Genomic DNA, 138,233 nt, shown 5'->3' on the forward strand with positions numbered 1-138,233 from the left:
CATGAGCGTTTATAGCCTCTATGTGAATGCAGTCCGTTATTGGCTACAGACAGACAGCTTTACTTGACTGTGATGTTGGTTTAATGGACATAATTGTTTTTCTGTTGTTTTTCTGTTCTAAGAGGTTGACATGCGTCATAGAGGTCTCATTCCGCTCTGAGATAATTGAGTTTCTTGGCCGTCCTTTCACGAGTCACCTTAGTCAGCAATCTGGGTGTTGGCTGTGTGTGTGTGTGTGTATGTGTGTGTGTGTGTGTGAGCTCCTTCCCACAGGCATCACTGACACGACTGCAGGGGCTCCGCAGGGGTCTTGGCAACGGTATCCACGGTAACAGCAGCTGTGGCCCAATTAAAGGTTTGACGGCAGGTGGTAGAGCAGAACTGTATCTCACTGAGTTTCTCTCTTTTTTTTTTCTTTTTTAACTGTTTTTTCACTGTTAGACTTTAAAATACATTTTATTTGTTGTTTTGCTAACCATTTTGAAGCAGGAATACAAAAACACTACCTTCAGGAGGACTTTTTTTTTTTTTTTTTAATTATGGTGTTTATATTTTGTCACTCCTGTCTGTTCCTGCAGTATATTTTTGGGTTAAACTTGAGAACAAAACAGGATTCTATTTATTGTTAACCTCCCACTCTAAAAAGTTAATATAACTCATTTAAAGCAGCTCTATCTTGTAACTAATTAATAATAAGAATCTTTAAAGGAAACATAGCACTGCAGACTGAGTTGTTCATTTAAAACGTTTGAACTTTGATGTATTTTTATTTATTTGTTGGTGCATTTGTTTGTCTCAATGACTTTCTGTATTTAAAAAAAAAAAATCATGACAGCCGTTTGGAGGTCTGCTCTTCACTTCTAATCAGAAAATCACCATTCACCATCTCAAGCCTGGGAGCCATGGTGACCTGGATGTGATAAACAGGCCCTGTTTACTCTCGGTAGGTGTGGGTGGTTGGTCCCGTCCTGCAGGAGGATTCTGGGTACAGATCTTGTGCTGAGATCACATTTGAGATGTCCTCAGACTAATGCCCCATCAGCACTGCCTCCACTGACAGCAAGGTTAACACAGCCAGGGCATAAATCTTTCAGCACTGCCTCTGCTCCAGACTCACATGCCAGAAATAGCCTGGGTCTGTCTGACTGACTGTGTGTGTGTGTGTGTGTGTGTGTGTGTGGGTGTGCTTTTGAACTTACAGTTTTTAAACAGTCGCTAACATCCTTTCCAGTCCAGTCGCATTTTCAAACCTCTAAACACAATTAGCACAACATCCGTCTGCTGCGGACCGCACCATTAACACAGTTCACGTTGTTTTCACGGAATATGCGGTCAGTCAACACGTTTTTAAAATGCTTTTAAAATTTTCTTCACGTACAAGCTTACCCCATATCAAAATAACGGAGCTTTCTTGCCTTATTTGCAAACGCTTGCACACAGCACGCCAGAAATGAAAACCTAATGTTCGAAACTTTAAATATAGTATAAAGCCTCTACGTCCGTGACAGCAGCAGCTGGAGGTGGAAGGTGTATGTTCGTCGGCCGTATGACCAAATGTCCCTGCTGGATGTAAAGGATGCCAGCCGCAGAGACGGCCCAGCTGAAGACTGCCGGGGCTGGATAAGGCATGCCAAGCGTTCGTATCCAAGGTGCATAGCGAGAGGTGTCATAAGAGGTGATGTGGACGGGAACACGTGGCCAAACGCTGAGGATCGTGTAGATTAGAACAGGACTGGGCATTTTTGTGATGTTCCCCTTTATACTGTATTTGCGTGTTTTATTCGTACACATTTGGAACCAAAGGCCATGTGTGTTGGATATTTTGTTGATCACTGGCAGCGATTTCATGTCGCTAATAAAGCTTTTACTGCGGCAGTTCTGTGCCTTATGTTTTTTTTCTACTGTACATTCTATAAAGTAAAGATGACTCATTCACTTTGAGATAGTATGTTGCCAAAAATGCACGCATTTGACACTCAACCAAAAAATGTAGAGTGGTTTACAGTAAAAGGAAACTGAATTATGAAAAACTATGGATTTCACACTGACTATTGTATGCGGGTACCTGTAGAACTGAAGCATGAAAAATAATGCAGTTTTTGCAATGCCATCAAACTGTTAGTATTTTGAAAGTTGTTGTGCTGTGGCTGACTTTATGTTCCTCTTGGACAGAAAACATGTGCTTGTGTTCTGAAAGAGTGATTTGATATGCTGTGTTTTGATAGTGTCAGTGTGCTTAGAGAATGTTTTTTTGCATTTTGAAATGCAGAGTTGGTATTTAATGAACAAAATGTTCCGAGCGAAAAATGAAGTATTTGGCTAATTGTGTGATGTAGGTTTGCTGCTGTGTTAAGAGTTAGGTAAACCCTTGCTTGCAATTGTAAAAAACTATAATTGTATGCATGGCCCATATGGAAACAGGAGAGAGGGAGAACATATCTTAATGCATATGTGCATGTGCCGCAGTAACGTGTGTGTGTGTGTGTGTGAGAGAGAGAGAGACCGAGAGAGAGAGAGAGAGAGAGCTGCATTAATTTGTGGGAATGCAGCATGGCATTAGTAATTAATGGCTGTGCCTTCTCCTGGGGGACTGATGAATGGATTCCACTGAGACAGGGCAAAGGTCAACGCTTTGGGTGGGGTCAGGGCATGTCACCTGTCTTGGTGAAGATAAGAGATCCACACAGAACACTCCCCTTCATTTTATATTATAATGACTCTTCAGCTGCGTTTGATATAAATCATGACATTTAACAAAACAAAAGGGATTCCATAATGTTTTAATGAGTGCCAGATTTAATACTGCAAAAGATTTGAAACAAAAATGGCCCTTCATAAAACCGGTAAATTGTTGTTCCCTAACGGGTCTAACAATACAACATAGAAAAAAAATTGATGGCTTTTATTTCCGCTACCGCAACAGAGGCAAAATTGGCTATAAAACCTCCTCCGCTCTCATCCCTCAAATCCCTACAGTTTTTCACCAGTAGCAAATTTCTGTCATTATGTGAATGTCTGGCTATGTCAAACACACACCGTTATCTCCTGATGTCTGTCTGTCTGCTAGCCTAGTTATCTGCCGTTCTCCGGCACAGACAGAGCTCGAGGGCTTATGCGGAGTTTGGCTTCACTGAGGTATGTCTAATTCAACCATCCACCAGTCTTGTAGGGGGTTTTTTTCTGCTTCGTCACTGTCATGCAGTACACAGAAACACAACGCAGAGCGAAAATGGATCGGCTGACTTCAGCAGGACATTAGCCGTCAGCGCGCTTCAATGAGACGGGTTTTTTTGTTTGTTTGTTTGTTTCGCCTTTGTTGGGTGACTTGAATTAAATTGTTCATTTTGTTTAGCAGAGATAGATAGATGCATTGGTTTGGAACACGAGGACACGTGACTTTGAGCCCGCGTCAGTCTGACGCTCCGGTCGATAAGGAAACTGTCAAGGACGTTTTAGGTCACACTTTGAAAAGAAAGTTCATCAAACAGCCAAGGAAAGTTCATCGAACGGCCAAGGAAAGTTCTGAAACACGTACCACCCTGGTCCTTGCGGTTTACTTAACAGTTACACTTTGTTCATCTACAGATGTTCTATAATTAAGTATATATTAAATCATTCACTTTAGTCTGTGAAATTATAACAAATTGCGATGAACCATTGTCAGAACCTAATGGCAAATGAGCCCCAGTACAAACTGGAGACACTTTGTCTTATAACTGTGTTTATTGGACTGATGTTCTTATCTGGATGATCTCGCTATTATTACTTTTTCTAAGTCAGAGGTTAGACACCTAACCTCTGAGGTTGGGGTCGAGTGTGTTTCTCAGGGGAGCGTCAGCAGTGAACTGTCATTTCAGCAGGCCGCTGCGATCTCTCAGTCGACTATTTTAAGGTCGGTCGACATTCATATGCGGCAGGTCGGGGTTAAAATCCAACGGGCTCAGCACAGGTTTGATACAGATCCAAGCTCGTGTGAGGTGAGAGATGTGAGGAGAGAGATTCCAGTGCTAGCGAGAGGTGGGTCTAAGCTGATATACAGCGGCAGAGATTAACGGGAGGGGAGAGAGGTTATCTGCTGAGCTGGTCAGAGGCAGGTGCGGGTTTTTTTTTTTTTTTCGCGGAGCAGGAGGTAAAAGGAGGGACTTCAAAGGGCTGGACCGGAGTGAGGCAGGTCAATGTTAGACAGAGGAAGGCCTCACACGGCAGACCACGCTCTGCCGACGCCACTGCAGGGGAATAAATCTTTGAAGAACTGCAGTGCGCGTCACTAACACGCTGTGGGGGAGTGGGGCGTTGGGGGGGGGGGGGGGGGGGGGGGGTGTATGTGCGCGAACATGTGTGTGTGTGTGTGTGTGTGTCCGTGCATTTGTGTAGGCGAGCGTGCATGTGGTGAGAAAAAGAGACCGGGGCATAGAGAGAGGAAAAAGGGGGAAAGGGGAAGACAAAGCATGAGTGTGTGTGAGGTTTAGAGCTGCGTATCAGGGCATGGAACCATGTGTGTGTGTGTGTGTGTGTGTGTGTGTGTGTGTGAGAACATGCTTTTATGTGTTAGCGCATATGTGCTGTTTGTGTGTTTGGGTCTTTGCACTAGGGGCAACAAGGAGTCAGTAAATCTCAACTCTTGTAATTTCACTTGTCAAGAAGAGACAGAAAGAACTACAACCAACATAGGGTACGGTGGCAGGTCTTATCTTGCCCAGACATGAACACACACACACACACACACACACACACACACACAGAGGAGAACATGAGGGACAACAGGAGCATAAGTTTGTAATCTCCCCACCCAGAAAAACCACACTGGGCAAAGCTGTCACGATTAGATAGAGATGCTATCCTCAAGCACATAATTACACATTTAAGTCTCCTCTTGTTAATATTTCAGACTATGGTCCAATTAAAATCCACATAAAAATCAAGGCTATTAGACCCACAAAAGTAATTTACACTGAATGAACATTTCTTACTGCTTCAGATCGCTTTTTATATCATTTGCGTTGACAGAGCAAATGTATTTTACATTAATCCCTATTAAGAATGTGCAAAAACCAATATCCTAGCGTCATATCATGACATGATCTTTATTTGGGACTGGTGAATTGTGGGAGTGTTCTCGGATTGAGGGATTCACATTATTCACATTCACGGTTCCCCTGGGTCTGTGTCTGGGCTGCCTCTGAACCGTACTCGCCTGGTTTATTGGCACCTGACCAGGGATCTGTATGCTCACTCACTTTACAAGCGTCGAGTAAGCAGAGTCATTAAAGCACAGCATCCACCTCATTACATGACATGAACGGTTTTTCAGAAAAAGCTTCTCTTCAGCAAATTATGATCTCATTACGGGCGCTGAGATGTAAAAAGAGCGTTAATAAAGCTTGAATATCTCCAGCTATTCTTGTTAAGGTGAAATATGATGCCCCAGAACAAATGATGGAAGTTTAATCGGCCAAAAATCACTACCGCACAGGTTGATCAAAGACTAATATCTTTTAGGCATTTGTTCTCGAATGTAGACGTGGGTTTATGTACCCCCTGCAGGGGTTGCTTTGTGTGGTGTACTGATTTGACATTACAGAACAGTGGAGGGCTATCCTCTGAGCTCTGTGAGAGAAGGAAATTTCATGAATTCAAGTGGATAACTGATGAGTCATGAATTCTAACAACTCTTGTGTAACATCTATATTACACTACACGTCACGTATTAGGATTTAAGGCAATTAAATGTAGCTCAGAATTTGTTTGTGTACTTCATCACTCACAAAAATGTTATATGTAAATTGCGAAAAGTTTCATGCTGAAATGACCTCACGTTCATTGAGCATTTACATTTTAAGGTGAAAAATGTTCGATATCACCGTTGTTATACTAAAATGAGAGTTTCCATCCACCCCGTGACATAGTGAAATGTCATCTTAATGAGCATATTCTTAAAACGATTAAGGGACACAAACACCGTCGAATGGGATTCATAATCAAGTCTTTATTGGTATGTGCCAAACAGCGGTAAAGTACAGAGTAAGAGGCTAGTATATCAACTACATTCAGCTCCTAAGCTTTCTTTTTAAATCCATTACATTTTTAGCTTCTAACACTAGAGAGAATGACGGGACAGAAGGCATCGTTAGCAGAATCGTTATGCTACACACACGTTGCCAGATGCAGAAAAGCTTGCTGGTGACTTAAGGCATTTAGATGACTTACAGCATTCACGCTTTGTTGTTATTGTTGTTGTTTGGTGGTCGCGTCGTCTTGTACTGAAAGAGACTAAAAGAGACAGGGTTTGTTTTTTTTTTTTTTTGGTGGAGAGTAAGTCGCACATGCGTTAGAAAAGTTTGGCAGTGCTCTTTTTTTCCTTTCTTTCTTTCTTTCTTTCTTTTTTTCTTTTTCTTTTTTTTTTTTAACTGAGTTGTGTTGCTATGCTGTCGACAATCACCTTTAGCCCTCCGTTTTTCTTTTCGCTCAATGATTTCTGAAACTCTGCCAGGTTTCCAGTTCAAGAACTGTTTTTTTTTGGAGGGCAAACTTTTGTGAATACGAACACTTGAAGTTGCCTGATAATTCCACATTCGGTCCAAAACATTTCTCTTTGGGAATGTGAAATCCCCCCCCCCCATCCCTCCCCCTCCTCAAAATGAATGCCCATACCTAACAAGCAACACTGACCGAAACATCCAAACCAATCCAAACGGAATCCCAACAGATTGGTCTCTGTGCTTATTATCAATCCATTCACAAGGTGAGTGCATTATGTCAGGCTCAGCTGCGCCCTGACTAATACAAGAGGCAAGAGAGTAGTAGTGCTAAACCTGGCAGTGTACTATAAGAACAAGTCATTGGATGAGAGTCACTGACTCCATCAGTGAGACTATTATCATCATTATTATTATTGGTATTATTATTATTATGATACTAGATATATCAAGTGACAGGGCACCATAATGTAGGAGGTCAGGTGTTTGCAAAGCATTGTGGTCCTGTGAGTTGAGGTACGGACTTTTGGCTTGTGTGTGTGTGTGTGTGTGTGTGTGGTTTTTTTTTTTTTTTTGTGACGCAATGTTTCTAAGGCTCAGAGACGTGATATGCTGTTCAGTATTACTGTTGAATGTGCTTCAGGTATCCTCAAAGTTACATGGAGAATGATTTCTTTTTCTTGTGCATATGATTCTTCAATGCCCTATCATGAAGGTTTTCTTTTATTTATCTTTTTTCTTAATACAAATACATAACATTTTGGATTATCGCCGGCCCATGCATTTGTGCTAAACGACGTCCAAGTCTCATCTCGACAGATCAAATTCAAGCATTAACATGACGAAGTGATATCAAAGCCAGCTCGTTGGAGGCCTCTCTTCCTGTCTCTCTCTCTATCCTTTCTTCCTCTCACTTGTCCAAGGTTCACTCTCTGCTTCTAGTTCCCAGCAGTCTCACAACAGATCTTTATATAAGCATGTTTTCACTCAGCTTCAAGCATCCCTGATAGTCACTTAAAATGAGATGGTGTCTGGAATAAGATATATGTGCCCTGAATAGAATCACCATCACTATCATCCTCATCATCATCCTCATCCTCATCTTCATCATCATCGTCCTCATCATTATCATCCTCATCATCATCATCCTCATTAAACAAGAACTGAACAACATCTAATCATAAGCTTTGCGTTCAGAGTCCAAACACCTACTACCTTACATACAGTCTCAAGTCAAGCTCACTGGCTGACTACCAGTATATGTAATGAATGGAGGAACATAGCGAGACGTTGGCGCGGACTACTGGCGGAGACCTAGTGTTCTCCTTGAGTTTCCTACAGCATGGTGATGAAAAGTGCTTGATGGCTCACAAACAGTCACCATGCAAACATGAGTTTATACATCATGCAAGAAACAGCTGATTATTATGTTTGAATACTTATTTTTTTCGCATTTTAAGGGAAAAGACTCAATAACTTGGCATTTAAGAGCAGTCTTGGAGAGGAATTCTGCTTTTGAGAGCATTCTGCTTCTGAGACAGGTTCTAGAACCTGGAATGTTCTAGAACTTCAGATAGGTTCCTTTTTTTTCCATTTGAAATGCGCTGACAACCATGCGGAACTGTGTTATCCAGGACTGAGAAACAGATGCAGTTGTTGGCGAAGAGACTAGTGGAACCAAGCCATTAAGATATATTCAAAGATATGACAATCTTCAAAGGACTTTGATATCTTAAAGTCAGCTACGTGACAGCATTGCCACAGCGTATACAGCAATAAGGCTTATTCAAACAGTATTGCAGGTCATTATCTGTGCTGGCTTTGGAAAAGTAATGCTTGTGTTCAGCTAGCTCTCACCTTTGACACACAGTGTATGAAAAAGTGCTATCATTCTTCCTTATGTTTCTGTGCCTGTCAAAAAAGGTTTGAAACAGTTACGATGGAATTGTGGATTCATTAGGTGTTTCGGAACGAACGTAGTGCACAAGGATCACACGCACACGCACACATATCCCCTTGGAATGTGTAGAGAGTAATTCCTAGCCTGTAGTAGTGCACTTAAGAGGTTTCTTTTTCTTTTGACATCTACACGCATACTGGAGCAGATAGTGCAAATAGCAGAGAGAAAGACAGAGCGAAAGAGAGAAAGTGAAAGTACTGAATAGTTTATCTCAGAGTGCCTCCTGAAGTGAGTTCAGAAGTGTGTAATAGACTACAAAGGACTGATGCCCTGTGACACAGACGGTGTTGTAGTTGATAGAGTGGAGAGAACAAATTCGGAGTTACACACTAAATTCCTCTCTGAGACTCCCCTTGTGGAGGGGAGAGGTGAGCTGGGAGGAAGGGGGGAGGGAAAGGGAGGGAAGGGAGAACAGAGACGGGTGGTTGGAAGCGGGAGAAGAACTTAGTTTTTCTGGCCGGTCGGGTTCATGTCCCCAGAGTCTTGCTTCTCGCCCTTCTTGGAGGTGTTCTCCTCGTACATCTCACGCTGGGAGGAGGGGCCCTTGCCAGACTTGCTCTGCTGCTGCTGGTCTTCATCCTTCCCCTCCTTCTTGCTCCCCTTGCTGGAGCTGGTGTAGACCCGGGTCTGGTAGCTGTAGTTCTGGCCCATAGACCCAGGGGTGGGATAAGTGATGCCGGTGCTGATACGGGTCTCCTCACCCTCCAACAGTTTCCTGAGGAGACAACAAATAGAGAGGAGTGTGGGGGGAGGGCGAGGCAGTTGGTTGGGGGGGGGGGGTGGATGGATGGAAAAGAGGTTAGAGAGAGAGAGAAAAAGGAGGAGGAAACAAAGGAGATGGAGGAGAGAGGGAGGGATATAGAAGAGAGAGAGAGAGAGAGAGAGAGAGAGAGAGAGAGAGAGGGAGGGAGAGAGAGAGAGAGAGAGATTTTCAATGCTTGTTCAGTAATATATATCTTTAAAAGCAGTGTAATGTTCTTCTGTTTGTTGAAATAGATTCAACAAACTCAACAAACTAATTTTGGTTCAGCATATCAATAACTGTGAGAATGTTTGCTTGTCTTTATCATCACAATCACCTAAATACTACACCACCACTTTCTTTATTTATAAATAGTGTCTGACTTTTAAATTGTACATAATTTGTTTACCTATATGCAGCAATTTCGATATCCAGAGCCATTTTGACATTCAGGAGGTCTTGGTATTCCCTCAGATGACGTGCCATCTCACTCTTGGTAGTCCTCAGTTCGTTCTCCAGCTGTCCAATTGTATCCTGTTCAAAGATGGGCGTGGTTGCCATACAGTTTACACCATTGTTCCTTTTTAACATAATTTCAGACAATTTTTCCGACCTGGTTGCTACCCCTCAACGAAATAACGTCCTCGAAAAGACGTTTTGTGTACATGGAGCACAGCTCGAAAAAAAAAAAACATTAAACATTTATACTTTAGCCATTGATAGAACTTTCTCCGAAGCATAATACAATCATACCAAGGGGTCAGACACGTTAGGTTTGGAGACAACTGGTACAAGACAAGCATATTTTAGTAAAAGGAAAAAGGTTGACATCAACTGCATGTCCTCGTCGCGAAACACCTTAGCGACAAACTATGTTGAAGCCAGTTGTACAAATCGCACAACCGCAACACATCCCTTATTAATCCTAATTCATTTATATTTCCTAAATTTTGTCTTTCGTTTGCCCCTCAGCGAACGTCACGCACTTTCAAGCAATTTCAGTACCATGGACAGTGAGACCGCCACGCCAAAGCCAGTGCTATAGTTGGACATTGCATATGACAACCACTTGGTACGTGTCTTTTTCTATTACACGAGTGCAGTAATTACAGTGTTTTGAAGGACTGAAACTACAATCGTTTGTAAAATGAAGATATAGGAAACATGATACGAAAACCCCATAAATCACCTCCCTCTAAATTACATTTACGCTACACAAAATATTACAGGAAAAAGTAACATTCTAATATTTTACAATGCTGGAAATGATAGCTGAAAACTCTCATATGATAAAAATGAATACAATTTTTCATGCCATTTAGTTTTAGAGAATAGGCAATGTCTCTTAAAACTAAATACCTGGTAGCCGACCACTTCAACATTGTGCCTGTCCTCCATCTCACGAATCTGCCTTTCGAGAGACTCGTTGGTTCCGCGGAGACTCTCGATCTCAATGGTCTTAGACTGCAGTTGCCTCCTGAACTCGTTGATCTCTTCCCGGCTGGCCCGGATAGCCTCGTTGCTCCTATTCGCCTGGTCACTGAGGTCAGCGAACTTTGACTTGTACCATTCTTCAGCAGACTGGAGATTCTTGGAGGCCATAACCTCGTACTGGCCACGAATCTCCTTCAAAGCGGAGGTGAGGTCGGGCTTGGCCACCTCCATCTCCACAGACACCTGAGCAGCCTGGATCATGTTCATGAGTTCGGCCACCTCCTCCTCGTGCACCTTCCTCAAGAAGGAGATCTCGTCCAGCAGGGACTCCACCTTCTTCTCCAGGTCCAGGCGAACCATGGTTGCATCGTCCACGTCCTTCTTGAAAGCCTTTAGGGTTTGCTCTGCCTCCTCACGCATCCTGATCTCCTCCTCGTATTTCTCCCTGAGTTTCTGCAGGTCCTCCTCGATGTTGTCTCGTTCGATCATGATCTGGGACTTCTCCCCATTGAGTTCCTCGATCTGTGAGCGAAGCTCTCGGATCTCTTGCTGGTAGAGTTCAGCTAACCGGGAAGGCTCAGACTGTCGCTGGCGCAGCGTCACTAGTTCCGTCTCCAAGACTTTGTTCTGCTGCTCCAAGTTGCGAACTTTTTCAATGAACATCGCAAAACGGTCATTGAGACCCTGCATTTGTTCCTTTTCGTTCGTGCGGATGATCTTGAATTCATTGTTGAGAACTGAACTTTGGGTCAGATCGAAGCTTTCCAGAGGCATTGGTGTGAAGGTGGACCGACTGGTTCGCTTGTAGGACCCCAGAGACGAAGTGTTAGTGCGGGAGAGAGAGTGAGACCTGTATCCGCTCCGAGAGGAGATACTACTCATCCGAGATGGAGAGGATGAGTAGCGGGGAGAGTCTCCAAAAATCTTCCGATAGGAAGAGGCAGAGTAGATGTCAGATCCGTAGCTCATGTTGGCGTTTAAGAACAGGGAGCAGAACAGAGGCTGCGTCGGCTTTTATAGGGGGACCGTCCCAATCAATAATTCACATGAGCTGATGTTAACATCCAGTCTGCCACACTGCAGATAGATGTATCCCGAGGTCCAGCCCCTCACACAAGTACGTCGAATATACAGTGGCATCGGTTGTATGAAGTTTTCAGTGGTGCAAAAGCACGTTTCTGTCTTTTGAATCCCTCCATGAGCGCACCGTACTAACTCCAGCATGGAACTGTCCGTTTTGGCGCAGTGCTGATGTCAGCAATAAAGATTTTATCGCTTGTTTCAGTCACTCACCCCACAGAAAAAACACAGACTACATCAAAATTTCCAACGAGAAAAATGAGATAGGCTTTACACAGATCTGTGGTATTGGTAATGCACAGAATGTGATAGTTTAAGGCTACCTGTTTCTGTTATGCAGTGCCATGTGCGCAGGCAAAGGATGAAGGATCATTGTGTCCGCTGGCATTCCTACTTGACATTTGTGTCTTTAATGCCATCGTTAAACCCATCATTAAACCATATTAATAAGTTATATTTTTATTAATTGCTACTTTAAAAAAAAGTCCATACGATATTATGTGTATGGGTTAATCCATGTCATGAGCAACGTCATATTTTCGTATATTTTCAGTTTTGATTGCATGGTTATTCACACCGTGTTCATCCTGCCAAATTCAGGCCTATGGTTATGCACCGTGTTTGGTCAGCACCGCGATCAATGGTCAGCACAATCAGCATCATAGCGCGCCTTTGTGGTATCGTCGTTCTGGCAGTTCGCTGCTGCTCTCTACCGGCGAAATTTAACAGCAAGCGGAATCAAAAGAAAGTCCTTAATGTTCAAGAGAACAGTTTTATTTGGAACAAAAATTTGCCTTTACAGTGCTTCTTCTTCTTCTTCTTCTTCTTCTTCTTCTTCTTCCTCCTCTCCTTCTTCTTCTTCTTCTTCTTCTTCTTCTCCTCAAATAGATTTTGCAAAATGTTTTGTCACTTAAGTTTCCAATGGAATGGTCATGACCTATCGCAGCACTTGTTTTGCATATAAAAAGTGTGTTCATTTCGGTTCAATTCAAAACTGCAGATATTTTTCACCAACTGCACTCTTGCGTTTCCAAAGTCTCAGCGTAACCACTTAGAACTTGTTCTTGCTTGTCTGCCGCTGCGGCCCGTTATTAGACTGAGATAACAATCTGAAGATTGCAAAACAGAAATCTGTTCGGAGTCTGTCCAAAGGAGAGTTTACAGTTTACAGGCGTAGCACTAACCGTTTGAAGAATGTGTTAGGTAGATTTACTAAAAAAAGAATTTATGCTCGTTTAAGGTTTTTTTTTTGTTGTTGTTTAGATTTCTATTTCTATTTCTATTTCTATTTCTCTCTCTTTCGCTCTCTCTCTCTCTCTCTCTCGCTCTCTCTCTGCAGCAGCAGCAGCGGCAACAACAACAACAACAAGAAAAACAACGTTGATAATAATAGTAATAATAATGGTAATAACAATAATAATAGTAGTAGGTCAAATAGCTATTGTAATTATATTTTGTGTGGCTGTGCTCATAGTAGCACGGTGACAGACAGTCCCACCACTGATAACGTTAGTAGGGAAGGTCCGCCCACTGCCCCATAGCTGCTATCGTTTGTACAAGGATTGCGAAAGACAGATTTTCATTTACTGAGAACCAGAGGGACGTGTACAGCACCGCAGTGCATTCACTTGTGTGTTTTAAAAAATATTTTTTTTCCTGTATGTAATGCGCATGCTCAAATATTCAGTCAGTGCAGCTGTTTCTTTTGCTTCAAAGGAAGGTGAGTGTATGAAATCGGCTCTCCCGTGCAGTTGTTTTGTTTTCGAGAGCTTTTATTGACGTTAGGGCTAAGGAGTTCGCCAGCGGTAGATGTTTTGTGGAGTTGAATGTGCTAGCCAGTACCTCGTAAACAAATTACTATAAATTATTTGGAGTCGTTTTGTTATTTGTGAAAGAGACGTATTGACATCGCTAACACTATTGCAACTGCTCTCGAAATCCAGCTGTCTTTGTACAAGTTGCACAACGCTAGCCGTCAACTTAGCTAGCTGTACAAGATAAAAGCTACTGTCGGTCATGTAAGCTAGATAACACGCCAACTACTGTAAAATTACTCTGACATGTTGGATAACTTTAATGACTCTCATGACTGTCATTCTCTGTATTAGTACCGGAAGAATCTGGCTGCTCGAAAAATACTTATGAAATTGCGTGGGTTATGACTTTGACATAAGGGCAGCTAGCATTACAATTAACTAGCAGTTAAATCCATTCTCTTTTTCTCTGTAGGACTAGAAATTAGAGGCGCTACTAATTTTTAGAGTTAGCAGTGTTCGCCCGCATTTCGAGGCTTCTCACAACAACGAACTAGCTAACTAGCCACACTGATTAAACGAGACCTGTCTTTTACTTTGTAATTTGTCAGTTGGTCCCTAGTCAGGGATCCTTTGTTGTCAAAAGAGCTTGCTTGCTGTAAGAGGTAGGTTGCTTGCTGTAATAGGTAAATTGCTTGTTTGGTCTTTTGCTCGACCAAGACATTAAACTGACAATTAGTGCCTTTTACTTTAACCCGCTACACTGATACTTCGTCAGTTTGAATGACTATTTATAACTGATTACTTTTTATTCGTCCGCAAGTGCCCACAGTATGGACAGCTCCCAGATAGATCGTTTTAGCTGATTTTAAACGTAACACACGAAGAAAACTTATCTTTATTTCCCCATTAACATCTAGAATGTAGACATCGAAGACAAAAGTGCTCGTTAACCCGAAAGACTCTAATCATGCAAACGTCGGATTGTAGGATGACACGATGCCTTGTATCTCAGTTCCCAGTTTAACATCAAGTTGTATCTAACTGTATTTTCTTTATGATAGTGTGTCAAAACTACAGTTCCACTAATGCATCTGTTGTCTATATTTCATTTTACGGTTCTTGCATGATGTGTGTCTAAAGCTGTATATCCTAAAGTGCGTGGATTGTACAAATACAAACTATTATTGTATTAAATATGTAAATACATAGTTATTTGCGTGACTTTCCTGTTCTTATGTTTCCCATTAATCCTGAATTATTCATACCTTCATTTTCTGTTAATCTAAATGGATAGTTCTGCAAATGTATTGTAAGCATGCTTTTTGATACGGATCTTTGATTGGTAGTGTTCAATCTTTTGCACCTTCCTAAGTCTGAAATGAACCAAACACATAATTTCTTTGGCAAATTCCTCCCACCAGCTTTAACCTACTTTTTGAGAGGGGCCTTCTTTTTTTTCCCCTCTTTCCCTCTAACCCTGCGGGAAGTTTTCTAAATATTTGACTCAGAGAGAGAGAGAGAGAGAGAGAAAGAGAAAGAGAGTGTCCACCCATCCCAGAGACACAGTGGTTCACTTTGTGTTCATTTGTCCTCTCACAGTTAACAGTTAAAATGATGTCACAGTTGTCCAGGATCCATTACAGGCTTGTTGATTGGCTGTCTCAGTTTCCTCAGTGTGTTAGCAAGGAAACTGATGGTTGCTGGGATAAGACTCAGCTTCACCCTTAGGCCCCAGCTTATTTGTGCATGTCAGCTTTTGTTACTTATTGGACCCAAAAGGCTGACTCCAACCATTTCACAACCAGCCAATCGGTTTGCTTTGGCAGTCTGGACAATGAAGTAGACCTCCTGCGCAGTGCAATTAACACATGCTTTGTTTTTGTTGTTGTTGTTTTTGTTGTTTTTTTGTTTTGCTTTTTGTTTTAAATTAAGCAATCACTAATTTCCCATTAACAGCAGTGTTTCTGATAAGTAAATATCCTCATAATATGTTGAGTTGGGATGGTCTACCTTGCTCACAACGCCGTGAAGTTAGTACTGCGCTGTCTTTGTGTAATTCACACCAAAAGGACTGCATTAGCTAGATTACCGTATGAGCATGTTGTCTATTTTAGATTGTAGCGTGTGATTTGACTCTGTCTTAGATTCAGTTATTGTTGGCTATTTTTGGCTTTTGTTGTAATCAAAGACAGCCAAACTCAGTTTTAAGTTTAACAGCCCCATGCTCCCCGTTAAACTTGCTCGGCTAATGACATCAAACAGTCCTAATTCATTCATTTTAATCTAATCCTCTTTAAAGACAGTATGAACATCAGCTCCAAGTGGGAGAGTGGTTCTTTGATGTGTTCAAAAATGGTCTCTGTCGTCAAAGGGGGAAGTATGTTTGCAGTGGGCTACCATTCATACTAAAGTAATCAGCAGATAGCCCGCCTCCTCCTTAAATGTCAGTATACACAGTCTGTGTCACTCACCACACACTACGGCGTCATCTGTACTAACTAAAACAAGATCTGCAAAAGATCTGAACGGCTTTTGAGTTTTTCCTCCTCAATCGCTCGGTCTCCCACAGTCGTGTTTTTATTTTTCTTTCTCTAAACAGATTTGATTTGAAAGATTGAAGGATATAAAGATGACTACATCATGGAGCGATCGACTTCAGGATTACGCGGATCTCCCGGCAAACATGGACGGATTGGCTATGAAGAAATACAGAAGAGAGGCCTATCACAGGTATGACTGAAGGAGAAGGAGTGAGGTCTCTCAGGCATATGTCACACGCCTGAGATTCTCAGTTGAGTTGGGGACTATGTTTAACAGTGACATACCAGGCTTGCTGAGCCTGTCTTAGCTCTTAGCCCTGTCAGTCTGTCCTGTTAGTTTAAATGACTCTATCCATAGCTAGATCCCACCTACAAAACGGCCAGTTCTTTTAAGTGAAACTTGTGGGAACAGAAGTCTATTCAAAGGGTAATGAACAAAGGTACACTCAGAATTCTGCTTTGTTGGAGTTAACAGCAATCTCATACAAACAAAAGCCAAAAGAAAAAAAGGTTCTGACTGGTTTTCAGGCTGTCAAAAATGTATTTAACAGTGCACTACTGTTGTGGAAAGCAGTGTGTAATGTTTTCTGTTGTTTTTAACAGAATTCCTTTTTTTTTTTTAGTTCCCTTAGTGGTTTAGGCAATTTCTGAGTTATATGAGGACCACTTAACACCCCAAAACTCTAAGACGTTCATATAACCTAGCTGTTGAAGAATTTTCAAGATGTTTAAAGGATATTAAAAGAATATTATGTGAAAAAAATTTTAATCTCTTGTCTCACAATGACGTTTTTAATATTTGTGTTAGCTTCACATTCTTGTCATAATTTTTGCCACTTGGTTCATGACTTTCAGATGTTTCTTGCTGATATGGGAGAGGATATTTCTAACATAGTTTGGCCCGGTTCTGTCCAGAACTTTCTTTTGCAATAAAAACTTGCTTGTTGTGTCTTGATAGTTGTGTGATTGTATCCTCTACACGTTGTGTCCTTTTAAGGACCTTCAAATGGGCTGTGAGGTCCTCAGATGGTTGAAAAATGTCTTCTGGCGATTTTGATTGATCTTTTCCCATCATCACTTTCTCCTGTTGCTTTGCTCGACGGGCAAAGTCATAAACGAAAATTGTTGCTCGGTCATGAGGGTGTTTTTTTTTTTTTTTTGTAACGTTCGAATGGTAACTTTTAAATGGAGCTGGCAGCAGCTGAAATAGAGAGAAGCAGTTATCTAATGGGGTGAAAAGACTCTCTGTCCAACGCTGGTTAAATTGTAGACTGAAACAGCACACTGCACGTGTGTCTGATAAACTTAGAGGGCTTGAGCAATGCCCCCCCCCCCCCCCCCCCCCCCCAAAAAAAGAAGGAACTAAACGGGGGAACTGCCACACTTCCAGGCGGATTACGTAATGTTCATTCAGTAGATAAGCAGGACCCTGTTTGCTCGCACACACACTCATCTGCCGCATTCTGCACATGCTAGGGAGAGGTGACATTCAGAGGTTCCGCGTGACACTCATTCACATAATGCCCGTGAATCCGTTTCAACGACAGCGCCGCCCGGCAGGCGCACGGACGTCCTATTCAGGACGTGCTTCGCATGACTTCAAATGAAAATGAGAGGAAACCGGGCAGATGCCTGTTAAAAGCTCTCTTCACCCATATCAACGAGATAATGTTGATAAGTAGAGGAGAGTCATACCTTTTGTCAGAGATGCCTGTTTAAAGCGGTGGGGTGGGACATGGAGTTTATTTGAGGTCCAAAGGTGACACGCTAGTTATCTTTGTGTGAGCTATGTGCAGAGGTCGGTACAGTTCTTTAATAGTATGAGTGGAATGCAGGATTCTCATTCACTCCTCACAGCTCCAGAACATTCCAGAAGAAAGTGAATGTCACAGGCTCCACACAACTTTTTAATGCACTGCGTGCACACAGAGGATTATTCACCACTTTTACACTGCCTCATCGAAAAAGTCCAGTAAACAGATTTGATGATAGACCATAGAGGTTGAGACAGCAGTTTACATTCTTTAGGGGCAGACACACTAGATTCATTTGGAGGGGGGGGGGGGGTACAGTTTGTTTTCGGAGTGCTGGAGGAACATTACATTTCATTTTTTGAGTCAAAATGAGACACAGAGCACCAAGACCTTTATTTGAGCTGGACTCTTGTTCCAAGCTCAGTTTGATTAGAAAGTGCCTGCAGTAAGTTTGTAAAGATCAAGAGCAGATAGACATCGGGCCCGTCAAGCACAGATATGAACCACAGTAGTGGTATTAAGAAATGCGTCCGATATAGCTCAAGCCCGCTGTAGTGAACGACAAAAAAGGCAATGGATTAAAGCAAAAAAAAAAAAAACCCCTCACACTGAAGCCAGGGCCGAAGCCATTTCAAGCAAAGTCCATTTCAGCAGTTATAAACGGGCCTGGTGTGACTGTGTACTCTTTATCAGTTAACAGTAATGCCCCACCTGTTGTCTGAGTCAATTTTCATCTAGTCCTTCCACCTGATGTGATAGTTCTAGATGTCTTTGAGAGCAAGCAAACAAGCTCCCAACTCACCACCACCACCACCACCACCAACAACAACAACATGAGTTAACAACAGAGAATGGCAGAGATCCAGAACAGTCATTGTTGCAACAAGTCAGAATTTGAATAGCAAGGAACCAAAGAGAGTGGGCCTCTGTTGTTGACCCTAGAGGTGAACAGGGTACACAGGTAGAGAGAGAGAGAGAGAGAGAGAGAGAGAGATTGGCACGGTGGCAACAGCAGTAACATACACAGTAAAAGTGCGTGAAATGGATCCGATCTACCCGGGTGCTACGAGCGATATAGCTAAATATCACGCAGCAGTGAGGTAAGAATTTACCAGAAAAAGTGTTCTGTGTTTGTGTTGCTATGGAGGCATGCAAAGTACATTTAAAGAAAACAACGCGGTGATGTCAGAATGATGATTATTCGTAAGAAATTTGTAATAACAGTCCCAAAGCGTGTACGCTGCCAACTTGCTTTTCCTTGTTAAAAGAAAACCCCCCAAAAAAAAAACCCAGTTGCTTTTACTGTTGTTTTTGAAAGACGGCGCAGAAAAGATCTTTGGACTCGGTTCTCTCTTTTTCATTGACATGAAAGCTTAAGAGAGCTTCCAGAGGAGAGCTGAGACTCAAGTGTGTCTGTTTGACACAAGAATACAGATCAGTCTTAGTATGCGGGTCCAGCAACTGAAGGATTTATTTATTGCTTCAGATTCCAAAGCCCGTTCCCCCCCCCCCCCCACCACCACACTGCGCCACTGAATGACTGGTTAATCTGATGGTTAAGACCTGCTTCTTTTGAAGAGAGATAAAGGAAGATAGCCCGTTGCTTATTAGTACCCATCGCTGTGGGCTGTGAATCATCAAAGAGGAAACAAATTTAATCTCAAGTTATATTTAGTCTGTAAAATCTGATATTTTCTCTTTTTTTTTTAAATCTCTGCTTTGAAATAGGCTTGTATGTTAGTTTGGCTTATACATTTGGTGGCGTCTTTTTTTCTTTTTTTTTTTTCTGTAATACTAAACAGAGCAGTTAAGTAGATCAGATTAGATTCGTTTTTAGTGTCCATTTGCACGAAAACTGTGTGAATCTCTGCGTCCAACAGTTGAATACAAAGAACAGAGCACGGGAGATATCAAAACAAACTGAAAAGATAATAAAAACACATACAGTAATAAAAAGAGCCCATTAAAAGTCTCCACCCTTCCCTCAGTATAGAACTGTCTACAACATAGCAATTCAGCATAACAACTCTGTATTGCAAAACTGCAATACAAAAAAAAATGGACATCGTCAATACAGAAACACAGTAGACAACGTAACCATCTAAAGGAGAATAAAAATACAAACTATACAAAGTCGTATAAAAAAAATCTCCACCCAACATTTTTGGATAGTTCTTGTCATTAAGTGCTTGCCATTTTAAGAGAGTAAAAATCATTTTGCAACCCTTTGGTGCTGCTTTATGTACATTTATGTACATGTAGAAATACTAATACTGAACTAGCTCCTCTTCTCTGTCCTCAGGGTGTTTGTAAACAGAAGTTTGGCCATGGAGAAGATCAAATGTTTTGGCTTTGACATGGATTACACTTTAGCAGGTAAGAGTATCCTCTGTTGACGGCAAGACACTGAAACAAAACCCTTTGCTCAGGGAATCCTCTGCTGGCCGAATGTTGTTTATGCTGTGGGTCCTGGTTCACCATATTTCTTTTGTGGCAGTGTGCTGGAGGTTGAAAAGAGAACAACCATCAAGTCATTTGTGGCTTGTTCAAGCCGTGGCCCAGCTGCTTGGATTCACTGAGGTCCCGAGAGCAGGAACTATGTCGCTCAGATGAGGCAACTTTTCACGCCTCAAAAATAGGGGAGCAACAAGCATACTTAGAATCTCCCGGTAAACATAGAATTTCCAGGTATTTTTAGCGAGTTGTCATCTGGTGCCAGAATTTGAAAACAGAACAAAATGGCGTCCCTCACCGCTCATAAGCTTTCTCCTGCGCTCTGCGAGTTCCAGAGACGTTTCTTCTGTAGAGAATGAAGCCACAGTCTTAGTTAGATAAAGGCCTCCTTTGAACTCTGTTGCCCTGGGCAGGGAGCCTAAAGGCGTATTAACTTGCTTTATTGCTGTCTGATTCATGTCATTGGGGTCAGTTTGACACATGAGATCTGAAAAGGGGATTTGGTTGCTTTGGTGTGACATTTTAGCATAGTCACGAAGAATTGGGTTACCGTGATGGGTCCGAGCCATTCAGCCTTTAGCGGTAGAAGCTCGTCTCTAAATCGGGCTCCGCGGCTCTGGGAAAGCAGGTCACCTCTGTGACACTCCGACAACGATGGGTCCCACAGGGACGGCGAGCATTTACACCCCCCCCACCCCCCACCCTCCCTGGTGGCCAGCGCGCCCATTGCAGCCAGCTGATATCCTGAGAGCGCTCAGCTGTTGACAAATGGCGTTTACAGCCGTACATAACCAAGTGCTAATGTTTACAAGAGAGAGGGATATCGCGTTGTCTCTCAAAGCGCTCGGGTTGCGACCACAGACCTCGCAGGGATCCCTGCCATTGAACCACATCCAGGGTTCTCCCCGGAGGCCTCTGTCGCACTGTATAAGCGCATGGTATGGACGTCATGACGACGCTCGTGTGACACAACATTTAAGGCATGGTGGTCCACACTCCATGGCCTAGTTTTGTTTTAGCCTGTCGTATCAGCTCCTTATTTATTTATTTGCTTGTTTGTCTGTTTATTAAAATATGGACCGGTTGATAAAACATGATAAATCAGTTCTCTTAAGCTTCAGCACCCCCAAATGATAAAAAAAAAACTTGATAACTGAGCTGTTATTCGTTAATAGTTTTGTTATGTATTCTTTTTTTTTTTTTTACTTTTGAAAGGAAGTCATTTCACTCAAACATTATTTGTCGATCTCGGTATGGTCTCAAAACCAAGTTGAATCTCCTTACACAAGATGACCTGTTCCTCAAAGTCTGTTGGCTACCTTTTGGGAGGTCAGACCAATTGCACATAATGCTCTGCACGTGTGCATGTTGCTTTCGTTAGCCTGGGTTCTTTGAGTGAAATGTCAGGGGTCAGGAATCTTCACTGCGACCTGGTGTCGACAGCTTTGCGTCATGCGGCACGGCCTGCAAGTTCATTAAATCACCATGGAAACCAGAAACATCTGCATTAGTCCCGGGAACGAGAAGGTTCTCTCTGTTCTAATTTTATTTTTTTGTCAGTTTGAGCATTTCCGGTTTCATCCGGGCTGAAAACGCTGTGACGTAGTTTTACGATCGATTTGATACTGTCGGACCGGTTAAAGTTTACCTGAGGCACTTTTTAAACAAACCAATATTCTTAACGTAACCAAAACGAATTTAGACGAGCAATTTAATACTCTCTTTACTTCTCACGCATGAGTAACGCGCTCTATTTAAACCTTGAGACCGTTATGGTCTGTACCTCTGAGTTGCACGTACAGAGTGTCGTAGCTTGTTTGTCTTGTACTCGCCGCGTGTATTTCATTTTCAAGCCAAAGTGACCTCTGGCCGTAAATTTTCACCGGGTAACATCCACACCGCCCCAAAAGTATGCCAGTGAGGTATAATTATCTGTCAACGGGTGTCTCGGGTCGAGGAGGCGGCGACGAATCCAGACCCTCAGTGGGCCTCCAAAAGGAGTGCTCAACTGTCAGAATCTGAAAGAGAAATACGAGAGTTTGTCTGCGAGGAAATGCTGATCATAAACTATCAGGGAAACCAGTGTTTGGCAACGCATTTGCCAATGCTGCTTAACCGCGGAAACTCGACGCAACAGCACAGTCTCAGCTATGCTAAAATGCAACGTCGCCAGGGCCCTTTTAATGGGTTGTGTATTAAGTTATAACGGGACACCTTGGATGGCTAACTGTAATCGCATCGTCCACATGCGTTTAACTGAGCGCACCATCTTTGAGAGGGGGGGTGGGGGAATGAAACTTGTAGGACTGCAGTGAATTTATAAGGCATTGATGCGTACATGTATGTGTGTGTGTGTGTGTGTGTGTGTGTGTTTTTTTTAAAGCGATCATTTCTGGGGTAGTTTGACTAATGCCGCTGAGAGTAAAGGGCAGCTAATCTAGCAAGCATTTAAAAGTACACATCCGTCATGTTTGCAGGTAACAGATACCTTTAAAGTTCATACTTCAGTGTATTTGAGATTGTCTGAATATTATTGGGTACGCTTGAATACATTTGCCAAGTGTACTTGAGTGTATTTGAGTATACCTGAAAGTATTTTAGTCTGCTTGCTAGAGGTACTTGCATGTTTGACTGTTCAGAGTGTCAGCGCTATGACAATACGGGCGGCACATGCCGTGTTGTCGCACATTATGTGCTGTGCGTTTGATTTGTGTCTACGGGCAGATACACGGACGGCGATGACAACAACCAGGAGAGCACGTGCTCCTTCTTTTAATCCGACGCACGAAAGGAGAAAAGCCTTGCGATGAGGCCGTTCACTCCCTTTTAGTCACACGGTTATGTCATCGGTGCCTCAAGTCCATTAACGGCGTCGCCCGCCCGTTAACTCGCCTTGTTATCGCCCTCTCTTTCCCGGTGACAGGTTTTTAAGTGGCAGCTGTGTCGTATGGTTCATATTTGTCATGCTTTTTAGTCATATACTGTTCTTTATGCTATCTTTATGCCATCGCAACCGCCTTTTTACTGCTGTTTAGACACTGATGAAATATGACCCTAACTGTTTCTTGCTCTCTCCCCCTCCCTCCCCCCCCCCCTCTCTCTCCCTCCCCCTCTCTCTCTTCTCTCTCTCCCTCTCTCTCCCCCTCTCTCTCTCTCTCTCTCTCCCCCCCTCTCTCTCTCTCTCTCTCTCTCTCTCTTCCCTCTCCCCCTCTCTCTCCCCCTCTCTCTCTCTCTCTCTCCCCCTCTCTCTCCCCCTCTCTCTCTCTCTCTCTCTCTGTCTCTTTCTCTCTCTGTCTCTCTCTCCCTCTCTCTCTCCCTCTCTCTCTCTCTCTCTCTCTCTCTGTCTCTCAAAGCTGAGCCTCAGCGCCGTCTCGTATCTAATGACTGCTTTGACAGGTTTGACGTGACCAGCAGTAAGCTGGAGGACACAGCATAGCAAGCATGATTACCAAGCTTATAATGTCCACAGATGATCCGGGGGGGGGGGGGACCAGGGTGGTTAGCCAAACAGTGCGCTCATGGGGAGGATGACTTAGAGGGGAAAAAAGCTCTCAAAATAGCTATCTCTGCGGCAAGGCAGGGCAGAAGACAGGAGACTGAGAGGGAGAGAGAGGGAGAGAAGGCTACAGTTTAGATGGGGAGGAGATATCAGCTGTGTTAGGCCACACTGGCAGCGAAACGCCATTCTGCTGGCAACAGCCCTGTGGGATATTTGAATTGACAGCTCACTGACAACAGCAAAAAAAAAGAAAAAAAAAAAAAAGAAAAAGGAAAAGAACATAAACAAGCTCTCTTGCTGACAGATGAAACTCTGATACTTGAAGACAGAATGTTGGCACACAGTCATACAGATGGTACAACCTTACTGCCAGATAAAACTCCTAAGGCAAACAATTAGAGCACCAGTACGGGCAAACAAACGACTGACTCGCTGACGGAGCTCCAACACCGACCCGCAGAACACTGTCATTCACTGACAGACCATGAACACACAGTGATAAGAACAGAGATGCAGACAAACACAGACCCTGGTGCGGATGGAGCACTGCCGCTAACCAGCAGAGCACTTCCCTTCCGCTAGCAGAACATTAACACGAAATGATAAAACGTAGACACAGACTCACAGGACAGAACAGAACAGACATGAAGAGCTGGTTCGTGTTTTGCTCAGACATTGTATGCTTCAGTTACACGTGGGAGTCTGACTCCAAAAGCCTTATTTGAACCCCTCTCCATTCCCTAAACAGTTAGTACTTCTGCCTCGGGGCAGCTCTGTCGCCTCTTCAGACCACACACGTACACACGGCAGAGCATGGTCCTCCACACCTTCCACAAAAACATGTTGTGTGGCCTTAAACGTGCTCTTTTTCCATGTCTGCTGTCCCCCACAGTACAGCAAGAGCTATTGTTGTTCCTCTTATTTATATCCTTAATATGCCAGCTTGAGTGTTGAGATAGAATATTGGAAAGAAGGCTGGAGGTGGCCCGTTTGGTCTTTCTCTGGATAAATGTCGTTGGCGTCCACAGGCTTGGCTCCAGTTGTGGAGTGGAAGCTTAGAAAGCATCTACGTGACAGGATCCTGTTTCTGGGTCGATTAGATCAGGGTACATTCGGAGCTCCGTTAAGCCAGCGTCTATGTGGAGTGTAAACAACCTACTTTAGCTCGCCGAGAAAGGCCACGCTGGTATTATACAAGTCATTCTGGGTGCCACGCTCAGAACGCGTTCCCAAAATCGTATTAAAATACTGTCTCTGTGTCATCTCAGTGGGTTTACTCTCCACTTTGTTTTGCTGTAAACAGACCTGCATTCATGGCAAATGAGGGATCATGTAAACCTAACAGAACATTGCTCAAAGGGTGTTTACTGTAACCATAAATAGTTCATGCCCTCGACACCCTGTAATTGCGTTGTTGTTTGTTTGAACATTTTGCCAATACTTTGGATATATTTTTTGACAACGTCCATTCGTTCAGGATTTGTTTTAGCTTGTGGTGCCCAGCAGTCTGAATCTGGTCCATAACACAGTCTGAATCTGGTCCATATCACAGATTTAGAGCGCTTTGCGTCAAGTTTTTGGAGAATTTCAAACGAAACACGACGATGGAATCGCCATTAAAGGCGCCTTCTCTTTTCCTCTGCAGTGTACAAATCGCCAGAGTACGAGTCTCTCGGTTTCGACTTGACGGTAGAGCGACTTGTCTCCATTGGCTACCCGCAGGAACTCCTCAGCTTCGTGTATGACCCTTCCTTCCCCACAAGGTGAGCACCGTTACCTGATAGGAAGGGAAAAAAAACTGTCAAACATTTTAATATAACCATTTCCCTGTATAGTGTAAGAAGCCTCTTTTTTTTGGAGGTTTTGCTCCTTGTCTCTGTGACTCAAGATTTATTTTCTAGCTACGTCCTGACATGTCTGATTCAACCTGCCAAGAGATTGATGATTAAAGTTGAATCGGGTGAGTTAATGCTTGCCGAGAACAAAAGCGCTTTAGGTTTCTCCCGTAGCTGGGATTGCGAGGCGCAGGGGCTAATTTGATCCTAAGACGCGATTAGCTCAGAAACGCAACTGGCGATACATATTCAATTGTAATTATACATACTTGTCTGGTGTAATTCAACGTTTTTCTACCACATATCCTTTTTTTTTTTGTTCCTTCTAGGGGCCTTGTGTTTGACACCACGTATGGGAACCTGTTGAAGGTGGATGCCTACGGCAATATCCTGGTCTGTGTGCACGGCTTTAACTTTCTGCGCGGGTAAGTGGAACGCCGAGCGTTCGCGTCAGGATCCGCTGCGGTCCCGTGTCCCGATCGAACTTCGTTACCCCGCATGTTCATAAAAACCCCACGTGTTCCCCCCTGCAGGCCTGACATTCGAGAGCTCTACCCAAACAAGTTCATCCAACGCGACGACACAGAGCGTTTCTACATCCTCAACACCCTGTTCAACCTGCCAGGTGAGAACGTTTATGACCCGTTCCAACGGCGCTTTCCCCGTGACAGATGCGCACTCGTGTAGTTAGTATAGCTAAAGCAGTGCTGTTTACCGCACTGCCAAATGGGCGCTCGTCTGAATGAGGCTTAGCTGACCCCCCCTGTACAGGTTTGTATGGCGCTGAGTTTGAATGCTCGTGTCAGTCCTGTTCCGTGGGTGAATGGCTTGTTGGCCGATTGCTCTCAGTGCTGTTTGTAAGTGTGTGAGATTCACTCTAAAGGGGTCCTTTCAATGGCGCACAGTATTTTTAAAGTGAAAGACTTGACTTTTTTCCCCTCTCACAACTGTTCATTATTTTGACTTCTTTTTCTCTCTCTCTCTCTCTCTCTCTCTCTGTGTCTTTCCTTTCCCCACCGTGTCTCCACAGAAACCTACCTCTTTGCCTGCCTGGTTGATTTTTTCTCTAACTGTGATCGATACACAAGGTAAGGGCTCCAGTGGCAGTGTCCGTGTGTCATGGTGTTGTCCTGAGAGCTACGTACAGACAGTCTGCTGATTCATGGGCGAGGTTTGTCTCTGAGGTACTAAAGATCAGTGCAGAGGCAAAAAACCTGTCCCTCCCTCGATAAGCAAATCATTTGGAAAGGAGTCAATCACTTTTATTGTTATGCCTTGAATAGAAAATTATTATACTAGTCTGTTGACCTTTGTTCTAATTGGTCTACATTTCTGCATGATGTAACAATATGTCCATAGTTAACGCCTCCTAATCTCAAACAACTAATCACAGAGCATGTGACTAGACTGAAACAGTAATTCTGAAAAGTAATTACGCATAGACGACAGGAAACTTCATTAATACTGCCAAAAGGTTTAAGGCAAACCTCCATCTCATATGCACACCTAAAACGACTTAAGAAAAAAAAAGAAAAAAAAAATCTCTTAGGGATAATTGTGTGTGATTTTTTCCTTTTTTTTTTGGTTTGGATGCATGTCCTCTGAAATGATTGTTGGTCCTTTTAGGGGGAGAAAGCTTTCCTGTTTGGCTGGACGCCCTCAAACAAGGGAAGACTATCCCATTTAAAGCATGTCTGACAGTTGATAAGCGTGATAAGCCATAACACGGCCTCTTAGCCCTTTTCTCCCTTCTTGTTCTGTTCAACCCCCCCCACTTCCCTCAGCTGTGAAACAGGCTTCAAAGATGGTGACCTCTTCATGTCCTTCAAGAGCATGTTTCAGGACGTCCGCGATGCCGTCGACTGGGTTCACTTTAAGGTAACGCTTGTTAACGTGCCTCCAGCTCGAGCTTAATGACCTTTGACCTGTGTCCCGTATTAAAAAAAAACAAAAAAAACAGTCGACCTCGTGGTGTTTATCTTGAGCACCCTCGTCAAATTTGTAGGTGATCTGTTTGTCTGGGTTATCATGTGTGTTGCAGTTATCATATCAACAACGTTTATCCAAACACAAAGAGATGTATTCAGATGCATTAAGTGAAACTTATTTAACTCAATTCGTTCCATATTTGTTGTTTGTAAGTTACAAACATAGTGTTTTTTTTCCCATAACATATCCAAATTTTAGGGGACTTTGAAGGAAAAGACTGTGGAAAATCTGGAGAAGTACGTTGTGAAAGATGTAAGTTTGTCTTTGCGTACCTTAAAGATTTCAAATGGTTTTGACTCTAAACTGTTTTTTTTTTTAAAATTCTGAAACATGCTTTGATTTTTATAATACTGGTTGCTTTGTTGTCTCCAACTTGCAGGCAAAGTTGCCTCTCCTGCTTAGTCGAATGAATGAAGTTGCCAAGGTTTTCCTTGCCACAAACAGTGACTACAAATATACAGATGTGAGTTTACTGATACAAGCCATCTGTCTCAACACACACACACACACACCCCCACACACACACACATTCACACACACACACACACACACACAAAGACGCTGCCCATAGACTGTTTCTCTTAACTGTACTCAGCATGTAGTCGCGTAGCCTAACAAATAATTTCTGCTTGTTTAGTTTTTTTCTTGTGAATCTTCTAGCTTTTTACTGTTTTGATATCCAGTGTGTCTCGCTTTTAACTCTTTTGACATCCAGAGTTATGTATTCTGTGGCATATAATATCTTTCTCTTTCTGTTTTGCTTTTTTTTTTTAACCACAGAAAATCATGACATACCTGTTTGATTTCCCTCACGGCCCAAAGGTTAGTCAGAAAAAAAAAAAAAAAAAAAAAGATATCATTTCCATTGTTAACGCTTGTACAGATATTGGTGCTGCAGTACTCTTGTTCCCGCCCTGTTTTTAAATACACCTGACTCAGTGTTGAGAGAATCAGCAGGCCTGAATCAGCTGAATCAGGGCTTGACAGTACAGGGTGGGAACAATGAATGTCCTGCATACACTGCAGCCCTTCAGGGGGAAAAGAAGAGACAAAAAAAAAGGTCACCGGGGCTGTGAAGTGTTTGAACAGAATCTGTTTTTCAAAATAAAAGTCACCGGGGCTGTGAAGTGTTTGAACAGAATCTGTTTTTCAAAAAAAAAGGTCACCGGGGCTGTGAAGTGTTTGAACAGAATCTGTTTCTCGTCTCTCTGTCCTAGCTGGGCACCCCACACCGGCCCTGGCAGTCCTACTTTGACCTCATTCTGGTGGACGCACGGAAGCCTCTGTTCTTTGGCGAGGGGACAGTTCTCCGTCAAGTAGATACGGTGAGCGCTCTCCGCCGAAATGTCTCGACTCGACTGACGAGGTAGTCGGTGAATAATGAGAGCTTAGGAACGGAACGGAACGGAACGGAGCGATCCGCTTGACTCCACTCTGCAAAGAGACTGGAAGTGCGTCGTACTGTGTCATGAATAGCTGTCACTTTTTCTCTGCTCAGGAATTGGGGAGCTTGGGACATTCATCACGAATACTGATTATGCGAGGAAAGAATTATGTGTAAAAATCAAGAAAAAAAAAAAAAAAAGAGACAGAGCTCAGTTACAGTGAGAGAAGGTAGATCCCATTGCAGTACTAATGGTTGCAGTACTGGGTCACTAGCCTCTTCATACATCAGTGGAAAGATCAACGCTGACTTGGCATGATGGTTTTTGTGTGATCCAATGGGATTATTAGGTTACCAGTGATTACGCAGATTTTACGCCAATATCTTCTTACCAGATTTCTTTCCGGTGTTGCATAAATATTGCATGAAAATTATGCGGTGATTATATGAGTGATAGGATACACAGGCATACACAGCTCAGCCTGTCAAAATTATGACACAGACATTATCAAAGTTTATTTATATATTTACTTATTTATTTATGTATTTATCGTATATATATGTCGTATATATCGTATATATGTCGTATATTTGTCTCACACAGACCACAGGGAGGCTGAAGATTGGGACCTACACCGGACCTCTGCAGCATGGCATAGTGTATTCTGGAGGTAATTACGGAGTACACATTCGCTGTGATCTGTTCTGTTTTAAGATCCAATACTCAGACAGATCCAACACGACTTCGGAATGTCCTATATTCTCTTGAAGACAGTAAAAGCAACTTTAAGAAACGTGCTTGAGGTTTTGATTTTCGGTTTTGAACTTTTGACTTCTTTTTGCCCCCCCCCCCCCCCCCCCCCCCCCCCCCCCCATACCCCCCCTCCTCTCTCTCTCTCTCTCTCTCTCTCTCTCTCTCCCTCTCTCTCTCTCTTCCTCTTTCCTCTCTTGCACGCAGGCTCCTCAGACATTGTGTGCGATCTGCTGGGAGCTAAAGGCAAAGACATCATTTATATTGGCGACCACATCTTTGGAGACATTCTCAAGTCTAAGAAACGGCAGGGCTGGAGGACATTCCTGGTTATTCCTGAACTGGCCCAGGAGCTGCATGTGTGGACAGACAAGAGCTGTGAGTACCACACACACACGCACACACACACACACACACACACACACACACACGAGAGAGAGAGAGAGAGAGAGAGAGAGAGAGAGAAAAGGGTAGAAAGTAGGATGAAACAGAACAAAAACGAGAGCCGAAGAACAGACGGCGGATGCGAAAAAGAGAGCGGAACGCAAGAGTGCGAAGGGAAATGAGGGAGGAAAGAGAATAAATCAACGAAAAGTTAAAGATGGGACAGATATTCACATTGACGCGCTACTCATTTCTGTCTGTTCTCTCTGTTCCAGCATTATTTGAGGAACTCCAGGGCCTGGACATTTTCCTGGCAGAGCTGTATAAGTGAGTATATATATATATATATATATATATATATCGGTCATTCCTGTTGTCTGAGCACCTGGCCTCTGTGTGTGTGTGTGTTTGTGTGTGTGTGTGTGTGTGTGTGTGTGTGTGTGCAGTGCCTCTCTGTACATATGCAGCCTGTACAAAGAGTAAGGGTTCATCAGTCATGCCGATAAGACGCAACCCACACGTACGGCTATTTTTAAACGTAATGAACCCTGTCCACCCTCTCCCCTCCCCTGCTCTCTCCTTCTCTCTCCGTTTGACTGCTTGTTTTACATTTTCCTTTTCTCTGTTTCACTCCTCTGATCTCTCTTTCGGTCCTTTCTTTCGTACTGCGTTACAACTTTACACTTTTCTTTCTTTTCGTCTTCTCTCTCTCTCTCCCTCTCTCTCTCTCTCTTTCCCTCTCTGTTCTTCAGACACTTGGACAGCAGCAGTAATGAAAGACCAGATATCAGTGCCATCCAGAGAAGGGTGAAGGTAAATCAGACCCAGGCAAACATAAGCACATGCACAAAAGATTTTAATTAAACATGTAAACGCACTTATTAAAAAAAGCTTTTGATTAAACATGCAAACACACCTCTTAAAAAAAAGCTTTTAATGAAGTACGCAAACACACCTCTTACTGTGTGTTGAATGATTGCAACCTCATGGAGTGAAACCACTACAAGAGCCGCTTTAAGTGGCCCAGACAGTAAGCTCTACAAAATCTATTCGGTTGTCGCTTCTACAGACAGAGCTGCATGAGCCCGGTCGGTGAAAGGTTACTAGTTCCATCTTATCAGTTAACACTTAGGCGTACTTTTCCATAGTTTGGGACAGTTCTTAGAATGAAGTGAGTGTTTAAAACAAAGTGTTAGCCACTAAAATCCAGGTTTCTAAAAATCCATACTGATACAGTATAATAATCGTGACGGTGTGGTCACGCGACTAACGCTAAATGCTCATTTTTCTCCCCGTGTCTGCCTCAGAAAGTGACCCATGATATGGACATGTGTTACGGCATGATGGGTAGTCTGTTCCGCAGTGGCTCCAGGCAGACGCTGTTTGCATCACAGGTGATGCGTTATGCCGATCTGTACGCCGCCTCCTTCATCAACCTCCTTTATTACCCCTTCAGTTACCTGTTCAGAGCCGCGCACGTCCTGGTGAGTGACGCGTCCCTGCAAAACGGGGCCAGAGATCTCATGGATTTGGCCCAGAGCACATTCATCACAGGCTGATTCCCCCAACAAACTAACTAACTAACTGAAATTCCTTTCATGAACAGAAATAATAATAAAATGAAATAAAATAAAATAAAATAAATTAATGTAAAACATAACGTCTTGGAATGAAGGATTGTGCTCTACACGTATCCAGTTCATACTGATGTTGGTCCTAGCTCTTGTCTTCACATAGCTCAGCTGAGGTTTAGAATAGTATATCTTAGTTAATGGTAAATAATATTGGTGAAAACCCTTGGAATTTCGATTGTTTGAATCTGTGGAATTAAAGATTTTGTTTTGTTTTTCTAAACGGATTAATGCTTCTTCTTCTTGCCTCTCATCTCTCCCAGATGCCGCACGAATCCACAGTAGAGCACACCCACGTGGACACGGAAATCGAGTCGCCATTGGCAACACGCAACCGTCACTGTGTGGACTGCAAGGACACAGACTGCAAGAGAAACCAGCTGACGCGATCAATCAGTGAAATCAAACCGCCCAACCTGTTTCCCCAAACCCCACAGGAAATCACGCACTGTCACGACGAAGATGACGATGAGGAAGAAGAAGAGGAAGAGGAGGAAGAAGAGGAGGAGGAGGAAGAGTAAGTGACTCTCTGACCTCTCCCCTCCAGCCCAGCCCTGAATTCCTCTCTTATGAGGAGCCAATCCAGAAGAAAAGTGGGATCCTAAGGAAGGAGAAAAGAGGAAAGTACATGTGTAGAATAGTTTTAAATGCAGAGGTTTAGTTTTTTGTTGTTTTTTTTTTAACTATGCGGAAATTTCTGACTAAAATACGAAGCCGAGCTCAGCCGGTTTACGCCTCAGAAAAAAAAAAAAAATTCCAGTGAAAGTGTTTGGTTTTGTTTTTTTTTCCAAACCTGCCCATCCTTACTTTAAAAATGAAGAGTTGATATGAGCTAATGTTTTAGAGAAACAGTTTCATATAGATTTTTTGTAATTTTATGGAGAGAATTCTATGTGGAATCTTTCTAAGTAAGTTGAGTTGCTGTAGACAGAAGCCTAATCAGTTAATACTGTCAGTTTAACACATAGACAAGAGACACACTATAAATCCTTTACTGTGTGCTAGCAGTAGAGGGTGGAGTTATACGGTTATAACCTATGCGTTTACATTAAACTGTAACTAATGCATCATATGATTCAGTGTGACAGCCTGTAGGGAGATATCAGGCATATCAGTGGCCACAATACACACACACACACACACACACACACTAGTATTTTATGTAAAAGAGTGAGTGAAGCAACAGAGTTTCTAATCTGAATAAAAAGGCATTTTTTTTAAATCATTGTTTAATTATGAGAATTGTTTGCTTTTTTAAAAGTAGGTTTAATTATTTTGACTCTGATGTGTAAAAAGCTGTTTGGGCAATTATCAGCCCCGAGCCAAAATTTTTCCCGTAAGATTGTAACTATGGGCTCTGTAGTCCGAAAAAAGCACAGAGAAAGTGCATTTGTGGAGTGTCAAGCACAAGTATGGTTGTGGGTTTTTTTTTTGTTTGTTTGTTTGTTTTTTGTTAGTTTTTCCATATGAAAGCTCTCATTGAAACAGGAATTTGAATGAAGCTTGGAGAATTGGGCAAAGCACATTGAGATGGCAGATGTAAAAGTATAGTTGAGTGTTGCAAACACAAGCATCTTGTAACCTGGCAACAGTAACACCGGGGCAACTGCACACGGATAAGGCTTTTTTTGTTATTTTGTCCTTTCTTTAAATTACGTGGTGTTGAATGCCACAGCTAACTATCAGTGGATTTTCTTTTGGCCACTTCTCTGTCACACACACACACACACATGCACGTTTCTTAATTTTAAATGCAAACCTCTGTAAAATATTAAGCAAAACTGACGTGTTATATTTTTGTACTTGGTCTAAGCTGGTGGACCTTCAGCATCTGCAGTCTTGACCGAATCTGTTTGTGCCATCAGGTGCATCCTGTAGCACTATGTTTCCGTCTTACAAAAGACACTATGAGCCATACCATTATACACAGTAGAAATAAGTGACCTTGATATGCAAAATATGTAGATTATTTTTTACAGTTTAAGGAATAGTAGAGGTTCTAACTAGAACTAACTATATTAAACTAGTAGCTGTGAGATCAACCAATGAAACCAATATCTTCTAGAAAAGTAGGGACATGGTGTCTGAAATACAGTATATTTGTTAACAATGTTAATTTGTCAGTAATGTTAACATTAGGCGTGTTTTTATTGTCCCACACTGGACTGGTGTCCAGTGTCTAGACCAGTGTGGGACAGTACTATTGTCTTTGTCTCTTTGTGATGTCTAAAGGGACAAATTGCAATTATTGAGTTGTTGCCACGGCAATCCAGTTGCTATGGTAATCATTTTTGTCCAGACTAATGTTAGATCACCATGGAGAATTGCTCCGGAAAGGACCAGTTAAGCTGTCAAACACTGTAAATAGTGTTTCTAAGTTCTCCTTAAGGTCCTTTCCACTCTGTTTATGCTGTATTATAGTACTTTGCATATCTGCGGTTAGGTGAAGTTAGTTGAGAAAAATGTTTGAGAGAATTTTGTTTTGAGCATTTTGGTTGAGAGTGTGTTAGCATCAACTCTCGGAACCAAACAGTGGTTTGGATTTAAAGTTTAGAGAGATTCAAATGTCTGTGATTGACAGATCAGCTTTATAAGGGATAAGGTGGTAATTGACAAGTGAAATAATGTATACTATATGCCATGAAGACCAATTTGATCTGAAACTCTAAATCTGAGTTGCACAGTCTAGGCTGTATATGACTCAAATAACAACGTTACATATTGACTGGTGGTATATATACAGTAGGCTGCACACAGACATCTGTGTGTAGATTATGATAGAATGTAATTGCATTATATTTAGTTCATCATGTATTATTAGAGGTGTATTTTAACTGTATATCTTTTTATATTAGAAGAATAGTTTTGTTATCTTGAGGAACCTATGAAGGGAAAGCAATGCTGGCTATGTGGGTTTGTTTTGGTCATGAGTGCCATGTGTGAGGTGCTAGCAAAAGTGTACTGGGTTTCGACTGAGGTGTTTTTTTGTTGTTTGTTTGTCTTTATTATTGGAATAGGCAGTTTTTTAAGCTCTCGTAGGAAAAGTTCAGACAAAGATTTTTCAACTTCTTTTCTTTTCTTTTTATAAGAACTGGAGAAGCTAAAATCTGGCAGCTCTGTTCACATTGATACAGCCTTTGGTCCTAGTCTTACTCAGAGAGGCTTCAGACACCAGACACCAGATCTGAAGTAGATGATGTTATTGTCCCAGGTTGTACTGGTTTGAAATGGATCACAGTCATGCTATTTCCGTTAAATCACGTCTTTCTTGAAGACTTCGTTTTGTACAAATACGATTGAAAAGACCACTCGCAATGATATGAACAGTATTTTCCAGAAGTTTCTTTTTTGTTGTTGTTTGTTTTTAGTTTTTGTTTCGGTTTATTCTTGAAGTAAACATAATTACAGTTGCAACACTCATTTTCGCACAAGACCGACCATCGCGTCAAATCAGTTGGATTCGCTGAAACGGAAATGTGACGAGCGCGCAAGTTTCAATGAAAATGACATCCACCTAACTTCCTTTCACCTAGTGTTTGCATATTGTTTTGCATAGTTTACATTTCTGTACACGAAGTGTGTTATCTGTTCTGCGTTTTTTCTTTATTTCAGGAACTTTCTATATTTAAACTGTTCAGAGCATGTTGGAATTAACTGTCCCCTAGAGCGGAGGAAATTGCAGCATCGACTTACAAAATCATTTTAACAATCAGTTGCAAAATTGTGAGAAAAATTGTTGTTTTGTTTTTCTTGTCTTTTTTGTGCATGTTCTGAATGTCACTGAGGCTCAGTTTTGTTCCCTGAGTAATTATATACTATATAAAAATGTACATTTGGAAAATTGCGTTAACATGTAAAATAAAGTTAATTTTCCATTACAAGCATTCCATTGTTGTGTATGAAAATACTTAGGATGTAAAACTGTAGCCTGTATTCTTGTCATTTGCTGTAGCGTTTTACTCTTGCACAGACCTTGTCCTTTCGTTGATTTTTTGAGGCGCGCATTTGTGTTTGCACGTGAACTATCTGTCAACGGCTCACCGTTCTACGCCAGTTGCTAGTTAAAACCGATTTTTTTATTTCAACCTGCTGTTTTCGTACAACTGCATAACATACTATAGCTTGCTTGCAGCGTATTCTGAAATCAGGGACAATTTTAACTGCCGTTCTGTCCATTTGTTTCAAACCGTTACTCAGACCACAGACAGCAGGACGGTGGACTCGTTAGCAAACGCTATGGGTCTTGAGATATCAATGCGAAGGAATCATTTCTTTGCCACAGTGCTTTTGGAGTTTGAAGATTTAGGTCTTTTATAACATTTTAAAATGTTATTACGAATTTTACATGGAAGGTACCACTAACTCCTCTAACCGCGCCCTGTCTAAAGTACTTCAAGCTGATCTGAAAAGTTAGCTATCGGTTTAAGACACTTCTCAACATACTTTACCTGTGTGCCATCGATTAGGAGGCGTTCTCGCTCTGAAACATCTAATCTGCTCCAAATTGGTGACCGGTAAGTAAATACCCCATATCACTAACCAGCTTTGTTACTTTGCTCTTGATGTGTTCCCACCATACACTAATCTGTCATATTTTGTCACTATAATACGAAGTGCAGAACTTAATGGACAATAATAATTATCGATGGTGAGCCACGTTAATAGGTAACGCATACATGAATTTCGCAAGCGGTACCATCACCCATCATATTGCGTGTGTTACATGTCTGAATTTGATCAATGTTTCAAGTAGGCTACGGACGATATAGCAGTATTACGATTTATAAGCCTACGAAGCAATAGTCAGTCGTTACCACGTACTATATGCTTATGAGGGACACCTCATAAAGTGGAAGCGTTTGATGTGCAGTTTGAATACCAGTGTTTGTTGTCTCCGTTTATATGAAGCCACATTTCACGTTTTAACAATGTTTCTACCATTTAAATGTTTGAAAGCCCTTACATGGTTTTGTCGTGTTCATGACATTTACGTTCATTGACTAATTGGTAATGTCTTATTTTTTCCCTTAAAATTCATGTGCTGATGGATTGCAGAGTACAATAAGTTCAAATAATAGCTCTGTTCATTTGAATTAAACTGAAAAAAAAATACATTGAGCCATTTTTTAAACATTGACAAGAACTTTACTAAAGTTTTTAAGTGTTAACTTAACTGGTTCTTCTGCGAATCAAAGAATTTTTATTTGGTGAGGAATTGTGACATAAGCTGGGTTATAGCGCCTGTTTGTGGCTAGGAGGTGAAACTGTTTTCAATAATGCTGCAACACTGATAGCAACAAATACTATCGGTAACAAAATAAAACTACATTAGTAAAAAAGACATCTTTATTAAGATTCAAGTTCTAAGTTAATTGGTCAATTTTTTAAAGTTTGGAAATTATTTTGGCCCATTTCATAAAACTATAACCACAATTGGGAGTAAGATTTAAACCAAAAATAGTTTAAAATATTCTACTTTTTCAAAGGAGGAATTTAAAAAGAAGGATTTGATGCTTGCCCTGCAACACACCATGATTGGCAAGGTATATACCATAATGTTTTTGAAGGAATTTCTTTGACCTCATTGTGTGCAAAAGTGGGGGTATCCAGTGACTTAGATGACAAAGGCTACTTAGAAACATACAGTCCTCTTGAAACAATGAATGATATCAACCACACACACATGCCAAAACAGACATACACATATACTGCTTCACCACCATTTGAGCTGTCCTAAACATAATGACAGATGCTTAGTAAAAAATTTTAATGCAGAAGTTGTTTTTGTGTCACTGGAAAAAAAAAAACTTGTTAAAGAGATGTGTTCATTAATACTACGCATTTATCAGGTAAGTTGTGAAACTCTTTGAAAACTGAGTGCCAGAATACAAAAACATAATTCGTGCCTTTCTGTGTACAGACCAGAGACACATTTCAGTAGAAATGTGAATGAGATTATCAATTGCACTCTGTAGTCAGGTTCTGTTTCAGTTTATAGGGGTTGACAGTAATTCATTTTTCTGACAGCATGGACATACTATGTACTCACGAAAGTTGTACCCCAAATGTCCTAGAGCGTATGTACACACATATATGATACATAAATGCATACAAATATATCTATAATTTACAATACATTGATTTTAATCAATAATCATCTTTTAAATAAAATGTGTTTCATTGCACATGTTAAAAAAATTAATATGATTTTAAAGGCAACAATGTGATTTTAAAAGGTGTAAAATATACTGTACCATACGCCTGATTTAGAATAGAAGTAAAAATAACAATATCTGTAATATACATTGTTGTAAAAGACCCTCACTGATACATATACATGAATGTATTTGTAACTATGTATGTATTGCATGTGCTCAATATCAATATAACACTTGCTTTAGAATACATACACACACAAACACACGTATGCAAGTACGCACGCGCACCACACACACACATAACTGCATTATATAAATGTGTGTTCTTTGCGTGTGTGTACAGTTATATTCACACACTTATATACAATCATATATAAAATAAATAAATACATGAGAAATTGCTCTTGGTTCATGGTTTCTTTCAAAGCGGTATTTGGCACAGTCTTTGACTCACCATATAACATCATCAGGATACAACTGTTAAGTGTGTCCTTTTCTTGTTGTGGTCTTCATCAGTCCCACTGTGCCTCCCTGAAGACAAAAAAGGGGGTTGAACGGAAAGTAACAGGGAGCCAGGGAAGGGGTTGGGGGTGTTGGTGTCCAAACTCCAAACTCTTTGGTCTGGTGGACATGGATGCACGCAGCAGTCCGTCTTTGTGCGCGGCACTGGGACGCACCGGGGAGGGGGATCGTCCTGTTTCCGTCCTTAGGGCAATCCAGACCCTGTGTGCAGTACTGTGCGGTACTGGTTGAGTGTTAGATGAGGGGTGATGGGGTAGTGAGAAAGTGATGGCTGGTCCCCCTACCCCATCACCCCAGGGGGGGCTAGACAGCCCCCTCGTTGTGGCCTGTGTGATTGGATTTGTTGTGGGCCACACAGTTCTGTTGCTGGTTCAGCAGGTTAGCTGTCTCATCAGCAATTCCATCGTGGAGTTCGTTGAGAGTCAATTCTATCTTAGTGTACTCGCTGTCCGAAGACTGTGGCGTCTTGTCCATGCGAGATGCCATGAGAGCGTTCTGGTATTGCTGTCGAGTCACCTGTTGGGGGCAGACGATGGAATGTGTTGATTGCTATGTATATCAGCTGTGTATTACATTTGGTCATACTCACAGATAGTGTAAAAGTGGATAAAGTATATGTGCTTCATAATATCATGCTCAAAGGTCAGTGCTCCGCGGTTAAAAAAACACTGGTCTTAGTCTTAAGACCAAATTAAAAGCTACAGTCTTACCTGTCGTACCCTTAGTACACTGCAGTTTATTTCCCTAAAGATATGTTGTAATGCGGGTACGGGTAATTATTATCCTACTCTCTAGATACGTTCTTATGATATATACTATGAAGAGAGAATATATACCCTCTAGATGTAGTATAGTGTACAATATGTCCATATCTAGGCTTTATTTGTGAATTTACATGTGCGGTAGTGTACAAGAAATTGTATCAAATTTATATCCTGCATGTGAGAACTTTTTCTACCTTGACATACTGCAGGTCTGTGGCTGCCCTGACAGTATAGTCAGGTATGTAGATCTGCAGGTATGCGTTGAGCTGGTTGTTGCTACTGCCCAATGTGGGGGTAATGGTGTCAATTCGGTCACTACGGTTCAGTGAGTCCGAGTGGTTCAGAGCGAACGGCCGTGGCGGGGACTTATTCTCTGCACAGCACACAACAGAGCACAGGAGGAGGGCTTATACTCTCAGCTTGGGAACTGTAAACAACACACACTTGTTTGCCATACTCAGACAACATGAACGAAATGTTTATATCATTCATTATATTTTGCATTGCAAGAAAAAGGCAGAAGGATAATATTAGTAGGCTAATGCTGATTTCTCCAACTATGTGGATCACTCTAAACAACTTTTATCAACCAAGAGAATTTGCACTTGTTTGACCATATAAAACTCTTAATTATTTATAAATGAATTTAGAGGCCTTCTGTGTATCGTACAGAAACCTAATTAATAGTCATGGAAGAGGTAGTTGAGCATGGAGACGTGTAGGAGAGTTGGCGGTAGCTTGTTAGAGAAGAACAGAAAGGCTTATATCCCTCAAAGGAAGACTAGCTCTTTTTTAATTAAACACAGATTATGTTTTCCACTTCTTAAAGACGGAGGGAAGAAAAAAAAAACCCACACTCATACACACATGGTTTAAAACCTTCCCAAGGGTGGCGTTAATGCCACAATTTGGTTGGAATGTATATAATCCCTGTTTGGATGTCTGTGTGGAGTAGTGCACCCCAGTATTCTAGGGCAGCACATGAGAATTCAGCCCAATAGCCGAGGGGTAGCTGGGGCCCAAACGCTGAAATGCATACAGTGAAGATCATTAGTGTAAGGGACCATAGCTGCTCTTTCACCTCCTGCACACTAGGAGAGTCTGAGAGGGAGGGCCTGGGTAGTACTTCATGGTATGAAGGCTATGGAATTGTTTTTCCAGGTTTTCCAAGTTTTGTGGGAGGGAACAGGGTTCAGAGGATTGTCACATTTACAGTGGGCCTCTGTGCTATGTTTGTGTGGAAACTAGGCCTAGTTTGAGATTAAATTAGTACAGTTGAACTGCTGTTTATTCCATTTTTTCCATCAAAGAAATCATTTGGAATTAATGTGGTCTGGTCTTTCACGGTCAAAAGATCTGCTGATGAAAATTACTAAAGTCATTTTTTTCATAATTGCTGTTAATTGTTTTGGGGCCTGATTCAGTCAACAGATTTCAGCATATCTCAGCTAAAAACAACTAGCACCTGCCAAGACAATGCAGGGAAAAGATACCATCTATTTTAGTCTGTTTGAAATGAAGACACTTCATGCTCACACATAAACATGCAAGAATACATTTTCAGGTTGCAGACTGGTATTGAGATAGAGCGTATGTGATTGTTCTTTGTTCTTGATTCAAGGCAATGTCAAACTGAACCCCCATTCCAAAGGTCATGGACTTCTTCCACTATTCAGATGGATACATTACAAACAGACAAGTAAAGATATCCAAAGGCAGAACTTCAAAATACTTGGAGATCTAGCTACAGACCCACTCCCATGGACTATGAAAGTTTGAGACAGGGACAGGAGACATGGAAATATGCAGGGAAATGGAGGAAGAGAACACTGTCACCAGTGGGCAGGACATACATAGATAAACAACGTTTTACAAACCTAGAGATTCCTAAAACCTTAAATTGCTCGGCTGGGGCATGACTGACAGAATCAAAACAAACGCGCTAATAAGTGAAGACGCTTTTTGGAACCACCCTATATATCCTGCACTTAAACATGTTTAACTGGCGTAGTCCCAGAGTTTTACCAGCAGAGGTCCCCTTCCTCCCATCCCATTATTTTACAAGAGTCCAGAATTTTATCAATGGACGTAGGGTGCCAGCAGAGAAACAATTCTATTGACACATAAGTATGCAAGGTAATGTTTAACCGCAGGAGAGGATACATTGCATTGCTCTGCATTAGTGTCTGACTGGACTACACACAAGACACCAGATGCCCTGCTTGGATATCACTGTTTGCTTGACATTTATTATATGGAGAAAGCAAACCCATGAGAAATCATGTCAGATGTGGCAGGCGGTTTGCTAGAGCACATGTGTTGCCGGCAGGCAGTTTGCTAGAGCACATGTGTTGCCAGGGGCGTGTTAGTACTTGATTTGAGTACAAAATACGATGCCTGGTGGGTTTCCAGGACGAGGGACGAGACATAAGAGAAAATATGAAGAAAAGAGATTGTGTCATTTACCTGGAGAAGCAGTTAGAGCCATTATTCCATAGGAGGAAAATGCACCAGCTTCAAACTTCATTCCCTCTTTTCCTGCTTCCACCTCCACTTTGCCCTGTGAGGTAAAGTTATCAAACTGATGATGCAGGCTTTGATGCTCATCTGAATCTCCTTAATCCATCTCTCTGAATCTGAGTTAACTGCAGTTGAATTGCCGAACAACACTGAGGCACCTATTCTTGTCCTTGACTTAATTGCATTGAAGTATTTCTTTCCATCAGCTGTTACTACACCGATTCACATTTTGAGTCAAGAACATTACATCAATCTGGTATTAGAGCACTTCTCTGGAAAGAACATCTGCGGAAGAGGCAACCCTGTGAATTTGTGTAAATATTCCTAGATTTCGTCCATTGTGGTAATAACCGTTAACAACTTTCCTTCCTTGCTCCTTGCTTCCCTTCCCTGCTTCTTTCTTTTCCGATAGTTGCTTGCACTAATGTGTGTCACCTACTGAAAGCCCTATCCCCACTTGTACAAGTTCCTAAGGAGAAAATCTAACACTTGGTGTGTTTATAATACTTGTGAAAATCCCTACTTGTTTTAATAGCTCTCAATCCCTCATTGTGTGCCCTGCCCCACCCTAGAACAGTTTGCCAAGGGGGCTGACCTGAAGGATGAGGATGAAGTAGTCCACTGGCTTGTTACGGTGAAAGAGGTAATGCTCAGGTGCCTTCTTATTCTTCTCATTGTACTTCAACTCCTGGATAACGTTGGGATGTTTGAGGAGTCGCAAGAGGATTTTCTCGGACATCTGGACTGGGTTGAATGGTTCAACCTCTGAGAAGCAAGACGTAGAGGCATAAGAGAACACCCTGCTGTGACCATACATGGCAAGTGATGAATAGCAATGCAATACTTGATTCAAGACATTGATCCTGAACAGCTCCTTGCAGTGAGAGCCTATGAAGGAGCGCCCCTTTGAAGACATTAGGGGCAAATGTCTGATCACTCACGGAATTCTGATAATCACGTAAATTTGTGAACTAATAAAGATACTACCCATTAATGTTGTGGACAGCATCTTAAATGGATTCTTTCATCTGAAAATATCTCTTCACAAGGAAGATTCAAGTGACCCTTTAGAAGAGTGCCTTGGTTCATGTGACCTTGTGGTACAGCTGGCCGTCCCAGCACACAAGACGTATTTAATAGTTGTGCAGTTGTGTTTACAGTATCTGTGTCACCTGGCAGCTGGTTCTACCTTGACCAGAGACCTTTAAGAGCATTGGGCCTTTTAATCGATGATTAGCAGCTAGGTCAAAGTTCTGGCAAAATCCCTGTGCTGGATTTAATTGTCCCTGTAGTAGCAGGACTTCTCACAGGCTTTGCTTGTTTAGGTTTTATGGGAAATTGATAGATTCTGAAACTTTTTTTCTCCTCTTAAGAGACATGTCATATATAGATATATATATTATTCTTGTTATCTTCTGTTTTGTTTGGTGAGTGTCCAGAGAGGTAAAATACCAAACAGCATATTCAAACAACGGAGTACATGCTAATTTGCAAAACTTTGACAGTTACCCTTAAGGCTAGACAAATGACCTTGAGTGATGGCTTCTAATCTCCTCCCCCTTTCACGACTCAAATTTCTAATCTCAAACACAGGGCTAAAAAAATGCACCGCTGTGTTTTTCTGTTGACTTCCTGTGTTGCCCTCTCACAGGGGCCTAACTCCTCCGCACCACAAACCCCTTTACAGTCAGGCACAGAGTAGGGCACACTGGGGGAAGTCAAGCAGCAACGCACTACACTTGCCTGTTGCTAGGAAACGCAGAGTAGCCAGTAGAAGCTGAGGTGATATTTTAACCTTCATTTCATTGTCCGTGGGCTTGAAGGCCGAGAAATCCTGCTTCCTTTCCCGATGGGTGATTTTTTTCTTGGTTTTGTTGTCAGCTGCAGGATAGTCAGAGTGAGGAGAAAGAGGTAAAACCTTCCTTAAATTTTTGAAATGCACAGGTTAATGTTAAAAACGTCCTTGCTCCCACATTCACACTCACAAATAATCCTAAATACTTTTTGTGGTATTTGAAACACTCCTGATATCACTCAAACCAACTGTAGGAGAATAGCATTTTTTTTTTTCAGTAGTGTACAACAGATACAATCCCTTGTGGTAGTCATAGGGCACCTACTGTACAAGTCTGTCTCATCTAGGATTTCAGATTTGATGATTTCTTCAATGACGTCTTCTAGGGTAACTATGCCCAGGACCTCATAGAAGGGGTCTCCTTCCCCTTCATTGTTTACTCGCTGGACAATAGCCAGATGAGATTTACCTGAAAAAAAAGAAATACAATCAAGTGAAGTCATTTCTGACCCTTTCTAATGACAATGCTCATTTTAGGTAGTTACAGTTAGGATTCTGGGATATGTAAACCCATGTACTTGACCAAAGATCACAGGACTGAATTTTGATGTTCCTGATAAGGAGTATTATTCAAGGTCAACATTAATTTGAAATACATGCCAGGTGCATCAATCAGCCAGCCACATCAGTGACAATTTACTGTTCTATTTAAATATTTGAACCGAATATACAAAGATCCATACACAATATGGATATAAGACTGACGCTCCTGTATTTTAGTCTTGCAATTAATGTTTAAATGATTGATATTTGAAGAAGGTTGCCAGAAAGACTTACTTCTTCAAGAGGATGAGTACTCAGCTGTGATTAAGAGAAAAGGATACATACATCGCTCACACGACATCAAGTGATTTTTCCAGTTTTCCACAGAAACAGCCACATCTGCTTTCCCAGGACCCTCACTTATGCAGTCTTAAAAAACCCCTCTATTCTGCAAATACTGTCAACCAAAACGCTAAACAAATTCTTTGCCTTTTCTCAGCTTGTGATCATTTAAAAGGAATTTTCCAGAGGGGAAGGCTAATATTAGACCTGAAATGAAGTTTCCATTGCTCTTGGGCAATATTCTCACCGAAGTGACTGCCGGGGCAATCTGATTGTCTTGGAGCTACTCGTTTAAATGCAGATAGGCATAGCTTGAATACTAGAAAGCCTGGGACTCACTTCACTCATGACAACAACCCACAATGACGAAGTGTACTTTATAGGTAATTATCGCCTCCACACTATCAACCTTAAAGAGCTCAGGCTGGTGTCTCCATCTTGTGTATACCTATGAAAACGTCAGCAAAACTACATTTCCATTTAGTTTCAAAAATAATTATATAAAATTGTTACCAGAGATTATGAATGTTTTCCTTTGGCCATTACTGTTACAAGGAAATATGGAACCCTTATTGTACTGCATATCAAAGGGCATCATCTTTTTTTTTTCTAATCTGAAAACATTAACTGACATTAAGCGTCTGTTTGAGGACATTAATACTAATAGTGTTAATTTATAAATGAAATGCACCATAAAATAAACGCATGTTGCATCTCATTGAATATGTATAGGGCCCCCCTTCCTCAGTCACTCAACACTAGCTGTGGAATGTTTTCAGTCTGGCCCATGCAACAGAATACAAGACAAAATCAAAACTAGGTAATTCTTTCAAGTCAAAAGCCAACGTACCAGCAGACTTACATCCTCATCTTAAGCATTTGAATGAGATTAGTTTGAAGGATGATCAAATTTATTTGTTCATAAAGGTTAATGCTGTTGTCTTTGTAAACAGTTTCAAAATACAATGTATTTGTCACAATCAGTCACCCAACAAACATCTCTTTGTGTGGTTATGGCACAGATTAAGCTCTATGAGCAAGTTCGGGTCAGGTTCAAGTATAAGAGGGCACTGTTAGTCACACCATTATGACGACAACAGTGTAAATGTAAATTCTTGACACGAAATTTGTACCATTCGAATAGTTCATCAAAAACATGTTTACTTCATATTTTCTTTTAAATGGTCCCTTGAATACAAAGCAGAGACATTTCTTCTTATTCAAGGGGATAAGGAAATAAACCGACCCAAAAAAGGAGACAGTTACCTGAAGAGTTACAATAGGGATTTAATACCAATATAAGAACAGTACTTAATATACTCTTTGGTTTTCAGTTTTATTTTGTTTAAACAAAACACCACAGCACTTAGTGACCTAATAAACACCTTTACATTCAAAAGCATTTTAGTCTTGTACTTGTTGGAAAGTCATGACATATCCACTAACATCAATAATCATCCACACTGTACATCTTTATGGACTGCGTAGCATATACTTTTAAGCATATTATTTTATTTACATAAAAGATAACTTTCCCCTCTTCACACATCTTCACAAATGGGAGCAAAAGTAGACCAAGGGGTTTTTTTGAGACTTTGAATCATATCAGTAAATAGAATACACCCACTCAATAATCCTTGCTCTAATTTGCTCTGTCTCTGTGTCTCACATTGTCACTGCATACTTTCCATTTTCCCACAAAAAAAAGGATGACAAGATGACAAAAACAAAGACGAGTAATATCTTCCACAAATACACGCAGTCCAAACATGCTCTGTTTATTCATAGTTCTTTGGCTGCTATTCTTACAATCTCTCGTATTTTGGGAGGGACAGAGAGTCGGTTTGAGGATGACCTCCTTGACCTCATAGGGGCTGGGGATTCACAAGCTGTCTCAAAGAGGGAGGCTCTGTGGGCTGTTTTAGACTGACTGTGCCGTTAGACCCCTGTGGAATGACAGTATGGGCCATCACACTCAAGGGGCCAGTATTTTAATAGAGTGTGACACCAGAGGCACAAACTCCCATGACACAGATTAGAATGGAAGCAGTCTGACATGCTGCATAAGGAAATGTGTGTGTGTGTGTGTGTGTGTGTGTGTGTGTGTGTGTGTGTGTGTGTGTGTGTGTGTGTGTGTGTGAAAGAGTGAGAGCATCCATAAAGGCATATGTGTCCGTGTGGGAGAGATTGAGATGCAGAAGAGAGACTACCAGAGGAAACTAAACTCAGGATATGGGGACAACCCTGACTGCACCGATATTACTGCTAACTACCTTAACTCAGCAGACAGGCTTTTAGCCTTTTAAGTTTCGACTTCTTTTCTGCCAAAAGAGGCATTATATAATATGATTAAATCAGACAGTCAAAGCCAGGTCTGGTGTGTAGTTACCACTTAAACATCAAATCAATACCACTTTGATGAAAAAGCAGTTTAGGCTCCATCTCCTTATCAAGACAAATTTTTGCCCCCCATCAGTCGCTGACTCTGTTGACACACGTAACATTTGATAAGCAGATGATCTAACAGGATCCTGCAGTGAGGCCTGAGAAACTTTGTACTGTAGTTTATGAGACTGCTGTGTGCACTTTTCCTTCATTCCCAGCTTATTTATGGCATGCAGTTTGTCATACTTTTCCATAGCGTAATTTCCACTATAAATAGTCACGTAAGGCTACGGGGCACTGTCTGTGGTCCATGCTGATCAGTGTCTCCATAAATATTTTCCTGCTTCGACAAATAGAGTGACATTTCTCGGAGCGGTGGGAAATCGCTGAGTAATAAGCTTGTGTTTAAAAATCTACCTCAAGATGTGTATGAGACAAAATTGTTAGTCAAGTCAAAATGTCACTTGCATAAATTTGCATGCTCTGTAGCCGTCATCGGATTGATGGTACTATGTACGACAACAATCACTGACAGTCTTTAGCTTCTGGCCTCTGCAATATCTGGGCCACAAACCATGACAGAAATTTGTTAGGGTCAAACAAGTGGTCCCTGATAAATGAGTAGCACTCTGGTGGAGTGTGGTGAAAGACAGCAGTGCTTGCTACTTTGTGTCTGATACAGAAAAAATGGTACTGTAAACAGATATGTTTCTCACCACTTCTTTATCTGCATTAAAAATGTGCAGGGGATTTATTTCAGGAAATAGTGTCTCTACACTAATGACATCTTGGAGATCTTTGGAAGGATTTGGACACAGTGACCAGTCTAACAAGTGTTTGACACTTGTACACACACACATGCACACAAACAAACATGCACAGTGCCTTTGCTGCACTGATTTTTTCAAACTTGTACTTTACATCAGTATCAGTCTGTTACTGAGCAATATTATCTTCTGTGTTAACACAAAGATTTGCTTAAATCAAAGAATCAATGATGAATGGAAGATTAACAAACACTGTATGCTAATGGATATCAGCGGGGAAACAGTTACAGTGTACGGTAATAGATATCCTCCTGGAAACAGGGCTTATTTACACATACTTATTTACCTGATGAAAATCGTGTCCCAACCAGTTCACCCATAAACTGTAAAGGTAGACTGACCTCAAATGTCAAATCTGTCAAGCTCATCTAAACGCTATGTTCAAAATAACTGTACTTCCTGACATGGGAGGTGGATGGAGAGGACAGTCTCCTCACTCACTTTCTATCGATTTTTTGAGGGTGTCTTTGCTCAATAACAGTCTAACTCCCTTCCGGTCGTAAGCATGATAGGGCTTAATTTGAGTCTGAAGGAGGTTAAGGCTGCTTACAGACCCTAATCATTAAGGGGCCTTTGGGGCATAGGGGTCTGCAGTCACAAGACCTTACTTTTTGGTGTTACACTCAGAGCACACAAAATAAAATAGTTCTGTTATCAACAAAAAGCAGCCGGCAATACCAGCTGAGTCTCTGTTTCTGACCACAACAGTGCTTTTTCATTCAACCCAGAGAGGCACTGATGAAAAGGATGGTGAAGATCTGTGTGACTATCTTTTTTTTTTTTTTTTTTTTCTTTACAACATTCTGCTGTAGGTAATGACAGAAATGTTTTTTTTTAAAGTGATATCTAGAGTGTTGAGACAAACAACTTGACTTGACAACATCATTTAACGTTATGCTCTTAATCAGACAAAAATATGGTCTTTCATAAGTCAAGAGTGTCTCTTGAAGTTTAAAAAAAAAAAAACCTGATCCACTCCCTAATATATTTATCACCATGGGTTTTACTCCTCCATTCAGTTCCCAGGCTATTCAGGTATGAAGTTTAGATGTGTTATCCACATAGAGGATGTCCTTGGAAACCCCTAGATATCCAGAGTTTCTATGGGTGCTTTAATTATGACATCATTCACTGGGTAAGAACACTGTAAGGCAGGAGGAGCTCTGCATATCTCTGAAACACATGTAACAAAACTTCTTTGTATTGCCTACGCTTTCCTGTCTTAATACACTTACACTGACTGGTGCTATAAATAAAGACTAAACAAAGAACTGGCATGATGTCACTCTATACTTTGGGTCTCTCATGCTGGAAATAGATTTTAGGTCCATGTGAAATGATAAAAGATTTGTCCATTTGCTGCAAAATGATTTTTTCTTGGTAATGGTCTGACAGAATTCAGATAAACTGGGACAAAGTGGATAAAGTGCCAGTTGTGTAGATACTAACTATAATAATTGTCACAGTGATCTAGCTGTACATCAAATGGCATTTTCTAAAGTTAGCAATGTATATGATTGACAATGCTTGTTCTATACATCCTGGGTGATACCAAAGAATAGAGTTTAATGCCTGAAAACATGAACATTCTTGGATCTAAGTGTTTACAGCTAGGCAAATCATAATTAATACTTCAATGAAAACAATTAGCTGGGGTAGAAATCCTCAAAGCTACAATGAGCTAAGTACCAATAAAAAAGCTCTCATGGCCATGCTAAGCTGTGGGAATGTTGCTGTTACTGGTTAAAGCAAGTAGCCCCGATGTGATTAGCTACAATGTTTTCAGTCTAACTGAAACTACACACACGTATTAAGACCAAACTTCACTCTAGTTAATTTGAAACTGCATTAAAAATTTGTTGTTGAGCTTAAAAAAAGAAAAGAGTAGCGTACTGAATGATCACATAAGAAGTGGCTTAAATTGATGCACTTTTAAGTTCTTCAGCTGACTTTGCTGTGGTGTTTTATGCCCTTAAGTAGTGCCCATTGGCATGGATGTTTTTCCTCAAACTGGAGGAGAGACACTGTGCCTGCTTGGCGTAATCAATGATGCCAGCCCACAGCCCTCCAAAAAGCACTGGCTGGAAGGCTTCCATGTCAGGGCATTAGGCAGGGGTTTGTGTCGCCTGTAATTTACAACACTGAGAGAACCGGGCAAAAGGACAATATGGGAGAGGGGTGGACTGAGGCATGGGAATGAAGTAGGGTGGGGGGTGAAGGGGGGTGGAAGGGGGGGCTGGGGGAGTTGCCGTTTTAGCGACCCAAATGGTTCTTCTCCCTGGTGAATGTGTTGCGAAGAAAGTGGAGAAGTGCTAGACGAACTAATGCCCCAAAGAGGACTCTTGTGCCGAAAATGCTTGATCTTTAATCACTGAGAGTAAAAGGGGAAAAAAGGAAAAAGAAGGGGGAAAAAAAGAACTTGGTCCAAATTTTTCTTTCCAAGAACTAAATTGGACAAAGTTTTGAATAGCATTTGATAACTATAGCTTTCTGTCTCAGAAGAGTACTTCAAAAGGAACAACAGACAACCACTATCATAATAATGATGTATGATTGCAGTTCTAATGTAATAAAAAAAATCTCTTTTTTTTTCTTTCTAAAAGCATAAATAATAACGATGATTGTACTTAAGGGATGCGATGACTTTTCGTTAAACCAAATTTCAGTGGATGCTTTCCTTTGAGAACAATTAAATTCAGTTGGCACACATTAGAAAAGTGGCCTTTGGAGAAAAGCCACAAACACTGAATCACATTCCCACATGGACCATAAAAAAAGACAGGAGATAAACTGAAACCATCTGCAGCTATCATTCAGAACACATATTACTGTATCTAGACAGCCAATGCAACCTTTGGCATATCTGGTAAACCGTATCTGGACATATCTGGTGACCATAAGCCAATCAAAATAATCTGCTAAAATGTTTCTCATTTTAATTGAGCAGTAAAGTGAGAGAGATTCACCATCACTATGGAAATTCTGAAGTTATGCCCCTGAATGTGGCTTGTCACCACAGGCTAACAGCATCTATGTATGTATGTAATTGTATTTGTTAGGTTTGTTTTAGTGAACGTAGACAAGTACCTGCATTTCTCTATTTCAATGTTTCTATCGTCCATTTTTAAGCTTGTACGAAATGCCAAACTTTAAACTTATCTTTATGGCCATTAAGCTATTTAGTTTTTTAATAGTAATACTGGCTGATGGAAATTTGTTGACCCTTTGTATAAAGTGTCATCTGTTATCCTAAAATATCATCATACACTTGATTTCCTGTAAAGCCACACAAGCTAATCCTTGTAAATCCAAATTGCATAATACAACCACACTAATTACAGCACTATTTGTCACTAAGAGAAAACATGGAAAATATTATTGTGGAAATTGGATTTAAACCCTTCACTTTTAATCCTCTGTGTTGTGTTGTGTAGTGTATTAAGGAACCCTCTACATGCAAGCAACAAATTAAACTAAGATCAAACACAGACAACCCGATACACAAACGTCAATGCACCATGCTACAGCAATGACAACAACAAACAACGACTTTCCTCTCTCTTGAGATGACTCTTCCAATGCACACGTCATTTTCCATGCCACCTAAGGGTGCTGACTGCCACAAAAAGGAGTGCTCAGCAGCTCTCTCACACACACACTTATGCTGTTTTCAAGCTTGGTCTTAAAGACACTGAACTTTCAGACAGTGGGGGAAAAAAACAGAACTACTGACTACTGATCAGGTGTCAATAGTTCCCTTATCTTTGCTCCTGGCTAAAGGTTTCCAGTATCTCCCGCCACAGAAAATGTAACTTCTTGAAAACCCAGACATAACACCCTCTCATTGGTGTTAAGTGCCTGTAAAACGTTGGAATTTTAGGTCCTCAGACAAAACAACGCATAAGACTCAATTCCAGCAAAACCGTTGTGAACTTTTACTCAGAATGGCACAAGAACAGAGTCGCTAATATGCTAAAGCTTAGCATTTCACAGTCATTAGCACCAGGAAAATGAAAACAAACATTATTGGATTTGATTTGCAGTGCACTCTTTGAACTCAGAACTTGCTAGTGCAGATTTTAGAGATATGAGTCCTCTCCTAAACCCCTGTAAACTCCTGACAGTCTCAAAGTGCATAAGATAATCTTGTCTATCATACCATCATCTTGAACGAAAAGTCCAAGATGTGACTCTGAAAGCAATCAATTTATTATAATTATAAGATCACTCATATGAGATATTTGGCTGAGCTACATTTGACCTCAAATTATATATCTTGAGTACTAGGTAAGTATAGACTGTAAGACTTTAGTATGCACAACAAGTTTTTTACACCATTTCCATATATCATGTAATGTATAGGAGCAGTGCATGCACAGTCACTGAGCAAATAAATGGTTTGATCATTTTATATTTAATGTAAGATGCATAGAACATGGGGCCAATACTAGATAAAAGTCTGATCACTGAAAAGCTTGTCCAACTGTGTGGGTTGTTTTTGGAGGGAGCAGGTGCCTGTCATGTTTTCCAGGGTTTTTTGGAGGGGGGGGGGGGGGTGGTGATGTTTATGGAGAGTGCAGGTGCAAGAGAGAATATCCAATAGAGGTGCCTGACTATGGAAATTAGAGATAGAGACTATCACCTGCACTGATGCTTTGCTATGTGCTTGCTTGCCAAGTGAAGCAAGTCAATCTATCTATCTATCTATCTATCTATCTATCTATCTATCTATCTATCTATCTATCTCCATAGCTGAGCCCCATCAATGACTATGCATATTCTCAGGCAGTTAAATTTGTACATTATCCGTTGCATAACAACACATTAGCTAATATAAAATTGCTTTAAATAACATTCATCCGTTGGCATGTTTGAGCAGAACTCCACATGTGTTAATATCATAGTAAGCTGGCATTCAAGATGACAGTAATGTGTAATTTAAAATTTAAAAAGCACACGGATAACACATAGTTAAAACTGATTTGCTATGAGTAATATATATAGAGAGAGTGCCAGATCAGACAGACTTTGTGAAGGCACTCTGACTGGTCTTTCAACTTCTCAATTGTTTCACTAATCGGTTTTAAGTCCATTTCATGTTGCACCAGAATTTTTGGAATGTAGGCCATTTGAAAAGCCAAGCTTTGCTTGAGCTTTACAAACCACACACTTTTGAATGAAATTATTATGGAGTACGTGTTCTGCTAGAAAGAAAGGTCTACAATTCTCGACATGTTTACTACACCGAGTGGGCATAGTTCTTTGGCATGCATATACCTTACCTTGTTTTGTGACAGAAAGCCTTTCCTGTAAACAGGCATACCAGATGAAAGAAGATCTCAGAATAGAGGTTTTGCTGCACAGCATCTGTTTCACGTGCTTTTCAGTGAACAGTTGAAGAGGACAGAAGGAGGAAAAAGGAGGACTGGAAAAAAGAGAGGGAAACAGCCAAACTGTTGTGCAGGTAAAGTAAGTAATCTGCATAGACAAAGAGGGGGGGGGGGGCGGAAAAAAGTCTGAACGTGGAATCCAACTGTGTTCAAAGGGGTATCCCACACCAGGCATCTACTGCTGTTCTTGCCAACATGACGCCACTTAATCCTCCTCCTTATTCCTGAATAAGCAAGTGTTTCCAAGCAAAAAAAAGCTCAAACAAACTTTACTTTTTCTTTCAACCAGTGCTCGTGGCACTCAGAGCACAGCTTTCCCGAGAGCATAGCATGGAACGCTACGACCATAACTGGGTTGAACGAGGTAAAGAGAGTTTTTGCTTTAAAACAACAGAATGAGAAAGAGGGGCAGTAGAAGCTGAATTAAGCATAGATTGGCCTACATTAGGGGGAGGGGAAGAAAACGGTTTGATACGTGCAAGGGCTCATGTTGCAGTCAATCCACTATGGACTCCAGTTTAAATCAGAAAATCAGCTCTCGCACAGTGACTCTTGCTCGCACGAGAACCGTACATTTACGTGACTCGACTTAAGTTTCTCGGCGATACGACTCAGGTGAGGGTGTCTTAAAGTGACAGCTGTCAGTATTAGTCACACCTCTCTCTGACCATCGGGGACAAAAAAAAAAGCTGCATATGTCAACCCTGTATTAAGGCTTTACAGGAATGAACATACATGCCTGTTTTGTTTGCTGTCATATTCTATCCACTCTGTGAGATTTGTTGTTGTAGTGACTTCACGTTTTCGTCACAAAATCTTATTGCCCATGAGATTCAGCGACATTAAAGAATAGTCCCAAGCTGCCTTCAAAAATGCTCTGAATAGTTTGTACACCCATAAAGTCCTGCCAGGTCTCCTTATGTCTAGAAAATGAAACTAAAGTCTGGGCAGCAGGCATCTAGCGTAAAAATTGCCAAACGTTAAGAGGTATAATGTTCAAAAATATTATGTGTAGCATGGCAGCAGGCCCTGTTCTAAAAACCCAAAGCCTAATCACTCAAAACTTTACATTAATGTCGTATTCTGAGATGTGGAAAAATAAGGTAACAGGAGATCACCAAGGAGTGTAAGCTGCTATACTGTAAACCTGTTCTTGGAATAACAGAGAATCAAAACATAAACTTTTTAAGGAACAGTTCAGTGTCCCGTTAAAGCATTCTTCTCAGGTGGTTATAATCTAATACATTGCTGACTCTATACATCGCCGATAATAACACTGGCATTGGACTCACTGGTCAAACTGTAGGGGTTACTGAGTTCAGGGGATCACACATCAGTTCAGCACACAGTACAAGAAAACCTGTCTTCACAATCCTGAGGTCAATGTGGAGAACTTAGTTTGTACTTTGCCTTTGTGTAGTTGAACAGGTAGCAAGTTTTTACTTTATCACTCATTTTTTTCCAAATGCACATTTTCTGTAAGTTGCTGCCTGAGCTGATTGCTGTTTGGATTTGTGGCTAATTCTGTAAAAAGGGTAGATGTACTTAATGGCTTAGAATTGTCAAAAATCGTCTACTTTTGTTTTCTTTGAATGGGAAAATCATTAGACTGCCATGGGCTGTATGCAGTTTCTCAACGTGCCACAACAAAGTAGCATGTATCCACACGTCACTTAGCTTATCCCTGTCCTAAGATCAGACAATTTTTACACAGTGACCTCAGAGACATCTCACTTCAAATACAACATAACAGTTCAAATGAAACCTAAATAGAGCTCATTTTGGACGACATTACGTTTGTAAGAGCAGGAGTAGTGCTTGGCTCTCATTGTCAACTTTACCGCACATCTGACTTGGTCCATTTCCAAATTGTGAACTCATTAAATGCACAACCTGCTGTTCAGTAGCCATTTCCTGAATGACACACTAATTGTTTCAATCATAGAGGAGCAATTAGTGAGTAGCTTTAGAGTTTCCATTGGGAGGTCTGTCTTGATTAAGAAGTCTGGAATGACCTTGCCACAAGAATGTGGAGTCTGACCTTTGAAAACATGATGGCAGCTCTTTTGGCTCAGTGCTCAGTGTGGGTTTAGCATTCTCTTACTCTCCCCCCCCCCCCCAAATTTTAACTTGGTTTGCCTGTCAGCACTTACACCCTCTACACACTCATGTGCCTACTCATCATGCCCAATTTCGTAAGAATACAAAAAAAGAAAAAGAGCACCTCGTAAATCCAAAAATAACATCAAAGTGAAACAAATTACACCTCCAAGGTGCACTTTGCGGGAGTGATGTATTTTGTTCTCGCTTTAGACGGCTCTGCTGCTCCACAAGAGGCGTTAGATTAATTAACAGTGACTTACAATACAAAGCACTTTGAACTGATTGTGAGCCCCATCCAGAGCCAGATTGACGTGAAACTTTGACCCCAAACCCACACTAATCAGTCATTAGAAAAAAACTTGAGAGTTGATGGCGAGTTCCCTCTGGAGTGTAGCCAAGAACACAAAAAGTCACAAACATGACATTGTCATAAGCTAGGTTTCAGACATTCTTTATAATGTGGCCCACCTGGTCTTACTCAAGCGTATGGATATAATCTTAAGTTTTTCAAAATACTGATCCGCGAATGGGGTGTGTTTGGATTGATGCTGAAACATAATTCTGTGGCACTCCTGGAGAACAGTTGACCACCTCTGTTATTGTGCACTCAACATAAATGAACATCTTCTTACTATCAAGGCAAAGCTAGAACTCTGTGTTCTCTACCACTTGTAGTCAAAACACTACTGCTAAATGTGCTTTGGAAAAAACAGGAAAATGTGTGAGTATAATGAGCACTCTATATTTGGGCTGAAAGAGTATGAAAGAAATAATTAGCAAGGACAGTTTCAGCATTGATGATATTACTGTGCATTTTGTTATGCCTTCCTGTGTGTGTGAATTTACTTGATGGCAGAAAAGAAATTGTTAAATTTATAAACCGTTATAAATATGGAGATGGAAGTCAGTGTACATGAACTTACACAAATTGAGATGGAAGTCAGTCTGTATGAATATCAGTGTGTGTCCTGACAAGCTTTTAATTTAATTAAAAGGGAACACCTGCTCCTAAAATTGAGGCACCTAAAATTCAGGGAACACCTGCTATCTGGGTTTGAGTCATTTTGTCATGTAGACAACATAGGCTAATTCCCTCAGTAAAACATTCATGTTTGGGGAGTCTTGTTACATCAAGATTCAGTATTTGGCCGAGAGTAGTCATAAATTTACCCCACTTTTCCTTTCTTTTCACTTACCAAACAGACGCTAAAATACAGCTCTCCAAAAACAGTAAAAAAAAACATGAAAGTTGAAAACAGAAACATGGCTGTATATAAAACAATGTTATGCGCACTATGTTTTACACACTGTGTAAAAATAACTGACCTATAAAATGATCAGTGTTACTACCTTAACTAGGTTGCGTAATTCATCATCACAAACATGCGCCTCTGGTGAATCGTAACCACCAAAGTGTGACAAGTCGCAGAAACGTGCCGTGAACATACAATGAACATACGATGTGTAAATCGGTGACTCTGAAGTCACTGATTTACACATTGGGGTGTTGTAATTAGTTTGTTGTCCAAGCTTGTCAGCCCAGGGGTGAATGAGGAAGGTCAGTTCAAGCTGTCAGAGACCTTTTTTGTCTTATAATGATGTGCATACACACATATACTTGCACATACAAACACACACACACACACACGAGCGCGCGCTTTGTTAGGGATCAGGAGTGTTGAAGCTGTTATTCATTATCCACATGAATGCATTCCAAAATCAAGACAAAAGGGAGTTATCGCCACCATCACTAAGGGGGCCAGGCGCAAGAGGGAGAAGGATTAAGCAGGTTCTCGAACAAGATGACCCCACCTGATAACCCTGGGGCAGTTTCACCATTCCCACATATCCTGATGCATTTGGACATAAGGAGAAGAGAGAGAGAGGGAGTTTTGTAAACATTAACACGGAATGGAAGTGATGGCAGAGAAAAAAAAAACATCCAACAACCTCACTGGAGGGGTGGGAGGTGTAACCAGGTGAGAGCCCACAACTGCAACCTTAAAACTACCAAGGTCTTTGACGTGAGATTTTTCGAAGTCTCTGTGCTTATGGTTAAATACAAATTTCTTTTGTCCGAATCCGCGATTATCGCTTTGGAGAATGACCTGTTGTGTCAATTCTTAAAATCTCTCTCTGGTGTTTTACAAATAAACTTAAGACATTTTGGATTTGTTTTCTGGGTAAATGACAATGGAAAAATTACACTCAGTGTCCTTGTTGCACACGGAGAGGGGGGGGGGTTGTTCTAAGCACTAACAAAAAGAGTAAAAGAAACATGTAGCGGCTAAGGTGTCTTTGTCAGGGTTTCAATGAAGTAGTTATTCCACAAGAGTGGACACCTGTTGCCTACGAGACGAATATTTTCAAGCCAACCGATTCAGTTTTAGGCTCTAGGAATGCATTTGAGCTGTGCTTTATGTGTCTGCATTTGGAATGGAAATAAAACTCCAGCTGAAAGTGTATCAAGAGGCAAAATGATGAATGACAACCAATGAAATAAGAAATTGGAGATTTTAAAATATAAGCAAACTTATACCACAGAATCTCAATGGTTTGTGAACTGATTGTAGAGAGATTTGTTTATTGTATCACAGTTATTGTCAGTAAGCCAGTCCCTGAACTAGTACTCGCATATTAAAAAAAATCACAGTTTCTGTTATATAGTAAGGTCTAATGATGTCTGTGCACTCTGAAGTGATCTCTTATTTCAATACAACTGCTTTGAAATTTCTTCCAAAAGTTCACATTTCTTTGTACCATAAACACAAAACGAACTTCTCGATCGACACTATTTTTATTTGTTATGAAATTTGTAATTCGCTGCTATGAAATTCTCTTGCGATTGTGCACGATGTAAAACAACACAAAGCGACTACATTAAATTAAAAAAAAAAATGTCTAAAAAGGAAGGGATAGTGTGTTCGCTTTTATAAAGCCAGAGTCTTTTCAGAATGAGTGTACTCTATACACTAAAAAGGGGGTGAGCGCCAAAGTCTCTTCTTGCAGAGATGAAATGAGAGGATACACATGCAAACCCATGTAATACCTGTGCTATAATAATGGACAGCACTGGTCGTGGTGTTCTTAGAGCGACAGCAAAGACAGCGTATGCCCTGCAGCATCGGTATCCGCAGTTAGGCAAGAATAAAAACGTGCCTCACCTTTCTTAAACTCCTCGAGCATGGCATCCAACTTTGTGTCATTGAAGACAAAATGTAACGGATGGCTGTAGAACTTCGTTATTGTTTTCAACGGTGTGCAGTCGTCGGGATCCACAAACGCCAGGTCTTTAACAAACAGCAAGTCCACAATGTTGGACCTCTCCCCCTCGAAGACCGGGATGCGCGTATAGCCGCTCTCCATAATCTCGGACATGGAGTTAAAGTCGAGCGTGGCGTCACTCGTGATCATAAAACAATCCCGTAACGGTGTCATCACGTCTTCCACGGTTTTAGTCCTAAGTTCCAGTGCGCCCTGGATGATGTTCAGTTCTTCTTTCACTAGGTCGTTGTACGGATCCGTAACCCGCAGCATCTCCAAGAGTTTCTCTCGGTTGTACACGGTGCCTATCTCTTGACCAAGGAGATAATCTAAAAGTTTACTCACGGGATAGGATGCGGGGAATGTAAGCAGCATGAAGAATTTGGTGAGAAAAATGGTATTGGCACCAACAGCAAGGCCATGTCGTGAGCAGATAGCCTGGGGAACAATTTCCCCGAAAATGACAATTCCAATGGTTGACATGACAACAGCTATCAATCCAGATCCGGCAATATCATCCAGCAAAATGGTCAGTGTAGTATTGACCAAGACATTACCTAAAAGAAGCGAACAAAGCAAATAATTTCCTTGACTTCTTACCGGCTCGATCTTCCTGGCATAGTTTTTCTCTTTCTCAGTGCCACAGTTCTGAACTATCTGTAACTCCATGGGGTCCAGAGCCATGAGCCCCAGATTTAACCCGCTGAACATTCCCGAAAGACAGAGTAACATTGAAATAAAAATCACCTGTAGCCAGAAGGGGAGCAAAAACTTTTTCTCCTCCACCACAATTACTTTGGTGTCATCTCCGTCGTGATAAATCCAAGTGTTCTCTGTCCACGGGTCGTGCACGCCAGCCACGGCAGGTGTCGAAGTAGCGATACACAGGTAATATGCTTTACTCCTCTCCGTCTTTCGCAGAGGTTTGACTTCAATCTCCACAATGCCAGATGTCTTGCGATTTAAAATTATATTGGGCAAAATAATTATATCCGAAGTTCTAATGCCACATGGATGCAAACCCGACGTCTCCGCTTGGCTCTTGTTATCCCCAGAGGAGCTGTCAATGTTCCCCACCCGAGTTCGCTCGTGTTCCGTGAAGGCGATTTTAGACCATGTCTCGTTGTTTATGTTTTGCCCGTAGACTCTCAGTTTCACCCGAGACCTCTCGCTGACCCGCAGATACCCTCTGTCCATGAAAGAGATGTCGTCTGTATCCTCCAATCTCAAACCAATGATGACCGTCTCCTCACTCCCTTCCTTGCCACTTGTCGGGGTAATTAAACATCCGTTGACAGTTAAGAAAATTAGAGTCAGGGCTCGGACCCGGCTAAGTGACGCCATTTTTTCAGTGAGTACTGGGACCGACGGTTCTGCCATGTTGATAATGGGCAACCTCTTGAATGAAAAGGGCTTTTAAAAATCAGAGCCAATCGGAGTCCGCCTTCATCTCCGCTGCGCGCTGCCTTGACTTGTGCATCGGGACCTGTTTGGTTCCACTACGCGTCCGAAACTGATTACACTTCAGCGCAAGCTGCGGGAACTCGTGCCTCTCTTAAGGTTCTAGTGACAGGCGACCCTGGCACCCAATCCCATATCGCAGCTGGACGGAGGCGGGGAGTTTGCAGTCGCTTGAGCGAATGGAAACACAAAGTAGGCGCACTTCATGCAAATAACCAAAGATAGAACTTTGCTTGCGACTATTTTTGATATTTCGAAGAAAAATATGGGCATAGATACCACAGCATCCTTGAGGAGTTTTGTTATAAGTAGTATAGCACTGGACTATACACACTGGTTACTGGTCTATATCAAACAAACAACATTTGTTGAAATTTGAAAAAAATTGTGTACTGTAGCACAAATCAACAGGGAAAACAGTGACACTTTCTAAGAAATAGGGGTTAGACTTTGTGTCAGCAGTATTCTGCCTCAGCAGGCTCCAGAGAATTGCATCAATTGGATAATTAAGTAACGTGGTTTAATAACTTACTAAAGCCACTTGGCTAAACAGATAATAACTTGTCCAACAATTTGCTTGTTCATAGCAAATAACAGCTGTGAATTAGACAAACTACACCTTTTGAACACTTTAACAGTGGCATGTCTAAAAGAATTAAGTAACTCCTTTTCCTGGAGTAAGAAAAAGGAAAGTTCCACTAACAGGTCATGGACCTTTTTCGATGCATGGCCCACTAGCTAGGGCCTTCAATCCCCTTGACATTTGATCTGTGCCCCCCCCCCCCCCCCCCCCCCCCCAATAAACAAGTACCATAACTCCACTTGCAAAACCTGATTGTGAAATGCAGAGATGAAGTGAGATAATTGGGTTACGCTTTAGATGCGGCGGCCCTCATAGTGACTCAATAACACGGTGAGGAATGTGATAAGAAGCCACCATTTAGTGACAGTGATAATCGTATATCGGTTTAGTACACTTTAATGTCACATCTTTATGTCACACTTTAATGTCACAGTAAAATATTACTTGCTCTGAATGAAAACGTGAATTAAAAAAATCATTTATTGTCACTGATAATACTGTTTGGTTAACAGCAGATGATTAGAAAAGTACAAATACAGTTTGCATGAACATGGATGAAAATAACTGGATGCTTTTATCTTCTTTAGTCATATAAAGTAATTGTCTGGCTTAGCCTAAACCCTATTTTTCACCAAATTAAAGTTTGGTAACGGCAGAAAATGCATTACTCTATATTTTGTTACGACCACTATGAGACTAGAAACTACACACATATCATTTCAGTAAAAAAAATTAACAGTGCATTTGAGTTCATTATAGTGCTGTGATGAAAGCTGCTTAATTCAGTCATGACATTTTTATCTGTGAGATGACCAGGTCATACTGTCAGTTGCAGCAAGACTTCTGTGCTCCACAGCACCCCCCTGTGGCAGGCTTTTGAGTAGCATTTTCCTGCTGTTCCGCCAACTCAAAGGGGTTCATAGATACCACCTGAGGGCAGAGAGACTTTTATCATTCTTTTGGAAAAAATGAAAGATATTACATTCACACTTCTAATGACCTTTCAGATAATGAAACAGTAGTTCAGCAATATCTCTGGTGTTCATAAACACTGTTCCTGAGGTGTTTGCTGATGGGAGTAGGTGTAAGCAGTTCTTCTGCATTGCTTATCATACAGGAAGAGGGCATTCTGATTCTACTGTGGTGCACTTTTCAGAACATTTTTTCCAGGAGGACTTGAGTCCACTAATACCACATGTGTAAGACCTGTAAAGTCATCCGTAATTATATAACAATTTTTTATCTGCTCACGGTTTATCTTATCTGCCCCTGTGATTGCAGTTAGTTCATACGGAAAGGTCGATTACATTGACAGCAAATACACTGACAAAAAGGTGACCCAAGAACACACTTTAAAACGTGAAATCGTCCTCCTAGGCCACTGGCAGATTTTGACAGACACAGCTATTAAGTGTTTTCACTAGCACTGTCAATTTACTTTTTCGTTCTCTTAAAGCAACTGCAAGGACCCGTCCACTCAGCAGTCACCTCAATTAAGCTGTCAGTTTTGTGGAACTTCAGCCTTTACGCTAAATGATACGGATAGAGCCAGGACAAAGTTCAAGAGTGCACTGAGTGACGCTCTAAGAGAGAACATCGCACCACCATTTTAACGCCCCAAGGAGAAGGACCATCACCACTGGTGTAATATATGCAAAAGGATAACCTTGTTTAAGCCAAGAGGTGTTTGCGGGAAGTTATAAAGAAACCCTGAATAGTCTTTTCTTCTGTTTAAATGGATTCAGTGACCATGAGTGCTGATAAGGTGACATTCTTTGGTGGGTAGAGGAGAACATTCTCTCATGTCCAAGGTTCGTAGCATGACCACAGAGTTAGACAGGGCAATGGCTGTTTGACCTTGTGCATCTGGCTGTTGGGGCTAGTGTGGAGACTTGTTGATGGATATTTTAAAACCCTGAGAAGACAATGTGGGAGACAGACACAGCCACCTCAGTGAACTGTGATAGGTCTCAATCCACCAGAATGTGATGTGAAATTCTATGGAAGAATGACAGTGACTATGTGTTGCTGTATATTTACTTGTATAAATCCTTGAATTAAGTGTGGTTATGTAGTTCTCACTAACACACACACACACACACGTTATGGAGCAGGAGATAAACTAAGCTGTTAACTAAGATATGAGTGACAGAAATGTCTAACACAGGGGAATCTGGGGTTACTCAGGTGATTGAATAATGAGGAAAAACAACTTCAGTACAACTTTCAAGCAACACTTGATTGAGAATTTTTTTTTTTTAGTTAAGACAGAATGATCTCCAACAGCCTGACAATTTGCAATATGCCACAGACTTTCACTTCATCTACGCAGCATAGAAGAATTTACACATCAGTCTAAATTCATAAGAGAAAAACTATTATAGATCAAATCATTTTACACTGCCACACAATTATGACTGAATGAGAGCAAAATATGTCTGAAATATTGCAACCCTGTCAAGGGCTATTAGTGCATTATTATGTGGACAGTCACCAAACTGTGACTAACCTTAGGTTTTGCACAGCACACTCCAGATGTGGTCTTTCCCTCGGGCTGGAAGGTGAGCTCTCCAGCAAACCTGGAACTCCTCAGGATGTGGGCCACCTCTCCATCCACCTCCATTACCTCATTAGCCTATCAGGGAAAACGTAAAGACGCATCTCTTCGTTATACTGACGATACCATTTCGAAAATGAAGAGCGGTAAAATAAAGCATGTTTAAACTGGCTTAGAATTCAGCTTGAGAGCTGCCCACGATGTTTATGTATCATATGAACTGAGTATATGAGCTGTGTGACAGACTTTGTAGCTTTCTGAAGCAGCCGACACAGACAGGAATGAATGAATAGCTGCTCCGCACAGAAGAGGTAAGAAATGCGTTGGGTGATTAGTGAAGAAACACCCGATTTTCATCAACAGAGAAAATGTAGTAGGGTTAGTTAATATACCTTGAAAGTATACTGAACATCAAACTCCAACTTATCCTCACATCCAGTGATGTTTCCGTCATACACTACCAGACTACGGCCTTTGTCTGAGCTCTTTGGCAACTTGAAGAGACGGTACGTGGCGGAGACAAATTTGTAGTCGCCTGAACGATATCAAAACGGAACCAAAACAAACATGCTTTTTCAGAAATTAAGAATATACAACTCAGTGAGACCAATATGAGGCATGACGGAACACAAAACAGTACATGTCAAATCTTAGATCGACTAAATTCAGTTTTACTGACTTAGGAATGGACATATTTATTTATGAATGGTTGCAGTTGGAGGTGACGCTTTATGACTTTTGGAAAGTAGAGAAGTAGGGAAAGCATGATTATCAATAGAGAATAAAAGGATGACAATAGTCTACAGTACTTCACCTAAAAGCTTCTCCAGTTCCTTGTTGCCCACGGTGACGGGACTGGCAGTGACCAGTCGGGGAGGGCTAAACCCCACGTCTGCAGCCAACTGCATCAGGTCTTCCCACCACAGTGCCCCGCTCAGACACTCCCCTGAGGTAGTTAGGACAATTATATATCTATATATTACACCATCTTACATCATCAGCCCATGACTATTTGATCTTTAAATATTTAAAGATACTGCAGGGAGTCGGCATCATGTTCTTCATACCCCACAAAACTTTGTGAGCCCTCAGTTCTTCGGATACTCTGGCACTGCTGTAAATATCACTGAAGTAAAGCTCTCCTCCTTCCTAAGAACCAAAGACATTCAGGTCCTTGTCATTCACTCGCGGAACTTATTCATTCATCTTATTCAAGTTACCGTCAAAGTACAAAGCAGCACAACAAAGTGCCGCATTTTTTGCCAGCAAAAACAATTTTCACTACATCCTGAATTTTGAATTGTACCATAAGAGGAAAATTTGCACAACCTTCAGCACGCGATAAGCCTCCTTCAAAACGCTGGCCTTGTCAGGAGACAAATTCACCACACAGTTTGATCTGCAGTAAAGCAAAACAGTCTGGTTTAGATCCCACCTCATCATTTTGTCAATACGTTAAAATGATCAAGTGAGATAGTACGATTTAGTTCAAACTAGTTGAATAACTGAATCTAAATGAATTAATTTCATTACATGAAGTGAATTTTATTATAATGAATACATGAACAAAACTTCTTACATTATTATATCATAATATCCTTCCTCCAGTCCAGCTTGTTCCAAGGTTTCAATGTATCCGTGAACAAAGTTCACATTCGGCTTTTTATACCCAAATTTCTGCATGTGGTAGTCAACATATTTCCGGGCCACTTCAAGCTGAAATCCAAAACTCTCAGTTAGGGCTATTTAATATTCAGGGAGTCAAAGCTCTTGCTGTGTCTCTAGTATTAGTAATAATCACATTAAACCAACAATAAGGATATTCACGTATCCCCTACTGAATACTGAAAAAAATGCTAAGTGCATAGCCTGTTCCTCTTTTGTTCGATCCTGTTTCACACTGCACAAGGAGGCATCTACATTTACGGTTATGTTTAAAAAAAAAAAAAAGTCTCAAAACCCACCCCAAAACTCAGTTAATTTGTGTGTATTTTAGTTATAAAAAAAAGAAAAAGAAAAAAGAAAGAAAGTTCCAATAAAGCCATAAAACCGTACATGGCCCCTGAAGTGGTGCTTGGCAATAGTATTGTGTACTGAGGCATGATGATTTTATCCTATTCGCTATAATCTTTTTTAAGCCACTTTTTGCAAAAGCATCTGCCAGTTGACTAAATGTAAATTTAAATCTGTAAGAGGACAAATACAAACTATATAAATATATATATATATATATATATATATATATATATATATATATATATATATATATATATATATATATATGTACAGCTCTAAACCTTTTTTTGATTTATCAATTTGACTGGCTACATAGTTACGGATATTGATAAGTACACATGAATGAGAATTTGCAGAGTCAGTTAAACTGTAACGACAGATTAACCATAAAAGACGTCAAATGGACCAAAACCTTGTGCTAATAGTCACTCATTATAACCAAATGTCACATGATGAGAGCCAAAGGTTCACATCTTTCAAGGAACAATCGTCAATGTAGAACTAGCACATTTCGGTATTTTTGCCTTCACTGATGACGGTGGCAGAAAACAGATTCCACGGAATCTGGGATTTATTAGTCTGGTGGGTTGTGAAAGAATTAGCTAAAGTTAAAACTGTTTTAGGCAATTCAGCAATAACGTGATGTCACTGTGTGTGGATAAAACTTGTCTGTGTCACGGTAAATCATCAAAATGAGATTGTCAACATTGCAAAATTATAAACGTCTCTTGAACAGATGGCCTGCCAATGGTCTATTACTGATTACTGTCATCTGTTGCTACATTTATGTAAGCGTTCATCAGAATGACTTGTAACTTTAATTGGTTTCACACTACATCTGTTGTGACTTCCGCTGAATAGGTTCAAGTGGCCATAAGCCTGTGCAGACAGTTGTTGTTTCTTGAAAATGTGCTTTTGTTTATGTCAAGTACACATAAAATAATAGTAAAGTGTAACTGTAGGTTAAAAAAAAAAAAAAAAAGACCATTGTCACCTGGTAATCTGTCATGTCAATGCCTGTGACGTGGCCTTTTTCTCCCACCAGCTGGCTTAGCATGTAGCAGTCACGCCCAGTCCCACAGCCCAGGTCCAGCAACCTACAGCCCTCCAGACATTCAGGTACCACCAGGCCACAGCCATAGTACCTGAGACCCAACACACAGCACACTGTCACATACAGAAGACCACTCCCAGACTCATTTAAGAACAGGACTTTAAGGAGCACTTTAAGGACATTCTTATGATTTTGCATGTACCTCCAATACTAGCAATCAATCCAAGACGTTTTCAGGAGCGTAGATGCATATTCAAAATACTGTTATCTGACTTTACCGGCCCTGATATTTGGATTGATTAACTGCATGGCATCTAATGCTTGCATTTGGCAGAGAACTCTTTCAGCATGGATTTAAATATGGAAAAAGAAGATTACATTGGACAAGAAATGTACATGTTTATCTCTTACGATTTGACTGAAGATGTTAATGTCATTCAAATTTGACTAGTCTCCAATTTCTAAATAGCACCAGTTATAACCACATGAACTGAGGGCAGGATAAATAAATCAAGACTTCGAAAAGCATTGTGTTAGCTTGTTTGTGCAGACCTGTCTTGAAGGATGCGAGTTTGACTTCATTACCTGCTTGAAACGTCTGGATGGACATCTCCTAAGGCTTTTCTAACGTAGGCAGGGATAGGTTTAGTAGGAGTGACACAGGCATTGGTATTCAAATCAGAGGACTTCTTCAAGATGTTTCCATAGTAATCCTGTGTTGTGATCGATACAAATGTGGTAGGAACAACTGGCTTTAAAAAGCAGTTGAAATCTCATGACAGTTGTAGAACGTTTACAGTATCGCATTAACAGGAAGTGCAGAATGTACGTGGCAGGGACATGCTGACATTGACAGCATGCAAACTACAGCGTTAATCACAATGCAGTTCACAGTTAAGTACAAGAATATCGTTATAAGTGAAAAGCGGCTGATGTGGTTGTGGATGTGCATACTAATAGTAAGAAAACAATATGTTTACCTTTACGTCCTCGTAAACAGATGCCTTCGACAGATTTCTACAGTGGAAAAACAGGTAGTGACAGGTTAGGCCGAGTTAATGTTTTGCTGTGACGTTCATGAATTTAAGTTAAACATGACAATGACAAACGTAATATGTTAAAGTGAGTTAGCAGCCAAACGTCACTGCAACCGAATGCAGTACTAAACTACTTTTCGACATGCTTCAACTTGGATGTTGTAGTTAGAGGCTTAGAGAAGAAGTTCTTCGAGATCAGAGCATTTTTCAGAAAACAGAAACAACCATCTCAAATCACCTGTGATCTGTTCCAGTGCCTGCCATAATCGTTGTGCAGTATTTAGTGTGAAGAATCGACCAGTGGTCTGTACTATTATCAATTCAGAGCGGATCGAATACAAACCGTCCGATTACAGTCGCGTATTTGTAGTAGAATACTGTCGACTCATGATGAGTGTGCGCGCATGTGTACTATGACTGCTACGTCACTTTTTTCCTTTATAGACCGAACTGAAATGGATCCAGCAAAGCTATAAACCCTTTTTAAACGTTTTTATCCGTCATGCTGAAATGGCTTAATAATGGCGCAAAGTAACTGTTGTCGTCCTCAAGTGTAATTTGTGATATATGCTGACGTGAAGTTGTGAAAATGTGATGCTGTGAAACAAACAAATAAACAAAAACGCACACGAACCTCAGATACGGCCTCAAAAATGTATTTTTATTGGAAATTTGGGTGTCGTTAATAAATCGTTTGAATACAAAACACATACACAAGCACACACAAATGATCAAGTGCTTGGAGCCGTCTTCCAGTCACACTTGGAAAATACCATTTCTGCTGTGATCCAGAATTTCCGTATCCAAAGACGAGTCTATATTCCAACACCCAAATCCGAAAAAAGAAAAAAAAAAAGGAAAAGGCACACTCACAAGGAAATATACTACAGATATATTTCCCTTAGTTTCTGTTGTCTTGTCTGAGCAAAGAGCTCTATACAGAAAGAAGAACATGTGATTTTATCAGAGCACACACACACACACACTGGTAATACTACTCCTTTTAAGTACTGACTTCCATTTGACTGAAGCAAATTGAAACCTGAACAAAGCCAAACACTTTTAGGTGTGAATGAGAGCAACAGCACCTTTAAACTATATTTATTTCACCCAAGACACAAGTTCAAAAGCAGCAATCTTTAGTCCTGAATAACAGTTAGTTTGGGCGAAATAATTTGACATTCATTCTGATTCTAGGCATAATCTGGAATTAGCTTTGGTACTGAAATAACAATAGGCAAGTACTCATTGTTACAAAACAGAGAGTGGTTCTAAAGCTTTTAAGGTGACTTGGAACATCTAAATAAAAGGCAGAACATAGGATCGTTACTGACTATCTCCTTTACCCACACAAATTTAGTATTTTTTTTTTTTTTTTTCTATTCAAACACAGCTCATCCAACATACAGTATACTAGACTAGTATAGTAGACTAAGACACAGTTATGTCATTCACTCCAAAATTCAGTAAACTCCATCACAAAACCTTGAAGATTTGAGATAAATCCTTGTTAGTCAGTTTACCTTTTTGCTTTCCTCAAGTTCTCCTGATTCCCTGATTCCTTATAAGGAACAAAGAGGGCAGGAAAATGTTCAGCATTTGCACATATATCATGTGCTTTTATAAATACTCTAACACTCCTCACAAAGCTTTGTGTATCCAGTGACTTTGCTAAATCAAACAGATATTACAATTATTTATGTTCATTTTCTCTCTTCCCCCTATCTATCCCATCTACGAGAAGGTCACAACGTCCAAAAATCTTGACTGTTCGACCGAAACAAGCCAATCACGTTCAGTAGTTTCAATTACTTCAATTACTTCATGTACTGTGGGGTAAAGAACCAGACACACGTATTTAAATCATTTAACAGAAGATGTATTTGAATATGCAAATAAATAGTTTACTTTAGGGCTTCGGTTACTACAGTTGTCGGCATGTGCATGTGTAACTGGACATGTCATCTGTGAGTCACCGCTCACAAGGCTTTGTGTGCAGTTTAGCCAGTGACACCTGCAGCAAACCTACAACATCTGTGTGTTTTGGTTTCTATACATGCATGAATTATGACATTTCAACCGTACCTGTACTTCTGACCACATAAGCTGTTTTTCTTTTTTTTCTTTTTTCCTTATATTTTAGGGGATTCTCAAGATGGTTTAGTTTCCTGAGTTACTGCAACATATAAACCCATAGATAAACCTAGGCAAAATGTTTGATCCACTGGTAGATTCCAATCACTCTTGTGTTGACTCTACATTCATATTAAGTGTTATTGTTGTGTGAGGGTATAGGCTTTTCTTAGGAAAGTTTTAAAGGCTAAAAGTAATAACATGGGACATTTTCCTGGAAATTTAACTGTTTGAAAACAGGCCTTTGTGATTGTCCAGTCCATCTGCTTTCTTTTGTCTGAAAGACCCAGTTTCCTGTCAACAACAGGTCAAAACTATGAGAAAAAAAGGTACATTTTAATTTCAATACGTAAAGATGAGACACACTTAATGTCAGTGACAATCGAGACCATTCCAAATCTTAACCAAAATTGAGGGAATCTAGTAAGGATAAGAATAATAAACTATTAGATGACGATTCAGATTATAGATACTGTGCATAAGAATATCTTTTGTTTTGTTTTTGGTTTTTTCTTGTTTTTTTTTTTTGTTTTTTTTTTGTCTTCACTCTAATGATTGACAGGAGTTTAAAAGTGTGCAAAACATGTAATTACAGAACACAACATCTGTTAATGCACTTTTCTTTCCCCCCTCCCTGTAACGTCAGGAGTAGCAACAGAAGCTGTGTGAATACACAATTTCCTTTAAAGCGCTTAATTATTCAAATCTTGTGAGGCAGTACAAGCTGCATTCATGCACGTTCTGTGCACAGTATTAGGCTGCAATAGCAAGATACACCTCTGACATTGCACTGACATTGTTTGACTTTTAGCGTCCTGATTGTCCCAGCAAAATGTGGTACAAGTGTCTGTCTCTCTTTGTCTCTGTGTACCACAGAATAAACATAATACAGTCTTTTGGACTAACGTGTATACTGCACTGCATAAAGCATAAGTCATGACCCGTCTCCATTACAAGTTTCGAGTGCCCATGGTACATCAGTCAGTTTAAAGCAGCGGAGCTGTTACACGCAGGCTTAGACAGTGGACAGTTGTCATTAAGAACCAAACGGCACAGGGACAGTCTTCCTCACAAGTGTCCTGTCGCTCTTTTGAGCCACATTAAGGCAAAGGCGAAAGGAGCTCGTGTACGTAAGGTAAAGCCGGCATCATAAACATGATCTGGCACTTCTCTGACAGCCACACGTATAAAAAACACTCACACGCTAGCATGAACACAGACATGTCACACAGCTCTCCGTGCTAACGTTTCTGTCGTGTACGCTATCCTTCTTTTGCTGAACCGGAGGTGCGTTAGGCTCAGCTCTGTGATTCGCCGTTGCCATGGTGAGGACCCTCTTGCTCCTCGATGGTGTGCAGATAAAGACAGACAGAATGAGGCTGCGATACGGGTGACGCGCCATGTTCCGCGCTCCTCTCCGTGGCGACCAAGCCCTGTTCCACGTCTCCATAGGAACGGTGGCCGCATCCTTCGCAAAACTCCGCTGAGTCGTCTTCTTGCTCCTCTTCGCTTAGCAGTCCCTCCATCTCTTTGGCTTCCCGATTCTCAAGAACTCCGCCTCCTACGCCACTGCCGCGGCCACATACGCACACCTCGATCCCAGAATCACCGGTGAACCTCCGGTGCCTCCCCAGGACTCTGTCTTTTTCCTCAGAAACAGCCACATCTCTGAGCAGCTCCTTTCTGCAGTCCTCCCGTTTCTCCACACTGGAGGTCTCCTCCAGGGGCAAGGCGATCTGGCCAGACCCGCTCCGCTCAAGCCCCGACTGGGTCTTGCTGTTGGCTTTGAGACTGTAGTCACCTGGCGAGTGGATCTCCTCTGTGCTGGATCTGGAGCAGAGTGTGTCTGAGACAGGAGGTACTGGAGTGGCCTGTCTGGATGGGCAGTGGCCCTCCTGTGGTTCTGTGGTTAGTGGACTGACGGCAGGCGATGGGCCGATGTTTACGGCACTGTACGGCGGAGGTGGGGTGGGGGGGCGATTTACCACCTCTTCGTAGTCTGGGAGAAGGTAACTGGGTAGAAACCCTGTGAAAGGAGAGGAAGATACGTCACATGGAAGGGTTTGGAACATACAGGGATACAGGAATACTGATACAGGATCAGTAATACAGGAATATACTTCTTTCATGACTTTAGCAAGGCAAATGACCTAGATGTCAGTGGAGGCATAGTGAGAGACACAAAATCATGTAAGGTTGCAAGAGGGGTTTGGTGCCATAGAGATTTATGAGCAATTTACATGTGTTTAGTCTCGTTCCATAAATTGAAGCGGATGTATCCATGACAACATGAAGTGCTTGAGTCTTTTTTTTTTTTAGTCTTCTGTCTTCTTCTTTTTTTAAGTCTGTACAACTTTTTCATGTCAAAGAATTCAGAAAGCAAGGTAAATGCAGGATGTGCCACGAACATTTATTGATCCAAAAACAAACAGCACCTTTTGGCTGGGCACAGGACCTGCTGCTTACATCATTCTCACACACACAAACACACACACACACACATGCACACACACACACACGCATACATATACACATACACATACATATACACATACACACACACGCACGCTCCTGTCCCGAAAACAAGCTCATAAGGTTACCAGCCTACGAGCTGCAAAACTGCATTTTTATGTCACAACATTGGCATGTAACTAGACTGGGGCAGTTACATGAGAACTGGGGCATATAAACAGAGCTCGGTCGTCACTAAAATGAACCTGCAACTTGAACAAACACAAAAGGAGCGCGCAGACAAGCTGGGCCACAGGTTGAAGAGGCTTCAAAATGCATGAAACAAACAAACAAAAAAAGTCACAGATGCTCTTTAATAAACAAATGGGAGGTAACCGTTCGTGTTTGTTTAATTTAATTGGTTACATGTTCTGATTCTTATAGCAGGGTTATCAGAAGTCGTTTAATATTTTGCAAACTGATTAATAATTCTCTAGCTGACTGATTTCCCTTCCGTCCTGGTTCTACAGCTGATGCTCTATCTCCGTTTCTTGGTAACACTTAACCTAAGAGTTTCAGTGGAATTCTGGAAATCTTCAAGTGTGCACATTTCCGTCACTATCTCTCTCTCTCTCTTTGAGAAAATCCGATAAACTTTATCAAACACTTGTAAAAGCGTCCTTGATTCAGTCGCGGTTTCTGAAGACTGGTGTGGTATATGATTTAAAACATGACGTGGTTTTCTTCTTTCTGTTTCACTCTCTCTGACTGAAATGGGAAAAGGCTCAAAGATAGAGTTGATGGTATAACCTGGCAGTACAGTCTTGTCACAACAATCAAAAATAAGTCTAACTGACTTTTGCATCCAAACGCTCACTGAAGCAGCGTTGGGGGTAGCTGATGTAATGTCGATGAACCGTTGCTTCAGAGTCGTTTCAGCATACCACAGCTATCTCCCAAACTCACAAAGGAGTAAAACAAACAAAAGCCAGTGAAATTCTCTCAATCCAAACTCAACTGCCAACAGTTTGACTTCTTTTTCTTTGCCTACAAACTTTTGCCTGAGATTTATGCGATTGTTCCATGACTCTGCATTATCCCCGGTTACAGTAAAAGGTTCAGGTGAGGGTAAAGGTAGATTGCTTTTAACCACGTAGGGGCTTGTGACCGAGATTACGACAGACCATTACAATACAAAACACAGAACTCTATTTAGGTTACGACAGGAATTTATAACCTTGTAAAATAAAACGTTATAAAATCATGAAGTGAATCAGTGGGAGTTTCGTTTTAATCCCAGATAACTGTAGAGTGCACATACAGTAACATATTGTTGTCACATGAAAAAGAGAAGGAGTCCTGTCTCTTACTGAAGTAGAAGGGTATTGATGTGTAGTTGTGGGCTTCTCTGTAAGCAATAAGGTTGATCTCATGTTGTCTCTGCTGCTGTTGAAGTCTGTGTTTGGTCCGTCGATGGTGACACACACAACAGCAACTCAGAATGAAAATGACGGCCCAGACCAGCCAAAACCCTGATAAACAAACACACGCAAACAAACCAACGTTTCTCATTTCTTACAGTGCTGAGAAAATACAGTGGGAATTTCTGAGAAACACAAGTTTATATCATGTGATTTCCTAAATTAAACAGTTGTCTGAGAAAAAAAGGGGGGTTGAGCACCACTTAGTACTTATTTTTGTTGGGCCTCAGTTCAGATAAGTCATGGTGACCGGTGGAGGGGGGGGTTTTAGTTTACTGTTTTAGTTTACAGTGTGTGAGGTATTAGACTTACACCAGAGCTCGTAGTAGTAGCTGCAGCATTGGGATTCCCCACAACAGTGTCCAGATTCACACACATAGCTTTGGTTGTTTACCCCTTCGCAGTGAACTACCTGTTAAAAGACGAAAGAGAGGAGGAGCACAGGTACACACACACGCGCGCGCGCACACACCCACACACACACACACACACACACACAGACACACACACACACACACAACAACGAACAAATGGTCACATTGTCTTTCATTTTGCTCTTGTTTGACTTCACAAAACAGACTGAACAGACTGAGTAAAAATGTAATGTTTTAGATAAGATTAGGTATCTCGTAAGCAGCCACAAAAAAGGAATTTGTTTATCAACTTAGCTACATTAAGTAAGAACTTAAGATTGACATAGGTTTAGTAGATTCACTGAATAAGACAATTGTATTGCTTGTTTGTTTGTTTTTTTTATGGCTTTGGTGGAGTCGCTGTCTAGCACTAGAACATGCAAGCAACAACCAGGTTGTGACAGTACACTTTACAAAGGGTAGTTTGTCAGAGAGGCAGCCTATGGGATAAAAAGTACAGTTTAACTTCAAAACACAGTATAAATGGGCTGGTCAAAGCTTCATAAACAAACACTAGAGCAATATAATCAAACAGAACAGACGTTTACACAGACAAAGACAAGCACAGGCTGAGTAAATCATTGTAGTTTTACTCTATAGCCGAACGCGGTAATATACATCAGACCATTATTGACATAAAATTGGACTTTTTTTTCTTTGGAATGTTGACAGCACAGCTCCGCAGTAATAAAGGGTTAGGTATGACATTTACATCAAATTCACTGACAATGAGACTCACCCATCATTGTAATTCAACATAAAAGAAACCTGACGCTCAGAGACGAATTAAAAACATACTTGGGATTTTTTTTTTTCAGAGGAACCCAATGGCTCCACATGTACATTAAAACCTCTGGGGTGAGGTTAAATTATGATCAAGATTAAATCATTCTCTGAAATCACACTCAACGCTCTCAACGCACACACTCTGGTAGGTGCCTCCACTGAAGTCCCCACCTCGTCCGATAAACGCCTCCTACGAAAAACATTCAAGTGATAACATAATTCTAACTAACTTACATTCCCATGATACAAAGAGCACGGATACAGCTAGAGACTGTCATCAAACGCTAGGTGAGATCCTCTCACTTTGCCTCTCTGAGTAAGTTAATGATTAAATAAGAAAAAGTAATGCGATCCAAGCCTCTACCATTTGTGTTCCCAGCTGCAGAGACATGGTGATCCAGTATTCCCTCAATCCAGTGCAAGTCCTCCCTGCCTTAGAGTCATTGTTCACAAGGAGAGGCTATGCAGAAAGACACACACACACACTCCCTCACACACAGAACCCAAATAGGGGAAAGGGACTCCTCCACGGAAATTTCCAAGCAGGAGAACGATGTGACCAGCAGGAAGGAGGGCTGCCTTTTAATGAGACGCTGCCTAAGTATTCAGAGTGAGTTTGTGTGTGTGTGTGTGTGTGTGTGTTAATTGTGTATATGCAAGGGAGATTAAAGAGGGTAACAAAGGAATGACAAGCACACCCACCCCAGGTCTCACAGCCAACAATCTCTCTCTGTCTCTTTCTCTCGGTCTAACACAACACACACACACACACACACACACACACACACAAAACAAACGCATGCACGCACAAGCAAAGGTTCAACCAAGACATACCCCCCCCCAAGTGCTAAAACATATCACCGCAGAGTTACTAATGTAACCAAATAAGGGGGAAGAAAAAAAAAAAAAAACCCTAAATGTTCTGTTACTCTTGGTCCCGTCCCTGACCGCGCTGAATGTGAGTCACTTCACCTCTCCCCTACCCGTCATGAATTTTATTTGGGAGGCATCCACATCTCACTCTGTGTCCATACCACCTCCACCTCCTACCCACTGTTTACAAAATACAAACTCAACAGCTCGTGTAATGGCCTTTACCACAAAAACTTCAAAAACGTCAAAGCATATTCTGACCATGCCACGCCATGAGAATTCCAGACATTTCTCAATTCAACAGAGTAACCCTTTAATGAAACATGAATCACTTTTTTTTGTGAGCTGTAGATATTTGTCTCCTGCTATACAAAGACACTGATATGGTTTTGAAAAAAAAAAAAGGGAAGAAAGAAAGATGAACAAGATGCCTTTGTGTATCAAATCTGACAATCCACTGGTCCACAGCTTTAGGACTCTGAGCAGATTGAGTTACAACGTCAGAAAAACATCGTATTAGAAATTAATTAAACCTAATCGATTTTAATGAGGAGCTGCTGACATGAGCAGACGTCATGAACAGTCCTGAATTACTGCTTGACTGTTCAACATTGTTCTCTGAGGTACCAGCTCAGCGGTTTCCTGTAACCTGGACACCGTACAATATTGTATTAAGCAGATAATCTGTTATAAATTATACCAGTATTACTGTGGGCAGCCCAAGATGGTTAATTCAGCGAATCAAAATTTGTGCCTGACTCACTCCAGTTTTCATTTTGCTTTATCATTCTAGGACATTCCACTGACAGATAATTAGTAGATGTCATTTGAGTCGGTAGAGTTTATGTACAAATAAAAATAAAATAACAGAGGTGTGTCATTAAGACTGTAAAATGAACTTGAGAATAAATACATTATCTAGTTCCATTAATCTAATCTCATCATCTACAACATAACTGGTTTAGAGCTGCAGTTTATTTAGGATATTTATGCACTTTGTGAATACTCTCTACTTGCATAGAGGAGAAACAGGATAAATAAGACAGGATCTGGGGAAGGATGGATGGATGCATAGACAGACAGAGATAGATAGATAGATAGATAGATAGATAGATAGATAGATAGATAGATAGATAGATAGACTTAATACAATATCAATATGTAAAATCAGAAAGGAAAAACATGTACACATTAGTACATACACATTTCCATGATACTAACCTACTGTGATGACCAAAATGGGGTGAAGCTAATCTGAGCACTGTGTTTTTGGATTCCAGCAGCAAGTTAGTCTTTAGACTACTTTCCTCTGGACACAAATGTCCAACATTTAGGATTCATGAAAATTAAACAGTCTGTGCCACTCACTGATGACTTGGTCAGCTCAACACAAACTCTGAAATATAGTATTGACACTTATAAAAAAAAAAAAAAAAGGTTCTAGCGATGGGTCAGGTAATATGTCCTTTGGAAGACTAAAAAGTATACTGCCAAATATATGCTTAGCGAGGAATTCAATATAACATTTTTCAACAGGTGCGCATATTTTAATAACTTTGTAGAGCTCTGTGGTAAGTCACAATGAATGTTTCGCAAAAGGGTATTAAGACATGATTACGGGAAGAGTATGTGTGGTGAGGTGTAGGAAGTTTGTATGAAGCATTTAATTACAAAATAACTTTTAAACTATATGTTTTTCTAAGGGGGTGGGGGGGCAAAAAAAAATCCCATAATTGATCCAAATCTGATTAATACAAAACTCTGCGGTTGCCGTGGTGAGGGCAGGCAGAGCAGATCAAAGGGACACAAGTTAAACCAAGCTACTTTCTCAGGTTTAGTGAGTCATGGAGTAAAGGAGGATATTACACCCTTAAACCATGATAACTCATGGAAAAAATAAACATTTATCATGAGGTACTGAGGTGTAACAAACATCAACGTTATCGTATTAAAAGAAATCAAAAGAGAAAGAAAAACATACAGCCTAATCAAATGTCTGTATTCGGTGTTGGCAAACACAGAACTCCCGCTTATCTTAGCAGTTTGCACTAATTTAATACTGACGTCATATTATATTCCATTGTAAGGAATTCTTTGATATGTTGTTTGATATGCACCATTATACTGACGGGACTGCTCCACCACTGGGACACCTCCTATTCTGACCATTTCAGAATCTCTGATATTCTGTAGACGTTATATAACTCAGATATATCACCCATGATTGACAGACTGACAAAAACTATCAGTGAAGCTGTTCAGTTATCAGACTTGCGGGATTAAGTGATACGAGCAAAACTGCTATACTTTCATGGAAAGATCATAGGTCTTCCACCCCAATACAAGTTTCCGTTTCACATCAACTTGTTAATCTATTTCGCATAATGTTGTGACAGCAACCTATCCTTATTTTGAACATTTATATGTTTGATTGCATTATATGATATATGTGCAAAATTAGACGAAAAGTCTATGGCATGTTGACTTTGTGTACGAAAAGAGAGCATCAGAAAAAAGTTTAAGTGCAAAACTGGTAAAGTGTAAGACTCTAACGTCAATCCTTTCAGATTACTCTCAGTCCTCAGGGAGTTGATTCAAGCACCCGTGGGTTAATGGGTTCACGGGGCAAGGCTGTGTTAGTTTTTTTTTTTTTTCTGAAACACACTGGCACACTGGGATTGTGACTGAGAGACAAAGCATGCAGACGAAACGTCTGCCCCCACTGACCCGCACGCACAGCCCAGATGTGCCACAGCAGAGACCCCTGGTGCAGACACCCTCACCGATTCATAGTGGTTACTACTGAACAGGTTTAGTGACTGTCATTTATGCTGTAGTGGTTAATAGATTTCAAAACCCACGCATTTAGACCGGGTTTTAGTCTAATTTAGAAGCCCTAGTCCCTCCCTCTGTCCCGTGCTTCACTACGAAGCAGCAAGGACCATGGAATAATTCCCCTGACAATGAAAAGTATACAATCAGCATTTTATCAGCAATCAGACATTTATGTGGTAAGGTCTGTGAGGAAAAACTCAAGTACAAGCGTGCTGACATACCGCAAGCGTGCTGAAATTAGGCTGCCCCTAATAGCGTACATTACTGGACATCCATCAGGACCCTTAACTGTGAAAACTGAAGCGTATTCGAAAGTTTATCCCGCCTGGTAATAACAAAATGCAATAAGTATAAAAGTCTTTTTTTTCCCTCGGATTCACTGTGATTTGTGCACGTAGGCACTGAATTGCTATTGGCCAATAACTTGAGGTGTTGAATTAGCTGAGCTAATTTATTGCGTTACCCTAACTGAAACTTGTAGATGGAGCTTCCATATACGCCGGCCGAAAGAGATTCTTAATAAGTTAGCAGTCTTCACTTTCAAAGTTGAACGTGTTAAAGAGCATAATTATCAAATTAGGAAGTATAATAGAACTATATAATAACTTCTGTGTCCGGGTTGCCAGATAGTTGTTTAAAGTCGCTAAAGTGTATAAATGCCCCATAATCTTTACGTTTGTTGTGTTGTTTTGTTTACAGGAGTGAAAGTAAACTTCCGCAACTTCACGCAGCCATGTCTAACCTAATTGTTTGCTGGCGAACCTAAGCGAATGTACACAAGATATTGAAACTAGCACCGGCATGTAATACTGTCGAAGACCACCAATAACTTTATTCAACAATTTTGTTGGCGTTATGTTTATGCATAATAAGTCAAAGTGTACGATCAAAATCAGGTGATAACAATGATAAAATACCAACGCAGTCTTACAAGCTTCCCCAGTAACTTCATACTATTGTCATGAAAGCCCTGCCGGGAACTCGCAGAGGCATGCGTATAAGTTGAATAAAATGTAAAAGTGTTCTCACCTCTAGGACACTTGCTTCAGTCGGGCTGACAGATCCGACGGCATACAAAAACAAACCCATTTTACCGTAATATTCAACTGTCATACGTTCGGCTTTGTTCAGAGCGCAGGCATTGAAGTGAAAATATATTCCTGGTTAATCGTATCAGACCCCGTAAAAGGCCACCGCATGCGCCGCCTTCTTGCTAGTTCATAATTGGACCACTGAAGGAGGCACAACATTGGAGAAGGCGAATGCGCTCGGTGCAACAGGCTGCTCCAGCTGTTACACAAGCCGTTCCTTCGAACGAGGACTCTGGAACTGCTGGGTGTGGCGTGGTCACATCCACTACCATGTGCGCAACGTGATGGGACAAGTTGTGTTTCTCCCCGCCCATCTAGCGTATTGACCCAGGATTGAGCAAGACATGTCAGTCCGAACACATGAGGACTAATCACAAAGGAGCGCGTTTGGTTGCTAACCGAAGTCGCTCAAATGCAAATAAATAGGCCTACATAAAAATAACATAATTTAAAAATCTGATGTACTTGACATACAACAGTTTAACTTAAGGACGAAAACTTATTAAAATAGCGTGTTCTCTTTGTCACTATTTGTATGAATTCAAGTGATTTGGATAAAATGTTTTAAAAAAAATGAACGAAGAAAAATGATGAAAGCACAACAGTGAATCTGGTAGTGCTTTAATGACCCCCAGTACAAATTACCAGCAGCCAGAATTATTTACATTTTTGAGGTTTCATTCAAAACATTCCTTTAAGTCAGATTTACCAGTGTTCACTTGTTAAACTTCGATAAAAGTTTTGGTTCACTGCAGAAGGATACTGATACGATCTGCAAAGATTACAATCAATTTTGTTCTTTCAGGTGCAGAATTTAACCATCTTGTAAACTCTCCATCACAGATACCTAAAAGGTCTAAAATCCCAGTTTATTCAAAGACAAAAATTAAAAAGATTCACAGCTAGTTTCCTTGTATGTGTATGAATACACACACACACACACATATATATATATATATATATACACACACACACACACACACATACATATACATACATACATATACATACATACATATATATACATGCATACACACACACACACACACATATATATATACATATATAATTTTTTTTTTAAACTCATAAAAGCATTGTAACATGACATCCTAGTGCCAAACCAGCCCATTACCAGTCTCTCTCATGAGGCTCTCTGTACGGTATGCCCAGATGTGTGAAGACGTCCCTCTCCTTGTGCGTGGGCAGAGGGGTGCCAGCCGCCACCTTCACGCCGCGCTGTCGCAACACGCCCCGATTGAGGGAGTGCTCGGAGAGGCTCATGCCTTTGGTCTTGGCCAAGGCTCTCATGGAGCGGTTGAAGTGGGCCGAGCCGGTGAAGTATAGGAGAGCGCAGGCCAGCTCGTCGTACGGGACGACGATGATATCCAGCCTTCGGTGCCGCTGTCCGGGACCCGGCAGCCGACAAACGCCCATGTACTTTTTCTGCTCGCCGTTCTCCTCGTGACTCACCAAGTCGTCCGTCAGAAAGCCTACATGTGCGAAAAGAGGGCACACCCACCCCCGCCCCCTTTAAAATAATGTATGAGGCCATATACATTAAACGAAAAAAAAAAAAAACGCTCAGGTTTCGTATATAAGTCAGGGTGACCCCTTCTAAACGGGGACAGTCTGATCCATTACAAATGGTTTAGACATTAAACACTAAAAAGACACGCACACACACAAAAAAAAAAAGTCGTAAAATGATAAAACTGGCCAAAGCGAAAGGCACCCGCTGTTCTACAGCGGCTATAAATTTTGGCCTTGCGTGTATCTTACCGCTCTGGTGGAGTAGATGTAACACTTTGCTAAAAACACCCTTATGCGATTTGCCATCTGGGTGAGAAATAAGGACGTCCACATCCCCACACGTAGGCTTGCCCCTGCGATAGGAACCGCAGGCCGTGGCCAACAACCCTGGGCCCACTGAGTGCGCGGCCTCCCGCACCTGTCCCATTAAAACAAATGGAACTTTTCTTATAAGTCATAACTTCACTTATCTCTTTAGCAGATTTGTTTAAAAAAAGAAAAGAAAAAACACACACACACACACACACACTTCTAAATGGATATACTGAGAAACTTAAATAAGAAGAGAGATATAGAGACGGTTGTTCGTGAAGATATTGCTCCTCTCCTCTAAAAAACATACACAGATAAATGGAAAAACAGCTTTTGAGGGTATCAAACGCTTTCAGTGCAGGAAATGTTACCTAGTCTATAAAGCTAATATATAAGCATTATCTACAAAGGAACTGTGTCATGTGAATTCTCTAATGTATTATATGAACTAATGTGACATTTAATCACAGCCAGTAAAACTGGGTGCAATCTGCGGACAGAAACGCGCCTGAAATCGGCAATAATCCCCGGAGATTACAGTGCTGTTTTTTTCCTCCTGTCCTGTTTATGCCTTGCATTCCAGCAATTAGGATCTTCACTCGTTCAAAAGCAGAGAGGTTACATGGTCCACATATCATTCTGACAGGCCTGTGGGACACAGGGCTGCTGCCATCCACTTGATCTGTTCTTTCTATCTGGCATCTTAAAGATGGGGGGGGGGAGGGGGGGGGTCCAAGTAATACGACAAGAAAACAACTGGCTTTGCCCCAGACTTGCTGACTGACCAGGTATCTACTGTCTAATGATGTGCCAAGTTTCAAGAAGTCTTCTTTTCTCCGCTGGGAGACTAAACACACTGACAATCTCTGCTTTCTCCATCACAAGGACTTGGAAGATTGACAATTCATTTATAGCCCAAACAAAATTGTTTTTATACTTTTTTTTTTTTTTCGTTAATCTAATTTGCACTATGAAACCATCTAATAAACACAGATATAGATTTTGAAACCAGGTATATTACTGCTTTAAGAGAAAATCCATTGTGTAATAGTATGGTTATAACCATTTCTTTTATTAGACAGGCTTTTAAAGTAACTGTGGTCATAATACAGTTATAGTCAAAGGCAACTGTCCAGTGAGGATAAAAAGCACAAACCGTTTTTTCGATAGCAGCTGCTTCCTCTCTGGGCATCCGATCGAGGAAGTCGTCGTAGTGCTTGAGTCCTATTTGCTGAATAGAGCTCAGGTTTGCTTTTGTGCGGATGTCTTCCAAAGTGCGAAAACCCTTATGGGTAAAACAAATTTGTACAACATCTATACATTTTATGTTTCAAATGTTGCCATTGAAGTCTTGAAATATCTTACTGTTGAAACAAAAATGTATACCACCTCTGGTGTCCATTAATATTTGTACACACGCATCTGATCTCTTTTGTGTTAAAAAAGTTTGCAATTTATATTGCATCTGAACTCAAATGATAGCTCATTGAATTTAAACATCTAAAACTTCTTAAAGCTGTGGTCTTTGAGTATGATAAGTATTTTATCTCAACTCAGAAGTAGTTATCACAAATACACTGGCATGTATTCATGAAAACTTGACACGTTTCACAAAGCCAAAACAGTACTGGACATCACCCTTACCTGTTGGTACCACAACTGTGCCGTCTTTGCACCCGCTCCCCATATATTCGTGAAAAGTTCCAGCACGGGGACGGCCTCACTGATGTAGTCGAGTTTGCGTAGGTGTCCACTCTCCATGATCTCCACAATCTTATCCGCCATACGCCGTCCTATACCCTGGATCTTACACGCCTCCTAACATTCAACGCAAAACAACAGAACAAGCCAAATCAGAACATATACAGTTTCATTAATGAAATAAGAAAACCACTGAATTTCGATTAATTCTGGTGACTCGAATGATTCATACGGTGTTTAACCCCTCAGTTAATAAGACTTTTTTTTTTTTTAAAAGAGTACTCAACAAGTGATTCAAAGCTTTTAACACTGTCAGCAAACTCCAGTCAGTCCAGAGGTAAGATACTTTTTGCTGGTGGTGGACTTTTACCTCACATGAAGTGACAGGCTTGTGGTAGCTTTTAAGGGCATTGACGGCTTTGGAGTAGCTCAGAGCCCTCCACTTGTCTCCCTGGTGTGTGTAGGCCTTGGCCAGCACCTCTAGTTTGTCCGTGATGTGTTTGTTGTGGTTGTTTCCTTTGCTCGTGGAAGACTGGGCACAGACCCACTTTCCAAGCAAAGCAGTTGGTTCTGCTGCGTTCTCCTCTCGGGTCTCCACGTTTGGTTGATGACCATTAATCAGAGCATCTAGATCATTCTGAGAGACGCCATCTTCCTCTACATGTTCGTCTTTACTGCCTGGCGCCTAAGTGAAAACAACATGAGTCGGTGGGGGGGGTGGGGTCGTTTTAGTGTTGAACGGTAAAAGGATGAATCTTGCAGAAGCAGGCCATTTCCCGCTTACCGTCTCTGATGGGTTGTCCTGCGTGGTCTCCGGCTCAGGCTGCATCGCAGTTTCCTCTTTAACTGGGGCAGCAGCTCCATTAACCTTTTCTGCCTCCTTTACAGGGGTCTCCTGGTGATTACTGATAGAGATACGGTACACGCATTAAGAGTATGTCTGTAAACCTGTACTTTCGGACGTTATTGTGAACCGCCCAAAAACAGATATGGACAGACTGGATTTACTGTATAGGTGCACACTGCAGGAATTGTCATATCTTGTGAAGTGATGTGAGATACCTTTTCGGGGGAATGAGGCTATAGTCTTTGACGTCCAGTAGCCTTTTCTCAGCAATACATGCACTCAGCCAAGAACATTTCACCAACTGTACTGTAGGGGGCAGGCTGTCTACTTTTAAGAGCCTCAAAGCACGCGCGTAGTCCTTGGCATCGTCAACAACTACGTGAGTGACACGGTCAGAATAGGCTATCTCCACTTGTCCTCCGTTCTGAGTGATTTGTCTGTGAAATATGTCACATCTGGCTTTGCCTATGCCAGCTGGGAGTATGTGCACAGACACGCCCCGAAACGTGCTGCCTAAGGGAAGAACAGAAGTTTGTGTTACGAAAAGAAATATCTCAAATGGCACACGGTTTTGCAAGGTTGATGAAAAAAGCCACAAGATGATAAATGAAAAATCTTTAAATGAAACAAGGAGTCCTGATCCTCCTCGCTCGACTTCTTCTGCGTACACACCAGTCAACAAATACATGTACACGCGTTTTTCAAACATGAGTTATTACCAGGCATGTCTGCTTACCCGTCACTGTTTCTTCAGCCTTCCTTTTGGGCTGGGGTGCGTCCTTTCCCTCGCTGGCTGGGCGCCTCTTCACTTTGGGAAAGGCTTTCACAATCCCGTGAACCTCCATTTCTCACGGGGAAAGGGTTCCCTAAAAACATTACAAATATCGTGAAAGTCTCCAAATAGCGGCACTTATATTAAGTGAAATATAGTGAAGTCACTCGGTATAGCTCTTGCAATATATCCGCTCGCTTTAGAAATACTAACACAAACGTATATGTTAGATCTAGAATGTTTTTAGAGCACTATTGTATTTTCCTTTAGACATATTTAGAGTGCCGTTGTAAAATCAAGGAGCCACATATGAAACGTTTCTGTTTTACAAACTGTTTATTCATATGCTACGTAAAGTGAGCCTTACCTCTCACGGGACTTTTAAATAGTAACGGCGTCACAGGCCCATTGAAATTCGATAACTTCCGGGGGAAAGTACAGAGGAAATGAATCCATTTGTTATTCATTTTAGTGTCTGTTAATTTAGCCTATAGTGTGCTTTTCAGATTATAATTTAACATTATTTATATAAAGGTTTTTAAAGGTTTTTAAATTGCTAAAAATGATATATAATACATTTTCAGATATTCTTATGCCATGCTGTTGCCGTGGCAACCTTGAGCGTTCTTTATTTTACGGAAGTTGTACTCCGAAACATGGCTGTGCAGTCGTGGGTAGACGCTTTGAAGGCGTCAAAGAAAACTGCATTAATTTCCGATGGTACGTTAAATATCTCTGAATTTTTTTAAATACCGAAGAGGTAATCACATGTACCACCATAACTAACGCTTTCTTTTGCTCCTAACTGGCAACAGCTCACAGCAAATTTTCGTAAGGTTGGCAGAATGAGCTAACGTGCGCTTGAGCCAGCTAACAGTACATGTGTGAGCTATCTTTAAAATTTGGCGAGAGAATGAAAGCTTTTTTAACGTAAAGAAACGTAACTATTTTAAGAGTGTAGCACTTTGTTTTACTGTTTGACATGGCAGTAAGTATGTGAGTTATTAATGCTGAATATGTGAAAATGTGTTCAAAGACTGTTCACTACATATAGTTTTAACTCCGATAGTTGGGAGCTGCTTGTTTCTTACTTAACTGGGAATGTAGCAAACTAAACATAGATAGGCGTGAATGGAAATTACCTTCTGGTCTTGTTTTATAGGGAAAAGGAAAGTGCACTATCTGTTTGCAGATGGAAACGAAATGGCAGAGGAATATGACCTCAGGTCAGACGAGCTAGTCAGTAAGTATGAAAAATGTCATGACGTCATATCCAACCTTTATTGTGGACGATTATTCTACTTATAATATATCTCATATTTCCTAGCACGTAAATGGCGCCACAAAACAACTTTAGGAGGGCATGGGTCTTGGCAAGCGGAGGTTGGAGAGTCAAACCCAAGTCCACTTACCACATCAGAAAGTGAAGTAATAAAAGAGTCCTGCTCTAATGTAAGTTTCCTGTAACGTACGATCACTTCATCGATTTTTTAATAGTTTTCATATGTTAAATGGATACATAACTATGTCTAAGCAGATGACACAATTCAAATTGAGATAAATGCGGAGTGACGTGCATCCAGAGTTAAAATTGAATCTTCCATAGTAATTGTTTCAGTGGATGTATGCATGCAATGGGCTTGAGTGGTAATGAGAGAGAGCTGTGTGATTCCTCAACAGCCCGTGTTCGTGCGCAAAGACACAAAGACCAGTTTTCAGTGGCGGATTCGTAACCTTCCTTATCCCAAAGAGGTCTACAGTGTCTCTGTGGAACCAGCGGAGCGACGCTGCATTGTCCGGACATCCAACAAAAAGTAAGTGGAGCCCTAAACCGGAGCTGCCCAAAGTCGTTCCCAGAAAGATGTGTACTTGGGTTGTTCGGTTAACTTTTCAGTCATCTGCTAATTAATACCTGGTAAATCTGATGAGAAATCTCTCTGGCTAAAGAAAAAAATCTTTTAATGTATCAGCGAATGACCTGCAACAAACGCTTATGCATACTCCAGCCCCGGACAAGTCTGCCCTAAATAATTATCCCTTTTCTCCTTTTTCCTCTAAATAAGCCTCATATCGTGGTCCAGCTTGCATGTTTATCTGTGCGTTGCAACACAACCTTTAATAATAGGTATATAAGCTAATTGTGGATCCCCAGCCCCAGGTCTGGAGTAAAGAACCTGTGATGTAGTGAAGATGCATACAGGTATTGTGTATTTATGATGGATTACCTATAGGTGGCACTGTTAGACCAGTTGGAAGATTGACGTCTCACCAAGAGAACTAGGATATTTAATCTGTCCCGTTGTTTCTCAGGTACTATAAGAAGTTCAATATTCCAGATCTAGACCGTTGCCAGCTGCCGCTGGAGAGCTCAGACTTAAGCTTCACTCATGCCAACAACACTTTAATCATCAGTGTAAGTAAAGCACTTTTTCCTGACACTTCGTCTTGGTAAAGTACTCTTCAATACCTGTCTGGCTCTCTGTCTGTGTAGCCTCTTTACTAGGCTTTGTAATATTATTGCCTTTTTTTTTCTTCTTTTTTTTTTTCAACTCAAGTAAGATTATTTTCAGTTTTATTCCACCCATTAAGGTTAATGCCTTTTTGTTGTCTCTGTTTCAAACTCTTGTAGTATAAGAAGCCCGAGGAGATTCTGACCCTGGAGCAGGAGTTGCTGAGGGAACTGAAGAAACTCAAGGGAACAAATGAAGGAGATGTGGACTGTAGAACTCAGTGAAACGCTGCGGATCTGAACGTTCATGTGTGTGTGTGTGTGTGTGTGTGTGTGTGTGTGTGTTTAAAAGTTTATGTGTGTGTACGTTTGTTCCAAACTGTTTGGACATTCAGTTTTCTTCTTCAGTTTCCTCTTTGGACAAAGTACCTCGAGTGTCCGTCCATGGAGGATTCATGTTGTTCTGTGTTCGCAGAGAAACATGGGGGCCTAGGTTTTTTTTTTTTTTGGTTTTTTTTTGTCGTGTTGTATAGTGTTAACCAGTAGTACAAAAGGTTGCTTCATTATTTCAATTGGACAAAAATGTTTAGTTTGAAGTCAGTAGCGCGTCTCATACCTTTAGTGTTGGCATTGAATACATTTTTTTTTTGTTGTTGTTGTTTTGCTCTACACGAAAATGTGCTTTTAAGCTGTACCCTGTTAGTGAAAGTTAACATCCAGCGTGGTCTCCCATTCATGCCAATAAATGTCACTCAAGATAATGAAATCAATTCACTGCAAAAACCTGTTTGACGGAAAGACTACAGTGTTTTCTTTGGAAGTAAGCCAAACTCAGTGTTAGCTTTGTCTCTTTTGACCCTTTAGCCTGGTTAAAGAATGCCCTTTCCCCAGTCCTCTCTGCAGGTTATTAAAACTCTTTCACCGACTTTGTCATTTTGTGGTTGTGAATGTGTCTGCGTGAGTGCCCTGGCTTTAGTCACCATGAAAGACACACTTTTTTTTTTTTTTTTTTTTTTGCCCAGTCTGGATCTGCTGACTTTTCTCTGGAAAATGTCCTACTTCTAATTCTAATTCTTCGGTTTAACCTGCGACGGCCTTCCCCGGTCCGTACAGCGATGGATTGTTGTGATAAACCACCTGCTTGCAGTTGTATTGTTATGAGGGCAAATACATTTTCGGCTGTGCAGTATAGAAACTAATTAACCAGTGGTAACGATCATGGTCTGTATTTGCATTAATCATTGTGGAAAGTATGCCGTATACAGTCGTTACCCACTACCAAAAACTCTCAAAACGTTGCATTCAAACTTTTGTCCGTTTCTCAGGTTGTCCTCCGTGTGACCGCACAGAGCACCATTGTTTGTTTTTCGCTGTGTGTTTTCTCGTGAGGAACAGGCACCAAACAGTGGTCTGCGATTCAATTTGAGATGTTCAGAGACAAAGGGAACAATACCATCAAAGTATAGACTAGCTTCTTCACAACTGCAAATGACTCCTCTGACTCTCCTTCCCACTATAGCTTGTGTGTGCCAAACTGGGAGCACATATGCTAAAAACAGACGCTTAAACCACCGGGCCATTCTCGCCATTGTGTGCACTGTTCCCTAAGGAAGGGGTGGGGGGTGGGGGGGGGGGTTTGTGCCATGAAATTGTCAGACTTACGTTTGAAGTTGTTTCTATGAGATGTTGTTCTGGACGCGAAACGACAGCAGTCGAATATATTTTATTGATTCGTGAATTTTCGAAAAGTACAGGTTTTGAAATGTGAACAGGGGTGAATACTTATTATTGAGGAATTTCCTTCAGAAAACAACAACAAAAAACAAACAAACAAACAAACAAAACTCCATTTTGAATTTAAAGAAGTGAGCGCATAAACAAGCAATTCAGCCATTCCTGTATGGTGAACTGAGCTACTATATTTAAATTTAGCCACGATTAAGTATATTTTATGCTTCAATTTTGGTAAACACGATGTGTGAATCTGTGTATATTCAACTGCAGTGTGCTTTTATCTGAGTTCTAAATTCAGAATGACATTTGACTGACGTTACATAAGCACTTAGGGTTGTGTGTCTCCACAGCTGTGACACCGTCCTCATCTTTGGTGGATATGACGGTCGTATGAACGCATCAGAGTGTGTGATCATTTGTTGTCATTTAAAGCATCTGTAACGTTCAAATCCTTTATTCTTCAAGACAGACCCTGTCCTTGAAGACAGAAACCACTGAACATTCACTGTTACCCTCCTGTGTTGACAAGTAGCGCCTCCATCCAAACATCTGCACACATCATTGGAACCTTCCAGAAGCTGAGAAACATCTGGCTAAGGCTGTACCTCTTCTTCACCTTCCCAGTGACGGTACGCTTCAGTTCCCAGGGATTTGAGACGAGATTCAACCAAATTTTCTATTGTCCTGAGATATCCTTGGCGGTGAGTTGGAAACAAATTATTTGAATTTACTTTACAGAGGTATTCAGAGGTCAACGGGTTAAACACAGTCTGGAGGTCTTATTCGTTCAGTTACTCCTGTCCAATTCCTCTGTGTGTATAGCAGCCAAGACTGACATTTTCTTACAGTGTGGTGACAAGTGGTTGAGGATTTTTGGCTTCTGTGAACAGCCATCTATTCCTCAGACTGAAAACAGTTAGTTTATGGCCTTGGTGCTGGTGTTGGACTGTGAAGAAGTGAAAGTCTTCTTATAATCTCTGCTTTTACCATTTTTAGAGTGAATTGTTGTTGTTGTTTCTTTAAATACATAGCCAGTACTTGTTTTAAAAGGATAGTGGTAGGACCTTGGCCAGCTCTAGACTTGCGGGTACACAACTCAGGCACTCCGATTCCACAGAAACTTGGATTCTTTGTTTCTCTTGACCTCTCATCGTATCTGATTGGCTGAAAAATGTACACATCTGTTTCACAGGTACGGATCAGATTCTGATTATGTGACACGGTCAAAAACCATCAGGACTCAAGCCCTCGAAGACCAGATCTCAGCAGCTGTAATCTGGATCTTAGACCTGATTGATTAACAAATTCAAGTTTGAAGGCATCTGCAAGCTTTATTTAACCTATAGGAATGATTATGGTAAATAACGGTAGAATACCAATTCCATGCCACGAAGCAGTCACAAAGAACGTCCAGAACTGGTACAGTCAAATTATTCACAGTCACCCATGGGCAGCACCAGACTGTGCTCATTTTAATTACAAATACAAATGTTGTCTAATTTATCAAACCGAGCGAGTATGGCCAGGCATCCTCTTGGCTTCCGTTAATGAGTCTCCTCTGCATTTCGCTTCGATGCCTTATAAATTATTGAGACGTGGACGTGTCATCTTGTGCTCATGGATCCGGTCCAGGCAGCCCAACAAATCAGGAGCCCTGGGAAAGGCGCTGGAGGGTCCCGCTGCTGATTTTTGTTCGTTTGTGTCGTCGCCGTCCACCACCGCCGCCCTCCTCCCCGTCGCTAGGCCTCCGCGGTCATGCTCAGCTAGCTCAGCAGAGAGACGCTCTCTTTGGCCCATTCATTCTCCCGCACCCCTTCCCTTCTCTTCCCTTCCCTTCCCTTCCCTTCCCAGCCACTGCTGCTCTTTCAGTTCTGGCTACACTGCGCCCCACACACACACGCACGCACACACACACACACACACACACACGTAACGCTTTCTTTTCTCGTTCCCCCTCTCTCTCTCTCTCTCTCTCTCCCTCTCTCTCTCTCTCTCTCTCTCTCTCTCTCTCTCTCTCTCCGTCTTCTTTTTGATAACGGACCCCTTATTGTGTCATTATTCGAAGCCACCATTGTATGACATGTTTCTTTCTGCGCTGGTCACAAAGAGGGCATTTGATCAGAGGGTTACGGTGTGTGAGTCTGAGTAATGCAACTACATGGTGGTAACCTTTGTCTGGGCCCCGGAATGGTGGGCTGACCTCATGGGCTGTAAAGAGCAGGGGACCGAAGCTATTCAGGTCCCCAGTCTCACTCACTGAGCACATTCACTTCAGTGGCCCTGTCACAGATATTGGCTCACAGCTATCTGGGGCTTCAGAGGTCCGTCGGGGCCTCAGCAGGGCCAACATGACAACCAAACAGCTAAAGGGCTTCTCGAGGTGTGGTGTTAAATATAAAATACCACTGTGTGGCCCGCGGGCAAAAGCAGCTGAATTTGAATCGGCCGTGTGGGAGCCGACAGGCCAGGTGGAAGCGTAACCCAAATTTGTGGGATTTATTTATTTATTTATTTATTTATTTATTTATTTATTTATTTATTTATTGTGGGTCTTTCAGTATTAACTCTTTGATTTTGTTCCTTGCCCTGGTTGAACAAAGGTATGCATGGGTGGAAAAGTTCTACATGTGATTAAGAAGGTAAGCACAGCTTACAAATGCTAATGAGGACAAATAAGAACACTCCATGGCGTGACTATACAGTATGTCCAAATCTGTTTCATTCTGATTAATGAGCTGAACCGTTCTCACCCACCTCATAGTTCATAGTTTGATTGGCAGGTCACAGCGTCATGTAAACCACATCTCACAGACAACCACAAAAATGAAATACACACATTTTTTTTTTTTTTTTTTTGGACTCAGTACTCTTACATGAATTTAATACAGACTCTAAAATAAATATTTTCATCCTTTAAAGTATTTTACAAATCTTCCAATAAAAATATATATATATATATTCATGTACAGCAACCACACGCGCACACACACACACACATACACACACAAAAAAAACCAATGCATTTCAATACATTTTCCTAAACATCACATAGTATGAATAAAACCGTGTCAGAATATCAGAGCTGCCATGATTGAGTGTAGGTGGTTCATATTCATCTGTTTTCCAGAAACGTGGTTTTAACTATGGCTAAGCCTACTGAGTCCACTTTCTCTGGAGATTGTAACAGTCAGTTCACATATAATCAGTATAGTCCCATGGCAAGCAGTTATCAGAACAGTCTTTAAAATCAAGAGTTTTTCTTTAGACCGCTCCAATATCCTTTTGCATCATTAAAACAATAATAAAAAAAAAACAAAACTTCAAAACGCTCTCTCAGATGTCTGAGTTTGACCTGGAGGATCTCTGTTCGTCGATACACTGACATTACGTACATTCCGCTATAAAATATGGCAAGAGATCCCCTAAATCGAAGTGTCTGTTCGTTCCCACAGGGTGTCGACTTGTGTGTGTGTCTGTGTGTGTGTGTGTGTGTGTGTGTGAGTGAGTGAGTGTGGGTGGGTGTGTGTCACCTTCCTGCATCAGTTCACAGTGGCACGTTGGTTCTGTTTAGTCCTCCTGTTGAGCGGATAGGGGATAAGATCAAAGGGTCTCCTCTCAGAGAGCAGGTGTCCCCTGGGGAGACGTTTCATGAAGTGGGCTTCGCGGTGGTGCTGCCTCGTCCCATGGGCCTTCCTGGGACGGCCTTTGCGCGTGAAGGCCATGTACCAGCCTTTGTACTTGGCGTTCTGCAGCGCCGTGTAGTTATTTTCCAGGACGATCTCAGTGAAAATGCAGTCTCTGCCGCGGCCCTTTTTCTGTAATGGAAACACAGACACCAGAGATTTGAGAGGGCAGGTTTGGAATTCTGTTAAAATATTCCTGGAGCTTTCCCTTCAAAGTAGAGAGAGAGAGAGAGAGAGAAAGAGAGAGTATTTCACATAGAAAAATAAGAGTCAGAGAAATTAAATATATAACCTTTTATTTAAAAAAAAAAAACACTGTTTAATGCATGAGTTCTTAACGATAATTAAAAAAGAAGAGAATGTTTCAAGAATTTGGCATTTAACACAATGCAGATATTCGCCTTTTTTTTTTTTTTTTCAAAAATGCTTTAATAGTCTTATATTTCAAATACCAAAATATCTTACCCTCCCAATCAGCTTTCCCTTCTTGTTCATACAGATGTAATACCCCGTTTTAGCACCTTTTATCCGAACCCGGCTGCCAAACGTGTCTGTTTCCACTATGAGTTTGGCTGCAGAGACAAACACACACACGACACACAGACGGTTTGTATCATTTACCTTATTAATACTGTATATGTACTGTCACAGTGCACTGGCTACATCAGAAGGCAGTTCTAAACCACGTATCTGCTTGAATCAAAAGGATGACAATTCTAAGTTGTCTCACGGCCGTACTGAGGGTGAGTCGCATTGCTTAAACCTACACACAGTCGTTTCAAATGCCTGGAAGGTTTTTTTTTGCAGAAGGTCCTAGGCTGTGATTTATGATTGGGCAACTGGGTTGTGCAGTGTCTCCTCCATGCATGAACGCATGATCTGCTCAGGAGTTGAAGGGTATATGCTAGCTTGAATCAGTAGCAACTTGGCACAACGGTGTAAACTGAAATGTGTGTGTGTGTGTGTGTGTGTGTGTGTGTGTGTGTCTGTGTCTGTGTGTGTGTGTCTGTGTCTGCGTGTGTGTGTGTGTCTGTGTCTGTGTGTGTGTGTGTGTGTGTGTGTGTGTGTGTATGTGTGAAAAAGGGGTGAACGAGAGAAACAAAGAAGAGGGATAAAACGAAGATGCTGATCTCACCTCTCTTCATAAACTGAGTCATACTTATACGCCGAGTTGTAAAGCTATGAAAATTCCTCATAAAATGACCCTCCAAAAAAGTAAGCAAAGTGGATGGACAGCAGTAGTGGAAAGATGGCTAGACACACTGAAATACTTTGGTGACAGAAGTTCGCTCCCACAGGACAGGATTCAAAACCACTATATTTTGTTTGGATCAAATTGTCCTTGCACAGTCTCTGTTAAAACAGGTGCCCTACTGTAGATATCTATAAAAACGTGTCTAGTTCAAATAAAACCACCATGACTGAGTTTTCCTCATGGCTTACTGCAACACTGACACTTTCTGTAAAGCTTAATTTAAACCTTTGACTTTGGAATAGAATTTGCCATTCACTTGTGGTCAGGGTTTTTTTTTCTTCTTCTTTTTTTCTCCCTCTTTTTTTTAAAGTAAGCCATCTGTGAGTGTAGTGATGTACATTTGTTTTTAGGACCGTGAGGGTGAAAACATGTCCTCAGGTTAGTAAATTGTAAGCCATATTTCTAGCCTACAGCCCTTTATTACAGGGAACGCTTCTGAGGAAACGTTAAAAAGGTAGGGGTAAGATGAGTCCTAATGTCTTTTCCAGAAACACTGCACGCGTTTCTCCGGAGATCCCCAGATCAGAACAATATAGAATCCATTTCAAAATCATGCACGCTGCCCACTGCAGTCCCTGGGCCAATTTTACTAGCGTTTCATCATGTGTTGTAATGAGCCTCATTTGCTTTTAACCGATAAGCGATAACTGAGCAGTCTTGTTGCGAGCGAAATACCTCCCAAGTTGTGCGCGAGCTTAAAAAAAAAAAAAGAGAGAGAGAACTTACAAATACCACTCACCGTGAATGTCTCCATCGTCTCCATTTGCGTTGACCCGTTTGTTGCCCAGCACTTGTACATGTTTGCCACTGGTCCGGCTGTAGAGTTGATAGGTCCGCGTTAACCTCCGACTCATTCTGTCTGACAACCGACTCTGTTCCGTTACGTGGTGCTTAAAATTAGGGACGGACGGCATGGTCGTCTGTCAAATAAATTCAGTTGGAAACATGCATCAAAACACTTGCTGAATCATTATTGTCCCTTTTTTCCCTCTAAGGACAGTTTCATAGAAATGAAAACTATATCCACAAGTGTGTACGCATACACTAGGCTTAAGATGACACTTTGTCATAGTATTAGTGAGAAGTAACTTATAGTTCAATTGTCACAAAAACTAACATAATCATTACTGTACAGACACGAATGATTACTCGGTATACCGTGATGAATGAACTAAATGATTTGGCGCGCCACATTATGCATACTCTGAAATGGTTGAGCATTAAACTGTTGGCAGTGCGCGAGGGGGGCTCCGTGCAGCGAGTGTGCTGTCCTCACTCGAGATGACATCCCTGTGATAGGTTGTTTTACCACGGATGATCTTTCACCCCCGTCTCCCCGCGCGCTTTCCCTTAACGATTCTTTTTCAATTCAGCCATGCGCCCTACCCACATGTTAGAGCAATTACCTTTTGGACGAGAGTCTACGTCTTTTCAAGATGTCTGAAAATGTGCCAGCTATTTCGGTAATAATGAGATGTTTGCATGGATATAACACATTTATTGCACGCCCAAAATTACTACAAGTAATACGCGTAAAATTGAGTCAGTTTTATTATTCTTCATGTCGGATGGCGTGTTGGAATTCGAGCGAACCATATACTTAAGGAAAGATGAAGGCTTTATTTATTTTGTACATACTACTAGTATTTTGGTCAAAGATGAAACCTCACCTGTGCGTAGAAACACAGTGCCATGAACTGAAGGAACCTGGAAAACAATACAGTCATTTATTGTGGAGTTTTAAAAAATTCTAATAAAATAGCGTTTAAAACCGGTTAAAGGTTCACTCACAGATAGCTTAATCTCGACGTTTTAAGCCTCATCGTGATGTTTTAAAATCCTTCTTGTTGATTTCCTTGTTATATGAAAGATTCTTCATTCCTTATAAGTCCAACTGTACGAGTATTTGAGGCTTCGTGGAATGTAGTCTGTTTGCACAGGATTTTTTTTTCTTTTTTGTGCACAATTCGGTTTCCATCCAACTAGAGATGAATTCTGTAATTAACCCAAAAAGTGTATTTTGAAATTAAAATATTTGAAGCTTGAGAACTTCATTCAAAAGTGGTCCGTGTCCTGTTATATATCATCCGAAATCTCCAAATGAAAAGGTAACCCGTCAGATCCTGTTAATCCTGTTTGTTTTTGTATAGGCGACGCGTAATTTATAGTCGGGGTAGTATAGTGAAAAAAAGTACAATTTAGGGTTTATCATTCAAAAATGTCGAATCCAGCTGTTATGAACGAAAGTGCTGAACAACTGAGAAATCATCTTGTTTCTTCGGGAATATCCCCAAACAAAAAGGTACTGTCAATAGTCATCACCTCCTGCGATGCTAAGTATCATTCATCATAAATATTTTGTTAATTTTCAAGTCACAGTTTTTTTTTTTCCAGTTAGATGACGAACCGCTGCTCTTGGAGTCTTTCTGGGAAACGTTTAGAGGCAGAGTGCCTCTAGCACCGCTGATCCACTTGCGGGACTCTGTTAAACGTTACTTTCACGTGTTTCCCAGAGGAGGACGCCATTCGCGGTGCGCTCGCGCTACTTCCAAAATACCGGGTCACCCACCTCTCAACATTTAAATTCTTTCACTCGCGGAAAAAGGCATAGCTTACAAGAGAGCAGGAGGGGCGAAAAACGATGCGAAGCCCCTCATGCAGCTCAAATTCGAATGCCGAGAAAAAAAAAAAACACGCATCTTATCCCACCCAAAATTGACACCGAATGTTATACAAGATGATAGATGTTTTAAGTAGGAGATTTTAAACTTCACTCGCGAGTGATGGACGTCTTGTAGGCCTGTGTCACCTGCCGAATATTACCTTATGTCTCGGACGTTTGGCCGTTTCACTATTTACATGTGGTTTAATTTAACTACTGTGGTTTTATATTTTTTATTTCATATTTGAATAAGGCCTAGTTACGTACTTAAGTCTTCATTTGAACATAACCAGTCGTTTCCCTTACCCGAATGAAACTGCAAAATGTCAAAACAATAATTTACTTGTACTATCACGCAGTCAAGCGTAACACTTCATTTGGAACACTATTACAGGAGACTTCATAAAATAATAAGTCTTCATAAAGAATCGAGCCTCAAATATAATTTTAAAAGAATCTATCCACCTGGAAAAAGCCGACTTTCTGGTATCCACTTATGAAAATCTAGAGCTCCATTAACCTATTCCCATGCTGTAAGTTAGAAGTTGTTTCATGGCCCCGCTGGAATATCCACAGTGTACATTTTTTTTCATTGTACATATGTAAGTAATATGTATTTCATGTGAACAAAAGACACAAAATGGTTTTCACATCTAACGTCCAGATATGTGCTGTCGTTCCAAATAGTCTCGCTGCCATACTAACATTCTTCAACATACTACTCTTTTTCTTTTTTCTTTTTTTTTTTTTTTTTAACAGAGTTTGAGATAGGCCTACAAGTTCGAGTTGGAATCGTACAGTTAAGGTCGTGGTTGGGGTACCTGGCTCAAACAAACCTTAGTATTTAACTGACAGACTACGGTTTCTATGGTTACCATAAATCTTCTCTGTAAATACGGAGAAGTGGGGAGGGCGGGAGCTCCTCCATTTGCAAACTGGATTTCTGATCAGAGTCACCTCTAGGATCAGACTTTACCAGTGATGCACTAATGACCAAAGAACAACTATGGATGAGAACAGTGTGCACTTGAACTTGTGAATGTTAGGGTACTATTGGCAACTAATTACAAGCTAATAATCACAGCTCTATAATCAATATAACCCATATCTGTATGTATAATGACTTGTAAATTCTGCATTAGTGAAGTATAATGTATAGACAATGACAGCAATACTGATAGGAAAACTACTCATTATCAGAATGATTGAAACATAAATCTGAGTGTGAACCCTATACCTGGTAACACTCAATAGCATCGTATCTTATGAAGCTATAAATCACACACACTGAACTTGGGTCAGTAGTTAATGCCAGTGGAGATGTAATTATCGGTTTTCATTTAAGGAAATCAGTCATTTCAGCTATGGGAGTGCTGGATTTTTTGAAGAGTGTAAATGTACCTACCTTATTAGTTCCAGAGGGACATTGTAACAAGTTTCTCGGCCACCTGGAATGATTCAGTGTGGCGCTGACACAATTCTCACCTCCAACAAGAGTAAAAAAAAAAAAAAAAAAAAAAAAAAAACGTAAAAGGAAAGTCTCCAAGAACATGACACGCCTATTTGTAATACATTTAAATGTGTTTTTGTGTTATGCAGTTGCTTGCCAGTGGCACAACTAAGCGCACCAACAGATATGAATTATCAAATAATGATTATAGTATCAGGATAGTGGGAGAAAGCTTTTAATTTGTGGTCTGTTTTCTACCTGTTCTGTTCTGTCACTTAACAGTCAACAGAGCTAATATTTGGTTATCAGGTCTGACTTTGGATATAACTTAACTCCTAATCTAGAACAGAGCAGAGCCGGTTTACCCTTTAGATTGAACTTTCAGAGGGTTAAACACATGTGAACCCTGTAACATAGTCACTAAGCGACAATTTAATATATTACAAATGAATAACACATGAGGACAAATGATACATACAATTATTTCCCATGATTTAGATGATTAAGTGTCTGAAGAACCACGCGTTAAGTCTATCAGTAATGAGCTGGGATTTTACTATGAGATTATTCCAACACATCCAACTCCGAGAACATTACAGGCCTTCGACTCAGCCTTTAGAGATCAGAGATTTGAGTCAGACGCTGAGATTTAACTGAAGCTGTTGAAACTAATGCCTACTGAATACTGTGGATGGGCCTCAGTTTCTTAATATTATCCAGTCACCTGAAATTAAGCCACAATTTCCTCCTTCGATGACAAACCCTCTTTCATTTGTCTGAAACGTCTCTTTTCATTTTCTTTATTCCTAACCATACACTCCAACACCATCAAATATTCTGGACTGGAGCTATGAAGAATTGCAGGAGGCTTCAAATCCCTTCTCTCTTTCCCTTTCTCTCTCTCTCTCTCTCTCTCTCTCTCTCTCTCTCTCTCTCTCTTTCTCTTTCACTCTTTCCCTCTTTCATTCTCCCTCTTTCTCTCGCTCTCTTTCAGTCTCTATCGCATGCTCTCTCTCTCTCTCTCTCTCTCTCTCTCTCTCTCTTTCTCTTTCACTCTTTCCCTCTTTCATTCTCCCTCTTTCTCTCTCTCTCTTTCAGTCTCTATCGCATGCTCTCTCTCTCTCTCTCTCTCTCTCTCTCTCTCTCTCCTCTCTCTCTTTCACTCTGTCTCGCACACTCGCTCTGTCCCTCTCTCTCTCACTCTTTCCCTCTTTCACTCTGTCTTGCACTCTCTCTCTCTCCTCCTCCTCTCTCTCTCTCTCACAGCTATTCAGTATTGACTAACTAAAACATGCTTTGGTCATGTTGATCAGTACCGCTCCATGGCGTCAAAGTCGTAACAGACTCTTCACAGAAGCCACAATGCCTCTGTTTCGTTTTAATCTGTTGCGTTACTTCTCTCTCTCAGCATTGGACTGTTGAGTCGTTTTGACATTGATCCAAACATTGCCCTTGTTTTCCAAAAAGCTTATTCCTCCTAGGATCCTCACAGTCTGAGCTGTTTTTCACATTTGATTTCCCCGAATACAATGCCTTTTATCAGCGCGGCGTGAAAACAACATCACTGGAGACTGTAAAGGGAGAGAGAGACGGAGAGGGAGAGAGAGAGAGGGAAGAAGAAGAAGAAGAAGAAGAAGAAGAAGAAGAAGAAGAAGAAGAAGAAGAAGAACGAACGAAGAAGAACGAACAAAGAAGAAGAAGAAGGAAAAGAAGAAAGAAGAAGAAAGAAGAAGAAAGAAGAAGGGAGGAGAAAAAAAAACTCTTGGCACGTCAGTGTCTGGTTATTCTTAGAAGAAGAGTGACTGAATGTCTGAAACAGACTGGACTCCATTTACTAAAGTATGACTCCCCCAAAAGCTAACGTGAGACGTAAAAATACACACGGCCGTACTGCACAGGACATGGAAAGGTAGAAACCATGGAAAAAGTGCAGAAATAAATGCTCTTGATACAAAAGGAAAGCTGTAGTAACAGATTCTCGGTGTCATCTGATACCATGAGGCGCACGTTCATCTCACTGTCTAACAAACTACATCACTGGCAGAGGACAGCTCTCAATATGGATTTATTGATATCTGGTGAATGGGATTATAGTGATGAGCTGAATTATGATATGAATACACTGGAATGCTGTACAGCCAACTTCTGAAAGAGAGAGAGAGAGAGAGAGAGAGAGAGAGAGAGAACAAAATGAGAAAAGAAGAGCCCGCGCATTCTTTTGTAGACCAGTCCAATTGATGAAAAACGAATAGCCATAGAAGATTCCGGATCAAAAAAAACAACTGCTTTCTGAATACTAACCCCAAGCCCCCTCCGCTCTCTCTATACAATTTCTAGTCATTCATTGATCATATGATTCCACCACAAACTGTATATGTGAGTAAACCTGTGGCCCTGTGAAGAATGTGATTTTGTGTAGTGTACACTTAATGATCGTTTGATGTTTTGAAGTCTCTTCAACACAAGTGGGCTGTAAATTTAATGCAGGGCCTTGGTTTCTTGCCTCTCTTTACCTATACAAGTCAAGAGAGGGATTCCTCCTCTTAAGCTCAAATGGAGGATGTCTTGCTTTGAGATTGTTACTGGCTCCAAACTGTCCCCCTCTCTCCCTTCAGACCGAATGTTTCCCTAGACTTTCGCTACAGTGGTCCCTCGAATGGACCGCGATTTACTGTCTTGTAAACACATAGGAAGTAGCATTGAAAACGGTTTAACAAAGTCAATAAAAGCAGACATCATTCCAAGTATTGGGGTGCACATATGCCTCTCTTTCCCCAATACACACAGACAGACACACACACACACACATACACACACACACACACACACACACTCACACACACACACACACACACACACACATACGCACAAGCTCTACCCCATCTCCTTCATTCTCCATTCCCCCTTTTTCTTCTCCTGTTTTTCTGTTCCTCGTCATCGGGGAACAAAGGGATGGAGAGATTGCTTTTGCAGGCCTACCTGCAAGTTTGCTTTAAGTCTTTTTCTTTTTCATCTCAGCGCAGAAAAGTGGCCCCTGGTGTCTAAACAGCTGTGTAGACCTGGGAGGGAGAGAACCATGAAAAAAAAGGAGGGAGAAGAAAGAGAGGAAATTCAATGGACCTCAGGGACCCTCTCCTTCTCTTTCTCTGGAGCTCTCTCCTACTTTCTTTCTTTCTTTCTTTCTTTCTTTCTTTCTTTCTTTCTTTCTTTCTTTCTTTCTCTCTCTCTTTCTTTCTTTCTTTCTTTCTTTCTTTCCTCCTTCCTTTCTCGCTTTCCCATACCCTGGTTTTCAAGCTTTGCTTTCTCTATTTTACTGAAACTGAAACACTCTCTTCTTCCCTCCTTCTCTGGTCCTCTCTCAATCATTCTCTCTCTGTTGTCTTCTCTTGCTCTCTCTCTCTCTCTGTCTCCTCTCTCTGTCTCCCTCTCTCTACCTCTCTACCTCTCTCTCTGTCTCCCTCTCTCTCCCTCTCTCTCTCTCTCCTCTCTCTGTCTCCGTCTCTCTCTCTCTCTCCTCTGATGTTTAAGAGGTTGCGCCATCATCTCTGTTTTTACAGAGATCAGCCCCAGCTTGGCCAAAGCCTCCCACCAGTTCACTCTACGCATGTGAATGAAAGCGTTCGCTCACAAACTTTTAACTCTCTGAAAGATGAGAGAGGAATAAGCATTCAAAATGAAACCTTCTGTCCCGAGTGTGTCATCCAAAGGGCCTCTTGCGAGATCGCGTTTCTGGTTTGAAAATTTTTCATCCTCCTCCGAAAGGCTTTCATTAGAGACAGTGAATGGTGGGGTTCCCATCTGCTCTGGCTGGAAGGGAGGTTGGAGGTTGTATGGCCTAAACTTAAACGCACATGGCCTTCTGGTCTCCCTGTGAAATCTTGTCCATCAGCCCTGTGGAAGCGAGGGTTGAAATCTTCATAAGCTTTTGGGTGGAGATCTGATGAACTCTTACTCTGGGTGTGCTCACTGCGTCTATGAAGAAATTTGCTTTGTGGGACTCACAGCTCAGTGCAATGCCTGGGAAGAACCAAGAAGCTTATCGATTCTTATCGATCGATAAGAATGATTCCGATCGATTCTGTGTCAGATGCCATAATTGTTCTTTTGACCGATAAGACATACAGACAATGTGTGACATACAACCCTTTTCATAGCTTTCATACAAATGTATGAACACTGAGATTACTTTTGAACTACTGAATCTTAGGGCCAGACTAACTTGTATGTTGCCATTGTATCTTCGTCTTAACCACCATCTTGAAAATATCCATGACACTAAAGTTAGTTCATGTTAAATTATTGGTGGATATTTTAATACAGGATTTGAATGGGACCAAGATATTCCATAACCTGTTCCCAAGCTTTAAACATGCTTAAGAAAATCTATGAAAAATGGCTTCCGACTCACCTACACCACTCCAGAAAAAAAAAAGTCACAATTCACCTCCCGAGATTACACTAAGAGACAGAGGGAGAGAGAGAGAGAGAGAGAGAGAGAGAGAGAGAGAGAGAAAGAGAGAGAGAGAGAACAAAGCGAGAAAGCAGAGAGGGAGTTGGCTGGGCAAGGATTCAGAGGGAAGTCATCGCCGTGCTTAGAAAAAAAAAAAAAAAGAAAAAGAAAAAAAAAAAGAAGAGAAGAGAAGCTTGTGTAGAGAGCTGCAGTGTTTGTGTAGTCTCCATCAAAGCCAGGCCTAATTATTTTACCATGCTAAGGTTAGCAAGCGATGGCTACAGCCTCTCCCTCTATCTCTTTAACTGACCTAGCCTCTGTTGTCCTCACTCCTCTACGACCGTAAATCCTTCAAAGTTTCATCATGAAAGAAAAATCCATATTTAAGAGATGAGACATGCAGATGCTATACAAAAGGGCAGAAACTGACACCTTGGTTAAAACAGTGTCCAATGATTCCGCAGGATTCGCTAACTAGCTAGCTAGCTGCCATCTCTGGACCTCCACCTATCCCATGTTACATCAGTGCCCCCGCTGCAGCTGTAAAAAATCACTGTAAAAGTCGGCCATTGCCTCATGGAAACAGGACTCTTCTCCTGGAGGCAACCTGGGGAACCAATTAGTGTCCGCTGCCGCGTGTGAAGTGGAGGGTTAAATATGACCTGGACTCACAACATGACCCCCTGCCTGGGTGGGGAACAGACATGAGGGCAGTTAAGGGACCACCTAGACCTCTTCATTCATTCATGCTACCCCATCTGTCTGTCTGTCTGTCTGTCTGTCTGTCTGTCTCTCTCTCTCTCTCTCTCTCTCTCTCTCTCTCTCCCTCCCTCCACAGCGATTTGAGTGATCTGTGGATCTGGATTGAACTTGAATGGGCGACTGTCCCTGGGTTGGCAGAAGCTGGCTAAATGATACTTTGTTTTGTTGTTCTAAGAACGTATTCTTAAAATTGTCCATCGTTTTCAGTCATATCTAACACGTTTGTGTAGCGTTGTGTATGTAATATGTAACAGTACACTGCGGTGTCATTATATAACATGAGGTATATTCTGGTGACAGATTTGATATTCACTCAGAAGGAAAAAAAAAAAACGGTGTAAAATTTGGAAGGATAATGAACACACCTCTCTACTTTTATGAAGGGACACTGAGAACATACAAGAGCTCCTGTAACATAAACAAACGGAGGGCTCAGGTTTTTCTTCGGAATGGGCTTGAGGAGCCTGGAATGCTTTAAGGAATTTTCTGTGGGACACTGAAGAACATGAGACCTGGAAGGATTGGTGCATTCCATGGGGGGGCATTTCAGTCCCTCTTCAGACGTCCATCAACCCCATTATCTTTCCAACCACCACCATCACCACCCCCTTACACACACACACACACACACACACACACACACACACACACACACACACATCGTCCGCCGTTTCTCTTTCTACCCATGAGGCTCACTCTGCAGCCCAGTTTGGGGCTGTCGATGTGTTAATCACCCAAGAATGTGTGTGGATACACACACACACACACACAAACACACACATACACGCACACTTGCAGACAACAGAACACACACTGGTCCACAAACATGGTCCCCTTACCACATCCGACCAAACCCAATGTGGATGGCTTACACAGTCCTTGCATCTGACCTTCAGAATAAAAAACATCCACCCACCCCACCCCCTCACCACCATCACCAAAAAAAGAAAGCTACCAGAACCTTCTATACTTTGCTCCAGGTCATGAATATTTCCGAATTTTACTGCGATTTAGGGACCAAATTCTACAGAAAAATAAACCACAGAGCCTTGTGGTTGGGATAGGTTTGGATAAGATAAGCCTAGCTGAGGGAAGGAGAGAGACAGAGAGGGACGGGAAATTTGGGACAGGTATGCCAAACATGTCCTTCTGTACAGTGGTGATAACAGTCAGTATAAATTCCACGCCACTTTCTCTGAGTGTTGAAAGCACCTGACTGCTATGTGACAGTGTTCTCTTCAGACAGAAGCTTTAGGAAAAAGGAGTTCGGAGTGTAGGGGAAGGGAGTGGGATGTGGTGTGTGTGTGTGTGTGTGTGTCTTGGGGGGGGGGGGGTTGATTCCAGCGATACGGGGCTCCCAGAACACTCGACAGGAGCTGTCAGTGACACAGTGTGGTGGAGGGATTGGGCGGGTGGTGTTTATCGATCAAACAGTCTCTTTATCTGCCGCTACGTCTGTCAAATTCCAAGGAAAGTGGTGATTGGCTACTCGACACCTTCCCTTTTGTGATGTCAGAGAAACACCATGCTGAGGTGACAAGACTGCTTTTAATACCATTCTTGGCATGCCACCTCTCAGTGCCTATCAACCTTTTTTTATCAGCTTTTTGATGTCCTGAGTGATGAATAAAGAGAGAGTGAGAGGAAGAAAGCAAGAGGGATTGAAAAAAAGAGAGAGAGAGAAAGAGAGAGAGAGAGAGAGAAAGAAATACAGAGACAAAGACTGAAATGTAACAATAAAACATAAAAGAACTGGATCTGTTTAAAATATACACTCTAAATGACTGCCCCCCCAAAAACACGTTTTCCCCAAATCGTTTTACATGGACCCTGTATACACGGAATTTTGAAAACTTCTTGGTGAAGACCACCTCTCACACTAAGATGTACAGCATTGTTCATGACTGAAGAAAACAAAACAGGTCTCATGGCAGTTAGTACAAACTGACATTTTTTAGTGTTATTTTGAATGTAGGAATCTAATTCATTCATGATATACCCAGCAAAAAGGACAACAAGTTAAAAAGAATCTATACATACATACATACACACACACACACACACACACATATATATAAAATAAAACAAAGAACAGTTCTCAACAGTGCCTTGTGTGACAATGCATCTGTAGTATCTTTGCATAAACATATGGTAGACAGAGAGTAAGTACCAGAGAGAGAGAGAGACAGAAGGGGAAAGGGAAAGAGAGGGAGAGAGAGACAGAGAGAGAGAGAGAGAGAGAGAGAGGGAGAGAGAGAGAAAGGGAGATAGAGAGAGAGAGAGGGAGAGAAAGAGAGAGAGGGAGAGAGAGAGAGAGAGAGAGAGAGAGGGAGAGAGAGAGAGAGAGAGAGAGAGAGGGAGAGGGAGAGGGAGAGAGCTCACACACCTCTGTGGTTGAGCAGAATGAGTGTTGTAGTGATTGTTGGGCCTGTGTAGTGTATTGTTACTGTATGTGCTGTGGTTTACGGGACCGCTGTCGTTGCCAGAGAATTTACAGCAGTGGGATTATGTGACACAATGAAACTCAGATGGTCTCTACAACTCAGAATGGACATTATGACCCGAGCCAAGGACAGTGGCAGACCAGTGAATTATCCTTTGACAGGACTTTGTTCAGAACTTTTTTTTTTCCCCTCAAAAAAAGGGTGTATGCTCAAATGGTTTTGCCTTTACGAAATTTCAAATGTCAGATGACTAATGGATCATATGTGTCCAAAATATCAGTTATACAAAAGCACCATATTTCTTCAAGGGATTTTTTTGTGTGTGAAAAAATATGTACATTTGTATCAAGAGTGCCCCCTGCTGTTTATTTTTTAGCTTCACACTGTTGTTTCTTTGGAATATGAACAGTCGTTGGACTGTTTCATACACACTCATACAAAGTCTATACAAATTATCTGGAGGAATTTTATTTTCTCCAATCACATGTTGTGAGTTCACATATTTAGTTGAGATATGTATAATAAAAATGGACCCTACTGGCAGCGAATGACCACTTCATAAAGTTAAATAAATATTTGGTAATACAAACCATTCCGAAATGTCCTTATGCTTCCTCCTGAAGTTTGTTAAACATTTTAAAAACATCATCTTTTTTGGATGAACTGCAATGTATGCAGCAGGTCTGCCAAATTACCGTGTTGTATTTCGACTTCAGCACCTGGAGGCTGGCTGTTTAAAACATTACCGAGACGTCTCTCTCTGGCTGTCAACCTTGGTTTTAGAACCAACAACACTGTTTACAAATTAGTTTTTCTGAGCTCTGGGCCATCTAGCCACACACGCTATACACACACACACACACACACACACATACACACTCATCCTGTGAGAGCACTGCAGCAGTTTTAGTACTCCCATCAGTGTGTGTGTGTGTGTGTGTGTGTGTGTGTGTGTAGTGTGAACTACTGACCTAAATCTCTGTCCAACACTGTTTATTTATAACATGGCCCTTGGCCATACACCTAGTTTAATAGATGACAGGTCAACAACAGCCAGTTGTTGGATATGTCATCAGAGGAGAACACACACACACACACTCACTCGCACAGGTAAACACAAAGTAAACACATACACACACACTCCCATACAAACAAACCACACAAAACACACACACACACAAAACACACACACACACACACACACACACACACACACACATACACACACACACACATAAACTAAGCCATCATACATTTGCCCATGACGGCAGTTTTAATTTCATGCCTAATTTCTCCTGGCACTGAAGCATTGATCCTCCAATATCCCAGATTCCCTTGCTGCTGGGCATCACTCAGAACCGTTGATAGAGTTATGAAAGATCCCTGAGCACACGTATACACACAAACACACACACACACACACACACCGTTGGTAGAGTTATGAAAGAGCGTTGAGCATTGCTGTGCTTCTCTAGTGTGAAGAGTGCTATAAATTCAGGTAAATACGTCCATTAGCCAAACCAAGACTGACAGTTCTACATGAATTACAGTGAAAGCTGTTTACCAACATAAAGGAACACAGCTTAAGACTTTTCTCAGTACAAAAAGATTATACATGCTCTCACGCCCATATCTAATGTCATCACACATTATGTAGCATTCATGAGTGCTGTTTAGCATTAAAAGCATTGGGTCATAGTCTCTATACTGGCAGAGAGAACAGGCTCTCAGACTGGTTTTTAGACATTGCACTCTTTACTGTGTGCTGTATCTACATAACACAGTTCTGCCCATGGCCTTTTGTTAGTAATGAATTGCTCACAGACTTGCGGACTTGTCATCTGGGACTTTTTGTATAACAGTTAGTTTTTCACAAAAACTGCCAAAGAGGCAAGTGGTGTCTGCATGCGTAGAGACTACTTTATTCTCCTATGTGCAATACAATCCTTTTCACTGATCCTCTTTAAGACGCAACGTCAAGAACTCTTACAGGCTAGAGCGGGACAGGCTTCATCCGTCCTGCTCTGAATGGTCTTTTCCCCCGTGGGTGAGAGAGATTTATTCTGGGAGACAAACTGCTCAGCATTAGTCACTGTGCAAAGCTCCAGTACATGTCCCACCTGCATTACACATGGTGTTATTGTCATTCAGACGCTGTTGCGTAAGTGGTCTTTGTGTGTGTGTGGTTTTCATGTCTTTGTCGGAGACGATGGATAGTTGAGAGATCCCCTTTCCCGTGAGCTTGCTTTTTTTCCCCCCCTTTGCTTTCACTCATTTACGTCTGAGCAGAATGTAATATCCATCGTTACATTCTCTTACACACGCGCGCTCCATACACATTCTCTCTCTCTCTCTCTCTCTCTCTCTCTTCCTCTCTCTCCCTGTCATTAAGTGGAGATAAGGCGGACTATCTCAAATCGCATTAGCTGTAGCCCTTCCATTCATCTTTTCTTTATTACGCTGCAGCAGTCTTGCCGTTTAACTGTTCCATTTATCACCGCGCTCGTTCTGTGATATCAGTCATTTGTCACGGCTCTTCCCCTCCTGCGTTAACGCTCTCATTCCTCCTTAAAAACAGCTGGCGACCGCCGGTAATACAAACCATCTATCGCTGACATGTTTCTGAAAACCGCAGGAACTTGTGCAGTAATGAGCCGTATTACGACACAGCGGCATGGGGAGAAAAAGCACTGTCGTAGATCATGTTTCCAGAATGGCAGTTTTGGGAGGAGAACAGTGCTTCTGGTGTTTGTTAGATGATTATCAGTTTGTAATGAGTTTATTGTGTGAGTAGGATGTACTTTGTGTACTGTCCTACCACAGACACGCGTGTATATGCAAGTATGTAAATAAATGAGGCGTAAAATAATGTGAAAGAATTCGAAAGCTCTGTGGCAAAAATCATTGTGACATATAATAGGTAACCAACATTGGCAGTCTGTGACTGGTAGAATAGAATAGAATGGAATGTCAGTTGGAGGCGTCCACGGCAACTAGGGAGTCCCTTCTAACCCTGGCGACCTCAATAGCAGAAGCTGTAGGTGACCTGATCAGGGCCGGTCAGACAGCCAGTAGGATCACAGTCTTGAGGGCCCCTCATGTATCTCCTTACCTGCTGCTCAGTATCAGTGCTGTGTGTTCATCTGGAGAATGAAGGCCCCGTTGTAATATACTGCTGATGACTTATATAACACAAAGATGGGACCTATTTCTCTCTACAACATGTGCGTTGAGGAAGAGGCAGGTTTACCACAGGGGTGTAGACTATAGTACTCAGGGAAGGCTGGGGATATTCACGGTGACCGTTCTGTCCCAAAGCTATGTATATAATTTGTTTTAGTTACGTGTTATACTTCAGTATTAATGCTTAGCAGTGATAACCTTGTCATTACATTTGTGTGTATGGTATGCAATTTCTGATTATGCCTTACGTTTGAATGTCAAATAGCACGGGTCAGCTGCTCCTGGTTAACGTGTGTTGTGTCTCAGCACTGTTCTGTGTTATGCTGCTAACACTTTATGTAAGCGTGACCTGGCAGAACCACACACAAGCCTTGACCTATTGTGGGAGGAGAGTGAATGTGTGTTGTGCTGGGGCAATAAATTCATCTGTGGGCATTTGTTTTTTTGGCCCTGTCTCTGACCAGACACCTACGGCGATTACCTCTCCATCCCAAACTACCCCAGGGCTTTCTGTCAGTGGGGCAAATCTCTGTCTCCTGTCCATTAGAACGTCACAGGCGCTCACATGCCTCCGTCGTGTTCTCCTTCATTCGACAAGCCTCGTATAAAAGTGTCAGAAATTTGTTACATTCATTGTGCATCAGGATATTATGCTGACTCAAGTATTCAGTCAGACCGCAAGGACAAGTTTGAACAGTTGTATTTAACAGTACTCTCACACCCCATAAAAGGGGATTTATGACATGGTTTAAACATTACTGCAATACCTTTAAAACAAAACTAAAGACTTATCTACTTTCTCGAACTTATGCATGATATAATTTTGATTTGACTTTGTTATAGACATGTAAAGCCCTTTGAGACTATAAATAGTGATATTGGGTTCTAAATAAATATTATTATTATTATTATTATTATTATTATTATTATTATTATTATTATAATCATCAGTTTGCTAGGCATAAGCAGGCTGTGCACATAATATGTTTTTAAAAGTACAGTGTGGCTCCCACTGGCTCCTGTATAAAACACTGGAATAAGTTACACCCCTCAAGGTGTCTGTCGACGAGACAAGAACGTTTATCGGACGTGCTGTTCAAAAAAGCTTGCCAACTAAAACTCAAGTCAAAGTTGCCCCGGAAACAGAAGGCTGAGAAACATTTCAATTTAAACAAAGTAATGCACCACACATGTTGGGAGGTATTGCTGATGCTATGCAAACATCGACACAATAAATTCAAGGGCACATATTAACACAGATCCGTGCATGAATACAGATGTATACAAAATCCATATTTATATTGTACAGTTCAGTAATAGAGGTAAAAAAAAAAAAAAAAAAGGAATGTACTGTCTCCGGATGAGTTTGAAAAACTCAAGATTTCTTAGCCAGAAAGAGTAAAACTAAAAATATTTTCATTTGGATTGAGGCATGGATTAAACGACATGGTGAAGCCATGATTCATAAATGAGCAATCCACTGTGTGTTAATACTGTAATTATGCAAATGAGAGAGGCTCATTATCACGGGGGGGGTGAAAAATAGCCAAAAAAATTACATTTTTATTTTTTTTCCGCTCAAAATGCATTTGTGAAATTTGGTGATAAAAAAATACAAAGCCTCTAAACTTCTACCTCCTCCTCTCTTTCATAATGTCTGTCATCCCTAAACTTTTGTAATAACGGTGACGCTCCAGACTGTGGAGTTTTGAATCATGCGTCTCTGAAAGCGGCTTTTGGTGAGGTTTTACACTTGATTCATGTCTGTTTACCCATCACTTCTTTACAGACCAAACGTTGGATTAAAGTTCGTTTTCCTAAACGCGAGATATAAAAAACAAAAAAGGAAAAGTTGGAAATTTGATCAATAACACCTTAAACAATTCTTACCAAATTGAACGTTTTTGATTAAAAGGCACTTTAAGGAGGGAAAAAGACACCTGTAGAGCTTAGTTTTAAATGACAGCGTATAACTCCCCGCTGCAAACCGTAGGTCATAGGTCACGCACAGAAATATAACGCAAAAAAAAAAAAAAAAACCCCGCGTTAAGTCTCTTATTCTTCCTCTTTCTCGTTCTCTCTCTTCCTTTCTCTCCGTCTCTACTTCTCCGCCTTGATCTCTCCGTTCTCTCCCAGCGCTCCATAGCCGTTCATTTTTTTGAGGCTGAGTTGGTCCACGGCGCTAAGAGGCTGAAACTCTGAGTTGGAGTTGTTCTTGGAGGAAAACATCTGACTGATCTCCATAAAGGTTTTGTTTTTGGTTTCGGGGATGATGAAGTAGACGTACGTGGCCACCCCGACACAGATCCCGCAGAACACCAGGTAACAGAAGGCCCCCGCGGACATCTGCCCACAACAACACCACGCGCGGTCGTTATCATTCATGTTATACATTATAAATGATGATGGTGTAATGCACTCTAATGCGGTCAGAAATGAGACCAAAAAAAAAAAGCATGTAAATATCACTGACACCGTTGTAATGTGTTTTTTTGTTTCGATAACCTTGGCTGGAAGAGTTCCCACAGAAATGAGAAGAGAGTAAAATATGCTGAATATTTAACAGAATCTGGACATTGTACGAACATATTAAGCTTATAACATGAAAGAAATTTTGCTCTAACTGAACCTGGTTTGAACCTAGAACTGACCTTCCCTCATGTCTCATGTTTCAATACGAATACAACACATTGGGCTAAGCCAACGGATGTTTGTGGGGGGGGGGGGGGGGGGGGGTAACCAATCAAAACGAAGGGCTCCTACGCAGCCAATGTGAGGATCAATAAATGAACTGCGCTGTTCAATAGCTGGCCAATGGTGTGAAAGGTGGGGAATGGAGAAAGTGAATTCCCTCACCTGTAGGAAAGGGAAGACGAAACCCACTGTGAAGTTGGACATCCAGTTAAGTGATCCTCCCACGATGTAGGCGGCGGGCCGGTGTGACTGCGTGAACAGCTCCCCGGTCATGAGGAACGGGACTCCAGCTACACACAGTACAGTTATTAATCCGAGTTTGATTACTCATGTTCAGAAATATTGTGTTGTGGCCAGGGGGTGGAAAGTCATGAAGTAAAAAATATGTCACGGCACTTAAACAGAATTCTGGTGGATTTGTACTTTGATTATCAACAATAAGAGGAGCTTCCACTCAAATGACTACATTGATAAAGAAATTATATACTTTTTACTCCAATATATTTCTGTTGACAGCTGTCGTCGCTTGTTACATTTAGCACCATCGGTCATACGCTATTGGTTTTCTCCTTCACGACCACCAGAGGGCGCTATTTATCTAACTCAGAGCCGAATTCTACTGGCCAAACAAATCTGAAAGCCCGATTATCAAGAGTGCAAATTACCAATCAAGTTTAGAAAAAAATGAAAGAGGAGAGTGGAAGGGTGATTAAGTGACATGGCAAGAGACAAAAAAACAAAAAATTTGAGGAGGAGAGGGGGAAAGTTAAAATGGACAGATTAAAGGAGAAAGGAGTACCACCAGTGACTGACCGGGTCCTATGCAAAATCCTGCGATGATCCCCACCACACAGCCCACGCTTATGTAGCGCATAAAAGACACATGAGCCTGACCGTAGATAAGAACAAGTCACACAAATGGCAAACCACAGGTCTCTGATTAAGACTCAATGGCATTTAAGCGCTTTAACTGAAGACACACTATCAAGTCTCCATTGAAAAAGCCCTTTCATTCTTTTCCCTCCCTCATGAAACAGAAAATTCTCTGTGTATATTGTGCGGTAGTTCAGATGTATGGTGTGTGGTGGCAGCTATGTGCGCACCATGTAGTAAAGTTGTATGGAGAGGACTGAGAGATGTCAGCGTAAGTATTAGAACTCAAAACGTTCTGCAGTAATTCACCACAAATGCTTTTTATGACAAATACGCTGTAGTGAAGTTGTTACGGAGACGTGGCTGACCTGTAGTATGAGGGAGAGAGTGATTCCAGCACAGCAAACACCCATAAAACTAAAGCCACCGATCATCAGAGGTCTCCTGCCCACCCGTTCAATGATGAAACACTAGGGAGAAGAGAGAGGACAGAGACAGGGCGAGAGAGATCGAGAATGGAAATTAGTTATCGGCACTGTCATCATTAGCATTACAATTGGCGACGGTTAGTCTATGGGGCAAACAGCTAAACCTGGATCATTTCACCGATGTGTACACATAGGTATTTAAACACATCCTTGGAGATATTTTATGGTGACGAAACAAAGTGACTCGATTATGTATTTTCCACAAGTAGTCGAGCATATACAGTGTCTCCATGGTCATTTGTACACATGTACACATGTTTCCACGTAAGCAGAGAGAGACGCATGACGTTAGCATTCAGCCGCCACGCGCTTGGCTATTGCGTTTTAATGCTTAACTGATATCTCACTCGTGTGGTATGTAGTGCTGTAGTTAGTTTTGTCTTACTCCTACGAGTCCTGCGATAACCTCGATGGCGCCGGTCCCAACAGTTGTGTATTGGATCTGAGGGCCAGGGATGCCAGCGTTCTCAAAGATGGCATTGGTGTAGAACCAGATCTGTGAAAAGAGACGAGGAGTCGCTACGGCAACCAACAAACTCCGATAGAACGATAGCCATTTCACAATGATAAATATGAGGTGGTCATTTTTTTTCAAGAACGATGGGTATCATCCAAAATATCTTCACCATCATCATCATCATCATCATCATCACCATCATCATCATCATCATCATCATCATCATCATCATCATCACCATCAAAGCTGTAATGATCCACGGTGAAGAATATCACTGTCAGGGCAAACAAACACTTTGCGCTTTTTTAAGTAAATATTAACCCATTGCAGTTTAAACAGTGCTATTAATAAAACACACGCACACGTACACGCAAACGCACACACGACTCACAGCGTCAATCCCAGAGAGCTGCATGCCGGCGTTAACCACCATGACGGTGAGGAGCTGCCAGCGGACGGAGGGATCTCTGAATAACTGCAGCACTGACAGTGTCGGTACTGAGGAGAGAAAACGCTGCTCCTCCTGCATCTCCTCCACCTCCAGCTGAATGTTACACTTTGCCCTGTACCACTTTAGAGCTACAAAACAGCACACGCGCACACACACACACACAGCACACAAACACACACACATACACACACACAAATACGGGATATTACAGTCATCCTAAACTACCTTAGAGGAGCATACATGTTACTTCTGGGGTTTTTTTGTTTGTTTGTTTGTTTGGTTTTTTTTATATCTGGCTCATGACTTTTGGGTTATTTTCTGGGTTATTTAGGTTATTTTTTTTAGGTTATTTTCTGTCATTAAGCGATGATAATTACCTGAGATATGCAGTGGTTGGCAGAAAAGAAAGCAGCACTAAGCTCAGTATTGAAGGGCGAATGTCAAAAAATCTCCATTAGGGTGAATGAGAGAGACTTGAGGTCAGATAACTTATAAGACCAGTGGTGTAAACCATCAGACTGGTTCTGAAAAAAACCGGGCCAGACTGGAAACTGCCTATGTGGGTGTGATGCTGGTGTATGAACTGACGTGGGTATAAAATGGTATCTCCCGAACAAAACACAGACAAACACTGAGCATCCGCTTTGCTATCATTATAACAAGCGTCATGAAAACTTTTCACAGGTGACCCTCATCATCATCATCATCAGCATCATCATCATTATCATGCTTTTATTAGTTATTATTAATATGATGCTGAATACTGATAGTAATTATGACTAATAAGAACGTTAGGTCAGTCTGTGTGCTGAGGGGTGAAGTCTTTGGCTCAGTGGGCTGGTTTCTCACTGTGGGCGGCGACGCTCTACCGCTGTAACAGGCAGCTCAGTGAAGTGAAAGCATGTGGGGCTCATGGAGGTTTTATGTGTGTGATCACGGTCAGATCTCAAATTGAACATGAGAGCCAGCAGCTCAGCTCTCTCTCTCTCTCTCTCCCCCTCTCTCTCTCTCTCTTTCTCTCTCTCGCTCTCTCTGCTCAAGCACGATTCAATTAGGCCTAATGCAATGAGGGGCCATGAGAGATTTTCACAAAGACAGTCCTTCACAGACTGCTCTGGCACCCAGCATACTCCACTCACCGAGGTTTCACTTTCTCTGATATGTTAATCCAGATACACAAAACACATACACACAAAAAAAACAGCACAATATCCCTATAATCATTTATATTATACACAGTCTGTTCTATACATTAAACATGTAGATTGTAGTAGAAAACAAAACAAACGCCATAAAAGAATTGACTTAAGATTATTGTTATTATTATTATTATTATTACTATTATTAATATTATAGTGTGAATTGTCATGCCTCATTATGCTATTATTACTATTCAAAATGTGCCAGTAACATGAACACAGCCAAGGGGATTCCTTTGTGTCTTCATTTTACTTGTTTATTTTAGAGTGTTATATTTATCTATAAACAGTGACACATTACAAGTACACTTCACAGAACAGAAAAGAGCACTGTTTTCTGCTTTGCCATGACTTTTTTCAAATTCTGTCTTTGTGTGTTTGCTTTGCTGGTTGTGTATTCCTACCTTTGATGGTGGCGTGGATATTTCTTTTTTCTATTAACAAGTATCGTGGACTCTCTGGAAACCATGGCAACAACATAAGCTGGATGAAAGTGGGCACCACGACGAGTGAGAGGAACAGAGGCCAATGCTCCTCCTTACAGGGAAAGTACAGGATATGACATCATGAGCTCAAAAAACAAAAACAAAACAAAACAAAACAAAACAAAACAAAACAAAACAAAACAAAACAAAACAAAACACATTCCTAATACACTAGTCTTGACTACTAACTGTCCAGATTTAACATCCAAAACTGACAACTGAGAATGAAGATGTTTCAAAAAAAAAAACACTACACCTTCCCCAGGACCTCGTGGAGGCCCAGTATCTGAGCGATGAAGACTCCGACACAGATGAAGATGCTGGGCATAAGCCCCAGGAAGCCACGCAGGTTCTTTGGTGAAATCTCCCCCAGGTACATGGGCACGACACTGAGAGAAATTCCTGTTTAACCCAGAGGAGAGGGACACGACATATTTGTGTAAATGATATGTGTTAATCTGAATTTTACTTTTTATTGTGTGTCACAAAGTTGTAGGACAAGCACCTCCCAGTGAAACAACAACAACGTTTACAACTGTATGTAATACAAGTGACGTCAGCACTCACTGAAACTGTAGCACCGTGCTCTGCTTGACTGTGTCTGTACCTGAGTGGACTCCTGTGATAAAGCGTCCAAGGATGATCATCTCTGGAGAGGCACACAGTCTGCTGAAACCCATGAGAGCTCCGGCCACAAAAACCAACCCGGTGCTGTTCACCAAAGTCCCTTTCCTACAGAAACCACATACACAACGACACACACACACACACACACACACACACACACACACACACAGTCATGACTGATTAACCAAATCCCCCCCCCCCTCCCTGTTTAGACAGGAAAGTATGGAAAGATACAGACTAGGACCCTACCTTCCCAGTTTGGTGACCAGTACTCCCACCATGAGAGAGCCAACCAGGCCTCCGATGGCAAATATGGAGACGGTAACAGAGTACAGCAGAGTAAGGCTCTCCTCATCCAGGCCTGTCCCATTACGACTCACTACGGTCCTGTTATAAAAGTCCTTTATGTACTGAGAGAGAGACAAACAGAGACACGGTTCAGCTGGAATACAGAGCCTGGAGTACCGGCTACCAGTTTTTTGTGAAATGTCAGAGGTTCCAAATCCAGTCCCCAAGAACCACCGCCCATTCCACATATCTGTTCTACTCCACCACCAATGCATTCATATGCACACAGTTCTGTGCAATTCAGTAGCACTTTACTTCAGATACTACTATGTAGCACAAACACCAATTCATCTTTGCAATATTAAAACCTCTGCTTTAGACTAAAGATTAAAGTCAATGCTTGTATATGTTTCTGCATTAATATTTTCTCACATTACTTCTGTTTTCTGAGCTCTTAAAAGCTCAGTAAACCTACACTGCATGGCTATATAGCAAGCAGTTAGCCTTAAGCGGAATGCAAGGTCATAAAGAATATTAGGTAGCCACGGGTATTTCAGTTATTCTTCTGATTTAATGTGTGCAAACTGTCGTACTCCTGAATCACAATCTGTTTCCAAGAGGGCAAAGAGGGTCACACGAGCCCTTCCTCTGTGTATTTTCAAAAATGAAAGCATGAGGTCACAAATTTGTTTTAAGCCATTACTAGGCCTCTGTGTGGCAAGAGGATAGGATTCGATTATCCAGGCAATTTTAAGTGCAGTAGTCCCTTAAGGTGCACACTTAATGCAATTCGGACAATAGAGATACAAGTTTGTCATCTGACCACAATCAAAGAGCACTGTGAAGTTTAAACTGAAGTGAGGGGTCAATGAATCTCATCCAATTGGAAAAGGGAGCCTAACGTGAAGAACCAATCCGATCGTTCGGTATGAAAAATGTGCCGGGCCATCCCGGTGACACTAGGATGTTAGGTTAGCTCTGATTAGTAAGAACTGACTGGCCTAACGAGGGGGTTTTGCCCTCACAAACACAGACCGGAAACTTAGTGTGAGAAGAGCGGATCACAGACGACTTTTCATATCGATAAAATGTGAGTCCAAGATAGAAACAAGAAAAACCGCTTTGTCTTTTTTTTCCCGTGTAATCAACATTGTGAGGGACTTTGATTGTTTAGTAATTCTTATTTTTTGAGTTGAAGAGAATGCCATTGCCCTTGACACTACAAAATAACCATAAAATGTAAGGATATGCCACCACCTGTTGAGCCTCTGACCAAATCCAACCCATCCTAGCTTCTTAAGGGTTCCTTTTTATTTACAGAGACGAGAACGGGATATTGAATTGGCAACTCCACTCCACTGGTAAATCACAGATATTCATATCACAAAACCTAACTCAGTGTGATCATTTCTTCTTCTTCGAGACAAAGAATAGCGACTTCTCAGCAACGAAAACAGAGAGTCAGAATCTCATTTCACACGAGTCTCATGTGATGGCAGCACACGCAAATCTCTCTCTCTCTCTCACTCTCGCTCTCTCTCTCTCTCTCTCTCTCCCTCCCTCTCTCTCTCTCTCTCTCTCTCTCCCTCCCTCTCTCTCTCTCTCTCTCTCTCTCTCTCTCCCTCCCTCTCTCTCTCTCTCTCTCTCTCTCACACACACTCACACTCCCTCTCTCTCTCTCTAGCACTCTCTCTCTCTCTCTCTCTCTCTCTCTTGCACTCTGTATCTCTGCCTCCCTCTCTCTCTCTAACACTCTGTCTCTCTTTCTCTCTCTCTCTCTCTCTCTCGCACTCTGTATCTCTCCCTCCCGCTCTCTCTCTCTCTCTCTAGCACTCTGTCTCTCTCTCTCTCTCTCTCGCACTCTGTATCTCTCCCTCCCTCTCTCTCTCTCTCTCTCTCTCTCCAGCATTCTGTCTCTCGCTCGCTCTCTGGTTCTAGAAATTTTCAAGTCACAGTTACGACGGATTTTTCAGTCAGTCACAACCTCCTTCACCTAATCGCTTTAAAGCTTGCAGAACTGGCGTTAGTCTTACAAATACGAGATCTCTCCGGCTTCTTTTAACTTTTGGCTCATCTGCTGAGGCAGTTTTCTAACTAGCAGAGTCTTGTTTTGACGCTTCGCGACCTGACTCGTGACTTCTTCCTGGCAGGAAGACGAACCATTCAAACGCCATTCTGGCCATCATTTCAATTACTCTCAATCAACTCTAATAGAACCATCTTTTTTCTTTTTTATGAGCCGAGCCCGGCCCTCTCCGTAATGCTTTTCTAGCACGAGTGAGTGACTGTTTCATACATTATATTACATTATAAGATGAGTGTAACTCATTAAGAGAACGCTCCTCATTCATTTCTGTGCTAAATATAGAAAGTGAGGAGCAAGGATGAAGTGGAAAAATATAGTAAACGTGATCATTTGAAGAGAGGATGTATAAAGAACTAAGAGCTTCTTTGAAATAAAGAAGATTGTGGAGCTTGGCTTTGTAAAGATCTCTTCCCCACCCCCTGACATTCCTCCTCACATTTAAAAGCCTTTTTTTTTTTTTTTTTGGCTTAACACTTTTACAATGGCAGTCAGTGAATAGATTAGTCGAAGGTGGTTTCACATCACTACAATATAGTCCAAATGAATGACATCAACTAGAATAGAATAGAATGTGATGATTGCGCACACACACAGAGAGTGGGGCTCTGTGGCGCAATGGATAGCGCGTTGGACTTCTAGCTAAATGGTGAAGCCATTCAAAGGTTGTGGGTTCGAGTCCCACCAGAGTCGTAACAGGTTGGGGCAGCCCGTGGCCTAGAGGTTAAGGGCTTTGTTTTTACTGGAGCGTTGCCAGTTCGATTCCCAGGCCCAACATCCACGGCCGTGTGCCCTTGAGCAAGGCACTTAACCCTAATGCTTCCCAGGCGCAGAGACGAATGCTGCCCACTGCTCCTGCGTCTGTTGTGTGTTCACTACTGGTGTGTTGGATGGGTTAAATGCAGAGGACAAATTCACTGTGTGCAATCACAGAAGCTTAACTTAATTGAACGGTGAGCAGTAAATTTATCCTCTGCACACACATACACACCGGGTAGAGGTGGGCAGCGGGCGGCGGAGCAGGGAGCAGTTGGGGTCAGGTGCCTTGCTCAAGGGCACCTCAGCCGTGGATGTTTCCTACTACTCGAATCAAAATGAAGCCCCTCTAGGCCACTGGGCTGCCCAAAACTGCTACGACTCTGGTGGGACTCGAACCCACAACCTTTGAATGGCTTCACCATTTAGCTAGAAGTCCAACGCACTATCCATTGCGCCACAGAGCCCCTGAACTGCAACATACAAATATGCATAACCACACTGACAGTAAATGAACCACGTTAGAAAACTGTGACTACTGCAGGTTTAATACTAAGAGGACCTCTGCAGAAACACAACAGCAGTCAAGGGTTAGTCCTGAGGCCCTGGATTCATTTGTGATATAACATCTTAACTGTGTTTGTAAATTTAATGTTTTAACGTTTGACTTTGGTGGAGGCTAATTCGTTTAAAGACTGTCGTGATCAATATTAATTGCGTTGTCTGTTTTCACTCACCTCTGCAGGAGAATTGACTACAGCCAGGTTATAGCCATAGAGCATGGAGCTTCCAAAGGAAGAGAGGAAAGCCACAGCTAACAGGGATGTGGTGAGATGCTGTGGGAGAACGAGATATAATCAACATCAAAAATATGAACAGTCAAGGACCACTGTAGGAACAGTCAAGGGCCACTGTAGGAACAGTCAAGGACCAATGTAGGAACAGTCATGGACCCCAATAAGGAACTGTAGAGGACCACTCTGTGAATATGAACAGTTAAAGATGACGGAAGGAACAGCCACAAAAAGGTCAAGGTAGCTGAGACAAAAACGAGCAGTTGAGGAACAGCTGGGGAACAGCTAAGGAAAACAAAAGAATTGCCAAGGCACCATTTAAAAATCAGACTAGACAAGGGGTTTTGAGATTGAGAAAAAAAAGAGGGGAAAAAAACATAAAAGGACAATTCATTGAGCAACTTTTCAAAACATCCCATCGTCTGAAAGCACTGCTTTCATTTGGCCATAAAAAATTTAGCGCAGAGAATGAGGAGGATTTTTTTATACATTAACTTTTTATACATGATATGAAAAGTAGCACAAGAGCGGTATGGCTGACACAGGAAATAAGGTCCACAGACTTAAACATAAACACTTTATCTTTTGACCCCAATATAAGCATGTTTGTAAGGAGCTTTCTGGGAACCACTGAATTAACTGTATCTGGTAGGTCCTTAACCTACATTTCTTCGGAATCATATTAACTGTAACTTGAACTGTCCGTTGAGCCTTAACCTGCATAAGTAGAGCGTGTTATGACCGTTACGTTTGCTTGCTTACATTTACTTGACAATCAGCACTATCATCAGGGACATTTTCAGCAGCAGAATCCCTTTAATTCACCATGTATATTACAATTACAAGGAATTTGTCTAGGTGTGTTTGGTGCTGAGAAACACCGTTATCTGAAGATCACACGTGCTCACATCTAGTACTCAGAAAGACAAGATGAACATCAGGTACAACAGCATAAACTATACACTGTTTGACTATCCAGTAGAATACAACGTTAACGAAAAGAACCATGATCCATAACTTGTAAAACAACGCAGCTGCAAAAGGAGCTAAGACATGTTGTCATTCAGGGTTGATCGGTTATAGTTGAACGTGGAAGTTAACTTGAGGACAGATGAGTCACTGATACCTAGAAAGGCAGGAAGACAGCCCCTCCCCCTCCCCTCCGCGCATATAGTATATATAAGATCTCTTAACACGGTCATATGAATTGCCATAAGAATGGAAAATTTCTAAAGATTTGGTAACTGGCACTATTAGCGAAGTTAGACTTTGTTGTAGCATAAGAATCTTTTAGATCAAAAGAACCACTGTGTACCTAAAGATTCTTGCACTAGTTTCTTGACATTTTCTCTCATCAAATTCCCATTAGTTTTGCATTGCTGGATTAGCATGCTTAACTATGGGACTGGTATTATAGCAGATGAATTCAGAAGCATTAAATAGGGCACAAAAATGCGCACTTTGTCTCAAAAATTCAGGTTTGGCCCCTGGCCATCTGGGTCTGCACATGACTACTTTAGCTGCAAACCGGACTGTTGTAAGAATTTTTAACCGAGGTATTTTACAAGGGTAAACCAACTAATCCATCCAGTTCCACGTCAATCGTAAGCAAGTTCGTTGACTGTCTTTAAAATTCAGAAACTCTGTGCTGATTAGTGCCAAACGGATGACATAGCAAAAGACCTAAAAAATAGCTCGGTAAAATACCAGCAAAACATGTAGTGCGTACAACCAACCCCAAAAGAAACGATACATACAAAATACAACTCTAAACTTACACAGTAACACCACTCTTATTTTCAATTAAAGCACATCCAGTAACATATGGCGGAAACACACAGACTAAGCGCATTCATAAAGCCATTTAAATTCAGAGAAAAAGTGATTCTGTAGCTTAATTTGCTTAACACAGCCAGTGCACTGTAGAGCAGCGCTACTGCAGACGCGAGGTACAGGGAGTAATGGGCTTACGGCAGGTTTAACACTGACAGTCAAAATGCCACACGTCAAATTAGAGCATAGTACCAGGCAAAATTAGAGGACAGCCTTTACATGACTTCGACTACTTAGGTTGTGACTACTATTGATCGATTGGAGTGCTTAGTGTGTGCTTATATAAGAGTGACTTTGGAGAACTTCGATGGCTTGACCCAACACAGCGGGTAACACACAAGCCTTCTTGGAGATAAAGTTGGTATTTTAAGGATGAATACACTTTTGGTGATCAGCTTACTATTAGGTCATGTCAAACGGAGAATTTATATGCGATTAGTCAAAAAGGGGGAAAAAAAACTTTGAAATTAAGTCGATGTTAAAGCACTTTGAACGTCAGTATCATTAACGCTATAGACCTGTCAGTTTTCAAAGAGAGAGAGAGAGAGAGAGAGAGAGAGAGAGAACAGATAATAACTACAAGTCTATTTCAGAGGTTAACTCAAGATGAGTGGACAGACCTGTGTAGTCACACGTGAGACTGACCGCTACTAGTACAATACTCCCTTGTGTTATTAATCAACCGTGATTGTGTCTTCTGATGATTCCTATTTGAGAGGGAACTCAGTGAATTCCCATTTGTAGTGAAGCTAATCTGATAATGATTAGTCATGGCGAACACAAATTTGCCTACTTATAAATTCATTCATATCAGTCTCATAGAATCACTGTATATTGACTGAAAACTCTAATTAATGTGAGGTAAAATACAGCAGAATGGACAATATGCTCATTTAATTATATATAGGAAGAGCAGAAAGATATATATATATATATATATCATACACAAAATACTTGTATTACCAATTTCTATCTTGCAGTGTTTTGCAAGTACAAAATTCAGTGAATAGATTTCCACAACATTCTACTTCTGACTGGTTTGAAAAGAACTTTTATCCCCATGCACTGTCATGCGAAGGGGGACAACATCTCTTTTAAGTATTGATTAAGTTTTGAATTAATTTCCAAATGGATAAAAAAAAAGCAAGAGTACACAAATGACCTCATATAATAATTTTGGATGGTCAGCAAAAAAACTCACCCCTTTGGCTTTCCCATTTGGATCAATCAAAACCTCTTCCGCCATCTATGAAAACATAAAACTGATTCCCAAATGACAGCACAACTGACAGAGGATATTGTTTAGCCAATAAAACGTCTTTATACCTCCGACATTCAGGTCCATGTTATTTTGGGAAAGAAGGCGTGTAGTCCTGAGATTGGCATCTGTTTCATCTAACGAGAGAGAAAGACTTCCCACCAGTCTCCTTACGACACAAATTAAATCTCCTCCCAAAAGCGTAAGTCGCCACCTCAGACACCATCACATGTTAGCGAGCCGCGTGATTTGATAACTGCTACTGAGAGTCTGCCGAATTTTATAATCATCGCCTCTGTGAGCGTGTTTCTACTACCACCGCAAGCTTCCAGTTAAATAAGAAGAGCAGTCAGCAGGCGAAATACCACTTCAATATCTGATCAGTTTTGAATTTCCTGTGATTGTTATCATCCTTGCCGCCTGCCTTAACATCACAGCCGTTACACGGTGTTATTGAAAATAAACTGAAGTAGGACTTATGATCAAGGCACAACGGTCAACGATTCGGCTTTATAATCGTGCAGGAGGTCTCCCATGGCTTTTCACACGTAGATATCTTCTGCTGCTTGTAGTCGTATTTCTGTGTATCCGTTACTTTAAGTAACGAATCGTGTAATTTTACGACAATTCATCATTTAATGGCCGTCCTAAAGCTCAGTGTTTGTGAACTGGTCCGTCAATATCATTAGACCATTAAAATTTAGTTTGCAGAGAACGTCCAGAGTCACAGGTCGTTGCAGCTGTCAAATGCTGGTGATTGTTTATACAGGCAGTGGTAGGACAGACCAAGGGAGATGGCTACTGGTCACACAGGGCTACAGAAGGTCATTATGATCAAACATGTCACAGCTGGAGGTCCGTCAGGGTATGTTACCATGGTGAGTTTCTCATTGACACACTGAGGTGAAAGCCATTGCCCGAAGGAAAGTGGGACAAGTAACCATATACGTGTTCCATCTGATATATGACAGCGACTGTGATCCTGCCATGACAGATGTGTAACTAGTTCATGATGGAACGCAAAAATACATGTATGTATGTTGATTTTGACACTGTTGTTGTAACATAATAAGACAGATTATACACATTAAGACAGACTATAGACAAGTCTTTTCCAGTCTTGCGTCTGGAGGCATTGTCAGTACCACTGTTCATTTGACATCACTTCCTGCACTGATGTGCTTGATTCAATTGATCAGCTAATTATTTAGAGAAGTGACGGATCTGACACAGGCGGAGCTGTGGCTCTCCTGGAACAGGACTGGGAACCACTGGCACGGACAAAGCCGTCTCACGCGTGAGCTGTGGGCCGGCACTGATCCTCCGGAACCTTCTTCGTCTCTGGACAGCACACTTCCACGTACGACGCGCGATTCTCGGTCAATGACGTGCCCTGCTGGAGTGGAACCAATACAATTTCGCCTCGAGAGAACACGGCCGTCGGGTCGCTCACGTGAGACGAGGTCAAAATGCAAAAGGACACTTGTGTTGCCAGGTGACACCATTTGGTACGGTTTAATGTCATTGAGGATATCAACTGTCCGTAGAATGTCTTGAACCACACGGTGTGGTTGGTCAAAAAATTCACCATGAACATTCTTTGGTTGATAGCAGTGTTGAAAGCATACGATGAAACTATGTGGATAACTGGACAACAGCTTGATAGTTTGATATTTTTTTAATGTTCTCTGTGCGTGAAGAAAGAAAAAGTGTGGCCATGTGGTTTCACGAGTCACATCCTAAAGTCCTCTCCCAAAGGCAATAAGTTCAGCCATCACGTTAAATTCCCTTCTGTTTCGACAATTCCCCCCTCAAACATATCAGCCTCATGACTAACCCTTAAAATGATAAAACAACTTTTCTGTGCACATAATGCCTTTAGTTTGGCTACCCACTCCCACAGGGTCATTTGAGTCTGCATGAACTGTTTTATACGTAAACTTAAACAAATAATTTCGTAAAAAAAAATAATGCCACATAAATAAGGTAAAACCAATCATTTTGTGATTCATTAAAGAAATTGAGAATGGTTTAATGTATAATAATTTAATGCGTAAATGGTCATATGTGATTAACAATAATTGCACTTGTATTAAAAAATTATGTCCCAGAGTGACTGTATAAGGTGTGTCAGTGAGGTTTGTTAAGAAACACTGATAAAGTTGTTAGGTTGATAGAAATTGTAATTTAATTGTTGCTAAGTAGAGCAGAGGACTGTAATTTGGGGAGAAGAGAGGAAGCATTGGTGTTTATCTTTAATACTTTCTTTCTCTCTCTGTCTCTCTCTCTGTCCCTCTCTCTCTCTCTCTGTCTCTCTCTCTCTCTCTCTCTCTCTCTATCTCTCACGCTTTCTCATTCCCTTTTTCTAGCTTTCTTCCCTCTCTTTTATTGAAATAGAATTTCAGTATTCCAGTTCCTTTCTTGGTCATTACTCCCACCTCTAAAACAGTCAGCTGTGTGAAAGACACGGGCTAACAGTCGGCTGTGTGACAGACATGGGGTAACAGTCGGCTGTGTGACAGACATGGGGTAACTGAAACAGTTGGCTGTGTGAAAGACATGGGGTAACTGTAACAGTCGGCTGTGTGACAGACATGGGGTAACAGTCGGCTGTGTGACAGACATGGGGTAACAGTGGGCTGTGTGAAAGACATGGGGTAACTGTAACAGTCGGCTGTGTGACAGACATGGGGTAACAGTCGGCTGTGTGACAGACATGGGGTAACAGTCGGCTGTGTGACAGACATGGGGTAACTGAAACAGTCGGCTGTGTGACAGACATGGAGTAACTGTAACAGTCAGCTGTGTGAAAGACACGGGGTAACAGTGGGCTGTGTGAAAGACATGGGGTAACAGTGGGCTGTGTGAAAGACATGGGGTAACTGAAACAGTCGGCTGTGTGACAGACATGGAGTAACTGTAACAGTCAGCTGTGTGAAAGACATGGGGTAACAGTGGGCTGTGTGAAAGACATGGGGTAACAGTCGGCTGTGTGAAAGACATGGGGTAACAGTGGGCTGTGTGAAAGACACGGGGTAACAGTAACAGTCGGCTGTGTGACAGACATGGGGTAACAGTGGGCTGTGTGAAAGACATGGGGTAACTGAAACAGTCGGCTGTGTGAAAGACATGGGGTAACTGAAACAGTCGGCTGTGTGACAGACATGGGGTAACTGAAACAGTTGGCTGTGTGAAAGACATGGGGTAACTGAAACAGTGACTGAGTCAATGGTTGTCTCTGAATCCCATGCTATGCTCAGGAAGTTCTCAGGTCAAATGGGTCATATGACATTGCACTGTCTGAGGCAGCCCATAACTTCTAAAAATCAATTATACAGGGCACACGAGGTTAATTTTTTTTTTCTTTTGGTATTCCTGTCATTTACAGGTTTCTCATAAAATGCATTGGAGAGACCTAAATCAGGAGTGTGGAGCACTCTGGACCGTCTGCATCGCTGAAAGAATAAGATGTGTATGTTTCCAGTGCCCTCTCTAGAGCAACAGAGTGAATGAATGATGGGTCGAACAACTGCCTCGAGAAAGAATGTTGCCCCCTGATGTGAATGTGAATTATTGTTTTGAATGTTACATCATAAAAAAAAAATTCCCAATTTGAGGTGTGATTTTGGAATTAGTTGAAGTCCATTTCCCACCAGTGCCTCGTGGTATCACAAAAACCTGCATAGTCATCCACGGTTTATGTAACTAAAGACCGGGGAGTAGCTTAATGGGAACGGAAGATAGACTTCTACTCCAGAACTTATGGGAAGTGATCTTTTTTTTTTGTCATGGAAAAACTCAGAGATTGTATGTCTCCTTCACTGAAGTTCTGTCAGTATCACGCAACCTCCTTCTCTCTCTCTCTCCCTCTCTTTCTCTCTCTTTTTCTTTCTTTCTCACTCTCTCACTCGCTCTCTCTTCTCTCTCTGTTTCCAACCTTCTACAAGAACCTGAAAAGACAGTCCCACTCTCTTTCTGTTTGATAGTGTCAATTTCTCAAGTGACAAACATTTTGGGTCACGGTCAGAGCATTGAGGTGGGCGGGGCCAAAAGACACAGAGGTCCTCTGTCCTGAACGCAAGCCACGGGGCAGACAGCGCTTATCTTATTTACACATCTGAGGCCTGTGTTCAGTGAGACAGAACACACGTGACCCACGAACTGAGAGAATTTGTCTGCTCCCTCCATCACAGGTCACACTTCATAAATGACTGCCACAACAACAGGTCTGGAATCTGTTTCCCCAGGGCTTGTCTTGATGAATCTAAGGTAACGAGGCAACGTCGAGGCTGATCCAGGACCAGCTGTTGGCGTGTTACTATTTCTACTGCTCCTTGGTTGTGTTTATTAAGATAACTAATCACTCACGTGAGGATGGGAGAGGCAGGGCAACGCTTGTGTTTAATGTGATTGTCTTATTTGGAGTTTGTCTGTTTTCTGTGTCGTAACTATAGAGACAGCTCAAAGGAGATTCGTGAAATTATGACAAATAGTATATTTAAAATTCCAGTTACTTATACAACAATAGCACCTTAACACCTGGTTAGCATTTGTGTGATTCCTTGGTTAAGTTTGTCTTCAGAGGTAATAATTTGAGCATTTAAGCCTCTTTAATCGTCAGCATCTGTTAAAAAATTAAGTAATCCAGTAAAAACTAGATCAGTGTTATCTATTGTATGTAAAGGTACTGATTCAAGTCACGTACATTTTAATGACAGATACGTGACAGTTAAAAGGACATGACATTATTACCTGACCTGTCCTCCCACTGTGAGTCTGAGACTGTATTAAAAATGATCGTTTTACTCTCTAAACACTGCTGCGTTGTTATGAATCACTGTGATTTATGGCTGGAGCTACAATATGATCTAATATTCTTACCCTACGGCTCTCTTTAGAGAAATATGATTACAGACTCTGTGTGATTTTATAACTATCTGTGTCCGTGTGTGTGTGTGTGTGTGTGTGTGTCTGTCTGTCTGTGTGTGTGTCTGTGTGTGTGTGTGTGTGTGGTTTTACAGAGCCCATTGCAACCACATGTCCCCATGAGGTAATACATATTTAAAAAGGCCAGCAGCGCCCAAACACAAATATTCCTGTTGTTGCTAAATCACAATAGATTAAGTATTTGAATGTGAAGTCAGAGTGACATGTCAGTCAATGGCAAGTCCCCATAAGTACATTATGAATGTGTGTGTGTTTTGTGTGTGTGTGTGTGTGTTTTGTGTGTTTTGTGTGTTTTGTGTCTGTGTGTGTTTTGTGTGTGTGTGTGTGTGTGTGTTTTGTGTCTGTGTGTGTGTGTGTGTGGGATCTTCATTAGTTGAGGAGCTGACTAGAGCAGACAGACGTATCTTCGGTTCTGTAAGACTACATAATGATGCTCATGTAAGAAACCGCAATCCCTCATCCATAAAAAAACAGTTACCTGTGACTGATTCCAGCGCTGTTACCTGACAGAGACACCCCTGTAACACAATCAGCACTATAATGTCATCAGTTTAAAATAAGGAAGTGTTGTCAGTACCTTCTCTCTCTCTCTCTCTCTCTCTCTCTCTCTCTCTCACTCTTACATTCTTAAGGGTCCAGGCAGAGAGACCTTAACAGTGGCTTGCAAATCATGGTGCACACAAGCCAGTTCCCACTGCCCCCTAGTGGCCAACATATTGAAGATTCAGAATCAAGATATCGTGGACCAGCAAGTGACTATCACTCATGGAGACGCATTCATGTTCAGTCACTTTCCATAACCAAATACAAACATTTCACAGCCGCATTTGGTTCTCCAACTGCAATTGGCCGTGTCCGAAGAATGTGGGAATCATGTTGCTGAGAACTATTTTTCCAACACATTAATGCTTCTAAATTCTTGCCAATTTCATGCCTCAGCAGTTTTGACATTGAATATTGAATTTTGTATCCTCACAGTGGCCCACCCCCAAGCAGTGCAATCAAAGACAGTGCTCTTAATAGCCACACTAAACCAATAGCCTTTTAGTTTAGCACAAAAATAAAAGTCTGACTTAAAGTCAAAGTGCAAAAACACATTTACTGGTCGTCTTCTAATACAGCCAACACCGGTTTGACAGAGACGAAACATTTGGAAACGATCGATCTGACCGATTTTCACGTCACTCGTTTGAATTAACAAGCAGATGGACCAGCTCAGGGTCTGTTACTTCACTAAGACATTTTGAGTGCTTACCCCTCTGTGTTCCTCTGAGTTCATTTCTCAGTTTATTCTCAGTCCGGTTCCCCACAGGCCAAAAACCCGCAGAGTCGGTGGCTGACCTTGGCTCACCAAGAAGGGGTTCGCTCTCTTTGAGAGACTCTGTCAAGTTACTAATGAATGGCCAGGCGCTTTGAAATAAGCGATTTAGAAAGAGATTGCGTTCATTTTTGTGAATTCTTTTAACGATTACTATGTTCATCCTTCTCATTTTTTCTTCTTCTCTTTATTACGAAGATAAAAACAGACGAATATAGAGCGTTCCTCCTCGCGCCTATGCACGCGCTCGAGACGCTTACACGCGCGCGCTCACACGCGCTCACACGCGTTCACACGCTTACGCGGCGTTGAATGAAGGCTTAATTACGGTACATTAGTCAGCTTGAGCGTGTCACTGACGGCCGTCTGCACTCTGGCCCTCCTCCTGTTCACATTCATTACGCTGACCTGTCCTGACTGATGGATGGACCTGTCTCATCCCTCCTGCCCGGCGATCAAACATTCTCAGTACAAACTGATTAGTCTAATTCATTCTCATTAGGGTTATGGCGTCTGGCACTGCGGACGTTCAGTAGCTCCGGTGTCGGGCGGATTAGACGTCACTTACTTGGGCAGGGGAATTGGTCTTGAGGGTATTGTGGTATGCAAGCAAGAGATTTTTATTCATTTATTTGTTTATTTATTTTTGAAGGGGGTTGAAAGGAAACAAAAAGAAACAAAGCCAAACTTATTGGGCGGTTACAGATGACTGAGTTTAAGCCTTTTGAGCGTAGACAACTAAATTGTAAAATGCGGCGGCTGCTTTAACTTGAGGCTTGCCTCTATGTCATTTCGTTACACCGTTATGTCTTGTCAGTATCAGACTAAGGTTGAATAGAGAAATTATAAATTGGATTTCTGTGTCTGCAGAGCCTTTGAGGCCGAATTCTTTATCTTCCTGTATATGACGCCGTTGCCTGGTATGAGCCGTTCGCTCAGAGAAAAAGGATTTTCTTTCTTTTTTTTAAAAAAAAAGGAGGGGGGGGGTCATAATTAAGATTAAATAAATGAACACTGCTTTCCTCTGAGATCGTTGTCCACTCCATTCACTCATAATGATGAATGGTATCTGCTGATGTAACTTAAACTCAGCTCCAGCTGTGTGCACCTGCCTCTGTGGGTCTCTCAACAACCTGCATTGAATTAGGCTGAGAACACCAGCACTGCAGGATGAGAAGTGCCTAACCAATCACGATTGCCTTTGTAATGAGATTATATCATTCTAGAGGAAAAAAAAAAAAAGTCATTGTCTGGGTGTTCTGCTGACATCATAATTCTCCTCCTCCGTTTGATTGGTCAGTCTTAGTTGCAACAGGGCTAACTCTCAGGTTTTGATTGGCAGAGTAAGAATTTAATTAGTATTTTTTTTTGTCTTTAAATCATGATATCTTTCTTAATGGAGACCCTGTCCTAGTTTCAAAACCTGTAGAGTTTGCTGACAACTTGGAAACCCAGCTACATTGTGAAGTGCCAATTGCGAATCCCACTGGGTGGTGCACTGTATCTAAAAGGTCGGAGGGGTCAGTTTCCTCAAAAGTATCAGCTGCTCCGCAGCATTGCATTATGGGTTTACCTGCCTTTCCTGTGCCCTCTGACCCCGGCTCCCCTCATTCAAACGCATTGCCCCACACGTTCCACTCCTACCGTGCCACCGCGTGCTGGGCGCATGGACCAGGGTTACTAACAACCAGAGTCCAGTCAGCTGGCTGCCAAACCACGTGACGGAGCACCCTCTTCGTCACGGAGGTGACACTATTAAGACATCACCCCCCCCCCCCCCCCCCCCCCCCCCCCCCCCCCCCCCCCTTTTACGTGCCCTGCACTGTCCTGTCTCTGGATCGGAGGAGAGCAGTTTGAGCTCCCTGACCCTGTCACCTCCGTCACCCCTAGTCACCTCCGTGACACACGGCGTCACTGTGATACAGCTGGACACAGAGCTGAATGCCCAGAACAAGAGGATGCGTTAATGTGTAGCTTCTCATTGTGCCCCAAAGTGCTTTAGAAACAATAGAGGGCGTAAAGAGCTGCAGAGAGCTGTAAGGCCTGATATAGTCTGTGTTGATTCAATCTGAGTTCGTAAAAACGGACCGGAAAAAAAAAAAAAAAGCCCCGCTTGGATTCATCACTGTCTCATTTGAGACGGGAAACCGTTTCGGGGCGTGTGGATGCGGGCGGAGGACTGGAGAGACTGTGACTCACGACTGCTTTGCTTTGGGTCTGCGCGGCTGAGAGAGGAAAAGAGAACGAGAAATAGACTGATTTGAACAAAATGAGACCAAGAGAGTTCTTGCTCTGAAGTTTAGACGACGGTCCCTTTGGATCTGTTGTCTCTCATCCATTTATTTTAACCCTGTTAAATTATTTATTTTTAATGATCTATTTTTGTTAAAAAAAAAAAAAGAAAAGAGTAAACTAATTCTTCAAGGATGAATACAATAAGTACTGTGGAGACTCTAGCTCTTCACTCCGACTCTTTTCTTCTCGCGGTGTGGAGGTCAGAGTAATTCAGCACTGGAGTCCCTCATTGTACTGGTTCATTAAGCGAATTCAAAGTTTCAGACAAACCTAACACACTGATTTATCACAGGCTGACATGCTCAGTGTGTGTGTGTGTGTGTGTGTGTGTGGACCCAGATAGTCGCAGTGTCATTAAAGAGGAATGAATCTTAAGTTCTGTCACAGACACACAGAAATGTGCATATACCTACACATTCACTTACACACACATATGCAGAAGCATCTGCCCCACCTACACACACACACACACAGAGACAGAGCGAAAGAGAGAGAGAGAGCAGCCATACACAAACTGTGAAAAAAATGAAGGGCTCACATTTTAAGGGGTCTTTCACTTTCACAGACAGACACACACACACACACACACACACACACACTGTAGACTGCTTTTGAGTCATTCATCATTTTAAAGGTAACCGCTCTTGACATTGCTCGTGTGTCCTTCAGCTTGTCAGTGACACAGTGAGTCCGTTGATGGAGCGCTGGGGACAGGTCACACTGACAGGGCTCCAGACCACACCGTATGGTCCACTCAGACTCTATACTCTCACACCATTACACCAAGAACCAATATCACACCCCACACACATGTCCTCAGAGGTTCCAATCTCTCCGACCATATTCGACGCATTCATACACACACACGCACACACGCACACACACACACACACACACACGCACAGCTACTGTGAAGAAGGGTCTCAAATGAGTTGTGCCAAATAGAATTAGATGTCTGTCACTGTTAGTGTTGTATTTTGCTGCTATGAACACTACTAATGGATGGTGGTATGGATGTCATAGCTTATCTTTCTTTGTGGAGGCATTTCAGTCAGTATGGGATTGCCTTCACATTACAGGAGCGGGTTTACGGGTTTTACGGGTTTACGGAGATACCTCGTGGAGTATGGTTAGAGGGGATGAAGAAATGAAGAGCTGAATGAAAGTGTGAAGGTCGTAGATAAAGATGTCACATGTTAATCTCCCTATCTCTTTCTCCCTCCCTCCGTATGTCTCTACCCCTCTCTCTCTCACTTTCTCTCTTCCCTTACTCTCTCTCTTCCCCCAAAGGTCTTTGTCAGTCCCTGACTGCAGTGTAAAGGACTGTTAGTCTTGCCTGTCTGTGTCTCTGAGGACTGTGTAATGAATGCAATCCACTGACCCAGAAAATAGAGTTTAGAGAGATGGGGGGGGAAAAGCAATCTTGCACACACACGCACACACACACACACACACACACACATGCGCGCACGCACACGCACACACACACACACGCACACGCACACGCACACACACACACACACACACACACACATACATGCACACACGCACACATGCACACACGCACACATGCACACACGCACACACGCACACACGCACACACGCACAGCTTTCTCCATATCCTTGTGGGGACTTCCATTTTACTGTAACTAAAGATTAATAACATAGTCCCAACCGTTAGAAAAACATCTTTTGGCACTTTTTGTTCTAAGAACAAAGATATGGGTTTTTTGTTGTTGTTTTTTTTTTAAGTGTCTCTTAATTGGAAAGCAGTAAAATCTCTATATCCTCATAAGCCCATATGATGCCACAAACACACACACACACACAAAGACACACACACACACACACGTGCACACACACACAAACGCCTCTAACAACTCTCAATCAGAAGAGAAAGGGGGGTCTTTGACAAGCAGTCTATTGTGGGTTAATTAAACACTTCAGGTTTTACACTTAGACCTGTCAGTGTGCCAACACAATGAGTCATCACTCACTCAAACACACACACACACACACACATAGCCCTGGGATAGGATAGCTTTTCAAGCGTTCAGTCATAATGGTTAGTGTCTAGGTTGTTTTCTAATCGAATGCAGTCACGGTTGAAATCCTCCTCCAAAGCTTGCAGTATTTCTTCTACCTTGCTGCAGCCATTTTGCATGATCGAACCACTGCACATTCAGGACGGTTCATGGAAGTTTCATCCCTTTATTCACTTACTTTAAACCGCAAACATGTATTGTTTAACACACACAGCATTCTGGAATGTTGATGCAGAATCTTGAGGCAGAATGAGTACAGTTCTAGAATGTCCTTCAATAAAACACGTTATATCAGTGAAGTATTTCAACATAAAACATTCCCACTGTAATTATGATATGTATTTAATACAAATTTGTGTAAAAGTCTCACAGTTTTACTTATAACTTTTATAACCTATTATCGGGTGGGTGGGTTGGGGGGGGGGGGCTTGCTCTTCAGAAGTTCAGGCTATTTCTCCTTATAGAGTCCACTATATGAGAAACTCTCCTCTCCTCTTTAGATCTTCAAACGAGGTGTCCTCCCTCTTTTCTGAGTTACTGTCTCTGCTCAGTCAGTGGCTCTTTTCAGTCTGACCACAGACTCTCTGTATCATCCATCAACTTCACTTTAAAGCTGCCCACCATCTCAAAACCTCCAATTAAAGGACAAGTGACAGTCAAACCAAAAGGGAGAAAAGGGGTAACTTTTTTTTTTTTTTTTTTGTGGTGGTGGTGGTGGTGGAAAGACAACACGTGGAAATCTACGTCACGGTTTTAATTGTACCTCATATTTACAATATTTAATCCTTTGCATTTTGACAAAGAGGTATCACCATGGTTTTTCTTTTTTTTTTTCTTGGTCTCTGAAACATGTGAAAAATGAGGGCGGTTTGTGCTCAGAGCCAGCGGATCCAGGATCACTTATATCCAGTTTCTGCGTAGAGGGTTGAGGGATCAGGATCATGTCTCTGTGCATGCGAACCCCTGATGAGGGCGCAGTAAAGACACCCTACGGGAAGCTAGACCCAATGAAGGACTCATATCTTTACCAAGCATCTACTGTATTCCTCATAGTGACACGCCTCCAGAATTTATTACTGAGTTATTGTTTATTTAACATTTCTTTTCCATCCTGAAATAACCAGGTAATTGAGACTTGATCATTAGTACTCAGTTTCGGTATTTACTGAGAGATCTGAGGGTATGACATGGAAATTAAAAAAAAAAAAAAAAAAAATGCACAATGCTCTCACAATGTTTTATATGCATTACAGGGCTCCTCTGAAGTAGTACACTGTTGTCTATTGACATTAAAAAGACTTTTTAAGGGAAAAAAGACATTACAAAACCGTAGCATTATACGTAACAGCTGTATTAAGCATTAATGCAAATTAATTTACCCGTAACTATAAAATGTTTTTCTTAGGCTAAATACCAGTCTAAAACCGGACTGTCTTTGGTCCTATTACCATATGCTCATTAAAAGCGTAATAGGCCGTTTAAGGGTAATAGAGTCAGATGTATCTTCTCCGCAGGCTTTGCCTGGGAAACATGACTTTTGATCTGACATTCTGCGTCAGTGAGGACGGGGTTTAATTACGTAGCGTAGATGCTCTTTTCGAAAAGTAAACAAGAGTAGTTGTGGCATATCTATCACTCAGCGGGCCAAATGAACATGATAATTGCGCCTGTTAGAATAGTAATATTTTTAACATGCACAAAACAGACCCAGACACACGGACAAGTCACATCACAAAGGAGCAGTCGATACATTTTCACAACGTTTTAACGACTGAAACTGGATAATTCGTTTTGGCGTAATGGCTGTATTAACTGTGATAATAATGTTGAAATCATCCCAGTGTGAATTTTGAAAATGCAATTGTGACACAGCATTAAATTGGAGCAGGAGTTCAGCTGCACGTTCGTGTCGGGAGAGACTGATGTTTGGAATGAAGCCTGCGTTATATGGGTCACAGCAGTATTGTTTTCATCTGTGCACCACCGGAATATATTTTAAAAAAATGAAGACTGCAAAATGCAACGCTTTATAGCCCAGGTTCATACATGTCAAATGTGAATAAGGTAAAAAGGTTTTCAAAACCTGAGACAGAGAATTATAGAGGGAGGACATTTTTTTTGTTATTATTTTGTATATTGTATTATGTTATATTATGTTATATATGTATTACATATAAATATTATATATATTTATTTAAAATTTGTTTTTATCAATTATTTACTTGATTTACTTGATATTAATATTATATTATCAATATCATATGATTTTTCTTAAATTCAATTATACTGATTCAGTAAAATCATTCAGCTTCCAGTTTTTTGTTGTTGTTGTTGTTTTGTTTTTTTTGTTTTGTTTCGTTTTTTTTTGCTATTCTTGTTCTTGTTGTTTTTACTTCTTCACAGAGATGAGCTCTGAGGATATTTTACTTTGTTGCAAGCACATTGACAAATGTTTTTTTCTTTTTTTAAGGGCGCTTTACACGCTCAGACTGCAGAAGTCAGATGTGTCTGTGGATGTAATTCCACAGTTATGTGATGGAGCTGTGTTCCTGTTTAGGCAGCGTCGGGATCTAATTGATTATGCGCGCCCTTGGGCCTCTGAGGCTTAAAAAATGGCTCTAATTTGCAAATCACACACGCATTAGGTGAAGAGCATGATGTTGTTCACCTCAGTTCATTAATTACAGAGAAAAAACAAAAAAAACATTTTTCTTCTCCTATTCCCTATTCTTGATGAGATTTCTTCAGGAGTAATTGAGCCTGTTAATTAGATGGTATTAAAGTCTAATTATTCCATAAGTCTGAGCTTTGAGTTGTCATTACGTTATTAATTTAACTTCTTTTTTTTTGTGTGCTTGCATGGCTTTCGTGTTGACGAAAAGATAAAAGGTTTTGAGCTTTTCCTTCAGCGTGTCCATTGCTCTTCTCACGTTAAACTCATCATTTGTCTTATTTACTGATCGTCCGCTGACACCAATGTTTGTTTGTTTATTTATTTATTTAGACACTCTTATGGGACTCTGTGTCCTGGATCCAAATAAACACATTTACAATATAATGCCCATTTCTCCTTATGGTCCACATCCTTCACTTGTTTATTTTCCATTTGTCCTATCGAGTGGGAGGAGGTGGTGTGGAAGTGTTGTTTACTCACATGAGCTTGGGGGGAGGGGTGCACTTTTGTGGTGTCGCTTTTTTCCTTAATAAAATGAAGATAACCAACGCTAGGTGAAAATCTCGTCAGTGTTTTTATTACTTAAAGTAGGAAATTAGCCCACAATACTTAAAAATTACAACAACAGGGAAATCAAGATCGTGCCCTTTTTGCGTTTATAATAGTTAAAAATGATTTATGAGCAGATTGAAAACGAATAATTTTGTGATGGGCGAAAATGTGGGGACTCTCTGTGTGAAATTATAATTAGAGCCTCATGATTAATTTACAAAGGCATAAACACTGGTTTTAAATCATCACCTATAATGTTGAATAATGATCTCTTTTGCTAACTGGAGTTTATAAGTACTTTATGGGCATTCTTTTGATAGAGAGTCTTGGAAAACGTTTCCAAGTGGATCTGCAAACTATATGTGGAATCTTGTTGTTCTGGTTGTTCGATAGATAACCTGACTGTAGAAAGCAGTAGGTCCATGAGAATGCTCAACTCTTCTCAGATATTAAAGGGTAAATGGTACCTCTTCTGTCAACAGAAAGCATGATTTTCCTTTTTTTTTTTTTATCAGCAGGGGTAATCTAATCCTAGGAAGCGACAGTAAAAAGAGCAGAGCAGAAATCTCAGTAAGGGCGTCCTTTTCCACTGAGGGTGTCACTTGCTTTTTGTTTGTAAATTTACACCCCTCCATGCAAATCATGTACGCATGTATACTCATACAATCTTGATTACATGTTTATAATACAGCAAACTATGAAACCCAACAATATTGAGGGTTATAAAATATATTATTCAGTAACATGTTTCCCAGAGAAAACAAAATAATTGGATGGAGAGTAAAAAATTAAGTTCAAATATTTTGTTTATTTTGGATTTCATTGATACGTTATAAGGTTGGGCTTGGCCAGACCCCCAGTCCTCTTGGATGTCTCTACGTCATGGCAAATCAAAAGGTCGTGATCTTCAACTTTGTGTCTGAGCTTTCTGTTAGTGTAGGAAACCTGGAGCACTGACCTTTGACCTTAGGTAAATCCCATCCTTGAATGAAGGGAATGATCATAAACTTGAGTGACAGAATTTCTGTGTTGTGTGTGTGTGTGTGTGTGTGTGTGTGTGTGTGTGTGTGTGTGTGTGTGTGTGTGTGTGTGAGAGAGAGAGAGAGAGAGCGCGCGTCTTGGTTTCTCTGTTGAGATCCAATCTGTCATTAAATGCTATAACTCATCTTCGCTTTTTAAGTAAAACCTTTCCCCCCTTTGTCTCCTTTCTTTCTGAGCATAGCCTTATCATTAAACCACATGTTGACGCCTTCCCAAATATTTGATGTATGGGACTATGTGGACGCGACTTTACATACACATTCTTGACGCTTCACCCCCGAGTGGTCAGAAGTTCACACAAGGTTGGCGGCATTTTCATCGCCTATGATGAACTCCTGCTTCTCACGCTCTCATACAAACACACAGACACACATAACGCATACACACATAGCGAGAACGCCAAACCCACGCACGCACACTGCTTATACGCTGCACCTGTTCGGACACACAAGAGCTAGATTAACTCTCTCTCTCTGCATTAATGCCACATAGCATGACTTGTTTTCCGTGCCTACCCTTTTGACGGGATGAATGTCAGAATGACATAAAAGTTTTGATGGCTCGCTAACACCGCTAATTCTGCCTAATGTGTGGGCTCGCTATTGATCTAGCATGGAGAGTTAGCATCTGCGCTATAAACCCTGACTCTTTTAACGCTAAGGGATCAGTGGATAAAGCGACAGGGGCCATTCAGACCACCAAAGATTTAGCTGAACGTCTGGCACTGCGATTTACACAACAGCTGATGTAACATATGCAGTGTTTGCAATTGATTGCTAGCATTAAG

At 41.4% G+C, this 138,233-nt stretch overlaps 9 protein-coding genes and 2 non-coding genes across 18 annotated transcripts; 3 read left to right on the top strand and 8 right to left on the bottom strand.

The window, feature by feature from the left end:
• Positions 1 to 8,880: 8,880 nt before the first annotated feature.
• On the bottom strand, positions 8,881 to 11,581 carry inab (internexin neuronal intermediate filament protein, alpha b). Its single transcript, XM_030779775.1, has 3 exons — positions 10,538 to 11,581; positions 9,588 to 9,712; positions 8,881 to 9,151 (listed from the first exon to the last, which is right to left on the bottom strand). Exons 1-3 carry the CDS (start codon positions 11,579 to 11,581, stop codon positions 8,881 to 8,883), a joined length of 1,440 nt encoding a protein of 479 aa, XP_030635635.1.
• Positions 11,582 to 13,311: 1,730 nt separating this feature from the next.
• Positions 13,312 to 33,395, top strand: nt5c2b (5'-nucleotidase, cytosolic IIb). 2 transcript variants are annotated; one of them, XM_030779535.1, is made up of 20 exons: positions 13,312 to 13,412; positions 16,049 to 16,179; positions 16,885 to 16,893; positions 18,814 to 18,843; positions 20,046 to 20,119; positions 25,342 to 25,459; positions 25,861 to 25,956; positions 26,065 to 26,156; positions 26,562 to 26,619; positions 27,316 to 27,409; positions 27,719 to 27,772; positions 27,900 to 27,983; positions 28,301 to 28,342; positions 28,738 to 28,845; positions 29,509 to 29,575; positions 29,863 to 30,033; positions 30,315 to 30,366; positions 30,792 to 30,852; positions 31,347 to 31,523; positions 31,934 to 33,395. In XM_030779535.1, the coding sequence occupies exons 2-20, from the start codon at positions 16,079 to 16,081 to the stop codon at positions 32,189 to 32,191; spliced, it is 1,746 nt and encodes a 581-aa protein (XP_030635395.1). In that variant the 5' UTR covers positions 13,312 to 13,412; positions 16,049 to 16,078; the 3' UTR covers positions 32,192 to 33,395. The 2 variants fall into 2 exon arrangements, with proteins under 2 accessions (XP_030635395.1, XP_030635394.1); XM_030779534.1 differs by lacking the exons at positions 16,885 to 16,893; positions 18,814 to 18,843.
• Positions 33,396 to 38,653: 5,258 nt separating this feature from the next.
• cnnm2b (cyclin and CBS domain divalent metal cation transport mediator 2b) lies at positions 38,654 to 59,663 on the bottom strand. 5 transcript variants are annotated; one of them, XM_030780060.1, is made up of 8 exons: positions 58,184 to 59,663; positions 43,755 to 43,898; positions 43,378 to 43,515; positions 42,230 to 42,399; positions 41,586 to 41,674; positions 40,847 to 40,914; positions 39,309 to 39,487; positions 38,654 to 38,866 (listed from the first exon to the last, which is right to left on the bottom strand). In XM_030780060.1, the coding sequence occupies exons 1-8, from the start codon at positions 59,661 to 59,663 to the stop codon at positions 38,654 to 38,656; spliced, it is 2,481 nt and encodes an 826-aa protein (XP_030635920.1). The 5 variants fall into 5 exon arrangements, with proteins under 5 accessions (XP_030635920.1, XP_030635921.1, XP_030635917.1 ...); XM_030780061.1 differs by lacking the exon at positions 40,847 to 40,914 and adding an exon at positions 40,196 to 40,198 and having other exon boundaries at positions 41,581 to 41,674; XM_030780057.1 differs by having other exon boundaries at positions 39,309 to 39,520; positions 40,871 to 40,915; positions 41,581 to 41,674.
• A 1,063-nt stretch (positions 59,664 to 60,726) lies between these two features.
• as3mt (arsenite methyltransferase) lies at positions 60,727 to 67,359 on the bottom strand. Its single transcript, XM_030780401.1, has 11 exons — positions 67,230 to 67,359; positions 66,935 to 66,971; positions 66,540 to 66,667; positions 65,895 to 66,045; positions 64,464 to 64,600; positions 64,214 to 64,283; positions 63,952 to 64,033; positions 63,699 to 63,830; positions 63,277 to 63,419; positions 62,837 to 62,962; positions 60,727 to 61,257 (listed from the first exon to the last, which is right to left on the bottom strand). The coding sequence occupies exons 1-11, from the start codon at positions 67,253 to 67,255 to the stop codon at positions 61,153 to 61,155; spliced, it is 1,137 nt and encodes a 378-aa protein (XP_030636261.1). The 5' UTR covers positions 67,256 to 67,359; the 3' UTR covers positions 60,727 to 61,152.
• Positions 67,360 to 67,651: 292 nt separating this feature from the next.
• wbp1lb (WW domain binding protein 1-like b) lies at positions 67,652 to 79,212 on the bottom strand. Its single transcript, XM_030780287.1, has 4 exons — positions 78,993 to 79,212; positions 73,369 to 73,468; positions 72,946 to 73,107; positions 67,652 to 71,150 (listed from the first exon to the last, which is right to left on the bottom strand). Exons 1-4 carry the CDS (start codon positions 79,074 to 79,076, stop codon positions 70,423 to 70,425), a joined length of 1,074 nt encoding a protein of 357 aa, XP_030636147.1. The 5' UTR covers positions 79,077 to 79,212; the 3' UTR covers positions 67,652 to 70,422.
• A 956-nt stretch (positions 79,213 to 80,168) lies between these two features.
• Positions 80,169 to 84,289, bottom strand: poll (polymerase (DNA directed), lambda). The gene is given in 7 exon segments (XM_030779724.1): positions 80,169 to 80,544; positions 80,834 to 81,002; positions 82,053 to 82,181; positions 82,541 to 82,714; positions 82,968 to 83,404; positions 83,646 to 83,957; positions 84,181 to 84,289. Coding segments are annotated over 7 exon segments (1,692 nt in total). The 3' UTR covers positions 80,169 to 80,182.
• A 579-nt stretch (positions 84,290 to 84,868) lies between these two features.
• On the top strand, positions 84,869 to 86,950 carry dpcd (deleted in primary ciliary dyskinesia homolog (mouse)). Of its 3 annotated transcripts, none has more exons than XM_030779725.1 (6): positions 84,869 to 84,936; positions 85,379 to 85,459; positions 85,544 to 85,679; positions 85,878 to 86,030; positions 86,527 to 86,629; positions 86,846 to 86,950. In XM_030779725.1, the coding sequence occupies exons 1-6, from the start codon at positions 84,873 to 84,875 to the stop codon at positions 86,948 to 86,950; spliced, it is 642 nt and encodes a 213-aa protein (XP_030635585.1). In that variant the 5' UTR covers positions 84,869 to 84,872. The 3 variants fall into 3 exon arrangements, with proteins under 3 accessions (XP_030635585.1, XP_030635587.1, XP_030635586.1); XM_030779727.1 differs by having other exon boundaries at positions 85,544 to 85,668; positions 85,897 to 86,033; positions 86,566 to 86,629; XM_030779726.1 differs by having other exon boundaries at positions 85,544 to 85,668; positions 85,897 to 86,030.
• A 4,988-nt stretch (positions 86,951 to 91,938) lies between these two features.
• fgf8b (fibroblast growth factor 8b) lies at positions 91,939 to 95,160 on the bottom strand. Its single transcript, XM_030779728.1, has 5 exons — positions 95,129 to 95,160; positions 95,008 to 95,044; positions 94,077 to 94,257; positions 92,548 to 92,654; positions 91,939 to 92,214 (listed from the first exon to the last, which is right to left on the bottom strand). Exons 1-5 carry the CDS (start codon positions 95,158 to 95,160, stop codon positions 91,939 to 91,941), a joined length of 633 nt encoding a protein of 210 aa, XP_030635588.1.
• Positions 95,161 to 110,388: 15,228 nt separating this feature from the next.
• Positions 110,389 to 122,562, bottom strand: slc2a15b (solute carrier family 2 member 15b). Its single transcript, XM_030778938.1, has 12 exons — positions 122,518 to 122,562; positions 119,427 to 119,525; positions 115,812 to 115,972; positions 115,543 to 115,667; positions 115,192 to 115,337; positions 114,855 to 114,987; positions 113,192 to 113,379; positions 112,729 to 112,839; positions 112,224 to 112,325; positions 111,796 to 111,871; positions 111,145 to 111,272; positions 110,389 to 110,634 (listed from the first exon to the last, which is right to left on the bottom strand). The coding sequence occupies exons 1-12, from the start codon at positions 122,560 to 122,562 to the stop codon at positions 110,389 to 110,391; spliced, it is 1,560 nt and encodes a 519-aa protein (XP_030634798.1).
• Positions 118,538 to 118,626, top strand: trnar-ucu (transfer RNA arginine (anticodon UCU)). The gene is given in 2 exon segments: positions 118,538 to 118,574; positions 118,591 to 118,626. It is a non-coding gene; the product is annotated as a tRNA-Arg (tRNA).
• Positions 119,068 to 119,156, bottom strand: trnar-ucu (transfer RNA arginine (anticodon UCU)). The gene is given in 2 exon segments: positions 119,068 to 119,103; positions 119,120 to 119,156. It is a non-coding gene; the product is annotated as a tRNA-Arg (tRNA).
• Positions 122,563 to 138,233: the final 15,671 nt, after the last annotated feature.

This window comes from Chanos chanos, chromosome 7, assembly GCF_902362185.1.
Source record: "Chanos chanos chromosome 7, fChaCha1.1, whole genome shotgun sequence".
Lineage (NCBI taxonomy): Eukaryota > Metazoa > Chordata > Actinopteri > Gonorynchiformes > Chanidae > Chanos > Chanos chanos.

What these genes read in the sequence shown, in the direction of transcription:
- as3mt (XM_030780401.1), bottom strand. Translation starts at nt 67,255, where the DNA reads ATGGCAGGCACTGGAACAGATCACAG. An exon ending in TTGACATGACAGATTACCAG is followed by an intron (nt 64,601 to 65,894) that starts GTGACAATGGTC and finishes TTTGGATTTCAG; the next exon opens with CTTGAAGTGGCCCGGAAATA. An exon ending in GGATATTATGATATAATAAT is followed by an intron (nt 64,284 to 64,463) that starts GTAAGAAGTTTT and finishes GCTTTACTGCAG; the next exon opens with ATCAAACTGTGTGGTGAATT.
- fgf8b (XM_030779728.1), bottom strand. Translation starts at nt 95,160, where the DNA reads ATGAGGCTTAAAACGTCGAGATTAAGCTATCT. An exon ending in AGACGATGGAGACATTCACG is followed by an intron (nt 92,655 to 94,076) that starts GTGAGTGGTATT and finishes TTGTCTCTGCAG; the next exon opens with CCAAACTCATAGTGGAAACA. An exon ending in AGGGAAAGCTGATTGGGAGG is followed by an intron (nt 92,215 to 92,547) that starts GTAAGATATTTT and finishes TTTCCATTACAG; the next exon opens with AAAAAGGGCCGCGGCAGAGA.
- wbp1lb (XM_030780287.1), bottom strand. Translation starts at nt 79,076, where the DNA reads ATGACAGTTGAATATTACGGTAAAATGGGTTTGTTTTTGTATGCCGTC. An exon ending in CTGAAGCAAGTGTCCTAGAG is followed by an intron (nt 73,469 to 78,992) that starts GTGAGAACACTT and finishes GTCTTTTAACAG; the next exon opens with GTAGTTCACTGCGAAGGGGT. An exon ending in ATCAATACCCTTCTACTTCA is followed by an intron (nt 71,151 to 72,945) that starts GTAAGAGACAGG and finishes CTCCTTTCACAG; the next exon opens with GGTTTCTACCCAGTTACCTT.
- cnnm2b (XM_030780057.1), bottom strand. Translation starts at nt 59,663, where the DNA reads ATGGCAGAACCGTCGGTCCCAGTACTCACTGAAAAAATGGCGTCACTT. An exon ending in GCTCGAGGAGTTTAAGAAAG is followed by an intron (nt 43,899 to 58,183) that starts GTGAGGCACGTT and finishes CTTTTTTTTCAG; the next exon opens with GTAAATCTCATCTGGCTATT. An exon ending in ACTTCATCCTCATCCTTCAG is followed by an intron (nt 41,675 to 42,229) that starts GTCAGCCCCCTT and finishes TTTACCTCACAG; the next exon opens with GGCAAAGTGGAGGTGGAAGC.
- nt5c2b (XM_030779535.1), top strand. Translation starts at nt 16,079, where the DNA reads ATGACTACATCATGGAGCGATCGACTTCAGGATTACGCGGATCTCCCG. An exon ending in CACCCTGTTCAACCTGCCAG is followed by an intron (nt 26,157 to 26,561) that starts GTGAGAACGTTT and finishes GTGTCTCCACAG; the next exon opens with AAACCTACCTCTTTGCCTGC. An exon ending in TGGCATAGTGTATTCTGGAG is followed by an intron (nt 29,576 to 29,862) that starts GTAATTACGGAG and finishes TCTTGCACGCAG; the next exon opens with GCTCCTCAGACATTGTGTGC.
- slc2a15b (XM_030778938.1), bottom strand. Translation starts at nt 122,562, where the DNA reads ATGGCGGAAGAGGTTTTGATTGATCCAAATGGGAAAGCCAAAGGG. An exon ending in TATCACAGGAGTCCACTCAG is followed by an intron (nt 115,338 to 115,542) that starts GTACAGACACAG and finishes TGGGTTAAACAG; the next exon opens with GAATTTCTCTCAGTGTCGTG. An exon ending in TTATCGCAGGACTCGTAGGA is followed by an intron (nt 112,326 to 112,728) that starts GTAAGACAAAAC and finishes TCTTCTCCCTAG; the next exon opens with TGTTTCATCATTGAACGGGT.
- dpcd (XM_030779725.1), top strand. Translation starts at nt 84,873, where the DNA reads ATGGCTGTGCAGTCGTGGGTAGACGCTTTGAAGGCGTCAAAGAAAACT. An exon ending in CAGGTCAGACGAGCTAGTCA is followed by an intron (nt 85,460 to 85,543) that starts GTAAGTATGAAA and finishes CATATTTCCTAG; the next exon opens with CACGTAAATGGCGCCACAAA. An exon ending in ACAACACTTTAATCATCAGT is followed by an intron (nt 86,630 to 86,845) that starts GTAAGTAAAGCA and finishes AAACTCTTGTAG; the next exon opens with TATAAGAAGCCCGAGGAGAT.
- inab (XM_030779775.1), bottom strand. Translation starts at nt 11,581, where the DNA reads ATGAGCTACGGATCTGACATCTACTCTGCCTCTTCCTATCGGAAGATT. An exon ending in TTGAAGTGGTCGGCTACCAG is followed by an intron (nt 9,713 to 10,537) that starts GTATTTAGTTTT and finishes ATCTTTGAACAG; the next exon opens with GATACAATTGGACAGCTGGA. An exon ending in ATCGAAATTGCTGCATATAG is followed by an intron (nt 9,152 to 9,587) that starts GTAAACAAATTA and finishes TTGTCTCCTCAG; the next exon opens with GAAACTGTTGGAGGGTGAGG.